Consider the following 144179-nt stretch of genomic DNA (forward strand, 5'->3'; position numbering starts at 1 on the left):
TTAATTACCGTGGTGTGGTTCACCATGAATTGGTTTCATGGGGTAAAACAGTCAATAAGGAATACTACCAGGCTCTTTTGAGTTGTCTGCCTGAAGCCATTCGTCGTAAACGACTGGTTTCTTAGCTAGAAAATTCATGGATTTTTTACCAAAATAATGCGCCGTCATATTATAGCATGATTGTGACTTATTTTTTGGCCAAACGCGAACGGGAGTTAGTGCTTAGCCATGGCATTCGCCAGATTTAGATCTTGAAATTTGCCTGTTTTCAAAACTGAAAAATTCGCTTCGCCATTAGTACAATGAAACCATTAAAAGTCATTCGCTGAAGGCACTGAAGACCTTCTTAGCCGAGGCTATAATAAAGACTTGTATTTAAACATGTGAAAATGTTTGTCGAGAGTCCGGTTAAAATTTGATCAGATAGTATGCATCCAATTTCTATGGTTCTATCAAAAAACGACAGGAACTTCTACTTCCTGATATTATCCAGTGATATAAAATCTGTTTCTAAGGAGATTTTGCTCAGAGCGCCGCTAATATGACGTCATATAATATGAATTTCAGCAGTTTTACTTATGCACACATATATACAATATATTGACTTAACACCTTAAATTATATATGTATATATAAATGTACGTTTGTATGTGGATACATATCCCAATTCAAATACCATATGAACTGTCAAATTACTGTCCACCTCCTCTATATTTGGCTTAGTTGTTAATGTCATATTAGTTTATTTCAACTGACATTGTTGTTGTTCATGTTGCTACAGCTGACAATTAAACGCATATGACCACCCATTCGGAGCGTTATGACAATATGCGCCTACGGCTATGACATTAGCGCTTCACACATACATATGAACAAACCTAACATACACATACACACATGACTATATACAATACATATTTGCCAGATACCCAACAAGGCGTCTTCTCGGCAATCGCGCTCTGCTACTCGGTCGCACCTTCTTGGCAAACATGTCAATTAGGCATCATTTATCTTCAGCAACGGCAACAATCACAGCAGCGCCTCAGCGTCTCGGCTTTCGTCTGATGACAATTAGGCTAACAACCGTGTTGTCACCCAACAGTCTGCAATCTGTAAGTTGCCAGTCGAGCAATTGACCAGTCGGCCAAACTCGGCGAAAAAATAAAAACACAAAACAAAAAAACAACTACAACAACAATAAGAATTCTGCAATTGAAGCAGAAAGCCGCCAAGCAACAGCATTAACAGCAGGAGTTTGCACATTATGACCACTGCAATGACCACTTCTCAACTTTTTAGGCCGCAACAACAATTCAATAAAGGTAACTGTGGTAGAGGTAAGGAATCTTGTGTACCTTTGTATTTTTTTTTTTTGGGTTTTGCTCATTTTGGTTTACGAGCTATTTAAATTGGTGCATACCTCGCAATCTGTTTTCCGTTCGAAAATTTGTATGTATGTTTTGCTCACATTAATTGGACGAGTTTCGTGACAAAAAGTGAATTTTTCATACTTTTCTCACATGATTATATACAACTCTGAAAAAGCTTTTCTCCTTAGTCTACCCTATTGAGACGGATACTAAAATGGGAAGAAAGGGGGTTCTAAAAATTATCTATCAAAATATCTTTGGCCAATCTACTACCAATTTAGATACATACATGACCCCAAGCCATGCGAAAGTTAGACTTCAATAAAAACAGAATTAGATAAAAACAAGAAAGAACGTTAATTTCGGCTGCGTAGCTATAAAATATATTAATTCACAGTGAGAAAGTACGGTTGCAAATTTCAGATCAATATCACAAAAACTGAGGGACTAGTTCACGTATATACAAACAGACGGACTTGGCTAAATAGGCTCAGCTCATCGGAGAAAAATCACACCATTGGCGAAAATGGTATCCTGGTTATGGTCAAACAATTTAGCTTGAACAGAAACTTACTTCCCGTCAATAAATGCTTAGCTGGTCTCCAAAAATATAATGCTCCAGTGGTTCTATGTATGCCATGAAGGGTAATTACAGTTATCGCCGTCTAAGGCAACAATATCCGAGAGCCTAAATAATTTCAATATTTTGTCCGTCATTCATTAAACACTCTTGACTTCAATGTTGGCTTGCTTATATGCTTAGAGGTACGCCATTTAATAAATCTACCTCTTCGATGGTAGCCGGAGTTTGTGAACTGCTCTCTTTTTTGATGTTTTTATCATTCTCTCTTACAGCTTTTTGGTTCGATGATAACCGATGAATCAGTATTCACCAGTTTAAAAGGATATCGTAAAGAAAAAAATATTTTGTTGCAGCGCGATCTAAAAACCAGAGATATCGCCATTTTTAGCCATTCGTCATTGCCGAGTACAAGCACACGCACAAGCGTGTACATACAAATGTGTCAAATATAACCGATGTTTAGCAATAGTAATAACATATCACGAAAAATTATCAACAATTTGTAAAGTACGAATATTCGAGTATTAACTATATTTTTTATGCATTATCCATTTTCGAATAAAAATATAAAAAGTTCAACGGAAATTGTGTATGCAATTTGAAGATAAAATTTTTATTGCATTTTGCCTGTGTGTTTGTATAAATGTGTTTTCTAACCAAGAGTTATGTAATTGTTTTTTTTTTTTGTTTTCATTTTCAATTCTTTTTGTTTTTAATTTGTTGTACTTATGTCATTTTGCTTATCCACCAGTCCACACACGAATTGTCATCAAATTTAATTTTGTTTGCCTAATTTGCTATTCGATGTGGCCAGACTTGTCACAAATTCGTAAAGCATTAAATGTAAAAAGGAAATAGATAAAACAAAAAACAACAACAAGCAGACACACATGCCTATACACACATTAGTAGAAAAAGATAGGTTTGCACGTGTGTGTGTGTTGAAGTCGCGGAAAACACCATAACCACTGGGCGCGCGATAATGCTTTCGAGCGAAAATAAATATTGATTTTCGGTGTAAATGACCGATGAGCCATAAACAACAGTTAAATGGTAAGTATTGTATTTATTTCGCCACGGTTCCACGGTTGGGATGACGAATTTCCACACATGGCAGAACCCAAACAAATACAAACATCCAAGCATACACATTTGATAGCTGGAGAACCCTGCAGGGAAAAATTTTGAGTTGTTGATCTGGTTTTGAACTAGCAGATGGAAGTATAAATACTGTTTGATCAAATTTGATTCTGACTGACAAAATAATTGCTAAATGTAGGGTCCTCAGTTACGTTGTCAAGCTACTCTTTTGCGACCTGTACACAACATCGTTTTTGCAAAAGATTGAGGTATATTGGTACGAGTCTCATTGACACTCTTCATACCCAAAACACTAACCAAAAAGTATTGAAATTCACTGGTATCTCTCTGATGCCAACACGATGATTTTCTAGCACTCTTTTCTTTATCTTCTTCGTCATTAACAAAGGTTATTTTATGATTTTTGCCGTAACTGCGATTTGATTGGAAACAAAAAACTTGAAGCAAACTAGTTGTCCAATTCTTATTTTGGCTTGCGCGCACAGCAAATGGTTAGTCCGGGTTAAATTTGATCAGATGGTAAGATATTGATATCGACGATTCGACGGAAATTATTATCAAAGCAGTTATAAGTAATTCCTCAAAATTTCAAATTTTTTCAAAACAGAAAATTAATATTGTAATTATAATTAATAATTTCATTAATTTCCCATCGGTGAATTCGGATCCCTCTTGTGGAAAGTATGACTTTCGTGAAGTAGACTTGACAATCCAAGTCTGGCAAGAGCCAGCGTTCAATTTTAAACATTTCTTCAAACAAACTGTACTATTTTTGTAAAATTTGAAGAGCTCTCGTGCTATAAACACTTCACTTTTCCCATTGGGTATACTCAGGCATGCATAGTCAGGCATTCAAACATTCTAATAAATGTTCAGACCCAAACTTTCATGCATGTTAACTTAACTATTTGATTCGTTTATTCACTTGTTTCGATTTGTCTATTTTCCTGTGAATTCTTACAAATTCTTAATCTTAAATTTTACACTTTCAGTTGCATTTAGAGATATGAATTAGCAATATTTATAAAAAAATAAAATTTTATAGAAATTTCTTAAATATCATGCAGAAATTTTAGTCATAATAATTAACCAAAAATTATTTGGGTCTATTATGTAATAGTTAATGACTTAAGACTTAATCTAAGTAAGGTCGTAACCTCGTACAATTGGCATTTAAAGATATGTTCTCGTATTTCGTGACTCTTGTTTACCATTTTTATATATTTTTCAGTGTTGATAATAATCAAAATCTCATGAGAGAAGATCTAAGTGTCAAATTTGTCTGTAATTAACTCAGTCTAGTTAAAAAATTAGCTCAAGCCATTCTTTATGCAAAAAAATAAATATAAATCTTTACGAGTTAATGGGAATTTGCTACCAACCTAAGCCAAAGCAAAATCTAGTATATGGAACGACTTTTAGCATTGTTTAGAAACTAAATATTAAGGTAAGAATTTTTTTCGGAGCCCTTCTATAAACTTAGCTACTGCCAGCTGAATAAACGATAAGCAGAGTAGTGGCTTTGCAAGGAGAAGATCAAGAGCAATCATTAAATGCGCTTTGCACCTAAAAATAGACTACGCTTTCCATTTCAGTAAACTCAGATATAGTTTGACACCTATAGCGAAATATTTTTTTCTTACATAAAAGGATTTTTGTCAAAATAGCTTGTCAAAGTCAAATTAGGGTTGCAAAATATTATAGAAATATGTGCCTTTCCATCCAATTCTTCTAGGATTATAAACACTGTGAAAGGACTTATCTAAGGGGTTACACTATTTTCCATAATTTTTTTTCTTTATAAAAAATTATTTATTTAATTCCAACTTTTTTCTGTATTAAAGTTAAGTAAGTTATCTTATTTAAAGAATAATTTCTGAGATTTTCAAAATAAAAAAAAATTAAAACTCCGCCATTGTAACGTCATTTCAGGTGACCCCTCGTAACGTAACGTGACAGAATCATCTTAAATGAAAAAAAATATATATGTGTTTTAGTTAAGACCATAAACTCGTGCTTGAACGAAGAAAAAAAAAACAAAGTTAAAATTGGAATTTTGGAAGACCTTTTTCCAACAAAATGAAAATTTCGGTCAAATTGGCTGGACATTTCTTTTTCTAAAATAGTTTTAGTTTAAAAAAAAAATCTTTCGTCCAAGCACGAATAAATTGTATCTCAAACACCTGTATAAAATTTCATCAAGATCGGTTGAGTAGTTTTTGAGACAATCTGGACAACCGACTTTGAAAACACAGTTTCGTGAAAAACACGTTTCAAGCTTTAAGTGATTATATAGCTGACCTCGAGCGCGCAACTTTTCAAAGCTGTATCTCCAAAACTTTTACTGATATTAACTTGAGAATTTGGGACTATATTCTAGAGATGTTATATAATTAAATAATGATTACATGAAACTCATGTAACCCCTTAAAAAGGCTACTTCAGCGTCTTCTGAACATGGATTTTGAGTAAAAGCATTTTCAACATAAACACTTTAATACTTCAAATGCAATATTTTTGCATATTTTGATGGTATATGCCTCTAAAAACAACATACTAAAACCGATATCTTAAGCAGTTTTTAGTTTCTAAAATGTAACCGCTCAGTTAAAGCAGCACTATTAAATTTGTTTGGAATATTCTGTACATACTTGTAGTTCTCTTTCTATAATTCCTTTGAAAGTCCAAAAACGACCACATTTTTTGGTAAAATTCATCTGTTTTTTTTCAAACCCCGCCACTTTGTAACTTTTTGTTTTCGATCATAGATAATTGTACGGAAAATACCTTCTGGTAGAGATCCTTTTTGAACTTTCATCCACGCAGAAGACCGAAATTATTGTAGCAGTGGAGGACCTTTTTTTTTACTGTGTATTCTTAAAATATTTACATATATATGTACCTTCAAAAGTTAAAAATAATTTTTACTGTCGTTGATTTTTTTATTTCCAAAAATCGACTATTTTAGGCTGTCACACTAGGATTGCCCCTTATACAAGTATATCGGTTCTCGGACATTTTTAGAAGGTTTCAGAAAACTTAAAAAAAAATCTTTTTCACCAAAATATTGCCAAATTTTTCAATCTTAGACAAATTATACGAATAAGTAAACGTGCAACCCGAACCAGTTGGGAACTAGTGCATTTCCAAGCAAGGTTGCCACCATTATATGACACAAAAAATGATAATGCGACAAATTCATTTGCGTAATTTGTCCATATAATTTCGCTTATGTGACAAGCAGACAAATATGAAACAGAGAAGAGCAATGAAGGAAACACGTAGATAAATAATGCGAAATAACAAAATAATCAGCAACTAAAATAAGTACCTGCAAGCAAACAACGGTGTTGAAAGCATGTGTTGTGATGGCGCAAACGGTATAAGTACAGCACAAGTACAAGTTGACGTTCATAGCCTACATACTCGTGTACATACACATACCTACCTATAATACAATAAAATAAAAATACAATAAATACAGTATTATATTGTTATTTTGTTGACAGTTGCAAATGTGCGAAAGCAAAATAAATTTTGTTAAATGCCGCCGAGTGTATAAAAATAATACTCTTGGCATTTATATGATTGCCAATTCACTTGTTTGTATCAATGTGCATATACATATGTGTGTGTGTGTTTCATTATAAAAAAAATAAACGAAGCGCATTTTCAGTTCGCACTTGCGCGGCTTCTGTCATTTGCATTGTAATGAAAAATAATCCACTTTAATAATTCTAAAATTACAAAATCAATTGGTGTTCTCGGTTCAATACAATTCACCGTGGCTGGGGTCAGTGAGACCCGTGTTGCATGCAACCTTCTTAGCCATGGTGAAAAAATACAGATATTCAAGCAAAGAGGGTGTAACTCTGCAAAAGTCATCGATACTAATAAACTCTACAGCGTTCTTATGAAACGAATCGAAATGTTGTAGATTCATAACTTCGAAACTAAAAGTTAATAGTGATCGATGGAAATTGTTGAGTGTTTGGCAACCCATTTAATCATTATGGCAGCTGAACGGTTAACAATGCGAATAATAATACGATTCTTAACCTCTATTTAATTTTCGTCCTCATCACGTTTGGCGCTATGATAGCCTGAGTAATTTTTTGTCGAGTTCAAAATATTACTGCAGCTTTTGCGCTTCGTAAGATGGGGACGGATTCGAAACACCAATGAAGGTTTAGTAATTTCCCACTTGATATTTCAAACCCTACTGCTCTCTCCTCCTATCAGCTGGAACCGCCTTGAACATCTGAAGCTCTTCTGACATTTACATATTTATAATAATAAGCGATTCATTTGGAAAACTTCTGGTTTCCATTGATTCCGCAGCCGATCCAGAAAGATCCAAAACCAAAACAATACTTTAGTGTGGCTTACAAAAACGAAATGGTTATCAAAAATCTTACTCCAATATTTAGGAAGGGCGTGTGAAAATTTTAAGCCGATCGCTCCAGTTGTTTCGGAGAAATTTTGCTCACCAACTCTGAAAAGAGCGCACTAAATTAAAAAATTCTTACAAATACGCACATATCTCCGAAACTACTAGTCGAATCAACTTCAAATTTTCGCAAAATGTTCGCAAATATATGTAACAAATGTATGTATGTATACGCAAAAATTGACTTTTTGAAATTCTAAAATGGATATAATCATTAAACTTCAAGAAATGGCCGAAAACAACACGTTTACTGTAAAAAGGTGTGACATCATATGTTCCTATTTGATTACATATATGTACGTATGTATGTACCATATATATATTGTACACATAATATAGCACACACCCAATCGCTGACACAAAATGTTTTTCCACAATTTTAGCCATTTTCTATGCTCGTGTGTTGTTCTTGTTGCCTTTATCGGTGTATTCCCACTGTGTGGCAAACGCTTTCTGGCTTGGTGAGCCAAACAGCTCAGCTCAACAACAACACTTTTGCGAACGTAAATTTATCAGGTGCAACGGCAGTAAAGTTAGGAAATGCAAAAAAAAAGGAGGAAAGTTCAAGCGTGGAAATTAGTTCCACTTGCCGAAGAAGTTGGCAGAACAAACAAGCAGCTGCATGCATACGTACATATGTATTATATTTGTGTATTTAGATAAGGCGCGGAAAGTTAAAGTTTAATGTGCACAACTACACATACACACATTCGAAAAAAATTTTATTTTGAAATGCTACTGCTTGTTATTAAAGATTTCGCTTTAAAAAATGTCATAAAAAAACTGAGAATTCAAAAGAATTTTTAATTATATTCCATTTCAATAAACTTTCTTTTAAAATAAATATTTTAATTTAAGAGACAAATAGTAAATATATTAACAATGCCTTTCAAAATCTTGATCCGTTGGTACTCGTTGGTAGAATAATTGGACTTAAGATTTGACAACAATTTCTATAAAAATAGTTTATCGAGCGGATGGTGTATTTTATATATGACTCATTAAATGTTATCAGCCACAATTACCAATTCTACAATTCTTAAAAAATTGGTGTATTATTTAATTTTTTACTATGTTTGAAAGGTGGCAACACAGTTATAAAATTTTCTAAAAAGAATTTAAACACACTTTTTTGAAGAATTTTGCACAATTACATAATCTGCGTAATTTTTGAGGTTGCAACACCTATCATACAACTATGTTAATGAACATAATACTTTGCGAGATGTGAGCAGATAAATATATTTGCTATATACCGTCTGATCAAATTTGACCCGGACTGATTCACTTAAACTGCCCGCGCAAACTGAAACGATAAAAAAAATGTCTAAATTGGTAGAATATTTCTATTACTTAAGTGACACAAAGCATTTAGTGAAGGTGGTGAAGTCATTGAAAACTCGCCTCACAATAACAGCGGAAAAGTTAAAGAGACAGCGTTTGAAAACCGTCATGTTGGCATTAGAGAGTTAGCAAAGGAACTCACTTTCTCACATTTTGGTTAATATTTTGGGTATGAAGGGTAGTACAGTAGCCTTCACGCGGTCAAGTATCAGTGCTAGACTCGTTCCAAAAGATCTGGATCTTGCTAAAACGACGGCGAGAAGAGGTCGCAAAAAAATGCTTGACAACGTAGCTGAGCACCCTACAAACATCAAATCAATCATTACTAGTGTCGAAACGTGTGTTTATGAATATGACGTCGAAAGTCGCAATTGCCCAACAATCTAGCGAATGACACTACAAAAATGAGCCGAAACGGAAAACAGCAAAACACGCTGAAGGCACTGAACGCCATTACAGCTGAGGCTTATAACTAATTTATAAAAAATTGAATTAGCCGTTGGCATGCTTGGATTGACTCTGAAGCCTATTTTAAAGACGATAGTAAACATTTATATTTAAACTTTGATAAGGTATAATCAAAGAAATATATTGATGTTACGAAGTAAAAAATTCCCATAACCCAAAATATGAAACAAATACGCATAACGTCCTACACGATTTGACGAATTTATCATGCGGCTTGCACCGCCAGTCGCTTAAGCGTCATAATTATGTCAACTGCTGACAATGAGCCTTCTATTTTTTTTAACAAATTTATTTTTAAAGTCATTAAATAGATAAATTGTTATGCCACGCAAATATTTAAGTACACACTAACTGTAAATATATTCATGTTTCTGCACAAGTCTTAAGCTACATTTTAAATTTAAAAGCAAAAATACAAATAATTTGCATAAAAATTAAGCATTTAGTTGAGAAAAATTTAAAAAATCATACAAATTTTCTTAAAATATTTATACAACAAAATAATTAAAACACAGCAGTGAATGAATAAAAAATAGAATAACAATTTAGTATGTTTTCTAAAATATCACACACTAAGCCACTAACTTTGGCAGATTTCATAAATTAATTTTGTTTTCGGTTTGTTGTATAGAGTGTAAATCAACTGATTTATTTTAGTTGTCACTAAGCATTCCAAGTTCAGCAGCTAGAAAATTAATCAATCTTATAAAGAGATTTGTGGATTTTAGAAACCATTAGGTATAAAAAACAACAATTTCACTAAACATAGAATATATATATGTATATAGTATATATAAAATTTGTATGTATTTGATTTACCAAAATATTCAATAGAAACACGTGACATTATTGGAAGAGTTGAGTAATCGCCTCAGCTTGCGACACACACATAGTGCTCAAGGCTAATCTCTAGATTAGATGAATTGCGACTGAAATACATACACCCACACACATATATTTATATCCTGAACACAGGGTCTATTAAGTTTGCCACGAAGTTTGTTACAGCCAGCAGGAAACGTGGGTTACATATTTTCTTTAAAATCTAATCCTTGTATGGAAAACTTTTTCATTTGTGAGAGGTATTATACATAGTTTCGGTGCAACCGAAGTTAACATTTTTTCTGGTTAAATATACATACATACATATATGCATTTGTATATGTACATATGTAGTGTAAAGCACCGTTAATGCTATTGTCTAATTCGAAGTTTCTTCCGCTGGCGTTGCCACTTGCGGGCGTCGGATTAATTAAAGCATGTTTGTGCGCAATTGTCGCCACACAATGATGACGTCTAAATTCTTCCTAGCATCGTTCATCGATCAGCTAAGTTATTGCGTTAACTATGCACGTGTGCCTGTGTTAGTTGTAATTGTTGCTGCAGTTGTTAGCTCGTAATGCATATAAGTTTCTATTGTATAATAAATAAATTGTGGATAAACTAAATCGCGCACTCGAAGACCCAACACAACTCCCACACTCACCCAAATCGCTCAACTCATTCACTATTTATGATTGTTTTCAACATACGCTCTCCTTCCACCTCTCTCATTCAATTTCTCTTGGCCAATTTCAAATGGACGCGAACAACTGCATTTGTTATTTTAAAGAATTTAATTTTCTATTTCTAGTTCTTCTACACATTTCAGCTTGTTTACGGATTGTTTCCTTTATTGTTTTTGTTGTTGTTATTTCATGTGCCTTTGTATCAAATTAATAAAGATTTTCATCCTTCCTGCCTTTCTTTGAGGCCAAGCGCTTAGCATATGTATATGTATATATGTAAAACATAGTACTTTTATAAGAAAAAAATATTATAAAATTTATATTCGACAATTCGAAATCCCCACAAAACACACAAATCCCAACACACACACACACTCACACACCTGTTGTTTTTGTGGGCCATTGTTTTGCTGCGCTCCACATTTGCCCGCTGACTTTCGCCATTCGCTGCTGAGCTCAGCTAATGGATTGCCATGCGGATGGTCTGTGGTGTCGCGTTTAATCACACCGGATATACGGCAAACCAATTAGCTTGGGTTTATTAAAGCATAATTGTTTATGAGATTTGGAAAATTTATTGATATTTTTATGCATAAATAACTGTATATATAAACATGTAGGTGCATTTTTAACAAGCCGGCTCATATTCAGGTCAAAATTATATCAAAACACACTTCTAGGACTTTGGACTCCAAATGACTCACATTATCCAAACAAAAGGGTGAGCGTTAACACTAAGCTTTATTGAGATTGAATAAAGTAAAAAGATTTTTTTTTTCGAAACCAAACATTTAAGTAGAATCATCTCACTATAAGTCTTTCTTTAGTAGACTTAATGTTTGAAGAACTTTTCGTCTTTGCTTGGCTTGTGGTGGAATTTTTCTTATCAAGCGCATTTGAACAGCATTGTGATCCAATTATTTCATATAGTAGAGCTACTTTTGTAGCAGAAATTTCAGTTTCCCAAAAAATATAAAAAACGAGATTTGTGTATATATATCGAGCGTTCTTTATCGAGGTTTTTTTGGTTTAAAAATTTCAAGGCATATGAAGATTCCTCTAGGATCTTATCTAATCGTGGTAAACCATAAACATTTCATTATATGTATTTTCTCTCGAAAATAATGCTCTGAACCCAGATTCATCGAGTGACTATCACACACTCGACACACTAGGTCGAACCAACCTGCCACCTGCCAACGTGTATCTTTTAACCACCAACGACTAATGCCTCGTGGCGCATTCGCTTAGTCAACTTCTTTGGCGCCACATTCCGCAATGCTGACGTTAATTTCTTGCTACTTCTCTTCCCTACCCTAGGCTTTATTAAAAATATATAAAATTCTCTTTTGATATCGCAAATAAACAACATTTCGATTAATTTATTTTGGCATACTAATCTATTATGGCCGCCCTATATGCCCAAGAAATCGTAAATAGTTGTTGTTGTTGCCATTGTCATATATTGTTGTTGCTTTGCGCTGTATGTGTTGCAGTGACAAAATTGTTTGTTTTCTTAGCGGTGGCATTAGTTGAATTTATAAAGAAAGCCCACAACAGCTACAACAAAGACAGTGGAACTGATCCATATGAAATAGAACAGAAGAGGTCGAAATGAGGGGTTGGGGGTTCTATTGCGACAGGCGCCACAGCGTTTGTGCGTCAAACAATTCATTATCATGTTATTTGATTTAAATGCTATAAATAAATGTCGAAAATAATTGCCGTAAATTCAGTAAGAAATAGTAAAGATTGAGTAAAGTTTTTATAGTAAGGTTAATCGAAGTGAAATTTGTGTGATGTAAAAAATAATTGAGAGAACATCTAGCTGGCAAAAGACCTTAAAGACCTGAGTACCGCAACTGAAAATAAATAGAAAAGTATAGTGACCTGTGGGCTCTAAAGAACCTTCCAGAAGAAATTCAGGTGTACCAGTTGGTTTGGGTCCCAACTAAAAGGTAGGAGTAGGAGTTTATGGCAGTTAGAAATATTTTAAGCTCAAATTGTCGACGAAAAAGATAGTTCTGATGGACCGAAAAGGTAATTTTTTTTAGTAGATAAGGTCTATCATAGAATTAGGGCTGAAGTTGTGCAATACTAACCTTTTTCTCCTATACCAGTGATCTGATATAGTTATAAAGAAAGCTTGTTTTCTAAAATGAGGCGTCGCAAATGTTTCAACATTTTCCGCTACTTCACGAGCGTTGTAGCAAATTAATTAACACCTCGTCTCTCAGCCGCGTTGGATTCCGCTACATTTTTGAAATTACACCAATTCTTTAACGCCACTGTTCATTTAATTTGCTTCACGCCGTCGTCTTGATTAAGAACAACAAGATTTTCCTCATTTTTTATAAGCAAATAGACAGCAGCAACTGCTCTATTGTTCTATGTATGGCTAGTGTTGTTGTCTACATATTATTTCAGAGACTGTAGTGTGTATATTGTTGTTGTTGGGCTTTACACTAATAGCTTAGATTGAATGTTGTAAATCGTGTAGCTTGTTGACACTGGATGTGGGCGTAAAACAAGTAGTTGTCTACACTAAATACCTTGAGGGAAAATATTTTATTGGCTCTACCCAAGTTGATTTAGTATTACGCTGCCACCTCGTATATGGCTAATAAATTGTGTTCTTCGAAAGTTTTGTAGAGTGATTATGGATTATAAAGTCATAAATTTAATAGCTCCTTGAGGCCTACAAATTAGTTTTGGTACAATGAAAGTTTTCGAGAATGTGAACTGATGAATTGGTGGTGGTCAGCGTTAATGCTTCAATTTTATCTTTTGAAAAGGTAACAGTGAGAAGAAAATGTTTTTCAAAAATGAGTTTTGTTGCGTCTAGTTTCACTTTTCATTAGCGTAAAGACTTACGCCTTTATTATACATACTCGTATATATATTTTCAATTTTTACGATAGAAGGTCTAATAAAAATTTTAGATTTTTGACAAAATGGCGGCGTCCCAAAACTTCAACTTCAGAGTGGCTTAAAAAATTGAAAATTATTATACTATTTTTACTTCGATCACTATCTGACAAATACATATATACATATGTATATCTAAGAAGCTTATGTGAAAATTTTAAGCGGATCGATTATTCAGACCATCTTCAAATGTTGTAGTTGCTCAAATATTTAGTGTAAACAACAAATGTACATAAAGTTGTATTAATCGATTTTCCGATAAATATCGATAATAATTGATGAGTATTACATTTTCGATAAATGTCGATAACAATTCATATGTATTAGATTTTCATAAAACATCGATAAAAACTTAAGAATATTCGATTTCCGCAAAACATCGATAACATTTCATGAGTACTACATTATTTCAAAATTAAAACGGCAGACAAAAATAGCAATTAAATTTCCAAAAAGTTATATTAATCAGTAACATTGGTATTAAATTATCGATAGATAACGATATAAATTCATGTGCATTCTTTTAAAAATAAATCATCAATAATCGATTGCTTCCATTGAAATTACAATTACTATCTGATTATAAGATTGTTTATAATATAATATTTGATTATGAGATTGTTTAGAAAAATATTGGAAGACTTCGATTAGTTCTTTATAGAATCGAATTTATAAATATTTAGTAATCTTAAATAAATAAGTTAGTTATAGTTGCTATCACAAATAAATGAGAGCTATTAAAAATGATTTCTGGAAATGAGTGCTTGATTACCAAACTATTCAAATGAAAAGTAGTTCCATTTAAATTATCGGCCATTTATTATAACTACTAAATCTGCCATTGAAAATTTGATTACAAAGATAATTTGCAATAAACATTAATCAATTTTTTTTTGATAAATATCAATAACAGGTCATAAGTACTGCATTATTTCAATATATATCAGAAATAATCGATTATTACCATTATAAGCGCTTTTAATAATCGATTACATGTTATTAAAAATTTTGGTGATAAGAAACGCTTGAACTTTAATAGAAAAATATCGGAAAAAATCGATTACTTTTTTTTATCGAATCGAATTAATAAATGATAAATTTTTATTTATGTACTAAAACTATGGTCGGAGAATTATTAATTAAAAAAGTAAGCAAATAATCATTCTTACAAATAAATGAGAGCAACTAAAAATATTTTTTTGAGAATAATACTTCTAGGCCCAAAACATTCCAGCTTTTCATTTAAATTAACTGTCATTCACTATAACTACTAAGTTTTCCAATGAAAGTTTTATTACATAAAAAATTTACAACAAATATAAACCGATCGTTTCATACAAATTTCCTCGCTTTACCTTTGTAAGACATTCTAATTGAGCTATGCCAGCGATTATCACGTATCAACCCTATAGATACCACCATAAATGATGAAAAATCAAGCGGTACGTGCCTTTATCGAAACGTCAGCAATTTATGTGAGTTGGATAAATAAATATTAATTTACAATTGTTATGGGCCATCACAGGTATCTTATTAAAGTAAAGACCCAATTTGCTTTGTTGCGAAATGAAGCCATAAGCGGGTGATAATCTTCAAGACATACTTACAAGTATCTTATATAAAATGAGTATTTATATTATTATATTTTATTGATACTTATGCGTATTCTGTTTGTAGAGTGTGTGTTGTGACAGCTGTCATTAAGTGACCTTCAAAGCAGACAACAATGTCACTGCACCCAAGCATATACATTTCAGTGTGATAAGCACGCGAGCAAACAGGGATACATAAAGCCCCTGAAGGTGCCAACACTTCTTCCTGTTTTAATATCAACAACTTCCCCCTGCACTGTTTCTTCGAGGTTATTAATATTGTTCATATTCACTTGAGAGACAGACAGACACAGAGACAAATATTCAATTATCAAGTTACATGCCTATGTCCGTCTGATTACAGGCATTATTTGGCTTCCGTGATAATTCGTAAACACTGTAAATGCTTATTGTAATAATAACTCCCCAACATTTGTCTACTTATGACTTATCTGCTTATTTCTTTTTGATATTACAATATTATCCAACGCCAGACAGGACGTCCACAAATTCTGGGTGTAAATTTTCATTAACACATTTGCTTGTTGTTATTATTGTTTTTACTTTTGTTCACTTTTCGTACGTTTCTACACCATATTCACCCACTGCCGTAACATTACATATCGCATTTTCCCATTACCTCGGCTCTTTTGAGGTTTCTTCGCTTGCTGCCGTGCCTTAACAGCTCGGTGTCCTTTGCCTTTTGTGTCCTTTGACTATTATAATTCCCACAAATGTGTGGTTTTATATTGGAGCACTTAATTTCATGTTCATTCCGTTGGTATTTAGTTCTACCGTTCCTTTGCAATTTACTCCTGCTCTGAAATTGTTTGTTTGCTTTCGTTTGTAAACGGATTTTGCTTGCTTCGATTCTTATCTTTTCTTCTGCTTCCTCTTCACTTTGTGCATGTTTGTCTTTCTTTTCCACCTGATTTGTGTGAACGCAATTCCCCATTCATGCAGGATTAAGGCTTAACACGTCTATTTGTGGTCGTATTAAATTAAGAGCGTTCGGTATATCGATGGCATTTGCGAAGCTTCGAGATTACAAACAGCTTAATAGGTTTTAGGCTCATTGAAATCCAAGAATTTAGGGAAGAGTTGGACGGCATGTCATTCACTTAATTCTCATTAGTTCCTTTATATTAGTTTTAGAAAGCTAAATAGATTGGAAAAGCGAATACTTCTCGGAAATCGTGGATTCAAATTCTGATAACCTAAAACTGTGGTTGATATACATATGTTTATGCCAGGTGTCGGCATAGCTGCTTACATTTAGATAAGGTGTGTCGACGAGTTGAAAGTTTGAACTCCATCGAAGACGGAAGTCTGTAAACAGACTGTGAGTCCCGGACGAGTTAAGTATTTTATAACTATGTATCCAAATTTTGTCAGAAAATTTATCAAGTTTCAAAACATTTCGAGACGACATCAAATATATTTTCAGAAAAGAAGGTAATGTTCTGAGTAAACACTGGCCGTTGATCGCACTGTTGAAAAAAGTGATATTCTATAAATTAGATCTGACCCGAAAACAAGATCTGGGCAAAGTTGCCATAATTCCTAATGAACATCGCCTTTTAGAAAATATGGGTATTAAGAAACATTAACAATATATTCACATTTGAATTATGTGTTATGTAGGACGCAGCTTACAGGGCCACCCTGCGTACCGCAGTGAGGCGCGCTGTTATGGAGTGATATCGTAAGAAGAGCAGAGAAGAGAGACGTATTTTCAATAGGAAGGAGAGAGAGAGTGCGAGAAAATGGACAAGCTGGTCGACAGGAACATAGCCCGAGACTTCTTTCGAAAGATCAGTGTGGCTTCCGATCTGGTAAATCAACCATCGACCAGGTATTTACGATACTCCAAGTCTTGGAAAAGACGGAAGAAAAACAGATCAACACGCAGTAACTTCTAGTCGATCTCAAAGCTGATTTTGATAGCAAAAAAAGGGATTACCTCCATGCCGCAATGGCTGAATCGGAATAGGGGACGACCTGTCCGAGTCGTTCTATAACAGATGAGTTTTTAAACACGGTGACCCCTTATCCTGTGATTTTTTTAATCTGATGTTGAGATAAACTGCGCTACATACCTTAACCGTACTAAGACCATATTCTTCAAGAGTCGCCAGTTATTGGCCTACGCCGACGATATCAACATAGTCGGCCGCAACAATAGGGCCGTGTGAGCAGCATACTGACAGAATGCTATGCGAAAGCATGGACGATGACAAACAGCGATGAGCATTCGAGAGGAGCATTCGAGACGAAAGCTCTCCGAAGCTTATGCGGGGCGAAGAGAAGTTCCGGATTCGATGGAATGAAGAGCTGTATGAGCTCTTTCACTTACAGCAACTGCGCTAGCTTGGCCATATTGCCCGAATGAAAGAACCCCCTTTAGCTTACAAAATGTACGATTCGGTGCCACCTGGCGGCCGACGAAGAAATGGACGATCCAAACTCAGATGAAAAGATCTATAAATCTCTAACTGGCGCCTTTGTGCGTAATGCAAAGACGACCGGCGAAGGTGTATCGAAGCGGCCAAGACCAATACCCGATTGTAGTGCCAACCAGTTGATGATGACGGTGATAATATTTAGCTCTTTAAAATGTCTTTAGAGATCCTTGCCTACTAATGTGACATTCTTCCGTTGTCCATTTGAAATTTAGACAAAAATTCTTTTAAAACTCATTCATTTGACAAATGTCAAAAATTTCTACTTATACATACTTTTATATAACACCATTTATTTGTGTATGTTATACATACATATTTACACTGCGGTTTTATAGGTACGCTTTATTTTTCGAATCTTTGTGAATTTTCGAATCTATTCAGCCGCAATTAACAAATGACAAAATGAGTGATTTGAGTACAAATCTCATTGATTGCGATCACGTAGCTTTTGGAGGGATTATACGCATGAAATTAACACCGTAAGCGGGTATTATGGGTATTTGTGGCTACACAACGGCGTGTTAATATGAATGTACATAAATATGGATAAATATCAGGCATTATGATATATTCGTACACACATACATACAAACATATGTACATATATGTATATGTATATTTAAGCGTGTTGAAATGCCATCTTTGTGATATACTCAAGCGCTTTGTCCGGATCGAAATGAATAATACATCGCGTATGTGATAAATGTCAGAGCATTTGTTGTCTAACTGGATCGCGGTGGAAACCTCGGAACCTCAACCTTTCAGCGCATCATACGCATCAAACACACATACTCATACATATGCACATACTTAAATATGACGTTATGATGTGTGACTTAACTTGACAATGCTGATAGATGCTCATTATACTGTAGTTTGTAATTGTTATTAAGATTTCATTTCCTCACACAAAAGAACGTATTGTTGCAATGTGGCGGGAGTGATGCGACGTGTTGCTGGCGTTGTGCTGGTGTACTCACTACGGTTTGGTTGATGTGAAAAAAATAATAATAATAACAAAATGAATTTTAATTGTGTTAACATTTTTTCGCTTGTATGCATATGTGTGTTTGTGTGCGTTTGCATGTAGGTGAGATTATGAATTTGTGACGCTGATGAATGTGTCAATTATTCAGCTTGCCATTGACGTTACATATATGCATACATATGAACATGCTTATTTACTTTTATAATATAAAAGCATATACTGAAACCATTTGTATATTTTTTTACGCAATTTACACACAAATAATTTCAAAAGCCATGATTTATTCAACAAAAAATAGCATCTTTATTGCAGCGTCTCAATTTGAGCCAACGAGTTTCAAAACGTGTGAAATATTTTATAACTGCTCTTTAATAATAACCTTTCCTTCATTTTCTATAACGTGATAATTGGCCAGACTTTTGGTTTATACTTTCAGTAAGTTGAAAAAAAAAATATCGGTTAATTTTCAATAAGCAGCTGCTCAGTCGGTAAGTCAGAGAGAGAGAGAGAGATATTCTGTCACCACTAACCCAATATAAGAATCTCAATACTGCTTTTCTCATTAGGAATTTGGATTTTTTATTACTATCTGTTCCATTCTCGATAAATTTATTTCAGCGTTTAAGTTACCTCAAAACCTTAAAATTTTCCAACAAAATTTCCAACAAATTTTCAGACACGTTTTTGTTCACCACTAAGACAAGTTCTTCAAACCCTTGCATCCACACTTTTTATATTGAAGGTACTTTGGAAACTGTACTCCAAACTTGAAACTTGAAATTAAAGCTTCTGTAATTTTGAACTTATTTCTGGAGTATAGCATGCGCTCGAAAAAACTATTAAACGATATTGTTATTGTGAGTTGATATTTACTTTTCTTTAACTTGCTCCTTCTATAACGGAGCCATTACTGCTTTTTTATCTTACCGTTCGTTATGGAGATCCATCGTTTTTGAGTTGTTGGTCAAGCTACTTATTTGTAAGACCAGTTTTCTTCTCACGATTGCTAACTGCAACTGTTCAGCTCAACACCTTTTTTATTACTAGTATAATCTATCAGAGATAGCTTTTGTGTTCGGAAAGAGAGTTTAATAACTCCTTTTCGCAGTTGTTAATGAGGTTTGGTTATACTTTGATATAAGAGGAAAGTAAGCGAACCGTAAAATTGAGCCATTCGCGCCTTGAGGAAAATCTGAGCTCATAGGCACCCACTCAAGCTCAACGTATTTATTCTCTGTGTTTTAAGTTACTTATCAGGCCTAGTTAGTAGTATTACAAATACTTCTAGTGAACCCTATACATGTCAAATACTTTCTAGGGAGGAATGTATGGAGTGTTGCATGTGGAAAATGAAATCGTTCCATTTTTATTAGTCTAAAAAGAAAGAAGAAATAGCCACAAAAGCAATTGCCCGCATTAGCTTCATCGCGGTACAATATTAAAATTACTAAATACTTAACATTTCTCTCTTTTAGACAAATATTGTGAATGTATGAGTATATGGTGCAAAATATCTACAACAACAATTACACTTTAAAACAGTCGATAAAATTGGACAAGTTGTTCGCAAAATTAGACACATACATAAAGTTATCATTGATTCGTTCGGGATGGTGAATATACTTACTATGGACGTTGCAACCGTCAAAGATTTCGTTGTTAAAACACTACACAAAGAGAAAAAGAGAATAAAAACTTTAAGAGATTAACAGATTTAGGGATATATTTCTTCTCTCAAAGTGTTTCATATGTATGTTAATGGCAACACTACCTCAGTAAAGAAATATAATTTTATATGTATTTACACCAACTGATCAAATATTACCCGGACTGACGAAAAAGAAACATTTTCACATATTTTAATACAAATCTTTAATATTGCCTTCAAAATAGTCTCTTGAGATAATAAGAGCAGGCCAACGCATAATACAATTTTCCTTACACTTGTTATAAGTCTCGGCTGGGAGACCTTCAGCGAATACGTTATTGATTATTTTGGTTTCGTCTATTTTTTTTGGAGCACCATTCGTTAGATTTTTTGACAGTTTCGTCGACATATTCATTAACCCACGTCTCGTCACCAGTATGAGTCTAGCATTGACACACTTCATACCCAGCCAAAATATGTTTAGAGATCTTGAAATCCTTTGCCATTTCTCTGATACCAACACGATGATTTTCAAGCACTGTTTCTCAACCTTTTTAACGTGATCCTCATTAACTGAGGTGGATGGACGACTTACATGAGGTAAGTTTTGTATAACTTGACGACCTGCTCTGAATGCTTTGTGCCACTTAAATACTTGTGTTCGAGATGAAGTAAAAAGCCCGAGGCAAACTTTTGGCCTCGGAAAAAAATAGCAGCCAAACACACATTAATAGAGATATGGAGATTAAGCTTGACATAAACATATAAACAAGTTACACCAAAAATATCAAAAAAAAATTTTGTCTGTTTGGTTTACGCGCGCACTTTAAAGGAATCAGTCCGAATCATATTTGATCAGATGGTATAATTTGTAAATTTTTTTATTTACATACATATGAAATTGTATGCAAAGTATGAGTATTTCCCTAATATAATTAAATATTCGAACTACATAACAGTTAAAATAATCTTCTACTTCATCTATAAGCCTACAACATACATATCTACATAAGCTCATAGCAAATTTTGGGGAAGTTTCTTCTGTCACTTATTGTTGTCAACAACATCATTATTGTTATTGTCGCTGATCTTTGCCCAACTTTGGCCGGTTAATGCGCCATTGTAGCACCGGAACCAACAATAGTAACAACACGTACAACAAAAAGCAGAAAAAAAATAAAAATAAAAATTAACTGAAATTGTCAGCAACGAATAGTCCAACTTAGGGTAAATACTTGTCAGCAACATTTAGTCATCATAGAGGCCCTCAAACACACATACACATAGCTTAGAATTCTCGTACTAACATGTACCTATGTATATATGTACATGAAGTGTCTTTCTAAATAGGCAAACAAACAACAAAAGCAACAAAAAGCAGCTTACAGCGGTGAGGTGGTGTGAAAAAGTGAAACCGATTGACTGTTTGGTGCTTTTGGTGTATGACCAGCTTGCTTTAGAACACATTTGGGTGGCGATTTTATGTGTGCCGTTCCCACCAGGCACCACTGGTCCCACTGGTCAAGCTTTAGATATTTGCATTTATGGCAATTTCTCTGTGTCGTTTCCTCTGTTGCAAGTTTTACAGCTCTCAAATCTCTAAAGTGCACTTGCAACGCTGATTAAACTTTGAGTTCTTAATTGCCTTCAATTTCTTGAACTCCTCTATATAGGCACATCTCCTGCTTTGTTTGTGTTGGTGTAAGAATGCTTTCTGAACGAGCAAATAAAATTTAGAAAGCGTTGTGTTTACATGCCAAGCGAAGAGCAGGACTCACTGTTACGGGGTAGACAAACTGTCGTCTGTCTTTTGGTTGAACTGTGCGGCCATTAGGTTTATCTGGTATTAGGGATTTTAGAGGTCTGTTAATATTTCTCTCCAGACAGTATGGTATTAGATGTTGCTAAAATTTAATTAAGTTCGACTGATCTGACTGTAACAGGTGGCAACCCTTCTACAAAAAAAAAACTAATTGTGATAGATATAGTGTTATATACATATATGTATGTATATAAATGATCAGGATGGCAAGACGAGTTTAAATTCGAGGACTCTCTGTCCGTGCAAGCGATAACTTGAGTAAAAATTGAGATATTTTGATGAAACTTTTTATACCTGCTTCTTGGCACCGAAAAGGTTTAGTACTGCAGATGGGCGGAATCGGACTATTGCCACGCCCAAAAAATGCCGTTATTCGAAAACTAATCAAATATATGCAACTTTCCAAAGAGTAGGCGTGGCCCTCTTATAAGCTTAAAGTATACATCTTATAAACCACCGAAGCTAAATGAAGCAAACTTGCTATGAACAAGTTTTTCTATCTCCTTTTCATACTCTTTGAGAATGGGCGAAATCGCTTGACAACCGTTTCACCGAATATGTATCTATATCTGACTATATACCGAAAATATCGGTAAATTTTTTACATATATATTAACGAAATTCAGAGAGCATTTTTTCCTGAAATTGGGCAAAATCGCTTAAATATAATACTTTCACTAGCCTCCACATATCTAATATAGAAATTTTCGAACTTCCGGCTTTGATCTTTATAAATTGTAAGAGTATAAATATTCTAATTTAACCTTCCTTACTTTTTTACTTGATATTTTCAGACTTGTTGCAACGCTCCTAAAAATTTCTTAAACCGTTTATATGCCTTTTTTGTTGCAGTTGATTGATACTATAAAGGTTGAAAAATACAGCTATTTTGGGTCTTCATGGACTTAGATAGAGACAGTTTCCTGAGCTAACAAGGCCTTCAAAATTCAAACTCCATTATTTGGAGAATACCAAGCGGCCAAGGCGCAGTATGAGGCTTGAAATCATATAAAAATAAGTTTTTAAACTATTACAATTTGCTTGGCAACAGTTAAAACCAAATATAACCCAATTATTCTCGTTTGAAAATAAGGATATGTTGAAAAAACAAACTCATAACCTCAAATGCTAAAAGATGCATTATATAATTTTTAGTCAGAAAAAATATCTTTTTTTATGAATTCGGCTTTTTTAAATTAGTAAAAAAGAAAATAATATTGAATTTACCGATCTATCTAAAATATATAAATGTACACACATATGATTATCTTAATATCCGGCGGCAGCAGGAGCTGGAGCAACCCAGTTTCGCGCACACAAATTGTTTTCGAAATATTTATTTTTAGTTGTCATAGAATTTACAAATAAAATTTCAATATACATTTAAATGATTTTGAATTTCCTCACCATCATCATCATCATCATCAAGCAAAGCATCAACATCAACAGCAATAATAATAACAACAACAATTTCATCAACATCAACATTTCTTAATTTGAATACGTCAATCAACGCATTCACAGAATCGAACACTGACAGCTACGCTTCGGGATATAGTGAGCGCACACGGCTTCAAATGACGTTTCTAAAAATACTAACAATACTCGAAGATATGTGCTCGTGTGTACCGAAGCACATGCTACACAAATGAACATTACGGCAGTTCATTTATTTCCTTATTATTATCGTTGTATACTTATCGAGTTGATTGCGAGTGGATCGTGTGTCTCAATACACGTTTGTGTCTGTAGTCGCCTATAGTGACAGTGTGTCCACTACAATAGCTCCTGCTTGCTCTCGCGCCTTTTCTTACACACAAATGCCCACGTTGATTGAATTCCTCCTTTCTGCATCTTTTTCCTGTTGTTGTTGTGCTCTATCGCAATTTATGCCCACATTCGATATGGAAATCGTACGCCTGTTTCGGTGCTACGATCCATGCCGGCCCGAACATGTGTTTTCCATATTGCTTTTGATTAATAATGGAAAAACTTGTGTGTAATGGACGCACCATGTCTGCGGAGTTGACTTCAACTCAAATTGATTTTCCTCAAAAGCATTTTAATTCTGTTTTGTATTTTACTTTATTCTAATTCATTTCTCGTTATAAAGTTGGCACTTTTAATGTTTCATTTTGACATTTCGGTTCCCCACACGACCTGCTTTTTCATGTCAAGTTTCTAAAGAGCTTCAACAATTCGGAAGCGGGAGTGAGGACACAAGCATTTTTCGAAATGTTTTAAATGCCATGATTTCCTTTAAATCACTCAATCAATGTTAGTAATTTGATTTGAAGTTTTGAATGATTTGTTGAATTTCTAGAAAGTCCATAAAATCAGAAGGGTGAGCTAAAGATCTCAAAACAAAAAAAACCTCATTAGCAAGCTTGTTCGCAGCGGAATCCCCGAAAACTGCAAAGGAAATATTGGAAGCAAATTGCTACTCCGTTGTCCTCTTGCGTTCAAGCGTTGGAGCTCGGCAAGCGCTGGTCAATAATCAGAACTTATGTGTGAGATTCTTCTGACTCAGAGTGAACCGGAAGAAGTCCAAAGAACTACTTGCTCTTGGCAATAGTCCTAACCTAACCTAATTTGGAGGTATGCTGCCGAGTTGACAGTCCTTGGCTGGATAAAAATTCAAGCTTGTTCTGCTTACGTAGACCCGATTATCGTTGTAACCAATTTTAGACGTTATTAATAATAATAGTGTGGTTGTGGTGCGTACGGTCATTTATACTATCACTTAAAGTTCTATAATTTTCCTGCAGTTTTATAAAGCGTAAAAGCTTCTGCTATGTGATGCATACATGAAAAAAGCGACCCACTGTGAATTGGAAATGCGAAGTTGGCAAGGAATTGACTTTCATCAAGTAGTAAAGGTTCATACATTTCAAAACTTTAATCAATTATTTACCGCGACGGCGACTATTACGAGTAACAGCAAAATTAATTACATAATATCTGTACACTAGGGTGGAGCAAAAAAAAATTTATTTTTGCTTAGCATGAGGGTAAAATGTGTAGATTATAAAAACAAAAATTGTTTGAGAAAAAAAATGTTACATCTAGAGGCGACTCACTCACTTTTAAAGTAAATTTCGAGATAAAATTTTTATTTCGAAAAAAAATTTTGATAAGTGTTCTAAAAGCTATGGAGAGTTCTCTTTCTGACCAATTAAAAGTTATCAACTTAAAAAAAAATGTTTTTGTCATTATTGGAGTTTTAAAAAGAAGTCTTAAACGACAACATGGAAAGCATGCGTTGAAATAAATTTCAAACTCTGTCAAATTTGGTAATAATTATATAAATGTAAAGAGTTTAAACCAAGAAAAATTTTTTTTTTCAAAAAATTTCTTATTTTATAATCTACTAATTTTACCCTCAGGCTAAGCAAAAAAAAATTTTTTCCGCTCACCCCTAATATACATGCATATATGTATATGTAAAACCTAATTTTACGACCAATATTATTCCGATGAAAATTACGAGTAACAACAAAATTAATTACATAATATCTCTACACATAATAAATTAAAAATAATGTTGATACATTTTACGCCTGTTTGTGAACTTTTTATTTTCTTCTCTTGACAGTTGATCATCTTTAAGTTGGTGTTGATCAAATTTTCCCCTAAGCTACTTACATTATATATAAATATATCACGCCTGCAGAAGCCTACAGAACACACAAGCATGCACATATATATGTTTGTGTAGATGTATACATGCAGCCAGCGACAAGTCCCAGTTTCTCCTATTTCACAGATTCCCCCCACACCCCAATATGCTGCCAGTCACACATCAATTTTGGGATGCCGCTGCTGCTGCTGCTGCTGCGACTACTTCCTCTGTCGGCGGTGAGTTATATCTGTGCAACTTACAAACTTATGTATACCATATATGTATGTATGTGTGATAGTGTGTGTCCGTCTGATCTCATTTTAATATTTCGTCTTCAATATCCCGCACTATATATTGTTTGTTATTGTATTTCATTTATTTTTCAACTGTTTGTCACTTAATCAATCACACACCAACACATCATTTGATTGACAGAAAGCCATTAAGCGCAAAAATAAGTTTTATACGAATGCGAGGGGCAGCGGTAACAGTCCGAGAGCGTTGCGACTAAAGCTGGGCAGGCACAAACAAAGTTTCTGTTTAAATATTAATAATAACGCAGATCGAAGGAAGTATATATATTTTTTATGTTTTATTGGTATGTATGTGTATATGTAGATAAGCATATAGCACAGACATTCAATCATGCATTCAAGCAATCAACCGTATGTTGGTCATCCATCGATGGCATCAAAACTAAAACGTGCAGACTATCGGAAAAAATCTTAAGGCACATTTTTAAAAAATAATAATAAATAATACAAAAGAGGGGCGAGCGTTGAATGAGTTGTGCTAAAAACACAAACATACATACATACATACATATACATTAAGGTGGGTCAAAAATTACAAAAAATCACAGCGCGTCACTTGTAAATATTAATATTATGAGCTCAAACTTTTCAAGAATTTTCTGTCGTCGTTTCGCGTGATATTTTCACGGTATTTAAGGGAAAAAATACAAAAAAAGGAAATTAAAAATTAAAAAAAATGTTTTTTTTTTGTTCAACGCTAATTTACACATATGTAAGTATAGCGTTATACTTTAAAAAAAAAATAATAAAAAAAATGTTTAAACAACTTTTTGGCCCATCCTAATTTACATATAAGTTAGCGTACATACTTCAAGACGAAGCAAAAATAATTACAAGCGAAGCAACTAAGATTCTGTGGCACATAAAATTGAATTCTGAATTATTTTATATGCAACGCAAGCGTCTTTTATGTGTCGGTCTGTATATATGTATGTACTATGTATTTTTTAATTATAAAATTTTTTGCATCATTCTTCTTCTGCAAGTGCACACCCCCTAAATGCAACGAATAAAACTGTATATATGTTTTTTGCCCCCGCAGCAATGTCATAAATCAAAACGGATTCAGCTCACGCTCACTCCTCCACCCTCTCTCTCTCTCTCTCTCTCACTCTCTTTGTATCTAAAACCCTACAGACACTCCGAGCGCTGCAATCGTCCTTACGCGCCTACATACATATGAACAAACATCAGTATGAAGTCTATATATATATATTTATGTATACAATTGTACCTTCACAGGCTCACCAATCCATCGAAAAGTCAAGTCAAGTCAAGCCGCCAGCGCCACCGCCACCGAAGCCTTTTGTGCCATTGCAGTTGCAGATCTAAATTTAATGATCCACAACTGATCGCGCGCTTCGTTTGACCGACCGTTCGCACAGCTCGCAGTCCGTGTGTTATTAAAAATGAAATTAAATTGAAGACTTGATATATTTGGCGCGCATTCAATCAAAATTTTTATGGCAGAGATTAACGATTAAGGTCATTAACTGAGCGGCGGTTCACGGCGCCGAGGATCACTCATTGCGCAGGCGAAGCACGTTGCTCCGACTTTATAGCCACATTGAAATGATATTGTTTTGTATGTACATATGTTGTGGCGATTATTCATTTTTTCATTTCCTTGGAAATAAATGTTATTTTCGAAGGCGTTGGTGCAGCGTCGATCGCTGATCCGCGTGTGATCGAAGGGGATTAATCAAAATGCAACAATGTTGAATGTTTTTGATTGCCAACTTTTTTGAAATATTTTGCGCACAAATCGCTAACAAAGTGTGCAAATTGTATACAATTAGCATACAAAGAGGATCATGGAAAAAATATTCATGATGTTGCGAACAACTCACTCTGCTCATTATTGCAGGATCGTACAGCATTAAATGGGGATCATGATTAGACAGTTAACAGTTTGTCGTCATATGGATACAAAAAAGCACATTTCAGACTGAGCAAACATATAGTAAAATATCACATCATATCATCACATCACGACATCTCAAGATCGCAAGATCACAACAACCACAAAAACTCAATTCTGACTAATATAGTAAAATAACACAACAAATCATCACATCACGACACGAAGTTGCAGAATCACATCACGTCTTATGGAAACATATATATTAAAAAAAATTTCCTTACCAGAATTTGATCTTAATCGATCTGTTTGTATGGCAGCTATATGCTATAGTGGTCCGATATCGGTGGTTCCGACAGATCAGCAGCTTCTTGGGGAGTAAAGACCGTTTGCGAAATTTCAGATCGATATCTCAAAAACATTTTTTATAATGGTTGCCACCGTACAAGACGCAAATTTTAAAGTAATTATTATTTATTATTATGTTCTCTAAATTTTTTTTTTTTATTAAACAACAAAAAAACTTCTGTCTTTAATAGGGTTGCCACTGTTAAAAAAAACAACAAAAAACGAATATAAAATTTTAATAAATGTTGCGTATATTTTTAATGTAATTTTATTTATTATATATATAATATAATATTTAATATTTACGCATACATGAAAAAGCAATTACAACATAATTTAATCATTCTTTCTCTTTTATTAATGAAACTCCTCTCTCAAGAGCTTAAACGGCCTTAATGGTTGTATTTATCTAGTTATATGCTTTAGGTTATGTGCCGCTGCCAGTTGGCTATGGCTCATGGCAGACCCTTTCACATCATCAACAACTCCACGCTTTTAAGCTGAACTTGGCCAAGAGCAGAGTTGAGCACGGACTTTAGTTAACATACATACATACATACATATATACAAATAGAGTGTAAGAAGACAGGCAAACGAAATCAATTACTTAAACACACAGAACTGCAGAACAACAAAAACAAAATCGAAAAGTGCATTAGGCGCATAGGAAGAAGCCTTATAGGCAAATGACATGCATATTACGATATTAAACATTTTCTTCCCACTGTTTTTTCCCCCTTTCATTGTTTAAATGATTTAATTGTAGTTCTAATTCATATTCAGATTTTCTCATGTTCTCACATAACACCTCGAAAACGAGCTATTAACGGAACTCGAGCTTTATTAATGATTATTTAACAGGCTTTTTATTGATTGTAGCACTGCTGTGAGCTGGGTTTTAAGTTCGATTCCCACGAACAGTTAAACAAAATTTTGGGAAATATTTTATTTCGTTTCTTTTTAATTTTTTTTCATGTTTTTTAATAAAATGAATATACCCTCTTCATTTTATTAAGTTTACCGCGATGTTTATAACACCCAGCAGGAAACGTTAGAGGCGCTATGAAGTCTATGTACATATATATGAGTGTAAATGATCAGCGTGTCTAGCTGCTCCGATTTAACCTCTTCCTCTGTCAGCCTGTATATATGCGAATTACTCACTTAGTTTTTGAGATATCGATCTGAAATTTTGCACATGTTCTTTTCTTTTCAAGAAGCTACTTATTTTTTTGAAACCGCCAATATCGGACTACTATAGCATATAGCTGCCATACAAATTGAACGATCACAACCAAGTACTTGTATGAAAAACTTTTTTATTTGAAAAGATATTTTCCCAAAATTTGGCATGGATTATTTTCCAAGACAGCACTACAATCTCCAAATATATTGTACAGATGGGACAACTATAGCATATAGCTGCCATACAAACTTATCTACCAAAATCAAGATAATTACCTTTTTATACCCTTTTTATGCTAAAAAAAGCACACCGGGTATTATTGCTTCGTTGCTGCCGAAGTTAACGTTTCTTCTTGTTTTTTTTTTGTACTCAGTGTACTGATTATCACACTTATTTATTTGGTTCAAAAGCGTCAAAAGCATATCATTCATGACGTCGATATTCGTATTATGTATGTATATATGTATGTATGTAACTATATACATATGCATGTAGTTAAATAAAAATTAGTAGATTTGCTTAACTATTTATTCTGTGTCGTCTTTTTTTTCTTAGCAAAAATATTAAATGCAGATATAAGTACAAAAACAAATCAACGCACACAAAACAACGGATGTGAACAATAAAAGCCTTTGTTGTAGTTGCTTTCGGCCGCCTTCTTAGCCAGAAAGAGGTGAAAAAACCCACCAAATTGAAATCTAAAGTTAAAAAAAAATATCTATTTCAAATTTCATGGTTAATCTACAAAAGCATGCGTGAGTGTGTGTGCGCAATGTACTCACATGCGTGCATAACTATATATGTGTTAGTATGTGTTTTTAGGTGTAAGAGTTTGGCATATTAATTCCTAGTAATGAATGCACACCTTTGGTTATGCTAAGTACATACTGACGACATTATTTGACAGGAAATTTGTAGAGTTAAGTCAACAGCGATCACTTTTTTGTATTTTTTTCTGGTTTTCAAACAATAATTGTCGTAAATTTGAATGAAAATAGCGCGAACAACCAACACAAGTACCGGACGATTTCACAAATTTTTTGTTATTTTTTTAAGGCTTAGTAATGTGAAAGAAACGCTCATTAAGAGCGCAAAAGATAAGAGTATTTTTGTGCCAATTTTATATTTAATTTGTTTTAGTATGAATATTTAGAAGTGTATATGTGTCGACTTATTTTATTGTAAGTATTTATGTTTCGTGGATTTATTTTAAACATAAGGATGTACTTATACATATATATTATTAGGGTAGGCAAAAAAAAAAATTAATATCGAATTTATGGGTTAAAGTGAACCTACATATATACCGTGGCAAATATTCCAGCAGCGTAGTATTTTTAGCTTAATTTTAAAAGATATCTGTGAGCATTCAAAGTCTTCCATATAAATAACATGTAATAAAATCTGTTTTCATTAAAAAAAGTTGGGAGCATAAAATTTCCTAAAAAAACTACCTCGCGGTGGTGATGGTATAAAAGGTTATTGTGGTATAGAGACCCGAATTTGTAGCGTTTGTTGACAATTAATTGAAAAGAACAATTAATATCAATTATTTTATTATTTGCTTAATCTTATTCCAAAAGTACACAACATAAATAAAAAATAATAATAAAACAAAATTTCATAAAGTTATGAGACCTTGAAATAGAGGTGGAAATGGTCGCATCCTCTGCGTCACGATTTATAATTTTTTGGTGTAATTTTACAGATAAAACATTGACATATTCTGGATTACTGCAATTGTAATTATCGTATAAACCAACAAAACTGTAATTTTTTCTTTCTCCCATTTTTTGAAAATAATACAAAAAAAATTTGTTTTAGTCAATACTTTAGAGAGATATTTAATAATATTAAGGGGTTATATCCACTTGTGAATTTAAAAAAAACGATTTTTTTCATATACATATAATACATAAAATATCGAATATATGTACAAACATATCTACATATATAGATTTGAGAATATTATCCAAAGTTGATGCGGCAAGAAATTTCGAAGCTACATATGAGTATATCTGTAAGAATTTTTCGAGTTAGTGTAATCGGCGCACAAAACATTAAACGCGTTTTTATCGAAACGCTGTTTTCAGAGTCGGTGAAGAATATTTCTCAGAAACGGCTGTACCTATAGCCTTGAAATTTCACACAACCTTCTCCGATATATTTGTCAGATTATATTAAAAGCAATACGATTTTAAAAATCTCTTCGATTTTGTAAGCCAATCTGAAGTGTAAATTTTTTCACAAAAAACTCATTTTCTCTTATCACAAATCAAAGTTTTGGAAATTCCTTCAATCTTTACTTGAATACTGTTATAATAAAATTATTTGGGTTTTGGATTTGAGATAGATTAGCAGAAAAATCTACCTCTCCGCCATCTTTTTAGAGGTGCTGCTGGAAAAACCTTTCATGTTTACTTGCAAGTAAGATATAACCGTATTAAGTGCTTAAATCAGAAAATAAATTTAAAAAAACTTGTAAAAAATGTATGCAGCAGAAAAACTAACCACCAAGTTTATAATACCAATAATGTTGAATAAAATTTTGTATTTTATACTGCAAAAGCAACAAAATAAAAATTTTAAAATTTTTCACGAGTCAGTGCCATAAAATAGTTTCCAATTAGTGCAAATATAATTTTTAATATTTTTTCCAAGTTTACTACGCCATTTTGTTTATGCAATTTTCGCATTTCTGTTTTGTGTTACACAAATTTGCAATGCCTTATTTAATTATTTCAATTTCTAAACAAACAGCCATTTATATAACGGCCATTTAATGCAAAACAGCCATTTCCATTTTATTCACGCGAATTATGGGCAGTAAAAGGAAACTTTTTAAATAGTTAAAATCAGGGGCGTGGTAAATTTAATTAGTTACTCTGTACTACAAATACAAACAAATACAAATACAATTACATGACGGGCGAAACTAAATTATATGTGAATTAAAGCACGAAAAGCGAATCATAAGCGCTGCACTCACACATCGAAACACGCGTTTCCTCATAAAAATGTGTGTAATCGTAAATGTTACGAACGATACATGCGCGCAAATATGGAGTAAATTTCAATCAACAACAAGCACAAAAAACAAACAAAAACAAAGGTAAAATAAAATGCCAGAAAAAACAAGCAACTACCACCACAAAACGAATTGAACACGCCCCTACTGATGAGGACCACGACGAGCGCGAGCGCCAGCAGGAAAAAAATGTGAAAGGGCGTATTTTAATATAAATTTACGAATAAGGTAAATGAGAAATAAATATAAAAAATATATAAAAACGGGCGCACACAATGCCACATGCACACTCATGCTTGTGTACAGCGCGCGATTACATTCTGATTGAAACGATGGCAATGCCAGCCATATAACGACGACTACGCCGTAGACGACAGCATTAACGATGATTACCAAGGCGCGCACGTACACACTCACACACATTGTTTGTGCTAGAGCAGAATAGCGCTACTAACGCGCGCCCCTACGAACACACGAATGGGCCGGCACGATATCAACGCCGAGCTGCTGCAATATATCGCTTGCAGAATATGTATGTAAGCTCGTCACAACTGGGAGAGCGCGCATTTTATATTGAAACGATACGATTGTAATTCCACCACCACCTGCCAGCAATAGCAACAACAATAATAGCAACAGTAGCAGCAGTCAGCAAAACAACCAACCACGCGGCTAAGCCACCCGATGACTGCCGCGCGCACACTACAAACAACGAGCGCAACGAAGACGAGCGGCGCGGCACAACGCGTCCCGCAGAGCGCTCCAATAGCAATGAAAATATAATTGAAAGAAGAGCCAACAAGCAATACAACGACAGTAATAAAATATATTCGTGTTTGTAGTTGTTTTAATGATTGTTATATAGCATGCTCTGTGGCGCGGTGAAAGGGCGATTGAGCGCTGTTGTGTATGCTGCACGCGGATTGGTTGCGCTACACAACGGAAAACACCAACAAAGCGCAATAAAAACCCCTTAATAATTGCCTTTTTTCGAGTGAACATTGTTATGATAGCCGCATGTTGTTGTTGTTATTATTATATTAGTGTTGACGGCACGAGGCGCATAGCGCACAAATAAAGAGCAGCAGATATCTAATAAGACGAAGTCAGCGAATGATTGGAAAAGTGAAACGATAACGAAACAGAGCGGAGAGCATAAAACGTTGCTGAGCGCAAGAGCGCATGAAAGCGCATAGGAACAAATTGCGGACTGATTGGCATTGGAACACTGCGGGCGCAGCAAGAATGTAGGTGAAAATTTCAAATATATAAATTGATATACACCTTCTTCTTTTTGGTTGTTATTGCTTGATTAGGCGCGCGCAAGATATACCCGCACTCTCTCGCTCTCTCATGCATGCTCTCTTTCAGGCATATGTATTTATCAACTAGTATTGCTGGCGGCAATCAACAATTTGATCAATTATTGCAGCCAACCGCGGCCCCCAGCAATCTAGCCGCGCGGCAGCGCCTCACTTTTTTCTCAATTTCTGGGTGGCGGTTTCGTTTGTTGCTATCATTTTACTGCTGCTTGCCGACCACGGCATATTCACATACATACTTATGTTTGCCCCTTTTTCTTGTTGGTTTCGCATTCATTTGGCGCGTGTATCCGCACTGGGCGCTCTCAATTCCAATTCAAATCGAGTTTTCGGTACGCCGCTGCCGCGCGCGGTCGACGCTATCGTCAACGCCTCTGTATCGCGTTGAATTGCATCGTAGCAGCGAAGTGTTACTGGTTCGTGTTGTTGTCAAAGTAGATATATTTCATCGGCGCTCTACCAATTTGCTGCTCTGCTGTGCTGTGCGCGCTACTTCTGCGTTGCTACGCTTAGCTGGTTGTTTTGTTGGTCGTACTCATTCGTGTCTGGATCGTTGCCGTTCAAAGATCACAGTGCTGTTTATTTTTTGCTTCAGCGGGTTTTCTGTCGATTGCCGTTTATATCGGAATTCGATTGCGAGGAGGTGCTAGAGTGGCAATTTAGTGACAGATTGTGCAAAGCAGAAGTGAGAAATAGTTAATAAAGGTACTAATTGCAATAAAATGTTAAATTTACAACAACTATGTTACGCAAACTGATCAGAAAAGAGTGAGAAAATATTAGAAAAAGGAAATAGTGTACAATAACAACAACAAAGTGTGCGAAATTTGTGCGGAGAAAAAGTTAGTAAAGTAAAAACAAACAACGGTGCATTGATTGCGCACATAAGCAAACATAAATGACAAACAAATAAAAACGAGTGAAAAAAATTTATATTAAAAAAGTGCATAAAATTGTAGAAAAGTTTGCAATTTCAGGCAAATTTTAAAAAACGCATTTCCTTAAGAACTTAAGAACTGTTTGTTGTAGAACGCACACAACAACAGTAAATAATATTGCAAAATAACAAAAAAATTAATTTACGTTTACAACAAGAGTAATTACAAAAATATAAAAAAATCAAACCGAGTACAAATTACAACTGCAACAGCAACAATAAATAAAGAACCAGCGAGCGCTGCCAGCTTTGACAACGGCAGTTTTATCAGCGTCGGTGGCTGTGACGTCGCGTTGTCAGCGCAGCTGCATTGTTTCATTAGCGCTGCAGAATATGTTTAACGGTACCTCATTTGAACTTATTTGTTTTTGTCAATAGGCGATCAACAGGCGCTGGACATTAAAACAAGAACACTCCGTGCTACTCTACAGCAATTAAGCACATTTATTAATGGTTTCTGTGTGTGGGAGTGTGTAATGTTGTTGTTGTGTAACCCACGCATTTGAAAACGTTTATTTCGTTAATTTTTTGACTTATGCAATTTTACAAAAATAAAATTGCCTATAATTAAGATTTTCTAAAAACAACAAGAAAGTGACAATTTATTCGTTTTTAAATTCAATCAACAACAACAACAACGACAGATTTCAAGCAGTTTCGGTTGAGTGCAAAATCTTATAAAGCTACATACTTATGCTAAATACATACATATGTACAACTAATTGAACAGCTGCTTAATTTAAGTGATTTCAATTATTCACTTCAAGTTATCCTCGCTAAACTGTGTTTTTGTGTGAGTGTATGTGTGGAAATAAGTGTATATTATTTATTGTGACAAATTTGTGTAAAAAGTACAACAAGAAGTGCAGGAAAAAAGTGTTTCTTTAATAAATGCAATTATATAATATGGATTGTACTGGCCGTCGTTCGAATCAAAGTGAACGTGCTCCAGATTTAGGCGAAGATTTGGTAAGTGATGCAACCAAAAACAGTGAACATCATTTGTTAAATGTAAATGAGGGTATAGAAGATCTTTATCTTGATTTCGATTGGCCAGTTTTTATGGCAGTTACATATATGTTATAGTAGACCGTTCTGAACAATTTGTGTGGAGATTGTAGCATTGCTTGGTATAGTAATCTGTGCCAACTTTCGTGAAGACATTTTATCAAATAAAAAAGTTTTTCATATAAGGACTATTATATATGTTTATATAGTATATACTAATATAATATATATTTTTTTAGTGTCTCCGACATTTCCTTGTGGGTGTTACAAGCTTCTTAGCATACCCTTTATAGGGTGTAATCATTCTATATGGTTATCCATATGTTCAAAAATTAATGATTTTGCGGTTATAGATATGTTTCTATTAAATAGTTGTACCAATCTAACAATGCACCAATTCCACTAAGGAAACAATCGTTACTAATCGTCAACAGGAAGGTATTAAGGAATTAATATTTGGTAATTTCTTAGCCTTTTCACTGACTGGATTGTACAAATATGTACGTTAAGGGAACAATGTGTGTAGTAAGTTCATCAAATCTTCAAATGACATACATCTACAAATGAGCCCAACCCCGAATTTTGAGCCCAATGTCAGAACTGTAAATAAGTTTTTACATTCACTGATAGTTTTGTCCTGATCAAGCTAACCTAAACATGTTAAAATGTCTTGTCATGCACTCCTTAAACGCGCAAAGGTCATTTTGAATGGGTGCCCCTCTGAAAAGGTTCAAAGCTATCATTATTTGTTTGGTAGGCATATGCTGATGAATATATGTATAATATACATGGTTCTCCACCGGATATGAAACGTCGGTGATGCTCTTCTTAGATGCAATTGAAAAGCGAAGTGATGAGTGTTGAAAGCTGCTGGAATTATTTCGTGGATTGTTTTGGATAGTGAAATCTGTTGTTTGTAAAAATAAATTGGTAATTCTATATTGACAACTGGAAGTTTGTTTGGAAGATGTAAAAACTCTGGTTTATAGAAATGCATGTAATAACAATGTATTCATAATAAGTGGGTAGGTAGAGCGGGTGTCTGGAATTAAAATCCTCTCACTCTATTATGTCCGCTCTGTCCCACCCCGTGCTTCTGATGAAGTTCATCAAAAGAAAAAGTTTTATCTGTGCGATCTTCGAAACATCGTCAGGAAACCATAGCCCGATACTTGCGATTCTTTTCCTATACGGACCTTTGCATTCGCATAAATGATGTTCTATTGTATTCTGTTTTTCTTCTCAGCTGGCATGTCTGCTCAATTAGAGTATTAGCACTCCTACTACAGTTATGTTATTTCTTTTGAATTGTAATAATCAGCAGGTGCGAACCAACCAGCAAGTTAGAGATTGACTCCACCGTACAAAATCATTATTACGGAAAGCTCTATAAAAATAAAATTGAAAATCTTTGTAAATCATTTGATCAAATTTGACCTGGACTGGTGGAATTTTATTATAATAAAGAGCAACTGATAACATAAAATACTTGAAAGAACGCTCATCGTTATCAGACGAACAAGTCTGTTGCTAAGTGCACTAAAAATTAAAATTACCGTTAAAATAGTTGTCTTTGAACGTGAATTGGTTTTCATATAATTTGTTGTGATTCAAGTATTTAAAATCTACAAGGAAAAAAAAAATGGAGACTTTTAACACCGTTTAGAATAAATATACATTATAATAATTATTTTTTTTTGCCGAAAGGTCTATAAATTTCGTGTTATGTATCTGTTCTTAAGATAATATCATAAAATAAATTATACATGCTATACATAAATATTATATATTCGCATATGCACACAAATTCATACAAATTCAATGAATTTCGTTGATTTATATAGAAAAGTCTTAACATCGCCATTTAGACATATATAAATAATATGATATAAACTTTGCAGCAAGGAGCTCTCTTTGGTACACCCTGTATACAATATTTATTTATTTTATTTTGCTTATATAAAAACAAAGCTTTATGACCACGTCGAATACAACACTTTTAATGTACACATTAATGAGAAAAGTCTTTATAGCAAGCATGCAATAATTTGAATAATCAGCACACGGGCAATATGGTAGACTTGTGTTCGATCATTAATTTGATTAAATGTTAATGCATAAATCAAAATGCTTATGTCATAAAGAGTCAATATTTTAAGTGATTTCTGTGAGGTCCTGCTTTTGATTTATCATTTAATAATTATTTTAGAATTATAAAGAAAAAAAATAAATTTTTATACAAAAAACTGAAATTTGTTTAAATAGTTTTTTATATGGTATCATTTATAAATTTTATTGCCAAACTAGTAGGTCGGTAAAGAATTTCTGTGTGGCGTTGACAGATTTCTAAGAATATTTGGTAAATATCTTATGTCGAGTCTGCATGTGTGTGCGTAGTTAGAAGATCTTCTTTCCTGGTATAAGTGTTCGTAAGTTTCTTTTTCGTTCCACTTCAGCCATTATTGAAAAGTTAGAAAGATTGGTTGCTTACAGACTCACGTTTCTGTCGCATGTCTACAGTTGTTCGACTCTAAGGCGTGTGAATTAAGAGTGTTCCTTCACATTTTAAAATATTTCCAGTGTTGCATTTCATTTGCAATTATCTTGTTTGGGATTAGCCAATTCGAAGAATTAGAGATCTTAACAACATATTAAATATGCTTAAACCATTCCAATTAAGTTGAAAGCTTTACGTTCTCACCACAGTTGGTTTTAGGTTACTGGAAGAGATCCGAAGCTTCAGCATCTTTTAGAATTATTTGAGGGATGTTTCATACTGCTACAACAACAACAAGGTAGTAGAACTCTGTTTAAGGGGTTAAGTCCATTTATGAATTTGAAAAAATCGTTTTACTTTTTGGATACTTGCATGTATAGATTTATATCGAACGTACATATGTATATTTGAGAACATTCTTCGAAAACTTACAATTGATCCGGCAAATAGTTTCGGAGATATAATCGTATTTGCAAGCATATTTTAATCGGTTCTCAAAGCTGTAAACGCGTTTTTTTCGAAACCTGTCGGTATGGAAAATTTCTCCGAAAAGGCTGGACAGATCAACTTAAAATTCTCAAAAGCCGCAATTTTGTAAAAAATTAAAATTTTTACTAAGCCTTCGATCTTTACCGGTATTCATCCATTGTAATACATTTTTTTTTAAATTATTGGTTTTGAGATAATTTTAAGCAGAAATATCTTTCTCACCCCCTTTCTCATCTTTTTCCGGGGGTCCTCCTGGAGATCTGTTACGGCATTAAAAGTATCCACAAATTTTTAAAATGAATCAACGGTTATTAAAGTACATTAAAGTTTGTAAATGTACATTATTTTTATTTATTTATTAAATAAAATGTCTCTTAAAAAAAAAAATTCACGAAAAAATACGTTTTTTCTGTCTTCTAAGAGAATATAACGTCTTAAACAATTGCAGAAAGTTTTGAAAATAATAGTATGACGTCACTTAAATATAGTAGAAAATAATTTCATTTAAAAAAGTTCCGTCTAACTCATCTGATGTCCATTAGAAAAAAACGATCGCGAAATAAAATACTTCAATTTAAATAAAACTTAGACTCGCTACATGTTTATTAAGAAGAATGTAATCAGCAGAAAATAAGTAATAAATAATAATATCAATAAACTATATAACAGGCATTTTTGGCGTCGGTGTGAATTATGACGATAAATAAATTCAATTAACTTTTCTCATTAATTTCGATTTGCTTACCTGCCTGCTTTGCTGCCGTATTGTTGTTGTTGCGGCAAGTGTTGAGCTATAAAATCAAAAACACGTCAATGGATTTTAAATGTACTTATGTACACAAGTATATACCCGCATTTACGTAAATAATTGAGTGCATGTAAATTTGTACATACATATTTATATTCAATTAAAGCGCGCCAATGACTAAGTGATGTTCTCTGAGAAGTCACAAAAACGTCCACCGCATCGCGCAGGTAAATGTGAGAAATCAAAAACTCGTCATATTATTAAGTCAATATCGAAAAATGAAATCACACACACGCATATACACAGACTTGCAGGGGAGTAAATATATGTATATTTGTTAGCATGTAAATAAACCGTTGGAATACAATGCCTACAGTGTGATGCCGACAACAATGAATTATATTTTTTCAGTTGCTCGAAGAGTTTGTGATATCAACAGAATCAGCGCGCTGATGAGCTGCTTTTTCCCTCCCTACCCTTTGTAGCGAATTGGAGGTTCGTCGGCGGAGTAGCGGTTAGCGGTGGAGTCTGCTGCGTAACAGCCAAGTTCACATAGCGTTGCATGCTGTGGAACCCGCTTGGTGTCAATTTGACTGTGCGTTCCTGTCACACGGCAATCGTGTTTCGTTTTGTGCATGTATGTATGTATGTGTGTGTATGTGTTCCACAGCTTGTTTGCTCTGCGCCGTTTTGTCTGTCCAATTTCCAAGATTTCTTTTAATTTAAAATCACACTTGTTTTTTGATCGCATATGTGAATTAATTGTTTAAATATTTACATTATTTGTTAGTGAGCTAAACGAATATTAAATGGCATACCTTTATAGTATGTTTCTTTATTCGTCACTTCGCGCGTTGAGCGGGTTAACAGCTTTCTTAGTTTATGCTGGAGTTATGTTGTTGGTTTTGGCATTTATTACTGTTGTTGTTGTAAGAATATTGATTTTCATTGTTGTTGTAGTATTTGAGTTTTTTTGATATGTCTTCTATTGTTTTCTACCTCTAACAACAATATTGATATGTTTCTAAGCGCTCGCGCAGATCGTTGCTCATTACAAGCCGTTGACCATTGAAGAAGCTCCGAAGCTCAAATCAGTTAACTAGTTGGTTTACTGTTAATGTTTCTAACAGCACTTGTTAAGTAGGTGACAACAACATTTCACTTAAATTAAAATCAATGGTTTTTATTTGGAAATTAGAGGTGTTTATGTTGAGGCGCTATGATTGGAAACGTTTGTTTGAAGCTTCGCGGCAGAACTGAGCTAACCAGTGAGCCCACTTGTTGCGACATTTATTGACATTGATTTAATGACAAAAAAGAAAAACCGTTAACTTTGGCTGCGCCGAAGCTGTAATACCATACACAAATAAAAAAGTTTTCTTTACAAGAACTTAACTTTGCTCGAACAATTTGTATGGCAGCTATATCCTATAGTTATCCGATTTTAACAATTTGTTCGGAGCTTGTTGCATTGTCTTGAAAAATAATCCTTGGTAAATTTCGTAAAGATTTTATGTCAAATACCAAAGTTTTTCATGCAAGGACTAGATTTTGATCAATCAGTATGTATGGCAGCTATATGCTATAGTGGTCCGATCTGAATTATTTGTTCGATATTCGATTCGAAAATGTAGCATGGGTTTTCACAGTAATCTGTGCCAAATTTCGTGAAGTTATAATTTTTACTAAAAAGTTTTCCATAAAAGAACAAGAACTTGATTTGGATCGCTCCGTTTGTATGACAGCAATATCCTATAGTGGTTCGATAGCCACGTTTTGGACAAATGAGCGCTAGCTTGGAGTGGAAAATACATGTGTAAAATTTCAGATCGATATCTCCAAACTAGAGGCATTAGTTCGTGTATTGTTAAGGGTATAAAAAAATAACAAAGAGATATCAATTGATTTTTAACTAAAAAAGTGAGTTTTATAAAAAAAAAATACCAAATAGACAGTTGCATTGTTGTTGTTAATTGTTTGTGTACATACTTGTTATATTGTATCCGATTTTATTATGTTGGTATCTGGAATTTCCCACGGCATTTTATCTGAAACATATTTTTATAAGCAAATAGAATATTTTAGCTTTTTTATGCCTTGAAAATATATTTTTTTTTTTTGGAAATATCTTGAATTTTATTGTTAAAAAGTGTTTTATAGAAGCTCATGTTTGCGTGAATTCCCTCTTCTGTTTGTTCAATACTTGTTGAGAAGCTTAATAATAAGCTTGGGAACCCCGCATTTTATTTGCTCACTGAGAGAGTGTGAAAATTTTCTAAAGAAAGTGTTAAAGTGCATTAGCAGCTAGTTTAGATTTCCCGGTGATTTATGTATTTATTTAAATACCATATATACATATGTAGGTATATGACATGAAAAGAGCAAAGCTTGAAAGGTTGAAAAAAATAGTTTGATCGGGAAAGAAGAATTTAAAAAATAGATAGTTGAGAATAAACGATAAAGATAATCAAGTAGGTGAGAAGTCGTATAGGTTATCGCTTGCGACGAGAATATTACACAAGCACGATCCATAAAGCTTTAATCTAAAGTTTCTAAAATTAAAAACAGAGCTAGAAATAATAAGGTGCTACCTCTTAACTAACCAATCTCACCTGGAAGATAGAGACTCTTAGAGAACAACTAATTCCCTTTCAAAGTCACTATTAAAAGTACGGAAAACTCTTTTTACAACAAAGAGCTCTTGGTAGTAAAACATTTGGCTCTTTTTGACTCACAACACACGTCATGTGCCAGCTCCACACGTCCACAGCTTGCTTTCGTTATAAAAAAAAATGCGTTTTTTAAAGAATAATATCTAAAATTAACATACGAAGTAAGGACTTGGTCAAGTACAGACTGACTAAGTTGAAACAAAGGATCTAAAAAACGTGGTCTTTGCTTTATTGTGGTCTCGCCAGCACTCAGCAAATGACTTTGTTGATTTTTGATTGATTGCCATTATGTATATATTTTGTTTCAAATTATTTGTATCGATTCGAAGTAAGTTTAACTAGATGAACATTCTCGTTATAGATCACTCTTCTCTAATGCATATATTTTCATAAAATATTAATAATCAAACACAGATTTTTGATCGTTTGATTATTATAATAAATAATTATAAAAAAATTTGCAGCCGATTACACTAAGTTAAACAATTAATTATACGCTCCTATCTCCGAAACTATTTGCCAGATCACCATCAAATTTTCGGATAATCTCTTTAAATAAATGCGTATTCGATACATACACAAAAACTCGATTTTTTTTGAAATTCGCAAATGGATATAACACTTTAAAGTTCAAGGCTTTTAAAATTAGTTTTAACATTTCTCAGACCACCCAATATACACATAAAGTCATTACATAACATTGACTGAACGAATATGACAAGCCATTTATAGTGGAAAAAATAAAATGTCTTTATTATCGTCGGATTTCTTAATTAAAAATGCTGCTTTACACGCACTGCAGGGCTTATAAAATTATCCATTCAAGTTGAGTTTTAATTCGCCTCCTTCTTCTTTGAACCTATCAATTAAATATAGTTATTAAATATCTATTTATATCTTGCGAGAGAGTACATTTACCCTCATATGATTTGCAAAGATTTTCGCTCAGAATTCTCACATAATTTAATATGGCTATCGCACTTGCAACCCTCATTAACCACGAAACCACCAATTAAATTAAAAATTATATGCCCTTCGGTTAATAAGTGGGACCCTTTGCACTTCCATAAAATTGATTGTAAATTGTATGACTTTTACGAGAAATCACAGAAAATCAAAGTTTTTGGCAATGAAATCATTTTAATACTAAGATATAATATGTGTGTGTGCCTTTAGCTCGGTGATCGTTTGTTTCTAATGTCTCAATAGCACCATCTCCTGCGCAAAGTCGAAGTTAATGAAGTGCCACTATAAATGATTATGAAATTTTCATGCCACATAGCTATAATTTAAATTTAATCACATGGGGCAGCAAATGTTGAACGCCGATCAGCGGACGACGATTAATGCCGATCATGCGATCATGGCGATCATTGATCAGTGTGAATGCGCGTTTAAGTGGCTGCTAATTTAATTAACCAAATGATATGTGCCTGAGTAGGGATACGGCGGGGGAAGACAAATGTATGTAATGCAATTCGAAGTGCTTGGCAGAGAGGAAGCAGCGCTTAGTAGCGGCATTTGACAGCTAGCGCTATGAATAGCGGATTGCTTGGCGTTAATGAATGATATGTTTGAACTGTGTGATAAGTGGTTGTTGCCCTGTGGCAGCATATTTAAATTTATTATTTTGAAAATATGCAGATTTTAATATTTTGTCTCGATAATGTGGCAGAATTTCGGTTGTTTTTAACCATGATGTGTGTGTGTATATGTGTAATTAAGGCATTTTTTCACGCTCCCCTGTCCATTGACTTGTCTTTAAACGGCTTATAGCTCGTTGATCGGTTTGTCATTTGCGAATATTTCCTATCTTTGCCCGTTAGACCATTTATTTCTCTCATTTATCACTCATCTGCTTACATATCTACATTTATGTATATTTTTAGATATTTTTAGTGCGTTCAACGCTTCGAAATAACCCTGTTTATACTTAATTTAATTAGCCACAATTTATATTTCTCGTTAGCATCTTCTGCTACTGACCCTTTGTGCTTACAATTCGTTGTTAAACACATATCTACTGAAAAATATAACATAACTACATACATATATACATTATGGTACGTAAAAGAACGAATATTGTTTTTGCTTTGTACTCTGAAAAATACCATACTCTAAAATTTTTGTAGAGTCGTAAATTTCATACAAAGTTGGAAGCGAGTTTTTAATTTTTCTAACTGATAATGAAAAAAAAAAAATTTAAAACTGTAGGGCGGAGGACCTTCCCGTTACAATTAAAAGCTCATACTTGGAGAGACTTTCTTAGAGGTGTCTAAGAAACTACTTTTTAGAGTACGTAGAGTACGTAGCGAAAATTTTTATTTTTTATTTTTAACCACCCTAATGTGCATATATGTATCTATGTTTTATATATAATATGTCATTCTTCCATTTATATTTATTGTGTGTTTGTGTATGTGTATGTTCCTCATTTTGCAGCACATTTCGCTACTCATTCTCAGATTCATTTTTCGTCGCCTGCATGCTGTCTCGTCATTTCTATTGCCAATTTCGCATAACGGAAATAGTAACACGTGCTGCGTGTCTGGTGGCACATTTGTGCCCAATAATCAAATGCTTCGTTCGTCCTATTTTTGGCATTATTTGGCTATTGCACAACTTTTCTTTATAAGTATATGAGTGTGTTTTTTTGCACTATGTTGGAGTTTAAGTGCTCTCACATTCAATCAGACAAAGTTATTGAGTTTTTAACAAATGAAATTTTGATTTTTGGGATTTAGTTGATCTTTTGTGAAGAAACACACATTGAAGGGCAGTGTAACGTGTAAAAAAATTAGAAAATATTGTAGCTGCATTCGCTAAAGACAAGAAAAAATACTAACCTCGGCTGCACTGAGGGTATACTACTCTTCACAGGTGCATTTTTTTTATGGCATAAAAGTGTGTAAAAAGATTTTTATCTTGATTTTTAAGGGTCAGTATGGGAGCTATATGCAATAGTAGTCCGATCTAAACAATTTGTTCGGACTATAATATTGCCTTGCTCTTTGCTAAATTTCGTGAAGATATCTTGTCAAATACAATGATTTGATTTCGATCGATCAGTTTGTATGACAGCTCTATGCCCTAGTAGTCTGATATCTGTGTCTTCAAAAAATTAGCAGCTTCTTGGATAGCAGAGAATGTGTGCTAAATTTCAGATCGATATCTCGAAAACTCAGGTGTTATATAACTCAATCGACTCAGCTCTTCATACTGATCATATAGGTATATGTATACGAGGTGTGTTAAAAAACGCGAATTTCGCGGCTTTAGAGAATCCAATTGTCAAAACTTTTTTTATAATGTTGATATTTTTTTTATTTTGTTGTTGATTTTATTGATTTTGAAATTCCCGTTATGTTTTCAACACACCTCGTATACTTTACAGGGCTTGCGATGTTGTTAATATGGACAAATTTATAAAGTGATTATCCTCCAAGACTACATAAAATGGACCGAATGTCTTAGTAAATTTAAGATAACGTAGTCTTAATAACACACTAGGTCTGTTTTATAATGGGTCAGCAAAAATTAAGTTTCTCGAAATTGCAAATCAGAGTATTCATTACTAAGAGTGGCCGGAAGTTTAAATATTGAAAGGGGCTAATTAAAAACTTATGTCAAGACACAAAAATTTCAAGGTTGCAATACATTTGTATACATACTTTATTAATATTTAGTACAAGGACGTGTTGAAAACTAACCTACGATTACTCTAGTTCTGTCGATATTATTCATGCTTCGGGTAATTTCCTTGGATCGGAAAATTCTTCTTAAGATCGGAAAATTAGTTTATGATTCTAAAAGAATTTACCAAAAAAATTTTTAATTTTGAAGCATAAATCTCAAAATTGTTGTTTTTATTTAAGAATTTTGCATTCACTCTTGCTCCATTCTAAGTAATGGTTTTTAGTAAACTCAGTTTTAGAATTTTTTTTTTGATTTTTTGATTATGGATCGGACTTCTGTAAGGCGAGGTAGTGAGTTTAAGTCACTTCAGACAGAAGACTCAGATCAATGAGCCTTTCTAAACTGGTGTCAAGTTTCCACTTTTCTAAGAGCCTTATACAAAACGGTTCACCAAAACGAAAAGAGAAACGTTTGACGAGGTTAAAACGAATTTCTGAAATTAAAATACAAATATTTTTTAAAATTTGATACTTTTCTTATAAGTTCCTACCGCTCAATCGACACTATCAAATACAAATACCACCATATAACACATCCACATTGGATAGGCGTCTAAAGACTTGTACTATACCATTGAAATATGCATTCTATGGAGGTCGCCTTGAAAAGCCGGCACAATAACAAACCGCCATTAATGTTACCGTTATGAACGCAGATGGAAGAGTTTCAAAAATGGCGGCAGCAACATAATAAAAGCCATTACACATTTATAGGTAACTAATACATACATACAAACATGCTAGCAAGTATGTATATTTATGTATGTGGCAATTCGTAAGTTTGAATTAAAAGTAGAGCGACGCTGTGTGGCGAGTGTCAACACTCTTGCCTAGAGCGTTACGCACACCGCGCACCGGAGGGGGGCCTTATGGATTAAGCTGACCGGTTACCGTGTTTAAAGCGCCGATGTGGCGAGCAGCATAAGCGGCTTGGTCACTGTTGGTAACAAATAACTTTTATATAGTAAACTCGCGGGCATATTTATATTCATATCTATATACGTGGTTACATATATGAATGTATGTAGGTAATGCTTACATACGGGCATAAAAAGTATGTAAATTTATATTGACTGCACATATTTGCAATTTACTCGCATTTTTTCATGTATGCGTGTCGTCATATCTAACTAAACACACACATACATATGCTTTTTTGCTTGCTTCGGCTTGAAAGCGCACGCCATTGCAGTTTTTGACGGTTATTTTGGTTTGTTATTTTTTTGCTGTTCGCAATTGTTTTACTCTTTTTCCACTCCATTGCCTTGGGGTTAAACTAATCGCAGGCGCTTATACGCGAAGTTATAGCGCGCGATCTGGCATTTTGCACATTTGCAGAGCAGCCATTGTTTGATTTTGTAGTACTCGGGTATTAATATAATATATTTGAATATATAAGTATGTATGTATGTGTGTGCAAATTGTTTTTGGCAAATTATAAATATTTTGCATATTTTTCTTTGTATAATTTGCATATTTCGTTTATTAGTATTATTATTTTTTATACATACACACATATGTAGTGCATATATACCAACGAGTACATACATATTAGGGTGGAGCGAAAAAAAATTTTTTTTTTTACTTAGCTCGAACGTGAAATTTGTAGATTATAAAAAGAAGCAAATTTTTGGAATTTTTTTTTGTTTTTTTAACATCTGGAACTGCCCCTTTATTTTAAAGTAAACATCTAGAACATCCCACTCACTTTTAAAGTAAATTTTGAGTTAAAATTTTTATTAAAGTAAATTTTGAGTTAAAATTTTTATTTTATAAATTTTTTTTTTTTAATATTTTTTTGATAAGTGTTCTAGAAGCTGTGGAGAGTCCTCTTTCTAGCAATTAAAAGTTAGCAGCTTAAAAAAAATGTTTGTGGTCATTATTGGAGTTTTAAAGAAAGCCTTAACCGACAACATGCTTTGCTTAAGCGTTGAAATAAATTTTGAGTCAAAAACTGTCAAATTCGGTAACTTTTATATATATGTGAAAAGTTTAAACCAAAAAAAAATTTTTTTTTCCAAAAAAAAAAATTATAACTCGAAATTTACTTTAAAAGTAAGCCTCTAGATGTTAAACAAAAATAATTTTTTATTACCAAATATTTTCTATTTTTATAATCTACAAATTTTACCCTCAGGCTAGGCAAAAAAAAATTTTTTTTTCGCTCCACCCTAATACATACATATGTATATGCAAATTTGTGAAAATGAATGAATACCGGATTTTTGGATTTTTTTCTTGTGGTTATGTTCCAATTTATTTGAACTTAGCATGTCTGCTTTTCATAAATGTATATTCAGATTTGCATATGTATTTAATTAGTCGCGCTCTGACACCGTCACTAAAAGCAACACTGTGGGGTGCATCCGGAAAGAGCGGATGATGTGAACGCTCCTAGCATTTTACTTTATTTATACATATCTATATAAATGGGCATATGCATATGTGTTCATATTTATGTGTGTGTGTGTATGTAAACATGGGTGAATATAAATGCAATCAATATGCAATGCCTTATATGTAAATCGAACAGTTTTTACAGTTGATTTCCAACATCATTACCAATAAATAATATGGCCGTGCAACTAGTCCGTAACTAAGCTTAAAAAGATGCATATACTTTTTGAAGTTTTTGAATATTGGATTTTTAATTAATTTCTGTGACTTTTAAGCTGAAGTTTATGTTTAGCTTTTTTTATTTTGCTTTCTTATACTCTCGCAACATGTTGTTATCTATATAAATGTCTAGGTTCATACATGTATAGTTTCTTAAAATCGTGATATTTACTCTATTTGAGTGTCTGTACACCTAGAAATTTGGACAGTATGATAACACATCTATAATAAATGCACTATTTTTTGTTGGGATAGAAAAAGATAAGGTTATGTCGACCACGCGATATTGTCAAACAGTCATAACTTTTGGATAGATACCTCCATTAACCAATTACTCTTTGATAGTGTTAATGCGTACACTATATTAACTATGTGAACGTTAGAGAGTTCGTTTTTGCGAATGTGACTAGTATGTCGTCACTTGGGCTCGAAATAGCTTTTAATTTCTGCACAACGCCTCAAAATGCCATTAAGCTTATATTCTATTCGATAGTTTACCCAACAAGCTCTTTTTTAATCCTATGGTTCATAAATATTTATGAAATAATGTATCACCAGAATCAGGATTTAAGTATGCTTATAGAGCGTTAAGAGCTTAAAATTTGGGTCTATTATTATATCATAATAACATGACGTAACTTGATTATTATACCAATGTTCCAATATTTCGAGCAATCGTTGGAAAGCCGCTGTCCTTGTGCGTCAGTATTTATCATTGATTTAAAGCGTAAACAATATTTTTTCACTCAAATATGTCGAACTTTGTGCCTAAAAAATTGTTTTTGCCGGGAGTTCTTCTTCATTACTTTAATATGAAGAACATCGCAGCCGCAAGTGAACGTGGTGGATGTTTATGGTCAACTTGCTCTATCTGAGCGAACGCTAAACGCTTAAAATCATATGTGAATACTGGCCAATCAGCCTATAGCTATGACGCCAAAATACATAATGCTTGTATTTGGTGGGATCAGAAGGGCGGAAAAAAAGCTTCGAAAACCGGGTGAAACCATAAATGATTCAAACCTGCTTTTTTTTACTGCTGCTACTACGAAATAATAGGTAGATGAAAAAACTTACCATAGTAATGTATATATATGTGTGTTTATTTAATATCATCAAAAAGTAGAGATGTTAATAAATATAAAGCCTTTTTAATAAAATCTGAAATTTTGACTTGAGATTTTTTGTTTGAAAATTATGGGTTTTCCTATATTATGTCAATATAATTTGGAATAAAAAAAAAATACAGTTTGTTTCGTACTTAAGAAGGTAAGTTTAGACCAAATTTCCTGAAAGAAAAAAAAAAGTTTGTACAAGGCAAAAATAAAAACCCCAAAAACTGGGTATGTGAAATTTTCAAATAAATTTTGAGGTTATTTCACAAGTCCATATACGAAAGTTAAAGATATTTTCATTACCGATAATATTGCCATACATTTTTTTTCTTTACAATCCGTAGTTTTGCCGGATATCGAGCTAAAACGTTAACGTTACCCCCGGCCCTCCCTCTCCTTATTCCGACCTCAGATCGCCCGTAAATTATTTTTCCCTTAATGTTTGTTATTTTCTCTTTATTTTCGATGATTTCATCCAACTATGATTTTTTTTGTTTTCAAAAATTAGCCAGCCTGGTCTTAATATGGAGCTGAGATCAATAGTAAAAATATTCGAAATTATATTCATAAAAGTGGTTTAAAAATTTAAAATTTCATTAAACCTAGTATTCAGCATCGAAGAAGCACTTATTGTTGTTTTTGTTAATAATGCACTGGATAATTGCATGTTATAGGCTTGTCTGAAAATGATTTCTGTGACTACCATACTTGGATTTGGGTATTACCCATATTTTATAATCGCACATGTTATATGCTATATACTTACATATAGGTATGATGAACTATGGAGACATATGCAATAATGTGTACACATTCTATTTAGTTTTTTTTTTTTTTTTTTTGTTTTTGCTTACAAAGCACCAAGAAATTTCCATACTCCATTTCAAATCTCATAAAATACTTGAGTATATTATTATTTTTGTTGAAATTTACGACCAATCCAACGCACATTAAATCAACAATAGCAACAACAACAAACAAATATAACCATAAAATAACTTGAAGAACTCAATCTGTTTTCGATATGCCTCACAACAATGCCGCCAAACAAAGGACAATGTGTCAGGCCCAGTTTGCGATATCTACTGCTGGTTATACCCTGCACACACGCACATTCACACATATGTTTTAGTGCGTCAGCAGTTGATCCTTGCTATTATTATTATTATTGTTGTAAAATGTTGTTGTATTTCTAGGAAAATCAAATGATCCTTCACAGCGTTATAATATGCATATATGTACTAACACACATTTACATACCTAGATTGCATATAAATATGTCTGAATGTTTGCGTGTTTGGATGGATGTAAGTGTGTGTGTGTGTGGTGTTGTCGTCAGCGGCGACGAGTGCGCATATAATCTCTATCCTTCAAGCATAATGCGATGATCCTGTTGGCACGTTGCGCCTGCGTGAACAATCAAACTATTTTCATTTGCATGAATAATGAAGAGAAATCGGCATTTGATTGTGCTTTGTCGAAGGCAGGCGGGCAAAGCAAAATGGCGACACATATCTATATAGACATAAACATGTGTATGTATGTGTGTTTGTATGAATAACTAAGCATATAAAATAACATTGTTGCAATGTGGTTGATTCTGCGACTGCCGTTTTGCCAAGATCGACACGAGAAAATAAGAGGCATCGAAAAATATGGAAAGAATCTAGAAGGCGCTGAAAGGACATTGGACTAACAACAACTTTTAGTGTCTTGCAAATATGAACGTGTCTTCCGTCTAAATATCGTCTGCCACTAAATTTGGCCGCGCTCAATCTTGTATTAACACACTGGCGGTCAGCGCCTGCGCATTGTCCTTGCAGTGCCATTAAAGTACTGTATCGTACCTTCACGAAATCTTTTTCATTCTACTATAGAGCACATATTTTGCTGCTGTTTTCGGTAGTTAGTGATTTTCCCCGCTTATATTATATTACAGACAATGTTTCAAGGGTTTTATATGGAATTTCCTTTTTCTGGATTTATTATCGCCTAAATTTCCTCGTTCGTACTTTTTTCAATGCGTATTGTATTTAATTACACTTCGTAGTACGAAGCGCTATGACAATTATGCATCCACATTTGTATCGCAATACTCACTATAAATACATAAGCAAATGTAAATGTTGCTAGAATTGATTTTCAAAATTTTATGAGCACTTTCTCGGTTTTCAATACTGCACTTTGTTCGGAAATTTGTAGTTTTTCGGGGAAAAAGCAATTTATGCAGTGATTGGAGACAGATTTATTTTTGTAGTTGTATGCTATTGAGCAATAAAACTTACTCATTTTTATTGGTTATATAAGTAGAAACATATTTATATGTATGTATACATACATATATACTAGGGTGGAGGCCTTTTTTTTTTTTTTGCTTAGCCTGAGGGTAAACTCTGTAGATTATAAAAAAAAAATTTTTTTGGACAAAAATATATTTTTTTTTAACATCTAACAGTTTTAAAGTAAATTTTCGAGTTAAAATTTTTATTTCGTAGAAAATTTTTGATAAGTGTTCTAGAAGCTGTGGAGAGTCCTCTTTCTGGCGTTATCAACTTAAAAAAATTTTTTGTGGTCAATATTGGAGTTTTAAAAAAAATTCTTAAACGACAACATGCTTTCCTTAAGCGTTAAAATAAATTATGAGTCAAAAACCGTCACATTCGGTAATTTTTATATAAATGTAAAGAGTTTAAACCAAAAATAATTTTTTCTTGTACAAAAAAAATTTAACTCGAAATTTACTTTAAAACTGAAATGTTAAACATTTTTTTTCCAAAATTTTTTGTTTTTAAATTTTAATTTTAAGTATGCCTGTAACACCCAAAAGAAAACGTGGTAGACCCTATAAAATATATACATATTGTATATGTATGTTAAAATGATCAGCGTGACGAGCTGAGGTTAATTAGCTATGTCCGTCTGTCTATCTACTAGCGTACTAGTCCTTTTTTTTCCCAAAAAGCTGCTCATTTGTCAGAACCGCCGATATCGCACCTCTATAGCATATAGCTGCCATACAAACTGAACGATCGGAATCAAGTTCTTGTAAGGAACCTTTTGTATTAGTAAGGGGTGTTATAGCTTTGCTACAACCGAAGTTAACGTTTTTTCTTGTGTTTAAATAACATTTTTTCAACGTTATAAACTATTTCTTTTTTTTCAATAAAATAATCATTTGTTTTATATATCCACTATGTTTATATGTCAAATCATTAACTTTCTCTAAAAACTCTCCAAAACGGTTTAATTACAAACGAATTTAGAGTGATATATTTTGAGCTTGTTGAAATTATTTCATTTAAACAAGTACTCAAATAAATTCAGTTCATTAAAAATTAATCAGAGATTCCATAAATATACTAATAGACTTCTCAGGTTACTTTTGGAGTTTGGCAATCGAAAATTCTGCCCTATATTGTATATACTATAGGTTCCATTACGGCCACATTCGCGGTATACATATATTGGCCCTTCTCGTGTTTAGTCGCAAATTCTGTGCAGCTTTCGGCAATCGCTCGCTTCAATTGGATGAGATTTTGTCGGCCAATAGCTCAATATAATTTACAAAATAAATATTCACAAAGAATTAACAAACGAAACTGCGTTTAACTTTCAAAAACCTAATGGATTTTCCAATTAAAATAAAATAAAGAAAACTGCAACGACATTTCGCAACACTATTAACTCTTTATGCAACACATTTTTTGTAATTAGCACAAAATAGTAAATTATTTTATTTATGCCGGCGTGCATTTTGGTGATAAAATGTCAAAGCGTCAATGTGCAAGCAGCTACGAACACGCACATACACATAAATGTATGAATTTTTATATTGCAATATAATTTGTGGGCGATTAGAAAATACCCTGTAGGAAAAATTTCTCTAATATTACATTTCGCTTGCTAATATTTACTTGATTGCAATTGCTGTTTCTACAAATGCATTAATATGTTTTATACATATGTATATGTGTACACGTGTGTTATGTAGTACGAATATGTCGATAAAATTGAAATAAATTTTCATTAATATTAAAAGTCATTAAAGCGCGTTGCCTTATCGCCGCCACACTTCGTACTCATGAGCAGCGCTGGCGGCCATCGCATGGCCCCCAAAATGAAATTGTGCATTTCACACATACAAGCAAGTGCTGGCTGGTGTGCATGTGTTACGCACAGTGCGCCATGGAGGTAGCAATAAATTTGTGTTCATATATATATATATATAAATGCGTGTGTGTGTGTTTTATCGCATTGCTTTTGGCGTAAATGATAATTAAAGTTTCATGTAAATTAAAATTTTCACGTAGCGAGCGCTACAAATACACACGCCCAAACATGCAGCGACGCTCACACTAGTTCGCGAGTGAGTAGCAAAGTATTTTTATGTATATTTGCTGAAAATATAATGTTTCTTAATAAATTAAAATAAAAAAGCAGGAGAAGTAATGTATTCATGTTGTCGCAGTGCAATTACTTAGTTGTAGACAAGCGTACATACATATGTAAATTTGTATGCATGTACGTGTTTTAACAATTGTATGGCTTGTAGGTACAATGCATTACATTATTGCAATTTATGTTTAAGTTTGTAGGTTAGAATTGTTCCACGATATTTATAATTGAATAGCGATAAAATCAATAGTTTATTTGTCTGTATGTACATATGTACATACATAAGTATGTTTATTTTTATATTTGCACTTTAATTAAGTGTGTAGGTAAAGAAATCAATGTAATTTTCTGGCTCCAGTCACACAACTGCTCGATTTCATAGAAAATTATATTAAAAAAAATATTTATTGTAATTTAATATAGTGTGTTAAAAACACCATAATAAATTTCTGTTTATGATTTGCTTGATTTTATGTGATTTTTGTGAGCATAAAAAATATTGATTGCAATTATTCACGGATATTTCTAATAGCTAGTTCCCCAATAACACTTCTATCTTGAAAATAGTCTTACTAATGCGGTATAAATCTCGAAAGAAAGATAATTTCTTTTCTTTGATTTTATTAATTTTTATAAAAGCAGTCAAAAAATGTGAAAATTTTTTTTTTTTATATGATTGAAAATTTTTAATAAATAATGGCCTCATGTTTCCTAAAAATATATAAATAATTTAGAGCTATTACTACATACCTAAACAAGAAAAAACGTTAACTTCGTTTGCACCGAAGCTTTAATACCAGTTTGTATGGCAGCTATATGCTTTAGCATTCCGATCTGAACAATTTCCTTGGAGATTATACTGCTGCCTTGGACAATAAGCCATGCCAAATTTCGTGTAGATATCACTTCAAAAACAAAAAAAAAAGTTTTCCAACAAAAATAGGATTTTAATTCTTCTTTTTGTTTGGCAGCTATATTCTATAGTGCTCCGATCTGAAAAATTTGTTCGAAGATTGTACCGTTACCTTAGACACTAGCCTGTGCCAAATTTTGTTCTTCAAATAAAAATGTTTTCCATACAAAAACTGGATTTTCGATCAGTTTGTATGACAGCTATAGTGGTCTGATATCGGCGGTTACGACAAATGAGTAGTTTTCCGGGACACAGTGAAAACTGTGAATTTTATAAGAAAAATAATAATAAAAATATTCGGTTATTGATGTAATATACCTAGAAAGTATGATTCCTTCTGGAAGTAAGACTATTTTGGTTATTTGGAATTTAGAATAAAATACACGAAAAATTGTAATTTTTTGTTTGAAATAATTAAAATATGTTATTGCTACCATTTGCAACACAATTTCGGTCTTCGTCTGCATGACTTTTACCAACAACTCTACAGTTGCAAAGCTGCTAATCAGTTGAGCACTCAAGCACCGCCCGATTGTGTGAGTGTTTTTAATTTCTTCCTAGCAACTACAACACAAATGATGTATCATACAGCTATTCTCTGTTTTTTTGTTGCACACTTCTTTGTTTTTGTTATTTTTTGAAGGGCAATTCGCCATTGTCGTCACAACACGTCTGGTTTCGCTCTTGCCTCGTGGCGCACAGAATTTCTGCTAATAATCTTGGTCAGCGCAAGGGCTAGCATGCAGCCATCAACAGTTGGGAAGAGCCAAAAGCCAGTAGGCTTGCCGAAATAAAACAACCGATCGATGGACGATCAGTCAACCAGTCAAGCGGTCAGCTAGACTGCCATTCAGCCGTCACTAGAACGCTGTTGCACTTGTTCTTCACGATCGGCGCGATGTGTGAACGGTAGTTAACGCTTGGCTGCTGCTACTTGCTGCCAGTTGTGGTTGTTGTTGTTCAATACTTTGTCTGCTTTAGTTCGCATAAACGTTCGTTTCTGCAACATTCGCGCGAAACTTCAAAGCATTCGTAAGAATTTTCGAAAAATATTCAAAAGCCGCAGAGTTGCAATCGCCGTGCAGCCGGTAAAGCACACGGCACGACGGAGGAAGGTGTCGATATCGTCGGCTGTCCGATCGGCCAGTTAGTCAGATGCTCGCTCGCTTGTTCGCTATTATTGGCATTTAACACGTGTGCTCTATGTGTGTGTGTGTGGTTGCAACGAAGCCGAGCATGAATTGACGCAGCTGCTGCGCGATACAGTTGCTGTTGTTGTTGCCATATTGCTAGCCGTGCGGCAAAAGGCGGTGTTGATCTGACCAAAGGCTCTAAATGCCAAATGCCATTAATACGCTAACCGTCGCTTGCCATTGCTGTTGTTGTTGTTGTTGTTGTTGTGTTTGTTGTTCGCTTGTTCGCTGGATATTTCGCGTATGCATTTTTCGTATTTAAATTGAAAATTCCCAATTTGCAATAGTCACAGTTGCGCTTAATTTGCACCTCTCTGCACTTCAAGCATAAACGGCGAAAATAAAAACATTGCAAAACAACAACAACAACTGCAACGACAGCAACAGCAGTAATATAAAGCGCAATTACAACAACAATGTGAGTAATATAACTACGGCAACCATGTCGACTGGTCAACTGGTCAACCAACTTGTCGACCAACAAGGTACACACAGACAGCGCATGCGCAAAACTTGCAACACGCTGCGGTAACCAAGTGAGCGAAACTATTCCCATTAAACATCAATAGGATAAAACGTTAACTAGCTAGAATAGCCTTTACAAAGAATAAAGTTTTACTTACAAGGGCTTGATTTTGTCGATTATTTTGTACGGCAGCTACATATGTATATGCTATAGTGGTCTGATATCGGCGGTTCCGACAAATGCGCAGCTTCTTGGGAAGAAAAGAAGGTATCTCAAAAACTTTGAGACTAGTTTGCGTACATATATGCAGACAGACGGACAAGACTACATCAACTCAGTTCGCCATTTGCTGCTAATTTATATATATTTTTATAGGGTCTCCGACGTTGCCTTCTGAGTGTTACAAGCCACTTCTTAGCATACTTAATCACACTATTTAGGGTATAACAAGTAAAGAAGGGTGAAATGCAAGCGCAGCCGAACTTTGTATAACCTTCGCGATCTCACTCGAATATCGGACCTCAAAATGGAGATTTTTGAAAAATTTCTTTACTGTTTCTTCTAATTCTACTAATTCTACTCCAAATATCTTCTTCTTCTAATATGTACTAAATTTGGTTGAAATCGGTCAAAAAGTTTTTGAGATATGCAACGTTGTCTATAACGGGGCGGTGACACGCTTATAATTTTATAACTTTTCGGAATCTTGGCTTATTCACTATATGTTCATTGTCAGATAATTTCCTTCGTTTTGGCATATCGATTTGAAATTTCGTACACATCCTTTTCACTCCAAGAAGTTGCTCAAACTGATCGATCCAAATCAAGTTCTTGTATGGAAACTGTTTTTATTTGACAAGTTATCTTTACGAAATTCGGCATAGATTATGCTCCAAAGCAAAAATACAATCCGAAGAAATTGTTCGGATCACATATGTACATATATAGTTGCCATACAAACTGACCAATCAAAATCAAGTTCTTGTTGAAAAACTTGAAGCTGTGAAGGGTCTTTTCATGTTTTTATTGCAATATTGCAGTCTTGGTTTACTGGTTTATTGAACAGGTATCATTGTGCGCGCTCTGATGATTTCAACTTCACACATATCCATATAGTTCCACTATTATGTCTATCTAAATTTAGATACATACTTACCTCCATATGTATTTGGGTATACTTACCTAGTATCCACTGCCGAAAGGATGGGTGGAGATGCTAAGTGGTTGCGATGTGATCAACAAATTTGAACTATCAACACATTGCAACATATGCGCATAGTATGGCAACACTCACACACATATGTATGTCTACACACATACATAGTAACATTTGTAATAAGCAGAGCGTCCGTTGTCGCCGTCGCAATAGCAGACGAGTATTGCCGAGCACAACTATCGATATTTCGTAAACCCAAATTCTAAGCGCTTGAGCCATCGCTTGCCTAGTATTGCAACGCTTCTTATATGCATATAGTTTGGCTTATCAACTAGCCAGCATTGATTAGTATGAAGTTTATAGCAGTTGCCGCAGTCGCAGTCCCTGCTGCAGTGAGCATGGAAGGTGGCAGCAATAAGCTAATAAGTTGATTGTTCGCTTGGCTGTCTGCTGGCGGCAGCTTTGTTAGCCCTAGCCCGTTTGCTGCTGTTGTCTAGCTAATTTGCTGCTTGGCATTTTCATGACTTGCAGTTGCTGTTGTTGCTTTAGCGCAGAGCTGGTGTTGCAAATCTTTATTATTTTGCATGGCACTTGTCTGGGGTTGCATGCCAAATGAAATAACGATTGATGATTTATATATCAACTCGATTGATTTAATTGATTTCAGCATAAAAAATGCAAACTTTGTAGCTTATTTTGGGTCGAAAGTATTTGTGGCATTAAATGTGGTGGTATTTTGGTGTTAATTCATCATACTCACCACTTATTTGTATATTTGCATGTAAGTTTATCGTTTATAGTTGAATGTGAACTTGTTGTTAATTCAATTGAATTTTTTGCGCTGCTAAAAATTTATTCTTGACACACTTACAAATTTTTATTGCCTAATTTTTAATTTTTTATAGTATTATAATTTTTTTTAGATAAAAAATGTAATGTAAGTACATACATAAAAAAGAGCACTGATAACTCTGTAAGTGAGGAAATGCGGAAGAAATTTAATAAATGTTTAACTCCAAAAAATTAATAAAGCTATTAAGAAATTTCATTATATACTCGTATATGTATGTTATACATACATACATCTATTATATATGTTCAGTTATAAACTAAAATATTTCGAAAGGCCAAGATCATTACCATATATACGTATACATATATATATATATATATTTGAATGCATATTCGATTGATAAAGGGAGATAATACATGTGACATTGTACAACATACGTCATATACATACATGTCTAGGTATGTACATATGTATGTAGTGGAACAAATTTAGTATGTTGTAACCAAGCATTATTTAGGTATCGCCATTGCCAGTTCAATGAACGCTAAATGAATTTGGCACAAGTTCTTGAGATATGAAGAAACTAATAATATACAATGACAGACTGCGCATGAGAGTCGCGTACGAAACGGCAAAGTCATTAAGAGCCGTTGACTGTGACCGTTTCCCCTAATACAAAGATTGCAATGCAGACTACTATTAAAAGTGATCTAATAAATATTACATATGCGTATGCCAAAAGTTTAAATAGAGGAGTACACGTTTAGTGTTACCGAGACCCGGTACAGAAACACTGTTATACAATTTTGAGGTTATAATTCGTAAATGAAATTTAAAATTACGATGCAACAAATTCTACTAAAATATATTTCGAAATACTTGGATAAAGTTATTTTGAATTAAGGTTAAATATTAAAATTTAACATATGTTTCTCGAGTCATATCTTTATTTACTACAATATATACATGTACATATGTACATACATATACATATAAGACACTAAAAAACTGAAAAAACTTTAATTAGATAAAAAAAGCAATTACAATAATAATAAAAATAATTTTGTAATAAATACATATATCCAAAAATTTCGGGATCCCGAAATCACTTTTTGAAAATCCCGAAATTTCGCGATACAGTAAATGCAAACCGAAATGCGACACTCTCTTTAAACTGTCCTCTCCGAAAAATTTGAGGATCCCGAAATCACTTTTTGGAAATCCCGAAATTTCGGGATCTAGTAAGCACAAACAACATTACACTTTCTCACTATCGCTTAAAAAAACAAATGCAAAAATTTCGTAATCCCGAAATCGCCTTATAAAAATGCCGATATTTCGGCATCCAGTTAACGAAAATATGGCACTGTCATTAAACTGTCGCCAATAAAAACAAAAGCAAAAAGTGCTGGTATGTCGATCATAACTCATTAATGGTCTACCAATGCAATATAATAACTACAGCAACAACAGCAGTGCAAAGTTCTGCAGCCACTTTTTCGGACCCATCGACCGTTCGTTCTCATATTGATGACGATTATAATGCGGCTGCGCGACAATCTAAAATTGTTGGCAATTTATGCAAAAATCACGTTTGAATTCGATTATGCCGCAAATGCAATGTGGCAAACACAATAATTGGCGTTAAAGTGTAATAAGAAATATGCTATTCGCTAAAGTGACGCTTAAGCACAGCTTTTTAGCGTTTATATAGCGCATACACTGTTGCTTGTCGCCTGTCGCCTCATTGCTATGGCATGTTGCATGTAGAATGCTAAATGTTCAACATAACAACTGCACTCGACTTGTCGCAGTGGGTTGCAAATGTTGATCGATCGTTTGCTGGAATCTACGCGACCTCAGTGCGCTATGTAGCCATAAAATCGCGCTCCACCCCAGCCGGCACTCCATCGCTGGCGCTGAGTTCTTCCCGAGTGTCGTTCGATTTGTTTGCCGTTCTAAGTGCTTCATTTGTTTTGTTGCTAGAAGTGTTTCTGCGCGTGTTTTATGTATGCGCTTCTAGGTCTGTGTATATATGAATATTGGTGTGTGTGTGTGTGTGTGCTTAGTCTTAATGTGTTTTCATGTTGCACCAAATGATTGCAATCAATTTAATAATCATTTTATGCCATTTGTTCTTAACGCTTTGCCCGCTGCTTCTTCTTCTTGTTATTTATTTATTTATTTTTTCTGCATTTTTATTTACAGTCTCGTGACGTCGCATCCGATGATGATATACGCGATTGCGATTCGATCGATGGTGATCATCATGTAATTCGTGCAACACGCTTGAATGTCGCAACATTGAAACGCCAACATAGCAGCAACAACAAAAACAGAAACATTCATAGCAATAATCATAATAGCAATAACAATAATAACAACAACAACAATAGTACATTTGTTGGTGATATGAGTTTTGGTGGCAACGCCGGCAGTGTTAGTCTTGGTGTTGGCAGTGGCATGGGTGTGCGCAGTCCCGATCATCACGCTGATCTTCAAATGAGGTAAATTAATTAAGTGCGATTTCTAGCGGAAATTATCCATTTCTCTTTACTATGCCGTTAATATACAATAATTTTCGATTTTCTCTGCGTTATTGTTGTATTTTCAGTCATCATCATCATCAGTTCCCCACAAATCATCCGCTAAATGCGCTTAGCAATTTCATGGGCATCGGCGGTCTACATGGCATTCCAAATCTACCACACAATGATGTCCTGGAGAAGTTAAAGATGCAAGTTCGCGATTTCAAGGTGGGTCTTATAGTGAGTGTTGTTGCATACATTTATAAAAACTTATTAAAAAAATTAAAAATGTGAAAAAGAAACTCACACACATAACATAAAATACAAATTCTACGATTTTTTTCTGCAAAATAAATTTAATTTGAATTTTCTGGCCAAAAAAAAAATTTTTTTTTATTCCTCCTCCATCACAGAACATCTGTGTCGGTTATTTAAAAAACTTAAGGTCTCATAACCAAATTTTGGGAGAGTTCAACAAGAGCGTCCAACAAGATATTGTACAGTGTCCAGTCAGAGCAGCTACAATTGTGGCAAGATTGACTTTGCCAAGAGCAAGTAGTTCAGAGGATCTCTGAGAGAAGGATATCGCAACCGCACAAATTTCATAGAATTTCATAGAACTCTATATAGTGCCTCAATACCTGTGAGATAGATAGTTCGATATCAATCTAATCTAAATTTTTAATTCATATGACCTATGCCCATTATCCACTTTGTTTAAAACACCCACACAATATATTGAAATTGACGATTCGCTCTCTTCTATTGCGCAGGAACAAGATTACGCGGCTGCTGCGCATGCGGCTGCCTTTGGGCAAAATCTATTACCCACTAGCTTAAATCCCGCATTCTCACTGCCGCCCACGTCGATAGCACAGTTCGAGCATCGCGCACAGAGTCTGGCCGCACAAGCGGGGGGCGGTGGCAGTGGTATAGGTGGCAACATTGGCGTTGCCAATGGCAATACACAAAATTCACAACACACTGGTGGCAATAATGTGGGCGTGAGCGGAGCGTCGTGCTTGACGAATGGTGGCAACGGTTTGCTTGGTGGCGCTAACGGTAGCGGCGGCCCGGGTATGGGCAGTGGTGTCGGTGGCGTTGGTGGTGGTGTTGGCGGTGCAAGCAGTGGTAATGGTGGCTTCTCATTCACCTCACCAACGGCGCCGAGCTCAAAAGACGGTGAGTAGTCCAGAGACTTGATAAAATTAATTGAATTTTGATTCAAACAATTTTGTTTTTTTTTTTTTTGATAATGTAAAGTTTTTCGTATTTGTTTTTTGTGAAACTAGAAATTAAAAACCTAAATTTTATTACATTTGAAATTAATTTAACAAGTTCAATATTATTATATATTTATTTAACTAATTTCGTACTATGTTTTGAAAAATTTAATAAATTCAAATTTAACTAAGATATTCATTAGTTTTTCGATTATTCGAATTTTTTGTAAGATGTGTTTTGTATTACCAAAATTTTAAATAATTATTCAAACATATAATTTTTTAAACACTAATTAATTAATTTAAAAAATTTTGTTATCAAAAAACTTTTTAGACTATATTAAAAACCTCCTCCAGATTTCCGTTTTTGAATTCGATTTTTTTAATTTCAACTGATTTCAGTTAACCCCGCTTCAAATTCTTCCACATCCAGTGAAGCTTCTAATTCTTCGCAGCAAAACAATGCCTGGAGCTTTGAGGAGCAATACAAGCAAGTTCGACAGGTGAGTACTTCTTTAATAAAAGTTTATACATATGTATATATACATATATATTTTCCAAAAAAATTTTAATAATTATACAAAAAGTTGTAAAATAGTAACGGTAAAAAAATTAACGAATATTGATTTGTTTTTTTTTTTTAAGACAAGCATTGAATCCTAAAGTTAGAGTTATAGACTTAGATTTATGGGAAACAAAGAAGTTAAGATAGCTCGGTGTTCGTTTCGTGTAATCCGTACTGTGTTGAATATTTAATATCGAATCTGACAATGAAAGACACTCTGTGATTCAAAGAACAATCTTTTCATTCTTTAGTTTTGTTTTGCAGTTGAAGTCGCATAAACCATGCCAGAAATAATTCCTAAACCAAAAAATTCCTAAACCCACAATGAAAGGAAAGGCTGTTTAAGAAACTGCTCGAATTTGCTCGTAATTTCCATCTGCATTCACGTCATAGAAAACAACGCAAATTATGTAGCCTAGTATTTATATTTTATATCAAATCAACAAAATCTAAAAATACTTAAAAGTTTTCTTAAATATTTACAAGTAACACTATGCTAAGAACTAAAGAATTAAATGCCAGTTATTTGTACTTTCAAAAGCAGCTGCCCACTTGTTGGGCCGTGAAAAATTTCACAGTAGCTTATAACCTTCGCTACAATATGGACGGATTATGTGAAAGGATAATGGCAAAGGTGAAGGCGATGCTAACTACAGCTAGTCTGTACATACATACATATATTTTAAATACTAGCGTTTGTACTAATACCAACCACAGCGATAACGAAAACGGCTAACTACTCTGTGTAACCGATAATCCACTTAATCCACCTACAAGCACGACCAAACATATATACTTACATACACATATAGATAAATACATATATAATTATATAGGCTTATTAGACGAACAATGCCGAAGGAGTACAATAGCGTAACCAAATAAAATAGTATCTAATATCTTAAGACCGCGTAGTGGCTAGCTAAAATGAATCTTATACATTCTAATAGAGTAGGCAAAAACTGGTTAGATGCTCGTATCTCGGCGCAGCACACACATCTATCGCACCGTAGTATCCAGTTAAGCATACGAAAATGCACGAAATGAATGCTGGAGTGCGACCAGAAAGCAGATTTCATATGTGTAAGCTATATAAATATATATATCATCCACATATGTATGTGTACATTCTTATGTATGGCTTAGCTGCTCTGTGTAACGAATTTGAGTTTATGGCAAATAAAATATACCATTCGGGCGCAACGGTAATCGCACGAACTAACAAACGAGTGAACTAAAAGACAATGCCGTGAGCTACAAATTAACCTCTTACAGCAACAGCAAATTAATAGTTTGTGTAGTGAAGATTCAGAAATCGATTGCTCGATTTCGGGATTCCGAAACATAGGTATTATGTAAATTAACACTTTTTCAACACTTGCAATGTTCAAAAAGGTAAAAATATTGTGCAATTTATTTTCAAACAGAATATCGAATTTCGAGATCCCAGTTTTATAGGAAATGTATGCTTGTTTATGAAGCACGTTTTGCACTATAAAAAATGCGTATGAATAAAACAAAATTAATAATGTTGGAATTCGGGTTCCCGAATCATTGATATTATACAAATTAACATACATATGTTCGACGCTTACAATGTGAACATGTTGTACAATTTATATGGAAATAGAATATCGAATTGTATTTCAGAATCCCGGTTTTATAGAAAATGGTTGCCTTTTCACGAACATACATATATTGCCTGTTTTTTGCCATAATAAATGAATATGTATTAGAAAATAAAAAGATAATGTGGTTTTTGGAATCCCGAAACCCACCATAAAAAAACACATGAACACAAAAAAAGTAAATAATTTTGTAATTTAGGATCCTGAATTATAGGTATATTGCAATTATACAAAGTAATGAATTTTTTTTTGCGAAACTTGCAATGTGCAAATGTGAAAATGTCCAATGTATATTTAAATGGGATAGTGAATTTCGGGATCCTGTTTGCACGTTTTGCACCATAACAAACATATGTATATACGTATGTACATATGTATTTAAAAAAATAGATAACGATGTGATTCTTAATCCCGAAACATGGATATTATTGTATATACCAGTAACATAAAGTACATGGACCTTTTTTCGACATTTACAAACGTAAAATGTGTAAAATTTCGGGATTCTAAATCAATAATCTTTGCAAATGTCTATTTTAACCGATTTTTGAATTTCTAAAAAATGAGGAAAATAAATTAAATAAACATTTTTAGTCATAGAGGAAATTGGCAATCAAAAAATAAAATTTTAAAAGTCTTAACTAAATAATCCACGTTTAGATGATACAATTTACGTGTAAAATATAATTTCTTCGAAAACAGAATATAAGGCCTTTTTGAAATACAAATGTTCGGGATCCCGAAGTATATTTTCTTTGAATACGGTATACGAAGCCCTTGGAAAACCCCCCCCGTATTTCAGGGTCTTAATTATTTGCGCTGAAAATATATTTTCTTTGAAAATAAGCTTTGGAAAAACAAAAATAATTAGATTAAAAATTTCGGGATCCCGAATTTTTTTCCGAAATCCCATTTTTTGGGTTCTTAATTATTTGCGCTGAAAATATATTTTCTTTGAAAATAAGCTTTGCACTCTTTCCAAGTTTCAAAATCGGGATTTGATATTTTTATTAACTTCGCCAACTGCGCACTTTAATGTACACCGCTCGACATGTAATGCACACTTAGACAGCAACTACATCCCCCACCTCGCGCCCGCACTCTTATCTAAACGCTTATTTATAGGATTTTAATGTTAAAAATCTGTTCAAGTTCTCACATGCCAATGAGCTAGCAAGCGGAATGGCGTTCAATTAAAAACCCAACCATCGTTTGAGGCGAACCGCATTAACCCCTCCCTTAACGACCGAGCATGACAATTGCAACACTGAAGCCGCCAATTGAAGTCTAATGTGTATGTGTGGGTGTAAGCGAGTGTTGGTGGGTATGTGTTTAACTTAAGTATGTGTGTGTGACAATAAGCACACGCTACATTGATTACTTAATTAAGCTCGGTGAAAACATTAAATGCGTTGGTGATTAATAGCAACTCATCAATAGGCAATTTAATTGAACGTGTGGGTAAATGCAATTTACGTATGTACATATGTGTGTGTAATTTATTTATGCATGAGTGTGTGGGAGTGTGGAGTGCGCCTGCAATTGGCACACGTTCTTTAAACTCGTACGATTTTCCGCAACACATTTTTTTCCGCAGCGTGGAAACACAGACAGCTTGAAGAACTCATTTAACTTCTTTCTCTAAGCTCTCCTTTCCGCTGCTGCGAAACCTGATTGATTTCCCATCATTAATGCGCTGTTGAAAAATGTGCGCTCAATTTATTGCCACCTAAATTAGCTTCGAATCTTCTTCGTCGACACTCAAATTCGGTAATTAATGTGCGTTTAACATGATTTTGCCATATAGCAGATCCTTCTGTAGCATCATTTCTCAATAAATATTCACTTGAGATGCGGCCTTCTTCCAGGCGTTAAACATATGTTGACACCACCCGGCGCGTATATCCGGTCCCAGTGCAGCATCCCTTTAGTGTCGCATAAGATAAGTGGACATGCATTCATAGATATGTATGTACATACAGTCATATGTAAATATCAAGAGGCAGATGTGGTCGCGTAAATGTGTGCATACTGGACAATGAGGAACAGCTTGAAAATCGGTGACACTGCAATTGAGCCGGTTATAGGTTTTTCTATGATTTCTTTAAGATTTTATGCTATAAAAATTGTTATGAAATTATCCTGTGCATTCAGTTGGAATCAATTTTTTACAAAATGTTGTGAAAAGGAATGCTGTAATTTGATATTTTTAATAGAAACTTGTTTTTATTTCCGTGTATTTTGACCTGGACAAATTTTCATCGGTTCATCATATTTTTAGCGTGATTTTCATTTCTACGAAGTACTTATGTACATACATATGTCATTTTTTATACATAACTGTTCACTGCTCTCGTAGAATTATAAATATTTTAATATTTTTTAGCTTCAAAATAATTAAAAAACAATTTTTTTTACACCTAGTTGGAAACTATGACAAATCTTTAGTGATATATTGTCATTTTGGTCACATTGCGATATGCCTTAAGGGGTAAAAAGAAAAACAATATTGATTTACAGAATTCAATGTGCTTTAATAATCGGCAATTAATTTTGATTTGGATTGCCTTGATCCCGTATCCTATCTCCAAGAGGACCTCCGAGAAAAGGTGTTGTTTTTTTTAATCATGAATTGAAGTCACCCTCAATCAGGGTTTAAGTCTATTTATGATATTTTGATCCATGGGTGGATACCTTCGCATGAGCGATTAAAAAAAATCGTTTGTAGGATTTTTTAAGGATCTACCTGGGTAGGTAGTTAGGCAGCGTGTATGTCAGACGACGCACCTAGACCTTTACGAGTCCCATTGTGAAATCACTGGGACTAAAATCACCATACTCCAACCTCCGAGACATAGTCAAGAAACCCTTAACCAATAGTTGCGATTCTTTTCTAATATAAGCCATGCACTAAGAGATCGTTACATGCTTTCACTATCTTTGATGAAACCCTAAGACACTTTCATGATTTCAAATCCGCTTGGTTATCTGTACATAGTACGTACTTATATAGATATATTTCTTGTTGTGAGCGCACTCTTTGTCAGAACAGGAAGGCTTTCTTTAATTGCTATGGTCGCCGCTTGGAAGACACTGCAGTGGGCTGGTAATTGGAAGATGATTCCGGTATCTAATTTTACTGAATAGACATCACCTCCCACCCGTTTATCTAGTTTGGTCCGATCCGTATAGGTATTTATTCTTGTATCCCTGTCCACCTTACCCCTTTTCCATTCTTTTCTGAAAGGAAAGGCAATATTGGGGACCGAATTTAAGTTTAATTCTTCAGTATTTGGAAAATCTGTGGTATTGGCTAGAAACGGGAACTTACTAAGTATCTTAGAATGCCCCTTTTTACAGATGACTAATAGGGAAGATCACCCTAATGCACATATGTTCATATATAGTATGTATATGCTTACAGCAAGCGCTTACTTAAAATAATATTTCTCATTAAATTAATTAATTTTCTTTTTTAAAAATAGAAACATGCAGTATACGTTAAATGCCAGTATCTAGCTGCATTAACACATTGCCTCAACTCAAATTTCAAAGCAATATGATTTTGAAGTGGGCACAACTAATTAATTAGTTTCCGAATTTATCCGAATCTGCACCACGTATAGATATCGTATAAAAATATGGAAATATTACATCTAGCGTAATTGTTTTTTTTTTTTTTTTGAAGTTATATCTTCTATGAAGAGACAAACCTTATGCGACACATATGGCAACACTTCATACTTCAAGTTTTGAAATTTGATAAATACAACGACTTTCTAATGCCTTAGGTGGTCAGATTAGAAGTTTGAAATGTGTGTATGAAAAATTAGCTCAACAAATTTTGAATACAAAAATTGGGTTACGACAATTTCAAATAATTCGCAGCCATATAAGCGGAGATAAAATAAACGTACATAGTTAAAAATAGTGAAACAATTTCGTTAATATTTTTTTTTATATTTTTAGCGCTAGAAAATCGTATTATACATAAACAAAGAAAAATTAAAATTTTATTTTTATTATATTTTAAATATCATTTTTCTAACACAAATGTCTTTTAAACGCTTATTACTCATCCTCAACGCCATTTCATATAAAATTTTGCGCTATGGAATGCATATTTTAATATACTTGCTACAACTACAACAACAAAAACATGCATATATATATGTATATAAATGTGCAATAAACCGTCTGGATGTCAAAATACATTTTTTCTTTGTTTTTGAAAATTTATTTATTTCAAAATTTTCGCAAAATTTTCGCGCTCGCATCGCAAGCATAATTGAGATAATTGCCAGCGACTACAAATTTTCGCAAATATTCATATTTTTTTATGTTCCGCACGGCAACGCTCAGTTTGCTTGCAAGAGCATTAATATGCAAATGCCTATACATATGTATATGTGTATGTGGGTATGTGTGTATGGTAAACAAATGACTTATCAATCAAACTATTTTTAAGCAAATTATTGTTGGCATTTCCTGCCTTTACCCCAAAAATGTGCGCCAGCCACTCGATGATGCAGCAGCGAAATATGCACAAATGCAATTGCGTACATGCACATGCATATGTATGTGAGTATGTATATAGGTGTGTGAGTGCAATGGTGCTTGGTGTGCTCACTTATAAATATCTATAACGAAATTGTCGCTGTCTGCCACATTGTCTGTCGTCCGCTTTGTTGTATGTGGGCTCTACCGTTGCGCCTCTGTTCCACTGTGCCTCTGCTGTTGTGTGTGTCTGCGGTTGTGGCTGCTCACTGTTGCTGAACGCCGCACATTCACTTCATGTTGCCCGCCATATTTGCCACCATTTTTCGTATCACAACAATTTCGTTTTTTTTTTTAGTTTTGCAAAAACATTTTTGCTTCGACTGCTGCTTCTTCAGCAATCGCGCCTTAGCGAGTTTTCCGCTTCAGCAGTCGCGGAATGAGTATGTGTGTGCGAAAATGTGCTGATGAAGAAGTAAATTATTTTTGGTTGCCGCCTTTCTTAAGCGAGCACATATAATATTTACCGCCAATAAGGGTGGGCATTTCGATTTTTTTATTTCTCGTTTTTTATTATTTGTGAACGATAAGATAAAGGCATGCCTGCATGTATGAGGTTGCAGGCAACAACAACTAATAGAATAATCTGAATATTGGTAGTATTAATTTATGTTTCAAAATATGAGACATATGTATATGTATTTTTTTAATTAAATATATAGTAGCAAAATATTGATGGCTTCTGTAGACTTCTGAGAACCTTGAAGGAAAGTTATTTAATAAAACTAAAAACCTATCCAAATAATAAACTTTTTTCTGCGCCATAACGACATATTGTGAAGCCGCGTTCTTAATCCGTCACTGAAATGGTCTTTAAGCTCAAAATTTCCTTTAAAAGCACCAAAGCCATAAAACCCTTCATAAATAAAAAAAAAATCCATGCGTGAACTTGTCAGTTTGTATGGCAGCTTTATGCTATAGTCTTCCGACAACGGCCGTTCCGACAAATTAGCAGCTTGTTGGGGAGAAAATAAGGTACGCACAATTTTAGAGCGATATCTCAAAAAGTGAGGGACTAGTACGCTAAATATAGAGATGTACCTATAGTTGGACATGACTAAACTGACTCAGCTTGTCATGGTGTTCATTTCTATATACATATATTGTATATATAATATTTTATAGGGTCTCCAACGTTTCTTTCTGAGTTTTGCAAACATCGTAGCAAACTCAATATATCCTGTTCCTGTCATATTTCTTGAGAATTCTTCGGAATTATAAATCTAAAAATTGATTTTAAGAACAGCCGAGAAAGAAAATTTCTAAGCCTCTGTTGACATTGGCATGATATGTCTATTAACTCTAAAGAGTGTTGTGTTAGGCATTCAGATATTTAAAATCGATTACAACAAATATTGAACAATTTTTTTAGGCTTCGTTAGCTGATTGCACAAAAGCAGGTTTCTGAAGGTCTGTTTGCGATAGTGAAATATATTTACTAAATAGACTTAGAAAAGGATTAACAAATTCTCCAAAGGGGTCGCAGAGGCCACCATATGGAAAAAGTGCATTTTTCGAGAAGTCTTAAGTAATGACTGAAGTTGCGGTATGTGAATTTTAACCAGTAAAAATTTTGGAGTTGAGTACCGAAAATTTCTCTCAGCCACTTTTTCGCTCTAAATGTATTCAAGTTTCCTCACATAAACACACTACACACCTCACACTATAATATATGAAGTTGTTTTATATTATATATTATATTTTGCAAAAATAGGCCGAGATTTTGACAAATGATTTTGAATAAATTTTAAAAATTTAAAAAAGCTAGATAGCTAGTGTGACGATTATAGTGAAGTGTTTGAATTGCAAAATTATAAATTTAACTTGATGAAAACCAACTAAAACTAAACTAACTATTATTATATAAAAAAAAGTATACATATTTAGTAAAGACTCTCTTTCATTCTTAGCATTTATTACGATAATTTCTGCGAATTTAAAATCGGTAGAAATAGAGGAAATTAAATAGAGTATTTACGGTACACAAAGCGACAACATCAAAAAGTAAGGATATTGATTTTTTTTCTAAAAAAACAAAAAAAAAAAAATAATAATATTACAGAAAATAATGTGAACAAAATGGGCACACATATTTTCCAAGTAATCGGATCTAGTATGATCAATATCAAACGAATATCTCTTGAAAATGTCACATATGAACTATGATTAGTTTAGCTAAGTAGAAATGTCAAAGAGCATTTACTTTACGGTTCAAGAGTAGCGTGAAATGATTGCAAATGTCCAGCATCTTAAGTCTACAAATGCAACATGTTCTCATGAAGCGCTTTCAAAAAGTTTCGACGTAGTTTTCATAATTTAAAAGCTCATGGCAATATCTAATTGATAGAAATCGTCTTAGCGGATTAGGAAAGTTGTTCAAATTTGATATTTATATGGTTGCATATTATAATACGCCGATTAAAAATGAGGCAGTAACAAATTAGAGATTTAGATCCTTACCAGAATATACTATATACTAATATACTATATACTTTATAAAAATATATAATTTTTTATACCAACTTACATATGCCTAAGTACTTTAACTAGACCAATGTATGGATATAATATTTGAAAACTTCTTATTTAAAAATATATACCGACTTTTAGCTAGCCGCTTTTCAGAACTAAGCCTGTCTAAATTGGTATTATTCATATTTTCTTTATTGTTGACTAAAATAACAACCAAAAAGGTTTCATTTCGTTTTATAAAAATATTCGTGGAATGAAAACAAAAGGCGAAAATCAATTTAGAAACCATATTTATACAAGTATAGATATGCATGCTTGTATGTGTGTGTATCTTTGTCCTTTTTGGCTACCATTTAGTACAAGCTATTTAAATCGCTAGCCAACAGACATACTAGCATCGCTACAACAACAACAAAATCAAGCGATTATTTTTACAGACAACAATATCGGCGTCGCAGTTACGAATTTAAAGGTTGCAAAACAATACAAGAGAAAAGGAGATCCAAAAAGGCCTACATAGATATGGAAAAAATAAGGAGAATGGAAAAAAAAACTGTGAAATCAGAGATTAGTGGTGACGAGTGGCATTGCGGGACTTGCTTAGTTAGTTAGTGTGCAAGTGTGCATAATATGCAACAACAATAAAGCAGAGCGATGAATTTTTGAAGCCTTGAAGGCATTCGCAACGAAGTAAGTGCGAGTTGATACTTAGGTACATACATACATACTTACATATAAATAAGCCGATATTTAATATATAGTATATATTTTTATGTTATTGTTATTGTAATTGCAATGAAATTGATATTTTTGTTAGAGAATTGTTTGCTTGGGCCAAGTTGCCTGGCATTGCATATTGTCTTTTAGATAGTCTTTGCGCCTTGGGTCAGCAATAAATTAATCTCAAGTTGAGTTGTGCTAAGCTGAGCTCGTCCGGACCCTTGTGCTGTTGTGCTAAAACCCAAATACCTATATATTTATGCACATACATGTATGTATGCATGTGTGGTAGTATAAATGTATGGTCATAAAGTGCATGGTAATTAAAATTTTGTGTAACGGCATGTATTTGCGTACATGTGTGCGTGTGTAGGAGTAATTTTGTTTCCGCCTAGAAGACGGTCTTGCCGACTATGATTGCCACTTCCAGGAATTAAAATATTAAATTGCACAGCAGCTTAGAATAAATGTGTGCATATAGTTATGTGCATGGAAAAATATATAAATATATTTGTATTTAAATGCACATACATGCGTGTTTGTATTTAGAGATTGTCAGCCGATCGATTATTTAGCGTTGTTTCACTCACACACGCTATCTCGTCGAGCTACTTCGACTAGGTAGTTGAAAAATTAAATCAAACGCAGTCTAAGATTGTCCGTAGCGGTCTTTATATGCATCATACTTTCATTTATATATATGTATATGTAGATAAGTATACATATGTACGTGAGCATCTCTCCATCGAAGCGCATTTTGATTGGTCTATTGCTCGATTTTATTACCCTTATATCGCACGAATTGGCTCACATGCTGCTCGTTTACCCACAAATAATGTGATCACACACACACATACACTCGTGCATACATGCACTCATTCGCACGTAATTAAAATCGAATAATTCGAATTGAAGAGCAGCAGCGGTCGCAGCTCTCACTGCGTGTCTTCGCCTCTCCCGCGGTCATTACGAACACGCACACACACACACACGCAATTGCTTGGTGATGCAAACAGGTTTCCTTCATTGCTTGATTTCTTCGGCTGACGCACAACTTGTGACGTCGCAGTCGGCGCGCACGTTAGCAGCGGCTGCAGCGTCGTAGCCGCCTTTGCCATGGGCTGTGCGTTGCTGGCCTTCCTTCTTTCATTTTTATTGCTTATGCATGCTGCATTATCGGGTCATTTTCCAGAAGCGTCGCTCTTTACCGTCTCTATATGTGCAAGTGTGTGCGCGTCTGTGTGCATCCATTCAACCTTTTCGGCGTTTTGATGTCCCTCACTTCGATACTTCGATGAATGGTCTGCGCGCTCGATCGATCGGCCTGCCTGCCTGCCTGCCTTCTTTGCATCTCCTTTTTGTGCGTGCGTGTGTGTGTGGATTTATTGCTGTCATTGTGTTTGTTTTCTGCCTGTTGGTTTGCATGCGTGTGTGTGATTTTTATTTTATTATGTGCATCTTGCAGTGCATTCAGTTGATTGACGACCTTTGATATCGTAGCATCGTCATTGCAATCACTCGGGTGATTTCGTGTGTATATCAAAACTCATCACCTTCTCACCTTAATTCGATTTGATAAATTTTACACGGTAGCAAAGACAGTCGGCAAGTGGGAATCGAGGTGAACACCTCATGAGTTGTGGCTTGGCTTCCGCGGTGTTTATTTGTGTGTTAATGTATTCATAATATTAAATGATTATATATCATTTATAGAGAATCAAGACAAATTTTGAAAATTTAAGTGCAGTTAATAAACAAAATTTTCAAATAATTTTTGTGCAGTGTTAATAAATATTGTGTTGTTACGAAAACATAATAATTGCGTGTGTTTGACTTGGTGTAAAGTGACAAGCTATTACTACAAAAACTTTTAAAATTGAATAAACAAAAAATAAAACAATTTGTAACAAAAATCAAATGAAAAACATTTTATCAGACGATTAACGGCAGTAGCACGTGTTTGTTTGTGTGTATGTTTGGCAGCTTAGAGCAAGGCCTTAACAAAGTTCGCTCGCTTGTTTAAGAAATCCAACAAAATGCTGATTTCAGAGGATCAAATACAAGAGGTAAGTTTTATAAAAGACAAAATATTTACATATTTTAATAAATATTTTTTTTTTTTTATTTTAAATAAAATTTTTTTTTCTTGTAATTAAAATGTAAAAAAAAAATTTCTATAATATTCATAATTGAAACTTTTGTTTTTGTTTGGATTAAAATATAAATAATTTAAATTTTGTAAAGTTTTTATAATTAAAGCTATGTAATTGTTTTTCTTAAAATTTTTATAAGAAATATTTTGTAAAATTTTTATTTTTATTTGTACAGATAAAATATTTAAAAAATTTTGCTTTAATTCAAATTATAACGAGTAATTAAAATACATACATATATATGTACATATAACGGGTGCACAAAGCAAGCAAATTAAAGCTAAAAGTTAACTGTTTTTTATGTCACAGCAACAAAGCTTTTCATTAATATAAAAGCACAGGTAATCGATGCCTTAACCCTTGAACGCCATACGTAGACGTTCCACTTTTTTGGTTTAAATCCACAATTTTAATATTGTAAAGTATAGTTTTCAGGCAATTTTCAATTCCTGACTTACGTCCTTAAAATTTTTAGATAGTCTTCTGTTCTATGTATCAAGTGTTTTGTATACTTAGTAGCTGTGATTGAAAAGATAAAAATATGCCGAAGAAGAATTATTTAAGCATAAATACACAGATCTACACATGTATGTATAAAATCGATCAAAAATTAAATAATCTTACGAAGGATATTGATACTTTTCTTCAAAACAGTTACTTAAATAAAAATCCTCCGCGAAAAAAGTCGAAAATAGTATGAATTGAACGCTTTCTGTTTCTATGGTCACAATTATAGTGTAGTATACTGTATTAGATAATAAAATATGAAAGAAGTGGATAACAGAAAAGCAAAGAAAAATGTGCACACACCAAAATTATTCTTCTTTTTACTAAGAGAGCCAAAAATTACTACAAAAACATAATATAAATACATATTTAAGTATATAAGTACATATATACAGACAGACTTTATTAAATAGTAAAGTGGATTTTGTGGATAAACTTTTGTCTTTATGAGTAATGTTTACACCACAATTTTATGACTTTTTAATATATACCACCTATGTTTGACAATTAAGAACACACCAAAATTTTATTAAATTGCATCTCTTTAGAAATTATATGCAACGCTTAAAATTGTTAAAAAAATCATTTTTTGATAGATTAAAAAACAATAATTATAGAATACTGCATATAATTATCGACTTATGTTTCAATTATCAAAAAATATATAATATATTAATTATATATATAGTTTTGAAAATATATATTATGTAAACTTTTATTGCTTGTTAGCAAATTTAATGCGACAAAACACCGTCGGCAAACGTAACAAGTTATAAAATTTACAAATGAATATCTCTAGTTAACTGATTTATTTAGATGCCGTCGGCATTAGGCATTGCAATATATTATTTCTGAGAAAAAATTAAACTTACTTATCATAAGCATACTTCTTCAAATATTGTTCTTAAACATATTCGAAATAAATTACTATATTTATAGAATATTTTTAAAAATATTTTTATTTCTCTGGATCCCGTAGCCGATCTCTAACAGCACCTACGAAAAACGGGGCCTGGCGGGGAGGCGGAATTTTAAATTCAAACAAAAAAAAAAGCCAATAAAAATTTTGAGTTTTGACAAAATTTCGGTGACCCAAAAAAAAATTAAAAACCCAAAAAAAAAGGCGATTTATTTTTGTGAAAAATTTACACTACAGAATGAATTAAAAAATAATTGTTTTCAAAACTATTATTTCTTCTATCTTTATATGACAAATATATCTAAGAAGGTCGTGTAAAAATTTCAAGTTGCCTTGAAATCCCATAAATATAGAAAATATTTAAAATCATTAATCAAAATCGAAAATCTATTTTTACCCTTTAAATCTTATACTCAACAGTCAGCAACTCTGCTCTATCTGCTCAACTCGGTAATTAGGCACATGTAACGCTATTCTTGCCCCACAAAATGTCAAGCTAATAATGATTACAAGAATATTATTTCTTGAACTACTTTAATGCCGACATTTCGGTAGCGATTATATGTCTATACAAACTATAATGCATATGCCATTCGTTGCACCCCTCCAGTAATTAGCTGCAACAGTATATCCATGCAATACAATAACACATCAATACAAAGCAGCAACAACCACTCGAGTGCCAATCAACAAACTTTTTTTTTCGCACATTTTTTTTTGCCACTTCAAATTTTATCACAATATTTGGTAATCATAGAATATAAATACAAATATATACACGAAAAGGTGATAGGTGTGCGGCAACCCCAAAGCATGGTGTATACGCAGAACAAAAGAAAACAACGAATGAAAGGCTAACACATATGTAGGTGAGCGGCGCTTGCGTGTTACGGCGGAAAATTAAAAAAGAAAAAAGTTGCCCAATCAGTTACGAAGACTTGCGCTCCTGTAGGGATGCTAAGGACATACATATACCGGAGAGTATATGAGCGGCGCAGAAAACGTCACAAACACACACAAGCGCAATTGGATTTAAGATAAAGAAGGTCACGTGTGTTTTGTATTGTTGTTCTTGTTTGATCGCGTTGTTGTTGTAACCTTTTTCCATTTATTGCACATTTTCATAGCATTTGCTTTCATATTTTTTGTTTTTGTTGCTATAGGGATTGAATGATTGGCTGGTCGGTTGTAAGCAACACTTCAGGTGTGACTGCTTATGTGCACGAGACAAGGGATCCTGGAAAATTAAAAAAAAAATTTTTTTTGAATGAAAATTCGATTGTCGAGTTTAGTTGGTAGCACATGCCAAAAAAGGCGTGAATGTTGTTGTTGTTTTATATGATTACTTGCAGCTTGCGGAGAGTTCAAATAGGGGTAGCATGCAACATTTATACCCCCTGCGCGCTGATGGCTTCTGCTCACCCTTGATTTGAGGCACCTTTTTATACACACATGTATGCACATAAGCCTATAAGAAAAAGCGATATATATATATATATGTATGTGTGATATATAATTGTAACTATTCGATAATGAGCATTACATTGACGGTGAGTTTGCGCCTTTGCGGTATTTTGAGGTGCCAAAATAGGCTGCATTGTGCTAATTTTGACCTTTGAGGTTAAGATGATATTTAACGTTGGTTTTCGGTGTGTCTTCATTTGCTTTTGTTAATTGTTACATTTTTTACAGCCTTTTCATTATCTACCGTAAACAATACAAGTCATTTATAATTCATTATTTCTGCTTCTTATTTTTCTATTTTGCAGCTTTACGAGATCAACGATGATCCGAAAAGAAAAGAATTTCTGGATGACTTATTCTCATTCATGCAAAAGAGAGGTGAGTACAAATTACATATTTTTAGATAATAATCTGGTTTACGTTATTAGAACGTAAGGTATGTTAATTAGGCACTATTGATTTTGGGGAACAATGAAGAATTAAAAATAAAATATTGTGGGTTTAATAGAAGAATTTAAATTACACACAAAATAGAAATCAAAACATTGAATACATAGAATGTATACCTACATATAATTTTATGCAAACGAAGTCTGCAGTCCCTTTGTATCATAATTATCTGACCCTATCAGTTCACGAATGATGGTTTCGAAAACTAATAAATTCGAAAATATTACAACACAAAAATTGATAAGCAATAAAATAACAAAATTTATTTATAAGGTGATATAATTAAAAATAAAAATTTTTAAAATTAAAAAATATCGAAAATACAAAAAAAAATAATAATTTAAACTTAAATTTTTTTAAACGAAAAATATATCCAATTATAAGGATAAAAATAAAAAATAATAAAAATTTTGAGAATACAAAAAAAGATACAGAAATTTTAAGAAATTTGAATTAAAAATGTGTACAGAGTTAAAAATTAAAGAAATACTAAAAAATTCGGGAATCCAAGAAAAAATAAATTTAAAATTTAAAAACGAAATTGCGCTTTATATCATAATTGGATAAAGTTTAAAAAATACTAAAAAATTCGAGAATACAAAAAAAAATAAGAAAACTAAAAAATAATGGAAAATTTAGTAAGTACAAAAGTACTTTTAAAAAGTACAAAAAAGATAATAAATGAAATTGTAATTTTTTATCATTATTAATATTATATATGTATTTACAATTGAGTAAAATTTAAATAAAAATTTAAAAAAAAAATTAAAAAAAAAAATTTAAAAGACTAAAAAATCGGAAAATGCAGAAAAAGATAAGAAGTAAAATTTATACATTATAACATAAAAATTAAAGCAAAATCAAAATTTAATAAATACTATAAAATACGAAAATACAAAAAAAGAGAAAAAAATAAAGTTTAAAATTTGTAAAAGAAAAAAAAATTATTTATAATTGATTAAAAAGAGACGCACGAAAAAATTAAAGATATCGTTTAAATTATATATATATATATATATATATATATACAACAAAAAAAGGTGTGCATATACTCAAAGTTATTTTCCATATAAATCGTGTTGCTCGAAGATTTATAATTTTTATTTTTTATGTATAAAAACAAATAATTAAAAAAATAGTAAGAATGCAATAAACATAAAAATGATAAAAACTTAATAGTAAAAAATTCAAAAATTAAATAATAATAATACAATATATATATACTCATTACAATAAAAATTATAATAAACAAAAAACAAAAAATATAATAGTAAAAATAAAAATAAATAAAAATATAAATATAATATAATAATAATAAAAAATAACCAAATGTAAACATTAAGAAAATATTAATATAAAATAATACAAAAATAATACTCAAAAAAATAAAATTAATGGAGAAAACAGAAAATGTGTTAATACAGACTAAGTCAATATAAGGTGTAGAAAGCGAGGTGGACACTTTGGCATTGAAATATCTCATACCTTCTGCGAACCAGCTGAATTGGCTGGATATCCGATTATTTTAATTGGCGAATTTCTATAAAATCTTCGTAAATATTTATATTTTTAATTTTTATTTTATTATATTCTAATTCTTTTCTAGATTTGTTTAACTGTTGTATTTATTATTATTTATAAATTTTTTAATTTATTTAATATTTTTTAAATATTTTTTTTAACTTTTTTTTTAAATATTTTTTTAATTTTTTAAAATTGTTTTAAAATATTAAAAAAAAATGTTTATAATTTTTTAAATTTTTTTATAATTTTAAAAAAATTTTTTTTATTTATTTAAATATTGTTTTTATATTATTTTTTGTATTATTTTAATTATTTTTCGACTACGTTATAAAATATTTAAATATAAGTTTTTTAGTTTCCGATGTGTTACATTATATACATATATTTTAAATATATTTATGCTAGTAAAAATAATTTTCAAAGTCAAATTAAAAAAAAGTAATTGTCTTTCTGATTCAAAATTCAAATTAGAAAATATAATTATTTTATCTCTTGACAACAATATCACCCATATAATAACATACATAAAATATATGCTAATGAAAAAAGACTAGACGCCTCCACTCCAACCAGTGATTGACATATTTCAATTAAAAACCACACACAGCAGCGCTGACATTTTTCCTTTAATTATTTCTATTTTCTGAAAATATCAAATTGATTTTGTTTCATGCGATATAAAAAAAACACTCCCGTGTATATATACGTAGAGCACATATACTTACAACGCATAAATCGGGCTGTTGCTTATGCTTGTGTGAGTGAGTTTGTATGTGTGAACGAGCATGTATGTGTGTGATTGTGTGCATTGCGCTTGTTTGTTATTTTAGTAAAATTTTTCTGTGAATTCTCGCGCTCATAATCAATCAACGCAAATTGTACGGTTATGCGCCACCAACTGCAGGCCGCCGATTTCTAGTCACGGCATTCCGACTGACTGTCTGACACTCATTTAGCCGCTCCACGCTCCCCCCACTCGCTCTGTACAGCTCGTGCTGCTTAGCACCCTCCCGCATTTGCAAAGGATTTCTGTTGTTGTTGTGTGTGGTGTTGCGTATGTTCGGTTTCGAATGGCAATCGGCGAGCGGCGGAGCAAATTTTCCACATCACAGATCTCAATGGCTGTGAAAGTATGTCGGATTGACTGCTCCCTAGCGTCTTGAGCGTCAACTATCTAACGGCGCAAGTAGTTGGTGTCTTTTTGATTTTCTATTTACTACTTCAACGGATGGCGGAATCAATACACTTAGTCACTAACTCGGCGTTGCGCTCCTTGCTTTCAAGGCGTCACAATAACGTCAAGTTGCCGTCAGTGAACTTTGTGACAGATTAAAATCCATTAAGTTGTCATGTCAAAACGAAAAAAGTGAAATGAAAAATTTTATTTCGAATACTTAGGTACATATGTATGTTATGTATTAGTATGTACACATGTGTATATATTGTACTATGTGTAGGGCTATAAACTACATATGTATATATACTACATGCGCCAGGGAACAAGGATATGGATGAGGTGTATACTGGGAATTCACTATTTATATAATATTTATTTATTTTAAGTATTACGTTAGGTTAAATTAAGTTATGTTATGTTAAGTTATATTATGTTATGTTAGGTAACAATATATTGCTTTATTTTTAATTTTATATTTTTTTTATCTAATTTTCTTAATTATTTTTTATATACATATGTGTATATATTTCGTGTTGGCATCTTCAAAATTAATTTATTATATTATATTATATTACGTAATTAACTTATTTATTACTATCTTGAATGCATTTTGCCACATAAATAAAATTAATTCAATTAAAATTATCTATGCAACTTACATATGTACGTACATTTATGTAAGTACTTTGCCAACACATGTCTCAACCTCAAGCAACAACCTCACTCAACTAATTTAATAATGTCTTACAGTCTCGACAGTTCCTCCTTCAATATGCATATGTATAAATTTTGCTGCCATATTTTATAGTTTTTCTCTTCAATATAAGCGCACATAAGACCATACCACTGGCAATACATACATACAAATGCATTTATAAATATGCAAATAATATTAAAATATTATTTTTCACCGACGACGCGACATTCATAATTGTTTAAAAAAAATATCTCACATCGTAAATGAAAGCCTACAAGTGCGTCCGCTGCACACGGCCACTGAGCAGGTTTAAGTTTCCGTTATTTAGCCAATGCACTCACGCCAGCAGGGGCGTTAGAATTATGTGTACAGTAGGGTGTAAAATTTTTGTTTTTTTTTGTTTTTAAATATTATAGTGTATTTTAACTAACTAATATTAACATTTTTTTATCAATTATTTTGGTTATTAAGTTTTTGGTTATTAATTTTTTGTTAAGTTTTTACTTTTGTTTTATTGTATATATGCATATTAAAAATATTTAATAATTTTTTCTTATGTTTCAAATTTGATAATACTTAAAATTCTTTTTTTAAATTAAAAAAAAAATAAAATATTTAAAATTTTTTTAATTTTAAACTTTTAATTTTTAAATTTTTATATTAATTTTTAAATTTTTATATTAATTTTTAAATTTTTATATTCATTTTAAATTTTGTAAATTGTTTTAAATTTTTTAAATTGTTTTAAATTATTTTAATTTTTGTAGTTTTTAAATTTTTTATTCTTTTTTTTCATTTTTATTTGATAATAATTTATTTTCTTATTAAATTTTTATTAATTTCAATTATTTTGTTTACTAAATGATTAATTTTTAGAAAGCAAAAACATTTTAAACTATTTTAATTAAGCATTATTTTTATATATTTTTTTTAAATTTATTATAATATTTTAATAATTATTTTTTAATTAATATGCTTTCATTAATATATTTTCTTTTTTAAGTTTTTCTTTTAATTTTTGTTTCGGTTTTTAATAATTTTCATTTGAATTATTTGTTTATAATTTTTCAATAATTGAAGTTTCTTTTCACTTATTAATATTAATTTAATATTTTTTATTTTATTTTTAAATTGCTTTGGCCAGTACCATTATAGGTAAAACAAATTGCGGCTGCCTTTAATTTTCACATTACTGTACATAAATATATTATTTTTCAAACATAAGCCCACCTTCCACTCAATTGTAAAACGGCAAGAAAACATTTAACTTGACACTGCTGTTGGCTGTTGCAGGACAACAACAAAGCAAGACATAGAAACCAAAAGCAAAATAAAAATATTTTATTTCAATTTTAATACATGTTTGTATGTTTTTAAGTATTTCTATGTGTGTGATTTTTTAATATTTTAGCATTTCCCTATTTTTGTCTGCACTTCGCTTTCGTCTATGTTTGTTAAGCACTTTTTTGCATTAAATTTTCACGTGCTTACAAATACATATACATACATACATATGTACATATGTATATCTGTACATATCATACATGTGTATGCATATAACAGCAATTTTAAAGAATGCATTTAATTTGTTTGTGTTTACATTGCAAAAGCCAACGACAACGTCAACAAGCACTATGACTGCAACAACAACAATAATAATAACAACTACAATTGTCTACTGTGCAATATGTTATAATAAAAACAACAACAAAAATTTTAGAAAACTTACACGTGCCTACATATGCATGTAAATGTGCAAAACAAGTCAAGAAGAAGCAGAACAAGACAAGAAAGATAGACAAAAAAAAATTATGAAAAAAATAACAAAACAAACAAATCGAAACCCAGAAATATTATATTGCTAATGAATTTACCCGTATATAAGTACATATGCACTTACATATGTACTTACATACAGGCACATAACTGCATATTGGCCACCGCTTCAGCCACCATATCGCTCCGCTACGGGCCCGCAGACCGAAGGCGGGTCAGACCAACGGCATTTATTTCATTATTTCAATATCGCAAAAATGGCATTTGGTTACGTTTTACGCTTACGTATTAGTCACACGCACATACACACCAACACACACATACACACGCGCCGGCGCACACAGGTGTGCTCGCGGCCATGGGCTGTCCAGCGTATGTTAACGGACTGAGGCGCTGTGGTGGGGAGTCAAGCCAAGTGGCAAGCAGCAGCGCTAGACCAAGTCGCTGTAAACCATAGCCAACAACAACAACAATCGGCGAATAACAACAAGTGCATGTTTCGTCGCCCATCTGCGGCGGAGTGCGCCAGCTGCCCGAAGGACTTGCAGCAACGCGTCCATGCGTGTGTCCATGCCTGTGTGTGTGTGTGTGTTTGTATACTTATGGGGAACAAGGTGGAGCATGCGACCATTCAACGGTGTTTAGCGTTTTAATGTTTGCCATTTAATGTTTCGGCTGTCGTCGCGTTTTGTTTTCGATTTTTTTTTTTTGCTTTTTCACTTCGCTTGAGTTGAGTTGAGTTTACTTGAGTTGGTTGGCCGGCCGGGTGGGTTGGTTGATTGGCAACTTGCGCAACAGTAACAACAACATGCCTATATGTATGTGTGTGGATGATATGAGTACCAGCAGAGGCCAGAAAACAGTTGGATGCGCCAATATATGGATGTATGCGTTTGTGTCTCGACCGCTTGCTCACCTGATAAGGAGGCGCAACTTCAGCGCTATAATGTAAGCAACATAAATTTTTGCATTTGCAACCAATCACACACACACACACAAGTACACTTATGTATGCAGTATGTAGTAGGTATGCATGCGTCGTTATGTGGCAGGGCACGTCTGTCAGTCGGGAATTTAAATGCGGAATTTTATGTGTTTGCACACCGTCACAGTCGATAAAAAATCGCATTCGACATTCGACGGATGAGACGGACAAGCGAGCCGTTGCCTGACTGCTCGCAAGACGAAGAATGGTTGGACGGATGGATTGGGTGACTTTTCGTCACTGCAGCCCAACTGCCTTTCTATATCGTACACATGTTTGTGTGTATGCATGTGTGTGCGAGCGTGTCCAAGTGCATGTAAATATGCTCAGCGGCAGCGGCATCGGCATTAATCGAAAACGTTAATGTTTTTCGTACGGATATTAAACGCTCTTAACCACAAGAATAACAACAATAATACAATAGCGACAACAACAACATTAACAATTTTCAAACATTAATAAGAGTAGCTGAAATATAGCTGCGCCACGGCGGCTTTCATAAAATATGAATACATAAATATGTGTATATGTTTGTATGTATGCGTGTAGCCGCTTTGTAAGCGAGCAAAGTGAGAACAAAAGCGATAAAGTTTATTATTAAAACTTAATTACATATTTCTCTGTGTGTTACACATTTTGACGGCACTTGGCCAAATAAGCGTTTTTTTTGTATGTATTGTACATACATATGTATATGTAAATGTATATGTATTTTTAAGTGCATGCATATTTATGTTTGCGTTTATTTTATGAATTTAGCTACACATGTAGCTATTAACATGACAGGAATTCATGCGGTTAAATAACAAAATTAATTTTGTGAAGATGCTAAAGAAAACATATAGCAGAACAGGAAATAAAATCTTATAAAAAATTTAAATAAAAAAATTAGAATAATGAAAAATGAAAATTATTAAAAAAAAAAATTATAAAAAATAAAAATTATTAAATAATATAATTTAAGTTGAAAATAGTTTATTTATTCAAAGAATATCAATTTTTTTAAAAATTACATAATAATTGTATATATAATAATAATATGAACAGAAAAAAAAATTTTGAATTAAATATACTTAAATAAATAAAAAAATATACTTGTATAAAACTTATATAAAATAAAAATACGGTAATGACAGCAATTAGTCAAACGTGTCTTGGAAAAAAAAGTATTATATAACTTTGTACTGGATCATCCGTAATCCACAGATTAAGGTTTGTTTGTTAGACAATAGTTTACCCCAGAGGTTTTTCGAAATTTTAATTTTAAATTTTTTTTAGAACATTTTGAGCGAAAATGTTAACTAATTATATTAATTATTGTAATACAAAGAATATTAAGAAATCTTAAGGAATTTTGACACAATATTCTGTTTTGTTATACTTTCAAGTAAAAATCAAAGTACACAAATTTTAAAACTATACCCTTAATAAGTAAAAATTTTATATTTTTTTTTAATAATATAAAACCGATATAAAAAATATTAAATACGGCAAAAAATTTAAAAATTCCAAATACTCTTTAAATAATTCTAAAAAAAAAAAAATATTTAATAAAAAACTTAATAAAAAACTAAATTAATTAAAAATTGAATAAAAAATTAAATTAAAATTAATAAAAAAAAATTTAATAAAAAATTTAATTTAAATTAATTTTAAATTTTTTAATAAATTATTATTAAATAACAGCACTTCTAGCTCTAACTTTTTCGCACTGAGTGTATTTTTTTTACACACATTTAATAAATATTTATAAGCGATAACTTAAAATTAATTTTAAATTAAAAAATTTAATATAAAAAAATTTATTCGAAAATTTAATTTAAAAAATATGTTAAGTTTAAATTAAATTAATTTCACATTTTAAGCAAACAAATTAAGGAATCAACACATCTCGCCCTAGGCCTTAGAACCGCAGCAACTTTTTTACACAAATTTACTTAAATACATACATATGTACATATTTGTACGCCCACAATTACAAAGCACAATTTCACTATCAACTCAAATTTAATCAACAATACAATTTCAAACATCATTTATACACACAATAAATAAAAATCAAACGTATGAATTAATTTATTTCTAATTAACATAATTTCGATGATCAATTTGCTGGCAGACAAAGTAAAATAGGGCAATGAAGGTGCTTCAGTTGGCGTTGCCATAACATTACACAGCAAAATTTTCAATATAAAGTGATTTTCAGTTATTTTTCGCTCAAGTGTGAATGAATGAGCCTACTTACGACATACAAATAGACATACATACATAATTTAATTGGGACCTACAACAACAACAACCTAGTGGATACCTGAGGAAAACAGCAAGAACAGTTGCAGTCTATGTCAGGGTATTTCTTTGACTGATTGACTGCTGGCGAGCCACATTCCTGTTGGCTTGACTGCAATTGGGGGATACTTATACATATACATATGTATGTATATACATATATCTATCCATATATACTACTGGAGAAGTCGACACTTCGCGTATGCTGATTGTGTTGTTATTAGTGATAATGAGGCTGCTGATGGGCATCCATGCATCTGCCTGTGACTGCCAGGCCGGCTCCAAATACTGTTAGTCATCATTACCACTTATTTGGGCTACTTACTTTTGCCTCCTTCACTACTGCAGTTGCTGTTGTTGTCGCTATTTTGATATGTTGTTGGCACTTTTGTTGTCATTTGATTGCCAGTCGTGTGCTTGCCACTCAGTCAGCGCATATATCTGTCACTTACTTTCCAACCCCCTCCCTGATTTTGTAGTTGTTTTTGTGTCGACTCCAGTCTGAGCGCCACACTGCGTCTTATTGTCATATTGCAGCGTATTCACCGTAGTGAATCATACATATTCAAGCGCTCGCTGCTCTTCTGTGTATGGATGTAAGTGTGTGTGTGCGTCAGTAATTTTTAATGCATTTTTAAATAATTTTATGGCTACATTACATGTATGTTATTTTTGTATATTTAACCGCCCCAATTTGCCACAAAAATGCATATTGCCATCATATAATGAGTATTATGAAGCATCAGCATTCATTAACGCTGGCTGCGGCGCCAAAGACGTTGCTCTCCATTCGATCATTTTTATATACTTTGAATAGTGTACGCGAAGTTTGTAACCTCCAGATGGAAATCGACGGAGATCCCATAAAATATATACCATATGTATATAGATAAAGGATCAGCCATGCCCGTCTGTCTGTATATTCTCGAATTAGTGACACAGTTTTTGAGTTTTCAATCTGAAATATTGCACACGTTCGTTTATTCCCAAGAAACTACTCATTTGTCGGAATCGCCGTAATTGGACCACCTTAGCATATAGCTGCCATACAAACTGAACGATCAAAATCAAGTACTTGTGTGAAAAACTTATTTATTTGACAAGATTTCTTCACGAAATTTGGTATACATTATTTTCCAAGACAACGTCACAATCTGCGAACATATTATACAGATCGGCCTACTATAGCATATAGCTGTCATATAAACTGATCGATCAAAATCAAGTTCATGTATGGAAAACTTGTTTAGTTGACCAAACATCTGCACGAAATTTGGCATAGATTATTGTCCAAGGTAACGCTACAATCTCTAATTATAATATATTATTCAGATCAGCCCACTACCATATATGCTGCCATACAAACTGACGCATTAAAATCTAGTTCATCTATGTAAATCTTTTTTATTTGTTAATGGTATTACAGCTTATAATTTTTTCTTGTTTGTTTTACGTGTTTTACGTTTTCTGACAAATGATGTGTGTGGCAAATAGTTTATTATAACTTATAATTTTCTTGTGAAGATTGCATTCATTAAAATTTTATTTGGCGCACTTTCTGTCCACCTCTGTGGCATGCAATTAATTTTTTCAACAGCCATTGTACATTTTTTGATAAATATTGCTGTTGGCAACTTTGTGAGCATCATTAAATCGCACTCACTCACTTGATTGCTCGCGTGCTGAGGCAAATGATCTTCTGCAACGTTCACTCGATCACTGCGATCACTTAGCCACCTCTATCGCCGTCTCTTCTCTATGCAGATGCGCTTGTATGCACAGATATAATTTGTTATATGTGTTTGTATGCGCAATCATTTGGTAATTTCTCAGTTTTTATTGCAACGATCACTCGATCACTGCAATCGTTTAGCCTCTGCGCTCCTTCCTCTCCTTCAGCTACTTCTAATTGCATGCTAGGTATGTATGTATGTGCGTTTATGCGTTTACAACTACAATCATTTGGTAATTTCTCACTTTTTATTTCTCAACATTATTTTTAAATTTTTATTTGATTTCGAATTCTTCACAACCGATCCGCACTGATCGATCCGCCGTCACCGCCGCCGCTGTTCGTCATAGCGCCTGCAGGCGCATTTTTTTCGCTCGTGTTTACGCATTAACGCAATATGTATAACAACATAGCACAACACAACAACGTTTTCATTCAATCAACATGTCGATCATTTGTAGTTTGATTGATTCCCTTGCGAGCGAAGTCGTAAAAAAGTCAATCGATCGTGTATATTTGAGTTGAAGAAAAAGTATACGAAAATGTACAAATTGCCTTTTTATTAAACTGAATTTTATGATCATTAACTGATCGCTTTTAATTTCATTTCATTTGTGGGTGTTTATTTACCTGTATTGTAATCACATAAATATATGGTATACTTAAGTATAGGGTGTAGGTGCGTGAGTGCTGTGGCTGGACGTGATCGATGGCACCATTTGGCGAAATGCGTGAATTGTTCTCCACAATTAAGAAGATCTGAACCAGTTTAGGGCACTTTAGTATACGCTCGTCTTCGCTCACTAGTTTTTTTTAAATTATTACTTGAACAGCAAGTAAATCATTCAGTTTATGAGATATCGCCCTGCAATTTTGTACACGTTCTTTTCTCCTCAAGAAATTGTTCATTTGTCAGAATCGCCAATATCGGACCTCTATAGCATATAGCTACCATACAAACTGATCGATCAAAATCAAGTTGTCGTATGGAAAACTTTTTTATTCGACAAGATATCTTCACGAGATTTTGCACAGATTATTGTCAGAGGCAAAGTTATAATCTCCGAATACATTTTTCAGATCGGACCACTATAGCATATAGCTACCATACAACTGATTAATTAAAATGAAAATAAAGATATTTTTCTGCCCTTTATGCTATAAGCAATGCACCTGTGATGGGTATTATAGCTAACATACATTTTTTTTCACGCTCAACGCGATCGCTGCGCAATTAATTACCATTTCACACACTTAAATACTTGTTTGAAAACGAAATGAGCTTGCGCAATAATTATTACAATATGTTGGCAACACTTCAGCGCACACGCATCATTGCACCGCCAAACGAACGTTTTCATCCACGCTTGATCGCTGCTAGTCGTCTTCTCCTATTACTAATCAGCCTAATAATACTCGTTATAAAACGATTGCAGCAGCCGCAAGTTGAATGTGTGTATTGAATTGATTATTTGTATGAGCCGACGACTCTGCTCTTCTGTCTAGTTGTCTGTAAGACTGTCTGTGATTGCCGGTGTTTACGAGTATAGCCACTTTGTTTTTGCTTTGCCGATAAATCTATTTTATTGATTTTGTTGTTGTTCTGCTTAGTTGAGCATTTAACACTTTCGTTTCCAGCAATTACTCGCCGATAAGTTCCGCTGTGCCTCCGCATCCTCATCATTATCAAGATGAATGCTTGCCGATCGTTAGCTGCGATCGGATTGATTCGTATGTGCATGGATTTACTCGAATTCAAATGCTGAAAAGTTTTGTGCTCGAGTGTTGTTGGCAGTAAAGCTGTTGACGATCGTTTAACGTCAGTCAGCCATTCAGTTTGCTGGATTGGCTGCTTGTCCGTCCGATCATTTGCTTAAACTTGATCATTCGATGTTAAATCGTTTTTATTTTTTAATTTCCTTGTAGTTTTATGAGATGAGTGTGTGATTCGGCGCATTGCTGCGCTATTGCTATGGCTACTTATTGCTGTTGTTATTTCTATGATCATTCGATGCAAATTGAACTGTAATTAAATTGATTGCTAGCAATTAAAAATCGTTTTTCCATTTGTCTGCTTGTGTTGTTCGAGATTTTTATTGGTTTATATTTCTTTATTCATTCATGTGTTGCTGGTGTTGTTGTTGATTTTGTTGCTTTTGTTTGTACTTGCCATTAGCTACGCTACTTATTGACTATATATACATATATACAACGTACTATTTACGATAACTGTATTCATATATATATTCATGTTTGTATGTATAGTGAGTGCTTTGCTATAAATTTTTTTTATAGCGTTTGTTATTTCTTATTGCAACAACAAAGTAGGCATGCCGTTTAAATAACAGCATATTTCTATTTTCCATTATCACTTCTCACTTTTTTCCTCAGGTAACTATGTTTGATTTGTAGTCTGTGTAAATAGTTGCTTTTCGAAAATTATCTTAATTACTTATCAGTGAAATAACTGTAAATAATGTAAGAAAATATTTATTTAAGGAAATTTAATATTCGCAATTACAAATACGAATGAATGTGAAAGTTCAAATTTGTATAACTCTTTTTTCTTTGTCACCTCTACTTGTTTTGGCAATTCTCAACGAGATTATGAAATGTTGCAAAATCGCTATGCATTTATTTTAACGTTATTTTCGGAGTAGTAGTAAAAAAAACCAGATAAAATATTTTTCACAAAGTAAATAATTTCCATACAGCAGTGACTTTGAACGATCAGATTGTATGTTAGCTAAATGTTATAGTGATCCGATGTGAACAATTTGTTCGAAAATTGTAGCGTTGCCTCTGACGTTAATTCATGCCGAAATACGTGAGGATATCGCGTCAAATAAAAAAGTCTACCATACAAGGACTTGATATTGATCGTTCACGTATATACCTTGAAATTTTAGAAACTGATGATTTGATATTCATGACAAAAATATATACAAAAGATGTTACATAAACTAAATTATAGGTACAATTATTTGTCAAAAACTGCATTTATTATAACTCTAAAAATATGAATACCGTTATAATACAATTTTATATCTAATATTACATAATTTCTATAGGTATTTATCGTATTTTTCATTTATAAATGTAAAAATTTTAATGATTATTAATTTATTTATCTCTAAAATATTTTCATTTTTAATCGCAGGCACACCCATCAATCGTTTACCGATAATGGCGAAATCCGTTTTGGACTTATATGAGCTATATAATTTAGTTATAGCGCGTGGCGGTCTTGTTGATGTTATCAATAAGAAATTGTGGCAGGAAATAATTAAGGGTCTACATTTACCCTCAAGCATAACAAGTGCCGCATTCACATTGAGAACACAGTAAGTAGATAATGATGCATTTTTATTTAAGTAAAATTAATATTTGTTTAGCAAAATATTAAAAAAAAAAAACCGAAATCGGGGGGTTTCAGGATCTTATGATCATACTGATCTCTTGTTTATAGAATACGTCTGGGTTCTAATGTTGCGATGTCTTAAATTTCGTAGCCTCGTTGTATAGACGTTAGTCGAAGCATACTTTTGGGATGAGTTAACCCCGTTGCAAGCCTTTATTTGGTTTTATGTGTGTCATATTTGGAACATTACAGCTAGAAGATTTTTGAAATATGATATACAAATATTAGGCTCAAGAAATTGGTAAAACGACTGATGATCATTTAAAGTATATAGCGACAATATTACGTTGACTATCCAATAATAGAATAGCCAAATTTTTCGAGAAAAAACTGAAACAGTACAATAGAATTATTTACACGTTTACTAATCGAGCTTGAACTCCTCTTAGTTTCTGATGGAAAATTCGGAAGCAAATAACCTAAATTTAGAAAGAATGTATCTCTATAAAGCCATAAACTTCTTCGGTATATAATCTTTCAAATGGAATTTCGTGAAAAAGTGAATACAATTGATAGATAGATTTAGAATACATGAGAGCGCTCCTTATAGGTGTTTACAAATTAAAATACCCGTATTTTCATACCAAGCTCTAGTTTTAGCTTACTGAAAAGAATGGATTAGTTTTATTTGAGCCTTTATGGAGAAGTAAATGGAATTTTACCGAATAAATCACGCTGATAAGCTAAGGCAGCCGAGCTTTTTGCCCACTTACCGGTTGTAATTGTTGCCAAAGACTTCAAAAATATTCAACGAAGTAATAAAGGTAACTCTTTCTGGTTTTTGTTGTTTTCCGCAAAAGTGCAATAAACTCGCATAAAAGATTTTCAACGCGTGTGTCTGAATTTTCGCACAAATAAATGTGTGTAAAAAACATCGAAACAAGCTAAAACCTAACAAATACTAATACTAATGCACATAAGTAAATATGTATGTTTGTATGTGTGTTATGGGCACATTGGCAGCAAAGAGCACAGCGTCTTGTTGGCCCGTGTTGTTGCATTAATGTCGAGTTGATGACATATTTTATGTGGCAAACGTTCGGTTGCGCCCTTTTCCACAACAACAATAATAAATAAAAACAACAAGAAAAAACATTATGCAGTTGCATGCCACAAATGCTGCAAATGCTTGCAACCGCAAATATACATGCAAAAATAAAGTTTTGCTGCTGCGATTTTTATTGCATTTTATTTATTTTAATTTTATTTTAAACTTTTTATTTGGCTTTTTTTTTATTGCCACAAAAGACATTTGTGGCTTCTTGCTAAATGGCTAAATAACTAACCAACTAACTAACTGTCTAGCTGTGCGACGTGGACGTGCAGCAATCCAACAAACGACAGTCAGTCGTCAGCAGCAGCTTCAGTGCCAACAGTAACAAATTATAGAATAAGTTATGTCTCGCTTAAAATGACTTACACATTGTGGCATGCAACAAAGTGGCTGGAGTAGTTTATAATTAAAATTTTTGAAATTTAAGCTTCGCTTTGTCTGCACACACCTACAGACATAAATGCATGTATAGATATTTTTTTATGCGTGGACGTCCAACTGACCAAAGATATGTATTTGCAACGTGTAACGGTTACTTTCAGTCTGGTAATTTTTATACCGGGTATTATACTACCAGAAGTATAGGTCGTAGATGATATAAAGCGTGTATACCATATAAATGATTAACGTGACGAGCTGTGTCGTTTTAGCCATGTCCATCTGTCAAACAAACCAAACGATCAAATCAAGTACTTGTATGGAAAACTTTTATATTTGACAGAATATCTTCACGAAATGAGTTATTTTCAAAGTCAGCAAGGTAAGCTCCGAAGAAATTGTTTAGATCGGGTCACTATAGCATATAGCTGCCATACAAACTGATCGATCAAAATCAAGTTCATGTGTGGAAAACTCTTCTATTTGTGTGAAGGGTATTATAGCTTCGGTGTAGCCCAGGTTTTCGTTTTTTCTTGTTTGGATTTTTTTCTTTCAAATAATTCACCACAAATGTGTCTGGCAGGCGTCAGTTTGTTAGAGAAATTTCGATAAAAAAATTATTTACACCTGATTTGTGCATATTTGAGTAGTATGTGAGTGTATGTGTGTTAACGGACACTTTCATACATACATATGTATACTACCGTTTACATAAGCACACATTTCTCTACTTACACACTCCTGCTCGCTACCGCCAACAGCCCTACTAACTAACTTTGTGCAACAAACACCAACAACACCATACACATTACCTACAGCAGACATTGGTTTGCAAAATTTTAGTGCTCGTGCAATAATTTACAATTGCTAATAACAGATCATAAAAATGTTGGCTTTATTTGTTGCTATTCGCATTTATGTCTCCGCACTGTTGCAAGCAAAATGATAATATGTATAAGCAACAATTGCATTTTGTCTATGAATGCCAGTCATGTATACAGTGAGTGCTAAAAGTATGCACACACACACACACACACACTCAAGCAGAGTGTTGGCGCGAAAGCTTTTGACAGCCACAAAACACCCTAGCAGTCAATAAAAAGCACACGAAAATGCACGCGAATATCTCTTGCTCGGCACACGAGCGCAGTTACAAACACATACATATTTCTAAACTACAAATAAAATATTCAAATCTATGTAATTGTATTTGTTGCTCTCTGCCTTCTTTGTTTTTTACTATTTTGTTTTTACCACTTTTCGCTACTTTTTCCCCCGTTTTTTGTGTTTTTTTTTTTTGCGACTCTTTTCATATTTAATTTTATTGTTATTTAAGTTTTTCGCCTGGCAACGCCTTACATTAAATTTGTAAGCATTTACTCATTTATGGCGGCTGCTCTGCGGTTTTTGGTGCGGCTGCCTGCCAATAATGTTACACAGGCTTTAATTAAATTTAAATTTTTACTTAAATTATTGCGCCGCATAAAATATCACTCATTTGAGCCACTAAAAGTAGTAATGTGGGCTCGACATGTTGCTATGCATGAAGTTGTGATGGGCAGCAGTCGGTGGAAAAAATTTCGCATACATAAAAGCTTTTTGTTGAAGATTGTGAGTTAGTGAAAGGTTCAAGCGTCTACATTTTGAAAAAGTCAAGAAAAAAGTACAAGTATAGTAAATATTTAAAATTTTGTCGATTGTTAGAAAGGCTAGAAACCCTGTTTTCAGAGTCGGTGAAGAAAATTTCTCTGAAACGTCTAGACCGATCAATGTGTCAGGTAATGATCGAAGGAATAACTTTTTAATAAATATTTCGGGTTTTTAAGCCACTCTGAAGTGTAAGTTTTTTCACAAAAAAAAATCGACCTTGTTTTGGGAAGAGCCATTTTAACAAAAATCAAAATTTTGAATATCCCTTCGATATTTACCAGAACTTATCTATAGTAATAACAATTTTTTTGATTTTTGGATTTCCAAAAAATTTTAAGTAGCAAAATGTTCCTCATCTCCAGATGACCTTTTTTCGAAGCACCTCTTGTACTACGAGGTCAAGCTAAGGGATCAAGGGAATTCAAAGTTTTCCAAAGTTTTTCAAAATTAATCGTTACTTATTTCATTCTGCCGTCGAAAACTTTTTGAAAACCTGAAGTAGCCCTTTAAGCCATTATTATGACCATATAAATACATACATATGATTGTATGATCCATTTCGTGCCGCTAAACGCAGGAAACGCGTGAGAATTAGCACGCCCACAGTATTAATTCGCCAAACCTTTTTGGCAGTACACACACATATGTACGTATTCCAATTGTTATATACCCCGCCAATTTTCAATTTCAATTATACAAGTCATAATAAATATGATCACTTCACTAATGGAAAAAATGTAGCGGCAACAAAACCGATTGATTGTACCGCCACAGATATATGAGAAAGAGAGCGTAGGCGCACGTATGGAAATCGCAAAATAATGAAAAATTAAATTAACTTTGAGGTTTATCGCCGGCAAGCGAAGCAATAACAAAATATTGAAATAAAAATGGCTGAAATGTGTCTGGGTGTTAGTGGCTTTGAAGACGCCTCGAAATTTGGTTTTACATACATACATAGTATAAGTTTTTATTGGTATAATAATAATAATTATCAGTCACCTGAGTGAGAATAATAAATTATTTTCCATATGCTATAATTGTACAAAGAACTGAGCTTAAATACATGGAATTCGGAATGAAATTATTCGCATGCCACAACAGCTCTCATTTTACAAGTCGCAAGCGCCACTTACTTGCTTTCAAAATTTTGCCATAAGAAAAAAAAGAGTTCAATGCAAACTCGAAATTATGGCATTTATGTGAAATTATAGTGTATTTTTTATGAATTATTGCGCAATTTAAGGCACGCATCAAAATTTCCTTTGTCAATAATGGCCTCATAAAAACTTTAATCATTTTTTTATTTTCGAGTGCCACCAGATAAATATTGGCGCAAGTATAATGTTATATTTTTAACACGTTGCTTGTGGAGCAGCAAAAAAATTGCAGAATTAGCGTTTCTATATTTTTTATTTTACTTGTTGACTCAGTTAACTCGTTACGTGATAACTTTCCTTTTAAGACAACTTCTTTTTTTACTTTTTTGTTCGCTTCCTTTTCTTTGTTACTTTAGTTTTTCGTTGTTTTTGATTCCTCCTTTAGGTGTTTCTTTTTATTGTATTATTTTCATTCGATCGATTTGTTGAACGAATTTTCGTCTTTATTTAAGATTCCCATCCGACTTTGCAATGAACTCTTTTTCCAAAAAGCTCGTTTATTTTCCTACTTTTATTTTCTCTTTTTCCTTTGGCGGCACTTCTTTATGTTAAATTTTTATTCAATTCATATTTTCGCTTTACAGTCGCTGCTCAAAGTTAGACATCTTAATGTTTTCATCTTGAACGCACAATTTTTGTTTTGAACGTCGGATATACATATATGTATATAAGCGCACAATAAACCATAGATCGCGATGCATACCTCTATCCTTATCTATATGTATATAAATGATCAGCGTAACGAGCTGAGTCGATTTAGTCATTTCCGTCTGTCTCGCTATATAATATCCCTCAGTTTTGAGATATTGATCTGTAATTTTGCGCACATCTTTTTATGCCCAAGAAGCTACTCATTTTTTTGAACTATAGCATACATATAATCCAGTTCTTTTTTATTTAATTAGATATCTTTACGAAATCTAGCATAAATTGTTGTCCAAGGCAACGCTAATTCTCCGAATTATAGCATATAGTTGCAATACAAATTGACCGATCAAACGCCAGATAAATATCATTTTATAACCTTTTAAACCAAAAGAATTGCACGTGTAAAGGGTGGGTATTCCAGCTTCTTTGCGGCGGAAGTCAATTTTTTTGTCTTTATTTATGTTAGACCTTTGACTGGCTATTTTGTTAAATAAAACATACACAGCTAAGGCGAATCTGAGTATAAGAGTGCTCGGCCTCATCTCTACGCCGCTGTCGTCTGCATTGAACTCAAGAGTTCCGGCCAGTGGATGCCATATTTTGCATTTAATTAATAAACACTACAGAAATCAGTCAACAGTAAACAATTAAGATGGTTTCTCAAACACGCACACTCACTCTCACTCACACATCTACTCTCATTTTTATGCAAATGCAACGGACATTGCGTGCTGATGTTACAAGCAAAGACGCAAACTGTTTGTTGTTAACAACAACGCGTTGGGAAACTAAAACAAACATGCAATAAGAGTTAAGCTACTCAAAGGAGAAATAAAAGAAGAAATACTAAGAGCAAAGCGTCGGTCATAACAGGAGTCAGAGTCAGTTTGAGCGCGTTTAAGCCAACAATTAGCCATGACTATGGCGTGTGGAGCGTTGAGCTTGAATGATCAATGATCTGCGCGTCGTTGATAGCCAGCAAATAGTAGACGAGTATCCTTGCATAGTCTCGGAACATCACTTGCGTTTTTGTTGTTGTTGTTGTTTTGTGCACTCTGGACAGATGGATGTTTCACTTGAATTGCCGTGTAAATATGAAATCGAAATGGAAAGGAAGCAACAGGCGGCAGAAGAGTTGGACCCTGATGCAAATCTACATACTTGTATATACATATATGTATGTATGTGCATGTGTGTTTTCTGTTGCCAAGTGCAAGAAGGGTTCAAGTGCTCGGCTATTTGGACAGTCTGTACATATGTATGTACTCAGCTGAGATGATATAGAGTAGACAGGAAGATTTCTTATATAAACACAGAAGGCTAGCCGGAGGACGATAGAGGTTAGTGCCAAGGGACTCTATGGGTAATATGTACATACATACATACATTTAAGCACCAGCGTCTCATTAGTACTTTATGGTACTTTAGCTGCTTGGCAATTCTATATTACCATTGGCATGATGATGGTAATGATTACTATTTTAAATGCTAATTATTTTATTGTTATGGAAGTGTTGTTTCTGTTGTTGTTGTTACGTGTTATGTCTGTTGGCAATTTTAATTTGACTGGCAACTGCTAAAACAACTAAAGTTCCGCAATATTCTACAACAATAACTACAACAACAACAATAACATCATTTATTAGCACCATTGATCAACCTGCATAGCTGCGTTTTATTTGCATTAAAATGTGTCTATGTGTGTGTGAATTATTTATGTATATGAAAGTCAAAATGCGCATGTACTCGCTGTGAACGTACAGATGTTACTGGTGGTTGGGCAGACATTTGATGTGAGTAAACACCTGAATCGGTAATGGTGTAATTACCACCAGTCGATGTCGGCAAATGAAAACAGACACATACAAATGTGAATATAAACATACAAACATATTCACATTCATTTGAGACAAGTTGCTTGAGGTGCCGACAAGTTAAAGATCCCGTTTAGGCATGGGCGGCGCATATTATTTTCAGTCTACAAAATTGGTACCGCCTCAGTCCCCAAAATTACGTTGACTCAAGGATCTGTTCGGACTCAAGACCCCCAAATTAAGTTGACTCAAGGATTTATTCGGACTCAAGACCCCAAAATTAGGTTGCCTCAAGGATGTTATGGCCCAATAAAGAAACCGCCATCTACTAGAATAACAAACAATATGAGTTTCTTTAAAATAAAAATCATTTTTGATCCTTGGAGTCTTTATAGATCGTAGAGCAATTATGAACCTGGGAAAATCGAAAAAACAATAACCCAAAGAATTAGAACAAAACAAGAAAATAGCAATAACTTCGGCTGGACCGAAGCTATAACAACTTTCAGAGGTGAATTTCTTATGGCATTAAATTATAAAATCATCCTAATTTTGACTATGATCACGGCCTTCATTTTGAATGATCAGTTTGTATAGCAGCTTTATGCTATAATGGCCTGATCTGAATAGTTTGTTCGGAGATTGTATCGTTGTCTTGGACAATAGTCCCTGCCAAATTTCGTGAAGATTTCCTGTTAAATAAAAGAACTTGATTTTGATTGCGGCGGATCCGACAAAGATTCTTGAAGAGAAACGGCAATTTTTATTTAGAATGATCATTGAATCAGACCATAAGGGCTTTAAAGCTCAACTTTCGTTACGATTTTGGACCACGACCTATTCTTAAGACAAAGAAACGAGCCTTCCTACTAAGGGCCATTGTAGTGAATAAAAGTCTAAGTTTACCCCAGGGAACCCTTCCTTTCTCTGTGGTAAAGCTTCTAAGAAGGAGGTCTTAAATATTCTATAAAATGATTTGAAATTATTATCAAATTCGAACTGACTAAAATGTGATCCTTCTTCCAGCCAAACTACACGGCTTTGTCCTTTAAATAAACACCTGTCAACAGTCCGTCCGCTCACCGATGCTGTTTCTTTCGCATGAGTTGCAAGCATTTATTTCATTTGCATATTGCCTTTGACTATACCATAGCTCACCGGAGCGCCGCATTTGTTGTCTACGTCGCCTCCTGCCTACTAAATAACACGGTGCCGCAAACACAATTCCACACCGTTTTCTTTTCACTTTGTTTTTCCTTATGAACTCATATTTGTGTTGGCTTCCATTAGCATTCTTTTAATTTAATTAACACAATCAAAGGCTGCACAATAACTCTTCCTGCAACTAGCCTCCACTCTCGCACGGCTGCAAGTCAAAACGTCAACGACCAACAATCAATGTGCGACGATCAACGATCACAAGCGCAGCTAATGATCATTGTAATTTCTCATCTCATTACTGACTCAGTCGTTCGATTGCGTTAGTGCTGCTTGTACTCTATTATTTAAATATTTAATAAACATTAATTTTATACAACTGCAACGCTTGCTGCCCTATGCTTTGACGGCGGCAGTGTCTCTTGTTGTCTCCGCTTGCCTGTCGTTCAGTCGTTCGTCGTGTTTACTCATTTGGAGATTTCGCATTTGCATTTTGTCACGTCACTCAAGTTTGTCTTATTATTTCTAACTCTTCCGCGCTGCCTCTTTTTCTTCTCATTACTCGCTTCCCTCTTTCCCACACTTCACTGTCGCTGCTTCTTCTTGCAGTTGTTGGATAAGTGCAACAATTGAAATGTTTTGTTGATTTAGGTCCAACGGAGCGCACAGATCGTACGTAGATGATTATCATTCATCTCCAAGAGTGATCATGATGTTGGTATTTCTTACTGAAAGGATGATGACATGCTTCAAGCATCAAATATTCACATATTTTCTATTTGTTTATCTCAATTAATGCGTCGGTGAAGTTTTGTGTTCGTGAAGGTGTCGGCATAAATGAAAGTAATGCAAATTTTTGATTAAAAGCCATAATAAAAGGTAGAATATTTGATCGAGGTTTTTATTTGCCATTTCATTAAACAACTGGCTGAGTCATTTACAATACTAGGTGTATGGGGCACTTTTATATAAATGAGACGGTGATAGAGTTAATTTCTGTTGCACCGAAGCTATAATACCCTTCACAAATACAAAAGTTTTCCATATGAGGGCTTCATTAGGATCGGTCAATTCGTATGGCTGCTATATGATAGAGTGGTTTGATATGGCACGTTCCGACAAATGTGTAGCTTTTTGGTAAGAAAAGAACCTGTTCAAATGGATATTTTTCAAATAAAATTCCAACTAGGGAATTGAATATTCTTTGACCCAATTTTCCATACAGTAAAAAAATAAGAAACATAAAAACTTGCTGAAATTGAGCTAATCTCATGTCTAAAGCTAAAAGGCACCGTCCCTTTATGATATTTATAGGATATTCAGCATCTAACAATTCACCGAATTCAAGAGAAAATATTTCTTACCGAGCTCTATATATCGCTTTCAAGTTCTTTTACTGCCAAAAGTTATTGGCATTACAATTCGAAACTTTTTTAACTAAATGATCAATTAATGAAAATAGTCCCCATATGTTTCTAGTGCTTCATATTATATTTTGCTCACGCAGGGTTGGATTTTCTAAAATTTTTTCAACTCCAGAACTGTTATTTATGTTCAAGAAATTGGGTCTTACATATATTTTACATTTTCCTCGCTCCATTTACAGATACATGAAATACCTGTACCCCTACGAATGCGATAAGAAGAATCTGAGTACACCTTCTGAGCTGCAGGCGGCCATTGACGGCAATCGGCGTGAGGGTCGTCGCTCCAGTTATGGCCAATACGAGGCTATGCATGCTCAATTGCAAATGGTGAGTAAAACAATAACAATTTCCATAATTCTTGCAACAAAACCTTTATTATATTTACTTCATATGTTCTCTCTTCCATAAATGCAGCCACAAATTGGACGTCCACAGTTGCCCGGAGGTATACAACAAATGTCACCATTGGCGCTTGTCACACACGCCGCCAACAATCAGCAAGTGCAAGCCGCGGCTGCAGCCGCTGCTGCACACCACAGACTGATGGCGCCCTCTTTCGGTCAAATGCCGAATTTGATGACGCACGAATTGGAACAGCGCATGGTGGAATATATTAAATTGATACAGGTGAAGAAGGAGCAGCATAACAACGCTGCTGCTGCGGCGGCAGTGGCGGCGGCAGCAGCGGCCGCTGGTGGCAATGTGGCTGGCGATGCGGCAGCTTTGGCGCGTGTCGGTGCGCCTGGCAGTGGTAGTGGTGCGCACGTAAAACAACCACAACGGCAACGTTCAGCAAGTCCGGAGACTGCTAGTCATGAGGCGATGAACGCTTTGGACATTTCACGCGTCGCGCTTTGGCAAATGTATCACAACAACACCAGCCCACCAGTGTCGATGAACGCCTCACCACAGGGAAGTGTAGGTGGAGCGGGGAGCATCGGCGTAGGAAACGCATTGGGCGTGCCAAGCCTAACCGAACAGAAGTGAGTATTTGAAGCACTTCTTAGTTAGCGCGCCATCTGTGCAGCTCAACGCTGAAACACATTTCTTTTGGTTATTTCGGTTTGCAACCATACTAAACACAATTTTTGTTTTCCCCACCTCTTTCTAGCAGTGAGGCTCTCAACCTTTCCGATTCACCGCCAAACATCAACAACATCAAACGCGAGCGTGAGCGTGAACAATCGCCCGAACCGTGTGATCGCGACGATTTCCATAATCAATCGCCGCCAACAAAACGTGGCGCACTCAATTTTCCGACTGGCTTTTATTTGCCGCCGAGTATGGCTGCTGCAGCAGCTGCGGCAGCCGCCAATTTCCATCAACAAAACAACAACAGCAACAATCATATGCCCCAAGACTCCGATGGTGAGGATGCCGATGATGACGCTGATACGCACAACACCACCAACAATTCAATGGCACAAGACGAAGAGTCCGATCGCCCCGCATTGAATGGTCACCATCAGCATCTGCATCATCATCTTCAGCAACTTCACCACTTGCCACACAACCTACAAATGACGCATCATCAACACCTCGTCAACAACACGAGCGGCAATCACGACAAGTCTGATGATTCAGCCATCGAAAATTCTCCCTCGACTAGTGCGGTCTCGGCCGGTGGCATTGGTGTTGACAGCAGTAATGGCAACGGTGCTTGTGGTGACAGTGCTAGCGGTCACATTTCACCGGTTTCCACAAAAAAGAAACACCTGTCGAAGCAGCAAAATAATAATGGCTCAACGGCCATGGATTGTAGCAGTGGTGGCGTCGGGCGTGATCAATCTAATAGCCCCAGTTTAGGAGGCGTCGAGGATACGTTGAATCTGCTGTCGGGCATGCAATTCCGTGTGTCTCGTAACGGTAAGTACAAAAGTTTTAATTACATAGTGGAAATACGTTTAATGAAATTGTTATTGTTATAAACTTTAACAAAAGCTCTGTGGAACAGATTTCCGGTGGTTTTGTAATTTCTTTGGAGCTTTTGAAGCTTTCTCATGGCATTTTTCTACAGTAACCTATAGTTTCTTTTGCGCTACTAATTACATAATTTTTTAAATTGAATTCTGGAAACTATAATAGCATCCTTTTTCTTCTCACACCACACAGGCACCAACGCTAACGGTGAACAACAGCTGATCGTAAATCTCGAATTGAATGGCGTAAATTATTCGGGTGTGCTCATTGCGAATACAACTAATAATTCCAATGCCGGATCGCCCTCAGGAGCGGAGCTTAAGCAAAAGAAAAACCAACTCATGGAAAACAACGAATTGGTGGATGCGACAGCAGAAGAAGCAAAAAATGTGAGCGGCGGTGGTACAAGTGGTGCTGACGGTGACATCGAAGATGAAGACATGGGCGATTTAGCCAGCACAACAAGCACCGACGAAACTACGCCCACAAAGATGAGCAAAAATGGTGGCACCAGTTTATCGGTCATCACCAATAAAAGTGCGTTGAATGAGAGTAACATAAGCGATGCCGTTATGTCGGCGTCTTAGACAAAAAACAGCAGTGTAAAGAAGGCTCAAGTGGTAGAGAGAAAATTTCGAAGAAACAGAAACTGAAACAGGAACAGAAACTGAAATTGAATTATACCAAAATGGACCTGTTTATGTGTGCTTGTAGCGCTGCAGCGCACACTACAGAGCAGCTGCAATGCAAAATGTATTTCAAAATATCCACTACATGCGCTTTGCTTGCCAGTTAGAGGCGGAGTGCCGGTTAAGCGTAAAGAACTACAAAACTATAAAAATAAACTAGACGCATAAGTTAAATGTTTGAGCTAGGATTTAGAAAATTAAAAAGACGCATATAATTATTGTAAATATAGAACTGCGCAAGCGAGTGATAGGTTCGTTATAAGCAAATAATACAGATATACAGGAACAATTTTGGTGAAAGTGCTGCTGCACAATTCCTAGAAACCCTAAAAATGGTATGGGAACTTGAAGCGCCGTATATGTCTTTGCAATCCACATTAATAGCAGATTCAAAGCGAGACTTACTCAGGCGGTCAAACTTGTCAAACTAAAGCGCTTGAAAGCTTTCGTTACGCGCAAAGCTTAATGAAGCGTTTCGGTGAATGTGAAAGCTATAGTAGCTTCCAGATTAATGTAAAGTCAAGCAAATGTAAATAGCGACGTCTATAAATGGCTGCAAATAAGAGTTGAACTTAATTGTAAACAGAACTTTACTTAAAAATGTTATATATATAATTGAAAACCGTTAAAATAGCTTATATTTGTATTTCATTCAAACAAAAAGCGTATGCGAAAAAACTATAAAAAAGAATACCAAAGGATATAATTTTTTAAACATACAAATGTACATTTATAAACCTACTTATAAAAATACTACTGAAGTCTTGAAAAGAACAGAGAAGAAGAAAAAATTGCTTTGGTAATTGAGCACTATTTAACTAGTAACTTAAGCTTAAATATAATTAATTAATTATAAATTCTGAGAACTTAGCTACTCGAAGAAATAATAGTGTAAATTAAAGCATCCTTAAAATTTCTAAAACAAAAAGTAATACTTTAGATTTTTTGTTATTTTTGTATAACCTTGAAAACGCTTATTTGTATAATTTGATTTTTTTCTCCATTTTTTATGTTTTATTTATAAAGAATATATAAATGTAATTACATACAACTACTATATTTAATTAAACCAACTACCTATTACTATAAATATAGGCTTAGAGTTCAAAAGTGCATGTGAACACATAAAATATGCATACAATAACTACTTTTAGGTTAGAAACTAGCCTAAGCCTAAAGCTGATAACAAATAAGTAAAGCAAAAAAAAAAAAAAATAATAATAATAATATACGAAAAAGCATCCTTGTTCCCCTTAAATTGTGTTATATGTAGTCTACACACACACATACAAATTTATAATAAAAGCGAACGCCACCGCGCTAAAGTATAGAAAATGAATTTCATTATAAAAATAAAGCAAGATTATTTGCAGTTAATTTAATTTCAATAAGAACATGTTCATTCCCACTGTGCTAAAAGATGAATAAATATTTATAAATAATAGAAACATACGCATACATAAATAACTATAATTATCTATATTATTTAAAAATAAAGTATTAATGCAAAATTTTTTTAACTTTTTTATTAATGTGCATTTTGTTGTTGTTGTCATAAGTCTTTTACTAATTTTTAAACAGACTACTTGTTTAGGAAAAATATTTGGAATTTGGAGCTTTCATTTACTGTACTACTACTATATTTCAGAGCTTTTAGAGCTTGCAAAAGGCTTAGAAGCTAATGCAAGCCGGAAGTGTTGGTAGTATAAAAAAAAGCTTACAACGCTCTTGTAGCGCAAAGTCAAAGTTTTCGTAAAGTTTTTACAGCTTGAAAATGCGTTTTAAGCTTTTGCGAGCTTTACATTTTTTAAAAACCGCCACATATGAAAAATTAGACTCGTGGAAATTTCGGTTCATATAAGTCGAAGCTTACTCATTTTGTTTCCGCTGACGTTAAATATAGAATTAATGCGAAAGCTAAATTTTGATGAGCAGTTTTTTTCAAGCTGTATGTACATTCAGAGTGATTTTCATGCTGAAAAGCAACCAATGCACGGTTTTACAACATTTATTTGAGGCTTGACCGCCGATCGAAGCGTTGACGCTCATAATGGTTACAACTCATTCGGGTACAGTAGTCACTAAAACGTTGCTTAAGCTCGCCTATTGAAGGAGGAGTAGGGTTTATAATTTATTTTTTCGAAATTTTAGGTCTTAAATAATGCGTAATATCTAAAGAAGATAATTTTCAAGTAGATTGGAGCAAAATTTATGAAGTTACGAGTATTAATATACCTGTCTTATGAACGTGTCACATCAGATTTCAAAACTTTTCAGCGTTTTTCCCACAACTCACGTTTTCAAAGTGTATGCCCCGCATAACTTCAAAACAACGGCACCGATCGTTTTGAAATTTTGAACACTATTCCTATACATAACTTTCGCAAATTTGATAATAGCTTTAACATTATAAAAAATTGTGTAAGTATCTACTGGTCTATGCTATTTCTCTATGGTTCTATGCTATTTAAAGCTTTAACTTTAGAGCTTTTTAAAAAACAGCGTTTCTATATTATAAATATAATTTTTATCCAAATATTTTTACATCTGTGGAGCTTTCACCAACAATTTTTTGCTGAAAGCTTTTTGAACTTAATTATTATTTTTTCTTTAGAGGTGAAATACCTTAATTTACTAAACTACTTATAAATAGTTTCCAAATAAATTCATAGTTTGCTGTATTAATGTTAAGAAATTTTTTAAAACATTTTACATGCAAAATTGAATTGACTATAACAAATTAGTACAGTGGATGATTTTAGTATTTTTTATAAAATAATAATATAGTATTAATAAATAACAAAATTTTTTTTTTTTTTAATTATCACTGACGATGATAATTAAAAGTGATTTGATTTTAAATTTTGATAATAAGTAATAAAAATTCGGTTTTTTTTTTAGTGAGATTTATATTAACTTATTTGTTATTATTAAAATAAAATATTAAAGTTTATATTGTAATAATGTTTTACTATGTCTGGCCCTAACTGAAAAATGACGATATATATCCAAATAATTAAAAAGTGCGCCTAAATAATATGTTAGACCTAAGTAATAATTTAAAAAATTAATATTTGAAAGATAGTAGTTATTTCTGTACATATATCATATATGTTATAAGTAAATCCACAATAAGAACTCTTTATAGTTACACAATTACTAAATATTGTATGCACTTGAATAAGCATAAGCTAATTATTTATTTTATGTGCTTTATTTATGTTTTATATTATAATTTTTTAAATACTTTTAGAAAAATATTCTCTTTTTTATTTTTCCTATGACTCTTCATTATTTAATTAATTCCTTCTCTAATCTAATTATTGTAAATACAAAACTATATACCACAATACAACTATTAATATAAATTTAAAAGAATAAAAAAGTTTGTGAATTAAATTGTTAAAAATTAGTGTTCACTTCCGCTAACTACGGATATCAAAGAGAAATGTGTGTGTTAATATATACGTATAGCTCTTATATATTTATTATATAAATACTAGTGTATGCTAATAAATATTTCATGAATAAATCGTAGTCTCTTAATACTTAAAATAAATAGGAAATAAAATATATTCTGTACTGAATAAATATGAAATATGCGCTAAATGCCAATCTTGTATTATTTATTTCACATATGTTTCGAATAATTTTTTTACTCCTCTCTAGAGCATAGGTCCACGATTCAGAACTGTGCGAGTATTTTTCTTATTTTGGTTGTGTTATTTCGTTGCCTTAAGCCATTATGGCTTTTCTTATGGGAGTTTGGGGTTTATCTACCTTTTAAGAACTTGAAATTTAATATATATATTTATTTATACAAAACTCAAGCGAAACATAAAAAAGACATTGTTGTCGAACTTTATTTATCATATTTGGCTGTTTTTACTGCTGCAGAGACAAAAAATTAAATTAATTAAAACTCAATGCTCGTCTTAATTCAAAGTGCGACCAGAAGGAAATATGTGACAGTTTTTGGGAGTCCCTATTTCTCTAACAATTTTAAGCCTACCACGACAAAAACGAGCACCAAGATACGTATACAGATATGTATAAACACAAAAGTATAACTTTTAACAGTCCGAGTTATATTCCGTTATAATTTTGCTTATTTAATCATACGCACAACACCCATGAGTATACTGACATAAATCTGCCTTTATTTCGATTTGTATTCTAATATTAACTACAGTTAAAAATTATTAAAATGTTTGTGACTACAGCTCAATTTATGCCCAAAAACTCGAATCACTCAACTAACTACAATAATTTCAATGCCTAATACATTAAAAAGTTATTAACAAACTTATATTTTGGTATATCAAACAAATTCTGTTACTTAGCTTATCATCTTTGTTAAACAAATTTAAATTTAACATTTGGCTCACCCGTTTTGGCAAGTGCGTGCAATTTGGCTAACAACAAGTGCATGCGCCCAATATGGCTGCTCGTGATTTGCGAGCGGCCATCTTGCAATTTATATTATATTATAAAGACACACATTTTCTAGGCATTTTTCACATTTATTACTTTTAACAAACTTTCATGTGCTCCCGCCACTCACATAATAATTTTAACCCTTTTGAATACATCGCTTTCAATGAAATTATGTATTTCTAAGCCATTTTGTGGTACAATTTCGTGAAACAACATTTCACTGTTCTTATTTTTATTATTTCACAACTTTTTTTTTATTGATTTCTTCACATATTTTCTTATTCAATACCATATAGTGGTCTTCATATTGCTAACACGCTACTAAACAACGAATACTTCAACTACAACCGGCTACAACTAAAACCCGACTGACTAACGGAACTTCCTACGACAAGCACAAAGGAAAAGGATGAATACAAATAAAAATTCACCTACAGATGGTGCGCCCACGCCGAGGTTTTGTTATTGGCTAAACTTTGAAATTTTAAATGACAGTTAGGTATGAAATTTCTGGTTATTTGGCATGAATTGAGTCACCAATTAATCGATAAATTAAAAAAAAAGATTTGTTTATTAAATTTATATTTTATTGTTGATTTTCTAAACATACTGAATATATATTGCCTTTGCTAATTTCGTTTGACCAGCCGCTTGCAATGGTTGCGCTGTAATCGAATGTTCACTTGTGGTTTGTGGCTGTGCTAATTTAGCAATGCCTTGGAGAGGAATTCATTTTACTTACTTACTTACTTTTTCCGCTTAGGATGTTTTTGTACGAACGGTTATCACTTCTTTCCGTTAGCTATTGGAGTATAACATCCACTAGTCGCGTTTTAGCCGTCGTGCGTGTGTCGTTGAGTGGTGTTAAAAAAACTTTTTGCAAAACGAAATTTCATTAATAAAATAAGTGATTTCTCACAACAATTGTGCTATGAAGTTAACTTTTATTGGGTCTCCATGCTAATTTTGACGCTTAATTAAGAAACTGAGAAGATTTCTTGTATGCATGCAGCGGCTTATCATCTCGTCGCTTTTGTGTGATATTCATTAATAGTTCAGGGCTAATTAATGAAATAATGAAAGTTGTGCTTGCTATAAGTGTAAAAAAAAAATATTTCTATAAAAGAAAATTATTTAATAAAGTCATAAAATCTAAATGCCTTGCTTATAGTGCGTCGTGCTAATTCAATATGGCATTCTGAGCACTGTGCGCGTGAAGAAATGTGGAAAATGCTATAAAACAACGTGGGGCGGCCATCTTTTTTATTCAATTCAACCAAGCTTGCAATAGGGTGAGTCATATAATTATTATTTTAATTTTATGAATAATAACAGTTGAATGTTAACAGATGCCTTTATTACTTTGAATGTCAATACTTACACTTACTGATTCTGCTGTTATAATTATGTTCAATGGAAATATTTTTGTGAATTCTTTGCTTTAAAAAAATTCTCATTTTGTCAAATGTATTGGGTTTATAATCACATTCGTGCGGTTTTTTTCTAACTTTGAACTTTTGTTTAAGAGAAATATGTACAATAGGGTGGGTCAGAAAACGAATGTGTTTTTTTCGTTTGGTACTCTGAAGTATTGATTGATAGATACCTCTAAGAAAGTTTATCCAAGTATGAGCTCTTAATTATAACGGGAAGGTCCTTCGCCTAACGGTTTTAAAATTTTTTTTATTATCTGATAGAAAAATTCATATCTCACTTCCAACTATTTGAAAAAATATCTCGTTTAATAGATTTAATAAATTTAACCGTTAAAAAGATATTAACGGTTAAAGTTTGACTATTTTAAGGCAAATTTGTTTTTTTTTCCTTTAAACTTAACAATACAATGAAAAAACATCATTTAAAATTGCAAACCCCATAGTCTTATAGGATATTTTTGGCTCTACACAAATTTTCTGCATAATTTTTCGATTAAGTTAAGCATTTACGAGATATTCATCGTTAAACATCTATCAAAGGAAAACAGAAAGAAAAAGGAAATGAAATATTTATATATAAAGTATTATTCATAGTATTGCCCATCTAAAGCTATAACATTTTTCCATCATCCAGTCAATTTTTGGACTCCATCCCAAAAGAATTGCGACGGCTTGGCGACCAAGACTAAATCCACGTAATTTCTGATACCCTGTTCTATTTGAATCGTATTATAGTGAGGTTGTTCTGCATTGACTTGAAAAAATGATAGTCAGAAGGTGAAGCATCTTGGATATAGAGCGGGTGGGGCAAACCTTCTCAGGCGCTGTTTTCCAAATAGTTTTTAACCAGTCTTGCAGCATGACCCCGCGCGTTGTCATGATGGAATATTATTGGCTCGTACTGTACGCTTCAATTTGATGAGTTGTTGTTTGTAGCGGTCCCCATTAATTTTTGCACCCGGTTTTCGAAGCTCATAATACAGGAAGCACTTCTGATCCTACTAAATATAGAACATTACCTTGACGTCAAGGATATTCGGCTTTGTTGTTGATTTGGCTGATTAGCTAGGTTTCACATATGATTTTTTGTATTTGGAGTTATCGAAACGGTTCCATTTTTCATTACCATTCATTGTCATACAACGTCTCTTGTTTTCAATTCATATATTCGGTTATTTTTAAACATTTTGAAAGTCTGCTTGGGCGACACCAAAAGTTTTTGTGAGCTCTGTTTGGTATTTGGCAACAATCTTCATCGATTTATGCTTTCAGTTTGTAATCTTAAAACTTTTTCGGTTGCTTAAAACGTTATTCGTCTTCCAAGCCAAAATCACCACTCTTTTCTTCGTTCTTATATATCTATAATAGTAGAACCAAATTCTTCAAACACTTTTTTATACTCACATATAAAATATTGCTTTCAGCACAAAAAAAAACTTGTTTCCACTTTCACACTTCGCAGTTTCTTTAAATTTTTCATTTTAATTATGTCTCTTTGGCGACAAACTAACTTAAGCGCTTGTCACTTTCGTACACAACAAAGTTAAAGCCTCAAACTTGCCACTTTTAACCAACCGTGCAACCATGAAACCTGCTGCACTCCAGCTGTATTGCCTAGCGACATTCAGTTCCGGTATTCTTGTTGCAGAGTTAACCTCACCTGCTGACATTATCATTTAACTGTACGTACAATGGACAGACAGCATGTTGCCTATTGGCCTTGTTGCACCTGCTGACACATCGGCGATGTTCTGCAATCCGTGTGCACCGGCTGGTGTTGCAGGCGAGTGTCATGGCAGCCCAGCAATCTGGCAGCCATCCAACCAGACGGAGAGTCATTTAGCCAGACTGTCAGGCAGTTGGCCTTGCATGGGGACACTTGTCGGTGGTGTTTTTTGTTTCTGCATTTCCACGCATCTCGCTCTGCTTGGCAGGCAGTAAAATTCAATTCAGTCGTCTGAGGCAACAAATTGTTGCAATTTGTAGTTAACTTATTGGCTTTGGAGGCAAAACAAAAAAAAAAAAAGAAGAAAAAAACAGAGGAAAAAACAGAGTGTGTTATGTGTAAAAATATTATCACATTAAGTTTGTTGCGATGACAGTTTTATGATGTTCGCCTCTTGTGGCGCAAGAGCTGCACAAGGATAAGAAATGTGCATTGTTGCGGCACTGGCTGGCGACAAGGTCGTTGTTGCCTCTTGCTGCCGGGAGTTTTGCGCTGTTTGAAGACGTTGCAGTGTGTATGTGTGCAGCAAAATAGTTGCAACTTGCTATGCTTGTTGTTCATATAGCACATGCTTCGATTTAACTGTTACTTGTAATGTTGCATTCTGTCGTCATTCTGTCACTTTAACGTTATTGTTTGAGTTATTTATCAGTTGCTCGCATCTTCTCTTGTGTTTATACAAATTTTGTTCAATTGTCCGTCAACAACTACATAAGTGAACTAATACTGCCACAAGTAGGTATTAAAATTCCTATGTGCAACACGAAGATAAGAGGGTTCCTTTCGTATGTGCTTGCAACCTGAGTGTAAATATCTGGAAGTTTTTAGTAGAAAAAGCAGCAGATTATATTTAGAGGTGCATCAAAGCACATTATTATTATAATTGGTGCTTAAGTCTTTGCTAGATATTTTGCTTTGTCTATCTGTGGATGAAATTGTGCAATATATGTACGCTTCTAACGGGAGTTATATATACTCTACAAAAATATAAACTTCCAGTAGAGCTTATATTGTAATTCTGCGCAAGTCGTTATTTCTCCAAAATTTCTCCGCAATACTTTTGATTGCTTAACACGCTCTATAAATTAGCTAAGTGATCCAGTGCATTTTTCACTTTGATCAAATTTGATCCGCATTGACAAAATAAAAATAAATGTTCATGTATTTTAATACATATATTTATTATCGTCTTCAAAATATGGCCCCTGAGCCAATACAAGCATGTCAAAGTTTAATCAAATTTTCCAGGCACTTGTTATAGGCCTCTACTAGAATGTCCTTTAGTGCCTTAAGCGCATTTTAGGTTTTCGGTCTCGGCTCATTTTTGGAGCGGAATTCGCTAGGCAATTTCGACGTCATATCCATAAACGCACGTCTTCTCACAAATGATGATGCGTTTGATAAATGTAGAGTCTTCAGTTACGTTGTGAACCATTTCTTTTGCGACCACTACTAGACGTCGTTTTCTCAAAGGACTGAGGTCTTCTGGTACGAATCTAACATTGATACGCTTCACATACAAAATATTAACCAAAATGTGTACAGTGGATCCATAAGCGGTATTGAGATCCTTTGCTATCTTTCTGTTGTCAACACGACAATTTTCAAGCAATGCTTCTTTAACTTTTCCGATGTTATCGTTATTAATAGAGGCGGATGGTTTTCGATGGATGACTTGACGACCTTCACTGAAAGCTTGAGCCATTTATATACTTGTGTTCGTGATAAAGTAGGCTTTCCAAAATACTTTTGCAATATTTTCAACGATTTTGTATACATCATTCCATTAGAAATACAAAATTGCAAACAAACTTGTTGCATATTTTTTTTCCATGGTAAAAATCGCCAGACAAATTTATCGCGTCCTAAACAAACAGCTGTCAAACGTACACTAATTGACATATAAAGATCAAACTTCATATAAACATAGAACAAAACTGTCACAGTCTAGGAAAAAAATTTGTATCGATCCGTTTTGCGCGCGCAGTTAGTTAGATGGACCAGTCCGAGTCATAATTGATCAGACGTTATTTCTACAAATATCAACATTTTCGCTGTGTTGTCTCTAACGAAATATACCAAAAATAAGCGATTGTTGCGTCAAAATATTCAAAAGTCTTAATATTGCTAGTAATTGTTGTGTTTAATAATTCATTCAACTAGCTTCACGCGAAAGTCACAATGTTCACCATGTCGTATACGTAATTTTTCACAGCTTCGGTACTGCAATTTAAAAGGAACGTTCAAGCTAGAAATTATAGCGTTGCATTCAATTTCTAATATTGTTATTTCTTATCTTCAACAAATTTAGAAAAATTGGCAGCAAAAATTCACACTCGGAGCAGGTGAAGAACGCTGGAATACAAAAAAACTATTAAAGAATGAACAATATTTGATATTTTAAGCGGCACACTTAGTGTTAAATTTAGAACAACAGTCGAACTTTATTTTATATATTATTAAGTAATCCGTTAAAAAATAAAATAATAAAATTTTATATGGATATCTCAAATATTTTTTGAGCTACAGCCTTTTAAAGATCTTCATCAGTTTAGCTTTAAAAGCGTTTTTTTCGTAACTACAAAACATTTTTGAAATTTGCTTGTGAGAATACTCGGAACAAATGATCAGCATATAGTTCACTATTCGTTTTTTGATGGGGTCAAAAATTGAATTTGGCAGCACAATTCGATTAAAATTTTGTGAAAAACCCAAATTAAAAAAAACTTTTCTACTTTTTTTTTCATTGTGACTCATTGAAAATTTCTTTTGGTAGTTATACTTTAGGTTTGATCTAAAGACCTTTATTTTTTATACACTATTGACGTTCAATTTGTTTAATTAAAAAGTGAAGCCGAAATACATCTTCCGTACAACTACAGATTAAAATCCGCAGATATTCAAAATAATTGACATTGCGTCATTTAAAGTGATACCCAATGATAGCATGAAACTTTTCCATCAAAGATGGCAACATAAAATGATACTTAGATTTTGAGGGATTCAAATTGAAATTTATAACATGGCCAAAGATGGATGGCAAACAGTGAGAGCAATAAAAGTCAACACAAGCGAAAATATATTGAATGAAAACAAAGCCGATGTCGGAATATCAAGAGATGGAAAACAAAGCAACGGCTGTGTCTGGATGTCGCCTAAGTGAGGTTATGTTACATACATGTGTAATGTGTAGCTAGAAGAACGAAGAAGCAAAACGGTAGGGCGATAATTGTGATTGTGTGTGTGTGTGTGGAATACGAAGACTTCCGTCGGTTGAACTTTGTTTGTAAACCGCGACCGCAATGTGTTTTCTTAAACATTTATTTACATTCTGCTCGTAAGCGTAAATGACATCAAAATATTTGCCTTGTTACAAGGAGCCCACAACAATAGTGTACCACATACAATTCGACACATACTTATACAATGTATAGGAAGGCAAATGTGTGTAAATGAGTTTGTATACAAGCATAGTATAATTAAAGAGGAAGCAATATTTTTGCATGAAATCAAATAAATTTCAGTTCAAGTCAGCGTTAGTGAATAAATTGAGGCATAATAAGGGAAAACACTGTGGAAAATACAAAGCAGCAAGTAATAAAATAAAATAAATACAAAAGAAAACCATAACCTCGGCTGCACCGAAGCTATAATACCCTTCACAAATAAAAAGTTGGTTTAAAAAAACTTGACTTTGATCTGTCAACTTTTATGGCAGCTATATGCTATAGTGGTCCGATATATTTTCCGAATATTTATATTATCGAAGATTGTAGCTCTGCTTTCGCTAATAATCCATGCTAAATTTCGTGCAGATATCTTGTCCAGTAAAATAGTTTTCCATAAAAGCTTATGATTTTATTCGTTCAGTTTCAGCTATATGTCCAATAAGAAGAATATATGCATAATTTCAGATCGATATCTCAATAGCTGAGCGACTAGTTCACGCATATAAAGACGGACAGATAGCTACACATGGCTAAATCGACTCAGCTCATCGTGCTGATCATATAGTATACTTTATGGGGTCTCAAACAGTTCCTGCCCTATTACAAACTCCTTGGCAAACTTCATATACCTTGTTCAGGGTATAATTATAGATAACAGTACTAGTTATCAGTAAAAGAAGATGCTGAAGAAATGAGAACTCAAAGGTTGCCCATAGTTTTAAGTAAATTTTATAATGAATTTAATTCATACAAAGCAACGTGAGGGCAATTGTATTTACGTTTCTTTCAGCTTTGTATTTTATCTATAAATATTGCTACAACAAGTAGAAACAATCATACATACATATCTACTGCACAATTTCTTACGTTTCTATCGCTCAAACTTCGCTTGAGGCTTTTGGAATGAAAAAAAAATTAAACCGTGTTTATTACTTGTTGCCTGTCAGCCCACAAAACATCAAACTTTGCAGCCAAATTTAAAATGCGTTTTACGTTTTATTACATTTTCACCCACTTTTCAGCGCTGGGGGGCCTCTTCGCGGTCTATTTGCTTCTAATTTATTTGCCAGGAGCAGCGTTAGAATAAAAGCTTTGATCTGTTGACTTCATTAATGGGAAAAGTAGGATATTAGAAGTAAATATGTAGAACGAGTCAAATATTAGCTTGATATAATCTCGAATAATGATGTATCATCTGCGCTTTGTAGACTTGTCTGCGCTCACTCGTAAGGACAGCTGGAGTAGAATCAGTATCTAATATTATATGTGGTAGTTCTCATTTTGACAAACAAAAAAAATTATATAAGTTAAACTTATGTTTTTCTATTCTGTTATCTTTATAGAGAGAGCCACAATCTTCAAAAACCAGCGAAAGAAGTCTTCTTTAGGAAGATCCATTAACTTACTTGGCTCTCTATGCTGTGTTAGTTGATAATTCCGCTCTAAACATAATATTATGGTTGAGAAAGATGTTTATCGCACTCAGAAAGAAAATCCATTAATAGATACTTAGTTATATCAAATAAGTAGCTTTTAAGGTTGTATGCCATCCTCTCTTTTAGTTCTATGTGAAGCTCAAACATAATCTAAAAATCATACTCTTGTCGACTGACATAATATTTCCGAATACTCTTCGTATCTATTGTTATTAAAGCAACGAGATAAATATATTATAATTATTGTATAAATACTTAGAAACAAAGAAGTACAGATAGTTTGAAAAACGAGCACGATACTAATGAAAGCAAAAAGTGCGCAATAAATAAATACTATTTGGCAAATGCAAATTTATGCCTCACTTTTGGCCACCCACACACATACAAACACACAACCGAAATTATAATAAAAAGCTTTTTGCTCGCTTTTGCCAATTAACAAAATTTGTTTATGCGCTCGTATATGTGATGCTTTATTAAATGCGATGCCATGAAGCTCATTTACTTAACGAGCGAAATTATATTCCTATTATACGAATGCTTTAATAATTATTTAAAATATGAAGACTCATTAAATGATGTGAAAGTTCATTAACTTCGTTCGACAAGAGGCCGAAACTAGCTAATGAGAAATATTTATGTACAAATTAATGTCTATATGCACACTTCAATATGTATATGTATGTGTGTACACAAACTGTAATTGTGTTGGTAAAGTTACGAATAACATCAGTTTTAAGCGGAACAAATTGCCATCAAAAGTTTAACAGCAGAGAAGGAGAATAACAATAGGGAGGACTCCAGACATATGGTATGAATATTGCTACGCCATATGTATACTTGAATGAAGAAGAAATGGTTAACTGAATTTCTTTAAGGTTAAAAAGAATGAATAAAATAAATATTAGACGTTTTTTGTCTACCTAGACCTCTGTTCTACTGTTTCTTCCTCTCTTCAAATTGGCTCATACCACTCTACACTATAGTGGCAGAAATTGCACGACTGTCGACTTTGAGTATGCCCATTACACGTTATATCTCAGTCTTCAGTGGACTACGGAAATTGTAATTGAAAACTTAATTTTTACCATCGAATATCAATTATCTACTTTCAGTTGTAACCTCCCTGTAATAATTTGTATTAACGTTGAATCATTGCATTTCTCTTTCCACTCTCTGCTCTTTAAAAGTTCAGAGAAGCATATCAGACATATTTTACAGTTTTTCATCGATAAAGGAAAAAATGCAAGCCAGGCAGCTAAAAAAGCTCTATTAGAACAACACCAGAGTACAAAGATTTATAGTGGCTCGCCAGAAGCTCCGAAAACTTGGTTGAAAGATTCTTATGCATCCATCTTATAGTTGGACCTGGCATAAAGCTACCTGTTTCTGTCTATGGCAGACGTTTTTTTTAAATCGTCTAGAGGACACTCAGGGCTTCCATTTGCATCATCAATCACCGTCTAGCACCACTAGGGGCGTGGTAATTGACCAAAAACCATTAGCGCCTAAGCATTATCAATCCATCTATGGGCAAATTGCGCTCTTTGTACAAATTCTGAGTATTCTAACAATGCTAAATAGAACCTTTAATTTAAAGTAAAATTAATGGATCTCTTTACAATAGACATATACGAACTATTTTCAAAAACAATAGCTCAAGCAAAAAAACATCTTCCGTGTAGACATTCCAATATAGCATAGCTTGAGAAGGCAATCCGGTTAATACTAAGTTATGATATAGCTTTATACCTATACATACGTATATCTAAAGTCATACTAATGCCGTGTTTGAATGGCATATTATCATATGAACTCCCGTTTTCACCTTTTTCCAATTTTCTACTACATCCTTCCATATGCTCATTGTTTTCCACGCACAACAGTCAGCAGCACCCTCGCAATCGTTAGATTAGCGACAGAACGCGCATAAAAGAGTATTGTATGTACCGTTAAAGCAGACATGAGCGCAAGATATTACACGCGAACTAAGTGTGAACTCAAGGTGAGTGGAAGAGGCGCCTTTGTATGACGCGGAACCCATAACAATGGTAACCATAATGGCACGCAGCCTTGGCGGATTTAAAAATTCCCTCGAGGTTATCAGCGCTCAATAAGAATGCCACTCCTGACAAGCGCGAACTTTACTTGTTTAAGCCAGTGAGCGAAATTAAGCTAACAAATGGTTTAGAAACGGAGATGACATTCATAACTGTTGAAGCTGAAAGCTTTTGGAACTTTAAGCATGTAGTTGCTAAATAAGAGAGAGCAATTTTCTCTAAATTGGATAAATCTCGATTATTATTGTTATAAAAAGCCTGAAGAAAGTCGATAAAGCTTTTAAGCTCCTTCGCCTGCAGTTTTTTCGTCGAAAGAGGGAAAAGCCAGTTTTTGGAAACTGAAGAAGGTCTGGATTACTATCGAGCACAGATCATCACAATTTTTCAACAATTTTTTATTTTCTCAAGACAATATATATAAAATTTTATGTTGTCAACAAATAACAAAAAAAAATCTTAAGAAATTAATTGACACTTCCGGATTAGAGTGTATTATTACCGCCCACCCCTAAATACAGACTAATTGCTTATTGGGCATACAGCTACTATAGCTGAGGGCTGCAAATCTATGCATTTTGAAAAGGGGGAACACACTCGTACAAAATGAAACACTAAATAATGGTATTAATGGAGAACGAAGCCATAAGTTCGCAAGCATGGCTTTCGCACTGGACTGTCGTAAGCCTTCCAATAGCCACACAACGCTACACACACAATACCTTGCGCTACCACAGCCAACTTATCAGATGAATGCAGCTTCGACACGCACTTGCGAACATATCTACAACCAGGTACATCTTCGCTTATGGTGCACAACCGGCTATTTGGTATATTCAAGGCCATAATGAGGCTGACATTGATGAGGCAAATGGAATTTCATTACAAGTATAATTAAATGGCAATGTATGGTAAAGTGTATGGTATATAAGGTATGCATGTGTGAGTATATGTGGAAATATTGCTTAGCAAGTATGCATGTTGCTCCGAAATTGCCATATTTAGAAATAGAAGCAATAATAAACAGTATTTTACTAAATGCTTATGTGTTGGTGTGTGGGAAATAAGTGCGTAGTGTGATTCTGGCTGTAACATTCGACATGGCAGCAGCAAAAAAACGGTAGACAGACTCTTGTATGTTATATATGTCGAAGGCAATTTATGTTCACAATAATACGCACTAAGCTGACACTTTTACTTAAATTTACTTAAATGGCGACGTCCAGTGTTTTCAATTATGTTTACTTGCAAAATACAATTGTTTTTATATTGAATACACTTACTTAAGCATAGTTTTATATACATATATAGCACTATATTTGTACGGTTCTTTTTTTCAAATTGTGGAAGTTTATTTAAGAAAAACATACACAATAGTATTATTCAGAGTATTTCCCCTTAGGAGCTATAATATCTTCCCCATATTTCTGGCAATTTGTGTATTCCATCGCAAAAGAGCTGAGATAGCTTGGCTTCTAATATCATGTTCTATTTTCAACAATCGCTCGTTTCAATTTGATGACTTCTTATCGGTAACGGTAGAGGTTAATGGTTTTAGCCGGCCTTAGAAGCGCACAAGGGCTTAGCTGTAGTGATCCCACTAAATACAGAGCCATACCGACCGATCAAGATCAAGTCTTTCCATGGAAACATTTTTTATTTGACGAGATATTTTTAAGAAATTTGGCATGGATTACTTCCCAAGGCAACGCCACGATCTACAAATATATTGTGCAGATCAGACCACTATAGCATATAGCTGCCATACAAACTGGCCGATAAAAATCAAGATGAAGATCAGTTTATACCCTTCTATGCTATAAGAAATTCAACTGTGAAGGGTATTATAGCTTCGGTGTAACTACGTTACTGTATATATTTATTGTTGTCTGTATATGTGTTTACAATAACAGCAAATCGCAGCATTAAATTGCTAACCACAAAATGAACTTTTAAAGTCCAACTGAGTCGGAGACTGCAGCAGCCCCTTTCAATTTTATTATCCCTTGCAATTTCGTTCGCATTAAATATCCTTGATATACACATCGGTCTGTGTATGTGTTCTTGCTTATAGGATGCTTAGCCCTCTAAGTGCGAGTATTGGTAAATAGCTATTGACCACCAGGCTGGATTTAAACATTGTATATGCTACCAACATGCAAGTGCACGCAAACACGCTTACTTTATTTATTGCTGCATTTGTCCCGGATTATTGTAAAGTTGTTGCTGCGTATATATTGGCAAGAGCAACAAGTGCATAGAAGCGCGAAATCTGCCTCCCAGGCCGCTTTATTTTGCTTAGTCACTGCTTCGCACATACGCAAAAGCAACAGTTGGTGCCTGCATATGTGTTAGTGTATGTGTGTGCCGAAGGCTCATGGCTGTTACTGCGCACATGTGTTGGTGTTTAGTGAACTTGAATGTGCTAGTTGTTGGTGGGATTTGCCTTGCTGCCCGACATTTTTCACCCCTAAGCAATATTGATTTGTTGCGCAACATTTTGAAGGGATGTTGCTGCAACATTTGTGATGTGAAACATGTTGTGGTTGTGTATTGAACGAAACTCGGTGAAGTCGCTTCAATTGTTTTCCGAGAGCTCAATATATTATATATGTACATTGGTTAGAAATATTATTTCATCACAATTTCAAATAGGAGCTGCAAAAATTTTGAAAATTTTATGTTGTTATACCATCAATCATAAAGCATAGGATCCCTAAAATTTGCTCAACAAGAATTACCAAAGGCTTGAAGATAATTTAATTTGAAGGTAAATAAGTTTGAACTGTACAGTCAAAATTCGGCATAAAAAAAATTCGAAAAGTGGACTACTACTGATCGCTCATTCGAAGTTGTTAAAATCCACTAACAAACGTCGGAAACACTATAAAGTAAATGTATAAACGACAAGTGACAAGTTGAGTCGATTAGCTATGTTCATACATATACGTTAATGAGTCTCTCAGTTTTTGATATATCGTTATGAAATTTTGCAAACATCCTTTTCTCTTTAAAAACTTTTTTATTTTAATAAGATTTATACACGACAACGCAACGCTTCAATCTCCGAACAGATTGCTAAGAGCGAAACACCATAGCTTTTTTTTGTCTTCTACTACTGTAGAGGAGCTATTCAGAAGATATGGGGCCTCTTACCAAAGATGCTGTTTTGGCTCTACGAAATCGCAGTCAAGCCAATAATGTTTTATGGAGTATTCGCTGGGAAAAGCGACGCTCGCTGAGAAACGTGAACGTATCCAAAGTGCGGCTCTCATTGGCAACTGTGGTGCACTACAAATAATACCAACAATGACACTGAATTTCATTCTTCATAGAGCAACTGTTGATATAGCTGCAGGTGCATTGCTGCAAAGGTACTCGGAGATGCTGGATATATGAAAGAGTCCACACTGGGACATTCTGAAATTTTCTCCTTCTTCGACTGCATTCCTAAAAACTTAGATCACTGCTTCGCGGAGTCTACTCTTAATAGATTTTTCTTTGCTCACATATATATATATATTTGTATATATGGATGGGGCGAAGCCGCTGGAGTAGAAGCGGAGTGAGCTTTTTCATTCAATTTACTTTGCAACCGCGAGATCCTTCTGGTCTGCGAAACGCTGGAGTTTCACTGAAATTGCTCTCAGTAAGCTCTCATTGCTCAATTAGTCAATCAAAATGAAGATAAAGATTCTTATATGCTGCAAGAAATGTAGCGAAGTTACCATTTTTTCTTGTTTCTAAAATACTCAGCAAATCACTTGAACGCGTCACTTTCTCCCACAGAAGCTAATTTGTTTCTAAAACTGTTTAATTGAAACGTTCAATTTCTTTATTAGAATTTTTTATATTGAACCTTGCGAATATTTTCTCAGAAGACTCGATTTGTATTATTATTTCAACACATTCGTCTAGTCGGCTATAAATTTGTTTCAACATCTGTCCGTGGAAACATTTTAATTTTTCTTTTTAACATTCAGATCGTTAAAATTCGCAATGAACACTGCAAAAACACGCACACAAGGACAAGAAATCCACGTACACACACACACACACACATACGCAAACGTGTATTTGTTTCTGCAAAGAGCAAGTTATTTGCGATTTGCTACATTTTTGCTGTGCTCCTTCTTATGCGAGTTGTTATTGCTGTTGGTGTTGTTGTTATTATACCACAATTGCACTGCGAATCGGCTAATTTATAGCTTTATTTGTCCAAATGTTGATCTGAAAGCATAAAACTAAACCGAATACATTGTACGAGTAGATTTACGAGCACGTCACTTTATTATGTGTAAAAAAATAGTGTAACCTCCAGTGGTGTAGAAGTTCGCTTGGAGGATAATTGTGTGTAAACAGGTTTCATTTAACGTGCGCAATGGAAAATTTTGCGCAATTTAAAATTCTTGTGAATATGCGTGCTTTTTAAGTTTTGTATAAAAAAAAAACTGAATAAAAAAAATTAAAATCGAACTTGTATTCCAAACGATCCACTGTGCGGCGCCGACTTCTTTAACAAAAATATTTTGGTTTGTTGTTGACAGTTGTGTTTGCCAAATTTCATTTCAACCAGCTGGCATATACCATATATATAAAATATTAATACTACATAACACTGTGCATATGCATCTATGTATATATATATATGTATGTACGTCCGTCTGTATAGCATATCCAGTGTTTTGTCTTAATTTATTTACAAAAGTATTTTGGCGACTTGTCTTACTTAATGTCTTTCATTTCAGTGTTTTCTTAAAATAATTTTGTTGACTTTTTGCTACTAAACTTTTAAGATATTGTTTTGTCTTGTTGCTTTAAGTTTTCATTACATTGCTTAAGATTTATATAGTTTGAGTGACGTCACTGGCGCTCGGCATTTTACATAGTCACAATTTAATAGAGACTTTACGACTTTTTCATTCTTTTCAAAAAATATATATACACTTCAGCATCTCTATTTTTATATATTCGCACAACAGTAGACTATACATATAGCTTCAGCTATTTTTCGTTCAAAAATTATTTTTAAATTGGGGAGATTATATAAGGCAATAAAGTCTCGACTAAAACAATTTTATGGGATTTTGGTTTTTAATTATTATTTCATTGTTGTTAAATGAATAATTTCTTAGATCCAATGTCATATTTTTACTGCATTTCGCTCTATATTAATAAAAAAAAGTACTGTTAACATATTTTGGCTTATTTTACCTTTACGAAATCAGCGAAATTGTAGAAGTAATGAGTTATTCAAACAAAAATCTTGTGTAAGTTTCACATGTTCTCGAAGCTCAACAACTCGCTACAAGAGCACAAAAAAATCGAGTAAGACTTATAGCAAGCAATGCTACTATGATATTACTGATACTACTGATGGAACACAATTCCTCTGCTATAGGCCAAATCTGGCCGCTTCTGGGTGATCGCCTCCTTCAGACAGCCAAATTGTTGTTCGTACAGATCCGAATGAAGAGTTGGCCGCAGGGGATAAGCTCATAGTGTTTGATTCTCTACCTATCATATCAAATACATAGTTAAGCCTTACTTACTAGCAATCCTGGCTTGGACACCGCACTAAGTTATATCACAACTTTTCATTATTTTTATTTCGTATTAGAAGCGTAAGTATATTAAGATCGATGGAATATTTTACTGGAAATTACTAAGCTAATATAAAACTTAAAAACACCTTGAGTTGTTGTGTGAATTATGTATGTTTCCATGCAAAAATTAACTTATAAATCTATTAATATAAAGGTATGCATATGCCGCCAACAGACAAGGTTTTTATTGGTATGACAAAAATATTTATATTTTTAAATTATTTATTTGTTGGCGTTAAGTGAATGCCAAATTAAACGGTGCTATTTTGTTGTTACTACAATAAACGTACCAATAAATGATCGCTTAGCCTTTTGCATGTGTCTAAATGCCAACATATGCACGGAATATATTATTACTTTTTCATTACTAATAATTCCAGTGTTGCTCAAAGTCGAAATGATACGCAGTAGTTACACAGCTATATATTTATAAATATGTACAACTGTTTGTTTGATTTTGCACGCAAAAGTAAGTGCCAGACATACATATGTATATCAAAATTAAATACAAACTTATGCATATAAGCAAGTACATAAAGCATATACATATATATGTATGATGTTTGTGGTATGTACGAGTTACGTACATAGGTTTGTCTACATGCACACTCAGTTGAGCGCATTCTCATAGAAATTCCAACAATGCTACAGCCTGCATGACCAATTAGTTAAGTAGTACGTGCAAAGTATCTCATCAAAAAAATTACAACATTAGCTAAGTAGTTGTGCGAGATTTAGCGGTGAATTAACAACGGCGTTGCGTTTACATACACACACACACACACACACATTCTTAACGTGGCCGAATTAATTAAAGCGCGACACACATGCATATCTGTTGCATTTGTAGTGCATAACACAACAACAAAAGCAGCTCTCAACATGCAAAAAATTGTAAAATAGTCCTAGATCTTTTCGAAAAACAAAAAAAACGTTAACTTCGGTTGCACCGAAGCTATAATAGCCGTCACAATTTGTATGGCAGCTAGAAGATATAGTGATCTGATCTGAACAATTTCTGCGGAGAATACATTGTTGCCTTAAATAATAATCCATGTCAAATTTCGTGAAGATACCTTATTAAATGAAAGAGTTTTCCATACAAGCACTAAATTCCGATTGTTCAGTTTGTATGACAGCTATATGCTATAGTGGTCCGATTATATTTACTACTAAGAAGGAAACCTTATTACGATTTAAAATCAAAAAAAAGCTGATTTTCAATCAAAAATTCTTACGTCAAAATATAATTTTTTTTCTAAAAGTCAGTAGGCTTTATGCTTGCTGAAATCTCTACTTTCTGATGGTATAAAAAAATATACATAACTATAGTAAATTTTCTCAGAAAAAGTACAAAAAAAAGACCCCAGTACGAATTTCTTTCACTTTTTACAAATTTCAAAGGTTTCTGCACTGATCTAAAAATGTCTATGATAACTTTTTATCGTGAAATTTGCATAAATGCCTTTTTTAAACGCTTAAAATTTTTGAATATGTTTTACATGTTCTACTTAATTTTTCCTCACTGCTAACCCTGTTCTTTCTTTTTACTTTTTAGAATATTTTCTTAAACAGCTTCTGCTGATATTATTTATACTTTGAATATGACATATTAAGTCACGATGTTTGTAACATGCATAAGGCAACGTCGGAGACTCTACAAAACATACATGTCCGACTGTTTGTTTCAGTTTCTGAGATATTGATGAAATTTTTCATATGTCCTTTCTCGCCAAGAAGCTATTCATTTGTCTGAAGTGCCGATTTTGGACCACTTTTTTAGATAGCTGCCATACTAACTGAACGATTATGAAAATTTGATCACATATGCATATTTATTTGCCAAGGTATCTTCAAAAAATTTGGCATTGATATTTATCTAATACAATGCTACCATATTCGACTGACGGACTGATCAAAATCAAGTTTTCGTATGAAATTTTTTTTATGTGTGAGGGGTATTATAGCCTCGAAGCTAACGCTTTTTCTTATTTTAAAATATTTGCAGCCTGCAAATGTCTCACACAAATTTTTCCTGCGAGGTATGTCATAGTAGACGAGAGCGTGTCGTGCAGTCAACGGAGTTAATGATGGCAATTAAGCAATGTGCAAAAAAAAAATTAAATCACAAGTAAACATATTTACTGTAAGCATGTGAAATGTTTTCACTTATTTAACGGTAATTAACGGCAATGCACTTTTAGTGAAGTGTGTGAAGAAGAGTTCAGTGGATTTAAGAAGTGATTTATTTTAAGAAAATACTATGCAACTAGGAGCAACTATTTTTTAAAGAGAGTGTTAATTTAGAATAGATGGTTGAGTTAGATTTTTATTTACTTCTAGAAAACTAGCGGTTCACTATTGAATGTGCGTGGTTCTCCCACTACCTTGAGTTGCTACAGCGATATTTTTATCTCGAATACATAAAGTTAATGCAAACGCAGAGTTCAGTGCACCGCACTGAGTTATATAAGCAAATTTAATTTTTTTTTTTACTTTTCCTTTTCAATTGTGTTTTCAATGATTCTGCATCGTTTGTTTTACTGATTGCGTGCCAACTGCACTTGAACAATGCTTTGACGAACATTTTTTTGTGATTTTTTGCACACACATGCAATCAATGCAGCTTACTGAAAAAAAAATTTAATGCAAGCAATGAACTGTAGAAATATATTCTTGGCGACTTTTCAATTTTGCTAAAAATTCATATACATATGTACAATACATATACACGTTCCGAGTTTTTTTATACACAATTTTGAGTTAGAATTTAGATTTTCATTTTCCAATTTTTGAATTAAAAAATAGAATATTTAAATTTTAATTCAAAATGATTTTGTTTGGGATTAAAATTAAAATTAAAAGATTAAAAGCTTAGTAAAAATTAAAATTTTAATTCTAATTTTAGGATTAAAAATTGAAAATTAAATTTGGCATTAAAAATTAAAAATCGGAATTAGAAATTGTGAATTTTTTTTTTTATTTACAAGTAAAAATCTGCAATGAAAAGGTATATAAAGGTAAGATTTACATATTTCTAACTAAAACACTATAATTAAAAGCAATAAAACATAAATAAGTGAAAAAGTAGATATTTATTGAAAACAGGATTTCCTTTTCAAAAGATAATCAAAATAGTTGAACACGCAGTATGTGAACGTAAAAAAATTTCAATATAAAAAGAGTTTGTTTTTTCAATCCCGTTTTTGGGATTTAATTTTTTTTTTCAAATCGGTATTTGGAATTGGAAATTTGGAAATGATTTTTAATTAAGATTTTCGAGATTATAAAATAAAAAAAATTTAGTTTGAATGTTAATTCAAACAAATTTTTAATGCATTATTTGCAACCCTGTACGAGTATATATATAATTAACTGACGTTTGGCAGACAAATTGAAATACAAGGAGGTCTTATTTGAAAGCCAAGTTTGAGTTTATTGTACTTGGTTTGTCAAGAAAACAATTTTTTTTTTAATTAGAATTTAAATTATTTTAAAACATTTTCGTTAGCTTATCACTAACTATTTAACTCACTATTTTATTATACGAGGTACGTGTGAGAAATCAGTGGATTTTTTTTCTATAGTTAGCGTTTTGGGGCATGATTGTCTAGCAAGCTAGCAATTCTATATCTTTATCGAGCTATATTATATATTTCTATATATTTTCTTTTATTTCAGTTATAATATTTTTCTTCAATTTTTTCATTTTATCACCCAACCACTCTCTTTAGTTGTCATCATCGGCAAGCGCATGCAGCGCTGACCTCAATCTTGTTTATTTAAGTTAATGTGACAGTTGGCAATGTTATAATTTTATCTGCTCCAACTTAATTAATATGAGCTATTCTAATTTTGTAAACATTTCAGCGCAAAACTGTATTCGAAATATTTTTGCAATTTTGTCATGATGTTTGAAAATTTTATTCAACTATTATTATCTCTAAATATGCCTATTCACTAAATTAATTACAATACTTACTGCTGCGTGATTTTACTGGTGGTACACTAGGGCGTATGAGTAACATGAATATGGTTCTGTTGTAAAGAAATTAAAGTAAATAATAAAAAAGGAAAAAATAAAAGTTTTATGTTTAAATAATATACTAATCTGTATTAAAATATAGGTACGATTTCGTGGATTATATTACCTTGTGAATTTCAAAAATTTCATTTTGTATATATGTATGTCGAATGTACACATAATAAAAAATATTCTCTTATTCTCAATTTGAAGTTGATCTGGCAACTAATTTTGGAGATATGAGTGTTTTTGGAAGAATTTTTTAACTTGGTGTAGGCTCCTAAACATATTTTCGAAACGCTTTTTTAAGCAGAAAAATTTTTCTCATAATTAGACATTTTTTTCGGATGTCTTCCTGGAGATCGGCTGCGCGATCTAGGATCTAGAATCCAAACTTTTTTAATTGATCTCATGCTTAAGACTAATTTTGATGATGTTCTTACACCTAACTTTCAACTTTTCTGCTAGCAGTATTTTCAGAAGCTACACAGCATCAAAAAGTTGAAATAATTTTGACATATATCAGTGACTAACATTCCCTTACGAAGTGTATTTTTATAATTTAGTAGTATGTAAATAAATAAGTAAACAAATTTTTATAGTTTTCGAATTTTTATTTTGAGTTTAGTATTGCATATCGATACTCCTTTCAAACAAAAAAGAAATTCTAAGAAATTGTTGCCACACAGATGTTGCTAAACATTTGCATACAGCAAGATTTGTATACAGCAATATTTGCTTGCAAAACAGCGCTGCTCACAAGCGACGCATGAGAGAGTGAAAAATCAAAGTGGTGTTTTTGGTTTACAACAAAGTGTGTTGCTTACGGTGGTGTGGTTGAGGTGTAAATTTTATATCTTTAAGATACAACGCCAAGCAACAAGCTGCAGTGGAGTAGCTAAGCACAAGCAGCGCGAGAGACACCGGCATGAATGGTACATATGTAAGTGTGTGCTTGTGTGTGTGTGTACAAACAACGCGGGCTGCTTGTGGGTGAGCGTTGTTGGTTAGCCAAGTGAGAGCGTAGCCCCAGAATAACCAGTAGCAACCTCCAACTCGTTAGCAGCAACAATTTTACACTCGCCTTCGTCAAAATGAGGTGTTGCCAGAGGATTGTTTTTGATGGATTTTTAGGAGGAAAACAATTTGGCAAGCAAATGCTAAAATCTCTTTGAAATATTTTATAATTTTTCTGGAGTATCTTATTAAACATTTACGTATCGGTGTAAAACTTTATATAGTTTTAGTTAGAAAGTTTGGATAATTCGTGAACACAAACTGATCTTTAATCATGTTTGGAGAGATTAAAAGAAATTTTGTTCACTTTGCTTGGAAACAATGAAACAGATTTTCCAGAAAATAGCACATTTAAAAAACTAAGGCTGTGTTCTAAATTTTAGCTATATTCCGCATATATAAAGTATTATAATGGAAAAATTCATGGAAACAAATTTATTCTCAGTATATCAGTCGGTACGCTTAGTATGATGTACAATTTCGAAAAAAAATATCTAAAATTATTTTGTGCCTTAGTTGTTGCGCAACAAATGTTGCGACTAGTTTCTATAGAACTGAAATATTTCTTGTATCTTACTTTTACTACTTACTATATTTTTACCGATGGCAGAGTGTCTTATCTGCCTTTCGAAATACCTTCTAGTCTAGAGTATAAAAATAGGGAATAATGATCTAAATTTATGGAAGCTATATAATGTATACTTAGCACCAAATATATGTATATTTTTTTTCAATTTAATAATAAAGTCTACAGTTTTAATTTGGTGTACTATTTATAAAATATTTCTTATAATCTCTTTATATTTTTTCACTATAATTAACGGGTTTGCAAAGAATGCATTAAAAAAGTAATTGTATACACTTTTAAATTATTATTATTATTATTTTATTTTGCAATCAGGAAAGTTTTTAAATAAAAATAATTTAAAAATTTTTAACTCAAAAATTAAAAATAAATTTTAAATCCCGAATAAAAAGTTTAACAATAAAAAAAATTAACTAAAAATAACCAAAATTAAAAACTAAATTTTTAGTCCAAAACTTTTTGACAAAAAAATTCGCAATCCTAATGAAACATAAAGATTTCCAATATTTTTAATTAAAATCTAAATTTAATCATAATTTTTTTAATTAATTGTGAATACTATTAATATGGCAGCCCCACTGCTGCGCTCTGTCGTTCTATGCCAACTACCAATGTGACCGTTCACATCGACGTCTGCGCCAACGTCGACGAAGAAGAGCACGACGTGCAGAGCAAATAAGCAGAGCTAGCTGCTAATAGCTGTGGACGTCGGTTGACAATAAGCTCCAGCGGTGCTTGTGTGCGAATTATCCGCACACTTTGAGTTCAGTTGCGTTCTGACAGAATTTAAAGATACACGTATCGCGGCGAAACGATAAAAGATATCACAACACATTTCGAACGCTTCGAGAGCGGGCTCGCGCGCGCTTCTTTAGCTCGAGAACGCACAAACACGAAACAAAGCAAAGCAAAAAAATAATAATAATAAAGTCAAAAAATAAATTGAAAGGCAAATCGAAGTGAAGTGTAGTGAAGCTAAACTGGCAAGAAACAAGAAGAAGCCAAGCGATCAAAGAAAGAAGGCATGTAACATAATAAAGTAAGAACAACGACCCGAGGTGCAAAGACAAAGCTAATTTACTTGCCGCGCAACGGGCAAATAGCAAAGGTACCAGAAAGCGTGCAAATGTATAGGCAGACCGACAGACGGCAGTCAGTCTTTGAAGACGTCTGAAGATATCCAAATGGGACGCTGTTTAACGCGACAAAACGCGTTGCATTTGCGGTTTGTGCGTGATCGCCACTGAGTTGAGTTGAGCCGCGTGGGGGGTGCGTTGCACTTGCAGATCTAATGCAATACTTGCACGCCAACAACAACTGCAGGCAGACTGTCTCAAACCATGAAACCATGACCATTGCAAAGACAAACGCTTCTCGGGCTAATTTTTCACGCGTCGCTGACGGGACGTCGACAACATTAGCGGTTCATTAGCTTGTCACGTTTTATCAGCGCGTTCAGTCAATTCTGCGTTCCTCTATATTTAACAAAGAAGTGCTTATCAGCGATATCCCTTGTTAATGTGCGCATTACGAGCGCGCGGGACAAGCTCAACCAATGAAAGTGAGCAGAAATTTTCATTTGAATTACGGTAATTGTGTTAATTTCGCCATGGAAGCTGCCACCGAGGGGCGATAGTGTCGGTTCTATTATTGGCTTAAGCCATTAAGCGTTGTTTGTTGTTGTTTTTGCTTTTTACGACCTAGGTTAATCTTTAGTTTTGTGGCGTAGTGTGTAAATTAGTTGAGAAATACTAAGAGAAAAGCGAGGGTGTCCAAGTTTATTTTCTATTATATAGTGGAAGCGAATGATTAAGATTAGGCCATCTATTTACTGCCACTAACGTTTTTAAGTTTCTACAATTTAATAAAGCAGATGCTGAAAAATTTCGTTCGGCCAACTCACATATCTTTGATTTTCAAATGGTTTAATAAGATATTTGTTAACCTGGAACTTGAGGCACTGTAAAAAACCATAAAATAAAAAACCGCAAGTCTTGGCTTCATGACATGTAGAGTCGGCTATATGGAGTTCAAAACTTAAAAAAAAAAGTATACTTTACTACTGCTTATGTCTGGTCTTCTAATTCTTTGTAACTCCAAAGAAGTCTGTAATATAACCTTAGGTTTTGATATGATTTGCTTCAGAATTTAGATATTTGTATTTGACTAGAATACTGACCTGCCAGCAAGTTTAGAGATTTATCATAAATCAAAAAGACCAAAAGACTTTTGAGGCCTATAATTGTCCGAAACAAAGTAAAGTGTCATCAGAACAGGCTTATCATAATTCTAAAATTCCGATCGTTCTGATGACCCATCTTACTTTGTATGGCATGGTAGCCTTTCAAACCAAGCTAAATAAAGGTAGCTAAAAATTAACTTTATTTTGCTTTCGTCGAAGCTATTTTTCTAGGACCGCGAAGTTTGGAGGAATTGCAAATATCACCTTTTGTTCAAAGTGATCTTTAAAATTATCCAAATCGCTGAAAAATGTGAAGAAATTAATTTTTTAGTTTAGGGCAAGGTTCATTGTGCTATCTACTTTTCCCTGATTTGGTGAGGCTGTGGTTCTTCGAGAGGATTTCTAGGCTTTGGTTGTTGTTTTAGAAATATAAAATATTCTTCAAACTATTTTAGGTGTGCGGTCGAGGTAGTACTTTTTTGGCGATATATGTTAGTGGCAGGTACCGGGTATTTTTATGCTATTTTTTTTCGGAAAAGATCAGCAATCACTTCAAATTTAATTTGGGTAGAGATATTTGGAGAACAAGCCAGCTCAAATCGATCATATTGAACTCGAAGAATCTGTTATTTGAAATAAATAGTATCAGTGTGGTATGCTTAGAATATCTCAAAAACAATAGGATAGATTTACACTCAGCATGCCAGTTTTCAACATCAATTTGGCTTTTCTTAGAATATTCTTGCAAGAAATATTTACATATAAATATGAGTGAAAGAGGGTATATACAAAGAAGTAAATATAGAGCTTTTAGAAATTCTAAGGCCATGAGATCAACAATTCGAAGAAGATAACTGCCAGCTGTAGTGGGCGTGAGTGTATAAAGCAGAAGGATCCCACAATTATCTATTATCGGTCCCTCAATATATCGTAAGCATGTTGCTGTTATGAGCCCACCCTCCTCCCATAAATATAAAGCTCTGTAAGACCCTTCAAAATCGCAATTGTTTACGCCTAAGTCACGATGTCTACGCCAGATTCCAAAGTTAAACGTGCGATTTTAGAGAATTCATGAATTCCCTCGTTCCACTGGCTTTCCGGCCATGCCAAAAGCCCTTTTCAGGGCAGCAATGAAAACTCGACAACGCACCCGTCACCCTTCTGCCTTAAACGCACCCACGAACGGCACAAAGCAAAAATCACGTACCATCGCAAGCATCTGCTAAGCAGCTACGCTGCAGTGGAGTATCTCACAAGCCAAAACAAAAGTAGTCAATGTAATCAACGTTGCATAGTAAATTACAAGCTGACAGACAGACATATATGCACACAGCGCCGCCACCTTTACATACCTGAGCGTGCCACTGTCGTACATATGTATGTGTGTATGTGTGCCAAGACGTAGCGTTCGTTGTAACTGCGGTTTTGTAACAAAGCCAATACGCGAGCGTCGTGTGTGCGCGTCACATCGGCATTTCGCCCCACCATCGTCCCGCGACATGCCACCCAGGGCGTAGCTGCGCGTCGAAGCCGGTATATTCAAACGCTAATGGAGCGGAGCTCAGTGTCGCGCCGTCGCCTGAAATTGGCTGTAAAGCGCACAGCCAAATGCCGCTAACGCTTCGTTTGTGTTATTGGCGCGTTTCACTCACGCATTTGTTTATTTTGTTAATATCATTATTGTTGTTCTTGTTGTTGCTATAAGCAAAGCCGCTAGCCGTGCTTGTGTCTGTGTATATTTATTCTTTTCTCATTGATTCTTTGTTGGCTACACTTACATATATGTGTTCTGGCACACTCAGGCTTACACATAGTACACCTGCAAGTGTGCTATGTGTGTGTGCGATTGTAGAAGTATTGATGCTTCTGCCTATATAAAATTCTTATTTGCCTTTGTGTAATTGTTTTCCCCTCTTCTTGTTTTGTTATCTTCGGCTATTTTGGTTTGACTTTCTTAACGGTAGCGGTAACAGCAACAACAACACCGCACGCACGCTAAAAGATTTTTGGTTGAATAATTTAATTGAAAAAAAAATTTACTGGCAAAAATAATTAAATAGTATACATAATATGTGTTGCATACTTTCCGCGCACACTGTCAAGTAGTAATAAATTTTGTTTCGGAAAAATCAACAGAAGCTGAAAAACTCCTTTAAATAAAAAACTAAAAATCTAAGAAAAAAATTTAAAAAAAAATGCTAGAAGCTTTGTTGTATAAGAAAATCATACACACACATACTCATACGACGTTTTTACCGCTAAAAAATATATTGTTTAAGATACTTTTTTTTATCTTTTGTTTGCAAGCCGCAATTGTTATTGTATATTGCTGTATAAAGAGTAAAACATTTGCGCACACACACTCACCTACTCACCCACTCACGCGCGATCGTTTCCTCTCTCGCTATTTACAAGTAGATGCACGTTCGGCTCTCATACTCGTGATTTGATGTGCAATAAGTGCTCGAATCTAAAAAAGTGAATACAATAATAGTGTGTATTTGATTGCTTTAAAGTTGAAATAAATCAAAAAAGCTCAATTAAGCAACAATTTAAATGCAAACGGAGATTTATAAAAAAAAAAAAAAGCTAAAATAATTAAATAATATAAAATAAAAGAAGCTCAAAGCATAATATGTACACATATTTTAATAAAAAAATAATAATAATTTTAAACAAAATATATCAAATGTTTTTTAAAAATAATATTAAATAAAATATACAATATTTTTTATACAAAATACAAATTTTGAAATTAGACAATATAAAATTTATTTAAAATTTTTAATTGGAGATAAAGTTTCTATGATAATAGAAGAAAACATAAAATTTACAAAATATATATATAATAAATAGCTACTAAATAGAAAATTAAAAAATAATCTTAAACAAAAGTTAGTCTCGAATAATTACAAATTATAAACCAATTACATTTAATTAAAAAAAGCAATAATTAAAAGTTTATAAAATTTAATATAAAACATTAAACAGGATAAAATTTCTAATTTTTCGAATTTTTTATATTTTACATTCATATAAACAGTTTATACAAAAAAATTTCCAAAATTAAACAAAAACAAACACTTAATTTTCAAAAATAGAAATTTTATTTGAAGAAGCTGTATCAATATTTATAAGACTTCAGAGCTATTAGAATTCTTAGAAAATTAGCAAAAGATTTCATACATTACCAAACATTTCCATAATTCAAAAAAACTTTAAATTTTCATATTTTTTTTAATTCAAATAAAATTTTATTTGGAGAAGCTTTAGAAAAAATTCTAAAATTTTTTAGAAAATCAAAAATTTCTCAATTACTTATATACCATAAAATAAACTAAAATTACACTATTAATTATGTTTAAAATTATTATAAAAATGTAAGTAATGCACAATATGTATGTAATTAATATAAAATTAAATTAATTTATCCAAAAAAATTAACTTGAGTTCGAAAATTAAACGTCAATCTTTAAATAATATTTTGAGATTTAAAAGGCAGTTTAACTTGAAGAAACGGAAAGAAAAATTGTAAAAAGTTACAAGAAAAAAATTAAAAAAAAAACGGTTTTTGACATTAAATCGGTTAATCAAAATCTACTGTCAATCCTCTTCAAAAAATTTTATGATAAAAAAAATTTGTGTAAACTTCATATCAAAAAATTCAACTTACGTGCTAAAAAATTAAACATTAGAAGAGAAAAAATAATACACAAAAAAAAAATATAAATAGGTTCCCTAAAAATATTTATAAAATACGGAAAAAAACAAATAAATAAATAAATCTCCTGAATAAAATATTTATATATTTAAGTGCATTGGTGTATTTCTCGAATTTATTAAAAAATATAACTACAATTAATTTATGGAATTTTATATTAAATACACTCAATTAAGCGGCTGCTGAAACAGGTGAGTGGAAATATATTGAAATATTAAGTAATGAATAATGTAGTAATCAGTAATGCAACACTGAGTTAAATGCCGTAACAACTGTTACGTATGATTTCTTGCGCCTGGTAGCATATTGAGAATGAACAAGAAAAAATGTTAACTTCAGCTGTACCGTAGCTATAATACCTTTCACTGGCGCTTTTCTTATCGCATAAAAGGGTAAACAAAAGTCTTTCCCTTGATTTTGGTCGGTCAGTTTGAATAGCAGCTTTATGCTATAGATGACAAATGTGCAACTCATTGAGGAGGACGTATGCAAAATTTCATATCGATGTCACAAAAACCAAGCGGTTCGTACGCGTAAATACAGACCGACGGACATGGTTAAATCGACTCAGATTGTCCTTTGGATAATTTATTTATATATGGGTATTACAAACTTCTTTTACAAACCAAGAGTTGCATAATTTTCTACTACTAAACTGTGGTATTTTCTCCTGACGTCAAGAATAAAATTTAAAAGGGGGGTCAGTTTGAAGAATTGTCAACATTGATTTAGATGTGGCGATACAGTCGGCAAACATAAATTTCATTATTCACTTAAATATCAGAGAACTTAAGCTTGTTTGTTTTTGAATTTAATGTAGGAAAAATTTGGATGGCTTGAAATTTACAATCAGAAGTTTAAATTTTTGTTGTAATAGATAAATAAATATACCAGATTGGAAGTATTTTGATAATTCCGGAAGCAGTGGACTCCACTAGTCTTACTAAATTTCATCAGTTTACTTCATGCTGAAATAATTATGAATTGTTTTTTTTTTACATTATATACAAAAACTATATATACTGAAAGTTTAAGATTTTGAGGTTATGTGAATATCTCATGTAAATTGCCTACAAAACACTCTTGAAAATTTAAATATTATAACTAGTTAATAGTAATACACTCAAGCTCTACTGACTTCAGATTATTAAAGTCTCTGAAACGTTATTCAATCAGAGATCTGTGGAAACTCTATCAAATTTAAGAGCAAGATCAGTGGATCACCTATTTTTGATGAAAATTTTTGTAAAATATTTTCACATGTAACGAACATCTCTCTGACGTTATTTTTGTACTATCAAAGAACATTTCTAGGTGCTGAATAACAGTAATTATTGTACACTAGAGTAAATTAATATAGCTTTTATATTCGTTTTTATATATGCTCTTCTTTGGACAATTCTAATCCACTAATCTACAGCTTTCTCAACAAAACAAAATATTTAAATTTAATAATGACAATCTCACATAGTTTCTATTGCAGCAGGTGGTCTTCAATGCTAGAACTCATTCATAAAGTAGAAAATTAAAATATATCTACATACATAGTCAGCTGACAAGCAGCCATTTATCACTCAAGTCACACAAATTCCGAACGCCTTTTTAAGCGCACATTCTACGACTCAAGCGGCGAAACACACACGAAATGGGGGTCATATGATGCGAGTTGAACGAAACCAAGTTTGCACTTATGTAAGTTTATACGAACATGCACGATTGCAATTATTCAACGGTGAAGAAATGAATGAAAATAGAAAAAGCAAAAAGCAGCGAGTCGAATAGAAAAGGCAAGAGTAAAAAAGATGCTTGAAATCAGGTTAATACTTGTACAATAACAGCGAAATGTTAGACACAAAACAGCTGTAAACATCCCGCCGAGCGTCGCACAGTTTGTGAAATGTTTAGCAAAGTCTACACATATGCTTGCTAAACGAAGAGATCTGTGGGTTAGAAAATACGAAGAATGCACTAAACACGACCTGTGCTGGATGCTGTGAAGCTCTTAATTGGCATTTACTGTGTGCAATGTTGGAATAGTCGGTTTGAATGAACTGCTTTAAACAAAAACGATATTTTGCATATCAAGGTCTTAATCGAACTCAAAGTTTTAACAATCGGTAAACCACAATTTTTAGAATAAATGCTTATTGCCACCAAGAAGGGTGGCTAACTTTAGAAAGGTTTGGAAATAAATGAAGCCAAGTCGATCATATCGACAGGTTATAATTTCAAAAATTACATACTGCAATAAAATGTTAAATCGATGTCTCATATAGTTTTTGAGTTACAGCCTCCTAAACTGAACTTTTTTGGAGAAGTCTGGAATCATTGTATCAGTGGAGGCCTCTTTTTTAGAGACGTGAGATACTGCATAAAATTTTGAACTGGTATATAGATATATCGCTTCGGATATAGTATTTGATGCGGGGTATCTAGTAGATAATGAAATATTCCATAAAAAAACTGGATTGTATTTTAGTGGTTCCTCTCTTATTACTTTCGTTCGCTTCAAAACAGCTGATGATCTTCCTATTGAAATGTGATTATTTGGAACAAACTTCTTCTTTAATTTGGAGAGGATATTTCCTATACCTAGTTATCTCTATAGAAACACTGCACAATGCTTCAAGGACCAAATATATACCACTTACCCAAAGCGTCTTTTACAAAAGCAACCCGTTGTAAATATTTTCAAGATTACAATACAAAGATTACACATTTTTTAAATTAATTAGCCATAATCTAGGGAAATAGTTCCCCATCATTAACACGAGCAGAAAAGATGTCCAAGTCTTGTCGTTGCCAATTGTTCGCTCTGCTTGATTCTTAAAATTTTTTTATTTTAAAAATTTTGCTTAGTTTTTGATGTTGCTGTTGTTGTTGGGACGTATATAGTAGTTGTCAGCCTTTGTAGACTTATGAGATTGAAGCGTGCGTAATCTGTGCCAGCAATTTCAACGCGACCGAGTTGAAAAACATCAACCGTGAGTGGTGTATAAATATTTAAGTACGTGTATCTCGTAGATACAATCAACGCGTACAATTGACATAAACACATATACGCGCATATGTACCTTATGTATGCTATATATATATATATACATATACATAAAGGTGGGCCCAAAAAATGTTGAATTATATTTTTCCATAGATACCGTGAAAATATCATCTTGAAATTTTACCCGCGTTCTTCTCTCTCCACAAAGCTGCTCATTTGTCGGAACCGCCGTTATCGAACCACTATAGCATATAGCTGCCATACAAACTGATCAATCAGAATAAAGTTCTTGTATAGGGATTTTTTTTACTTGACGAGATATCTTCACGAAATTCGGTATGGGTTATTGTCTAATATACTTGTATCGGTATAATCTGCAAAGAAAGCATTGAGATTGGATCACTATAGCATATAGCTGTCATACAAACTGAAATTGGAAACTTTTTATTTGTGAAGCGCATTCTAGCAACCGAAGTCAAATTTCGAACGATATTTTCCCGATTTCTAAGGAAAAAAAATTAAAATTTTTTTTTGACCCACTCTAATTGACATACATACATATATTATATGTGTGTTTACGCAGTATTTCAGCTCTGTCGTCATTATTCGACGACGTTGCGCCTTGTTGCCGTTGTTGTTGTGCTGTTTGTAGCATTTAGCATCGAAGCGCTTTTGATTGGGTGCTGCTGATTGTTGTTTTGATTTTGAAATTACTGTTCTGATTTCGCCTTCATTTCAATTTTCTTTTCATTTCCATCGACGTTGCACATGTGCTCGGTACTTCAATGCGAAGAATGTACGAGCAGATAAGCGATATCAAAAAATAGAACTAATTACTAGGAAGCATGTTCTTTTCAACGCTCGCTTGCTGTCCATTCCAAATGCGTCAGCTGTTTGTACTTGCACGTGTGTTTTTGTTTCCCTTCTGCCTGTAGCGGCTTACCAAAGTATTTCTTCTATCATATATCTCGTCTCATATCCGGTTTTTTGGCAGTTCACTAGTGCTCTCGCGCTCAGGTTGACATCGTTTACGCTTTTTGTTGTTTTGACTTTGAGTTCATTTACTCTAAGAGCTAATCGTTTTTCGTTCTTTTGCCGCTTTTTCACTTCTTTGTGCTTGCAGTTGCCTTTTTGCTTTTTGGTGCGAATTATTTTTGCTGCTTTTAGTTGGCACTTCATTACTTCGCCGCTTCGGTCATGCATTGACACACACTTACACTTACATATACATATATACACATATATAAATACATACAGATTACATTTATGTTGCTAATTTCGATTGCGTTGCGTTTGTTGTACTTGTTCTTGTCAGCGATTTTGCAATTGTTGCTATTGTTGTAGATCTGTGCAATGCGTTCGTGTTTTTTCGCTTTACATACATGCAATGGTTTTTTTTGGCAAAAAAAAAACTCGAAAAATCGCTTCACTGTTTCTCACCGTTTGCAATAAATGTTTCAAAGCATTTTTGTTATTGTTGTAGTTTGCTTCATTTGTCGTGTTCTGAATAGCTGTGATTTTTGTGTTTTAGCTTTGATTGACTATTTTCGACTTTTTTGCTCAAACGAACAAGCGAATGAGTTTGTTCTTCTTTCAATTTGTCTTGAATTTTATTTAATTTTTTGCTTTTGTTGTTATTTTTTTTATTATAGCTGGTTTTAGCTTTTTAAGTTATTCTCACGCATTCAAGGTATTGTTTTTTTATCGTTTTTATTTTCTAAATTTTTTTATGTTTCTTACTTCATTTTTAAGTAAATTTTTATCAAATTGTTTCCTTTTAGCTGACTCGGTCCTCCTAACTTGCACCACTTTTAGCACTATTAGCTAAAAATATGTGTAAGAAATAGTTATATAATTATCATACAGGGTTCGCTGCTTAACTAAATTTTGTATTCTCGCATATAGAAATGGACCATGCCTTAAAAAATAGCATACTAAAATTTTAAATGAATATTTGAACATTTTTTGAGTTCTAAAGTGTACCGTCACTAGTCGAGAAAGTACTCAGTTTATGTAAAACGCGGTTTTCTCGAAACAGCACTTTTCAAATTTGCTTGATTACTTACTTAGTCAGAAAAAAATAATCCGAACACTAATTTTTTTTTTGCAAAATCTGCATCCTTGGTCAGTTTTTGATTTTTTCGTAACGAGGTAACGCTTTTTGTGAGCCCATCAGTTTTGCAGTTTCTAACTATTTTAAAGTTTTCCATGTAGAAAAGTTGCCACCTTCTGTAATAAAAAATATTTCGTCTGAAAAATTATTTGAAAGGAAAGAATTTTACAAGTTTATTTTAATTAAACTGTTTATCATTATAATATATCCAAAAGGAGGTAGCATGTGAATATTGTTTTTAAATATGTGGCAACCCTTTTAGGACTTAATTCATTTTATGAAATTTGATGTAATTTCTAAATTAATTAATATTTCCTTAATTGATTTTATGCTTCTTATTGTGATATAAGCTTGATTAAGCTTTGATTCCTCTTCACGATTTTTAAACTTCTAAGTATCGGCCTTGTAATCTTTTTAACACCAAATAGATATGTCTTCCATATACATAAATGTACTAATTTATTAAACTACCTCCATTACTACTTAAGGCTTTAAAAAGTAATATTTTGAAGTTCCTCATATAATTTTAGCCACAATAAGCATTAATTCAGCCCTCGCTGGGTCGTGTTTTCATTAAAAATTTACGGTTCAAAGCTCCTGAGCGCCACAACAAATATATATAAAATCTTTTATTTACCCACTAAGTGCTGTTTATATAGGAATTTTTTCCTCATTAAGAGCCTAAATTATGCGCAAAACAAATATGAATATATTAGAAAGTATCTAACTACGCACAAAGCGAGTTTCTTTTAATTTAAAGTCTCTTTACATAATAAATTAACAATTTACTCAATATTGACTATTAAATACGTACCCATGGGAGTACCATATATTATATATGTGTGTGTATGAATGTGTGAGATTTGTAGTGTGTATTAATTTTTATCTAATTTTAGGCTTTAGTCATAATCGACCGAATACACTTTATGCTCAATTTACTTTATAAACGTTTAAAGCGTATAAAGTATGAATGCTTAGGCGCTGAGATAAGAGAAAACATATAGTGAATTCCTTAATATCATTTTTAAGTGGGGCGAAAATAAATGGAATTGATAAAGTTTTATTCGCATTTAGATAATATTTCATAATATTTGATTGGGGTGAGCAACCACATAGTACACATACATACATACATAGGAGGAAGTATATAGATAGCTACGGATGCATGTAAATATTTATATAATTCATTTATTTTCTATTATTCATTTATTTTTTCATTCGAAATATATATTTTTTGGAATTTCCTTGACTTTCAAAGTTGAGATTATAGAATATTATTTCTTTTTGAAAATGGTCTTTGCTACAGTTTCTATATCTATCTCAGCAATGATTGGCTCTTCATTTTAATACAAATATTTAATATCACCTTCAAAATGGGCTCCTGAGCCAATACAGCATACCAACGCTTAATCCAATATTCCTTACACTTGCTAGAAGCTTTGGTTATGATGGCCTTCAATGGCTCCAACAAATGTTGGTTTTTTTTCGGTTTCGCCTTATTTTTAGAGTGCCTAGTTGCTAGATTGTTGGACAACTTCGACGTATTCATAAATCCTCGAGGAGATAGTTATAATGTGTTTGATGAATGTAGAGTCCTAAGCTACATTGTGAAGTCTCTTTTGCAACCGCTACTCAAAAATGTGCTTGCAAAAGATTCAGGTCTTTTGGTACGAGTCTAGCATTGACACGCTTCATACTCAAAGCATTAGAAAAGGCTAACTAGAAAATTGTATCGATTCGGTTTTCATGCCAAGACCAGTCCGGGTCAAAATTATAAAGGTCTTCAGGATTTTAATAGGCAATATATTGTTCCTAGAATATCTGTTATACCCAGCATCATTACTGTAGTATATTATATATGTTCTCAAAATGTCTGCCTTCAAAAATGTTTATACAAAGCTAGAATACTTACCCTAAGCTACTGAGCTGATAGTTTTATAGGATTTGCTTTAGCTTCTAGGTAGTAGTGTCACTAACCAGGGAAGGTAACTCTTTAAAATTTAAGCCTCGAATTTAATCTTAGTATTCTCTTAAGTATAGTAACATCTGAAAAATTAAAGTAATTGGCAACCTGTTGAGCTTTCGGTACTGAATTGGATCCAGATCACCCATTATAAAAATAAAGCATCTTTTCATGTCTGCTCTATTCTACTCTGACTTACTCCGACTTAGTTTTGAATCATTACATACTATTTTATTTTCATTCTTTGTTGTCCATTTTAGCGCCACAACTTCGCGCCAAAGGTCAACACTTGTTTTTTATACGCTCGCCGCGATTTCTTCAATTTTTCATTATTTATTCTCCCGTCATTACATCAATGGCATAAATGATGACCCATTCAGTTGTAATGAAAAATATTTAGCGTCAAGGCATTGCATTTGCATAAATATTTTTTAGTTTCAGACGCCAAAGTCTTGTCAACGTTTATCACTTTGACCCAGCAGTGGGTGGTCTTGTGCTACTGGGAGAGTAATCAGAGTTGTACTATTTTTATCCGTTTTTGTACTTTTATTTTATTTGAGAACATTAATTAATTTTTTATTTAAAATTAAAATTTTTAATTTAAGATTCTTCAAATCAATGCTATTTTAACTAGTCTGGAATGGCTTCTTTTTGTAATTGCTCTAAAACTTTTTTTTTGTAAAAACACCTAAACAATTTTTGGTAATTATTAAGAATACACAGTAATATTTTTGAAAAAACAATGCTAAATATTTTTCGAAATACACGCGATCTCCCAAGGCCCTAAAAAAAGTCCTCTAAAATGGTAAAAAATTTACAAATGACAACGTTTTTAATAATAAAATTGAGGCCTAGGCTGTAAGTCAAAAACTAATTGACATATCGATTTGAAATTTTTGTATATTACATGATAAAAAATCTGTTTTTGTTTTATTTCACACTTGGTGTGCCATTCAAACGAGATCTTCGTTTGGTTTTTTTTTTGATAATTTTATGTTGCTTAAGTTTTTTAATTTTTTATAAACTAGTTTACCATTACCACATATTGTAACCACTTTAAAACTAAATACTCTACAACCAGATTTCAATTAGTTGAAAAGTTGTTTAAGGTTAAAAATGTTTGTGAGTTGCTAGTTACCAACTTGTTGCATAGTGATCAGTTTGAAACTAGTTTCAAGCTTGCAGAAAGCACAAATTTGGGTAGTGTGATTATTCGCGAACTCAATAATAAAAATACGCAGATTTTTATATATTATTTATATATGTACATATATTTGTATGAAATATACGAGTATGTATACAAATTAGGGTTAGCCAAAAAATTTTTTTTTTAAATAAATTTTAAATTTAAAAAAAAATTTTCTCTCGATTTTCTCTTATGAAAATATCGCCCGAAATGACGAAAAACCTCTGGTAAAAATTTTTAAAAATTATCTCATACGATTTAAGGACCTCGAACTACTTTTGTGAGTCGCGAGTCGCGCCTTTCTTGCACTTTTTTCTTAGACCGTTAAATTCCCTACAAGAACATAAAACAAGAAAATTTTATTTTCACGATACAAAAATTGGTTCAAATGCATTTAACATCCAAACAAAATAACAAAATATGACTGTGTTATTTTTATCTGGAAAATCGAAAATCACAAAGCGCAACCTCTTAATATTAATATAACTATAATTTTAATAGAATTTCTTTTTTAGTAAGCTCGTACGAAATTTTCATGTTTTCAATGGGTCGAAAATTATAAATATTTTGGTCCACCCATATATATGTTCTCGTTGCGTAATTGTCTGTGCTCTACAAATTCTAACTTTGCTACTATTAAGCAATTTCTTTAGCAAAGGTCTATGATAACATTTTTAAGGCTACACGTATCTTCTATATTGTTGTTGTTGTATAAATTTATATATAGATATATTGTTTTTTTGCTAATATACTTGTTGCTGGGCTGTGCAAGCGATTGCTTATGCTATTCATTTTTTCTTGTCACATGTAATTTATTTCTTTTTATTTTCATTTCTTTATTAATGCTCCAATCATTCATTTATTCTCGTTTTGTATGCCTGATGTGACGTCACAATGACTGGAAACGCGTCAAGAG

The 144179-nt window shown here is 33.3% G+C and overlaps 1 protein-coding gene across 3 annotated transcripts; it reads left to right on the forward strand.

Moving 5' to 3' along the window:
* The first annotated feature begins 34482 nt into the window (after positions 1-34482).
* On the forward strand, positions 34483-104679 carry retn (retained). Of its 3 annotated transcripts, none has more exons than XM_070107838.1 (11): positions 34483-35854; positions 60850-61148; positions 61256-61409; positions 61943-62351; positions 62795-62895; positions 77683-77755; positions 91168-91351; positions 100897-101044; positions 101132-101700; positions 101829-102583; positions 102830-104679. In XM_070107838.1, exons 1-11 carry the CDS (start codon positions 35777-35779, stop codon positions 103222-103224), a joined length of 3165 nt encoding a protein of 1054 aa, XP_069963939.1. In that variant the 5' UTR covers positions 34483-35776; the 3' UTR covers positions 103225-104679. The 3 variants fall into 3 exon arrangements, with proteins under 3 accessions (XP_069963939.1, XP_069963940.1, XP_036225986.2); XM_070107839.1 differs by having other exon boundaries at positions 101832-102583; XM_036370093.2 differs by having other exon boundaries at positions 61256-61397.
* The last annotated feature ends 39500 nt before the right edge of the window (positions 104680-144179 follow it).

Source organism: Bactrocera oleae, chromosome 4 (assembly GCF_042242935.1).
Source record: "Bactrocera oleae isolate idBacOlea1 chromosome 4, idBacOlea1, whole genome shotgun sequence".
Classification (NCBI taxonomy): Eukaryota; Metazoa; Arthropoda; class Insecta; order Diptera; family Tephritidae; genus Bactrocera; species Bactrocera oleae.

Excerpts from the sequence above, each read along its gene's own strand:
- retn (XM_070107838.1), top strand. The coding sequence starts at position 35,777 with ATGCAATTATATAATATGGATTGTACTGGCCGTCGTTCGAATCAAAGT. Across the intron at positions 62,352-62,794 it reads GGCGCCGAGCTCAAAAGACG|TTAACCCCGCTTCAAATTCT; the intron begins GTGAGTAGTCCA and ends AACTGATTTCAG. Across the intron at positions 101,045-101,131 it reads TGCATGCTCAATTGCAAATG|CCACAAATTGGACGTCCACA; the intron begins GTGAGTAAAACA and ends CCATAAATGCAG.